General features: G+C 34.2%; 1 protein-coding gene across 1 annotated transcript; it reads right to left on the bottom strand.

Moving 5' to 3' along the window:
* Positions 1–52,410: 52,410 nt before the first annotated feature.
* On the bottom strand, positions 52,411–134,445 carry LOC113092214 (ephrin-A5b). Its single transcript, XM_026257847.1, has 5 exons — positions 134,255–134,445; positions 65,308–65,600; positions 56,373–56,438; positions 56,077–56,154; positions 52,411–52,546 (listed from the first exon to the last, which is right to left on the bottom strand). The coding sequence occupies exons 1-5, from the start codon at positions 134,377–134,379 to the stop codon at positions 52,422–52,424; spliced, it is 687 nt and encodes a 228-aa protein (XP_026113632.1). The 5' UTR covers positions 134,380–134,445; the 3' UTR covers positions 52,411–52,421.
* Between the last annotated feature and the right edge of the window lie 9,734 nt (positions 134,446–144,179).

Raw genomic sequence — 144,179 nt, 5'->3', positions numbered from 1 at the left:
CGAAGTAACACAGGCTATAAATAAGAAACAAATTAATGGAGAGAAAATCAATAGGAGGACATTAGAGCTCTAATTTGGTGTCTTAAAGGGGCGTCCTCTCGCTGAATGTTGAGAAATTGGCTCAAGCACTGATTCATGGAGGACAAGTCCAGAAGACATCGCCATAAAGACACGCACATTAAAACCATTAACAGTGCATCCAGAATGAATAAAGATCAGCGAAGACCTGCTCTTCATAACCCTCAAACATGCTGATTTGAGCTCAAATAAAAGCATTCATCAGGCCACACGCTCAGTTTGATGGTTAATGCTGTTAGGGCCGGATTTAGTGAATTATAGGCTAAATATAGGAATGGGAGCCCTATACATTCGCACACATTTACTTGGATCAACCTTGGGTTTCCTTTCTCTGTTGTGATGCTTGCTGCTGCACAGTGGTGCTACATAGTTGTGTCCAATGTTTCTATATTTTTTTATCTAAATGTCATCATTTTACATCACCCAGTGTGGTTACAGTATGCACTCACACACACACACACACACACACACACACACACACACACACATATATATATAGTATTTTTTTGGCATGACTGCATTTCTTATTTTATAAATTTTTATATTATATTTTTATATTTTTAGAAAATTATACTTATATTCTAAAGCATTTTTACGTCATGCAAATAAGTCTGCCTCACCTCATAATTAAATTAAAATTAAAAATATTAATTAATAAAATTAATTTAATACTTTTATTATTATTATTATTATTATTATTATTATTATTATTATTATTATTATTATTATTATTATTATTATTTTGCATGCCAAAGTAGTTTCATGCTTTCATTTAGTTCTGTTTTCGTTTATGCAGATTTAATTGCACATTCTATTAAGAACTCAAGTCTACCTCTCTCCAAATGTAAGATAAAAATAGAAATTATATTTAAAAATAATTTTTAGGAATTATTTTCATGGCAACATTGCTTTCAAGCACATTATGATTTATAAAAATAAAATAAATGATTTTCTTTTTAAAGCATTTCTACATCATAATAATATTTTGTGAATGCTGATTTAATTGTAAAGTCTGCCTCAAAATCAAGATAATAAAAAATCTAAATTGTATTTAAAAATAAATGTTTAATATTCATATTCATTCATTCTTTGTTTGTTTTCATGACCATTATGAATAAAAAAAATAAAAAAATAAAAAATATTCTAAAGCAATCATCAGCAAGGTAATATTTGCTAATATTTGTTTTAATTAAAAAGTAATTCTAATGAAAATTACCTTTTAGAATAATAATAAAATATATATATATCCGCATACATCAAACTAACAAGAACATGAGAGAAAAATATCAGGCTTAATTTTAACCAACATATAATTTAATATTTTTCTTCCTTTTATTTTTCAGTCAAATACACCTGCTGAAAAGAAACAACTGCACTGAGAGCGTTTCTTTAATTCCACGAAAGTCTCTGGATACAGCGATTCATTCTTGTATTGTGTTTTCAAGGTCTGCTTGAACAGCCTTGAGCTCCAGGTTTTTCTCTGAAGGTGTTTCTCCATCTGTGAGACACAAAACATCTGAGTACAGATAAAGGCAGAAACAAAGGTCACTGCCGTAATGTTAAAGCCACATTTGTTGGACTAATGACATCAATTCTTTTCATTAGGGCCTTAAGCATTTGTCTTAATAATCTCTGGCTCAATATAAAAAATAGATCATTTTTGGCAGGAACACAGAGAGCTGATAAACGTGTGGCTTATCATTATTATCCCTTCATGCCACAGTGAAAAACAAACTATTTTCAGCGGTTCGATAATAACAAATGAGTTTAATCTGGACGTTTCATTTTGTGGTTGGAGGTCTTTTGTTTGATTGCTATAAAACCTTTAGGAAACATTAGGAGTTTTAGATGGCTCATGTCTGATAATATTGGTTTCTTCTTAAACATTTAAGCAAACGGTATTTACTTTATTTAGCAACATATATGGTGGACCATACCTGCAAAACTGTATAATGAATAATCAAGTGAGTGAGCAAGAAAAACAATTTTTTTTTTGTATTTTAATTTTATTAATTATTTTATTTTATTTATTCATTTATATCCCCCATAATTGCAGGAAAAACAGCCATAAACTCTATTCAGCACAACTACTTTCAAAAATGATAATAATAAGGAAGCTAATAATATGCAAATCTTCATATTAGAATGATTTCTGAGCGTTCGTGTGAAACTGAAGACTGGAGTAATGATGCTGAAAATACAGCTTTGATCATTGCAATAAATTAGATTCTAAAATATATCAAAAGAGAAATCAGCTTTTTTAAATTGCAATAATATTAATGCTTTTTTTCTGTATTTTTGATCAAATAAACACAACATCGTTGAGCATAAAAAACTTTCAAACAGTGAGATCTAAATATATTACATTCAAATGTGCTGTTTTTCTGCACAGCTTTCTGCTGCTTTGCACTGCTCCATCACAGTCCCTCATTATTCAATTAGACACACTTTAATTTGTTCATCAGACCAAAGCTCTAAGCATTTAGTGTATTATTAACTGTTCCACATGCTCCTTTATACTGCTGATGTACTCTTCAGCAGTATATAAAATTACATTTGTTACTATCTTTTCTATCAGACATACCTGTACCTTACTGTTTTATCTGATGTCGTACCAAAAGCATGTTTTCTGAGCAGTTGCTGTGGCAAGATCAGTATTTCAGACGTTTGAGTCCAAGAGCTATTGCATTATGAAACATAATTCACCTTTGTGACAGTGTTAGTTGATTCCCGTCATGTGTTTGTGTTTTCTTTTTCTTATCTCTCTGGTTTGAAAGGAAAGCAAAAGAAGCACTTACACAGCTAACAAATGTAGGTTCAGAAAACATGTTGAAACATTGTTTTGAATGTTTCTAAAATGTTGAAATGTTCTTGTTGTTTATAATGTTAAATGTTACAAAAACATTTATCGTCCGCATTTTTTTAGAAAATGTAACATTATTTGAACGTTTATTGCATATATTCTAATAATCTTCGAATGTTCTCTTGTCGCGATTAGAATGTTATTTAAAAGTTATTTAAACGTTTCTTCTTCAAATAAAATTTTTACCCAAAACGTTACTTGAATGTTTATTTTTAATATTCTAAGAACATTCAAATGTTCAGTTTTCGTTACCATTATTATAAGGTTATTTAAAGGTTATAATAACTTTTTTTAGAAGATAAAAAAATTTAACATTATTTGAACATTTATTTTGAGTATTCTAAGAATGTGAAAATGTCTGGTTTTCTTGTCTCGAATAGATCGTTACGAATAACTTTCATCAAGTACAAAAAAAAAAAAAGTTTCAAAAATGTTGTTTTTAGAATGTTTTCTCTCAACGTGTTGAGAATGTACATCAAATATCAATATAGTTCCATAAACGTTCCATAAACATTACATTAAGAATTTATTTATATTAAGAAAATATTTAGCTCTAATGTTCGCGAATGTTTAAAAAAAGTTTCCCTTGTTAGTTGGGTAGAAACACAAGGTGTGTTTTATAACCGCCAACGTGTTTAGAGTGTTGTTTAAAAGTTATTTAAACGTTTCTTAAAAATTCTTCAAATTTAATTTTTACCCAAAACGTTATTTGAATGTTTAATTTTAATATTCTAAGAACATTAAAATGCACAGTTTCTTTATCGTGATTATAACTTTATTGAAACATTACAAAAAATTTTTTTTTTAATTCTACTAATTGTATTTTTACCCAATGTATAAACCTTTTTGAAGGTTTATTTTTTATATTCTAAGACAAATTTTTATATTCACGATTTGAATGTTATGTAAATGCTATAAAAATTAATTTTTACCCAAAATTTACCCAAAAGATAACAATATTTGAACATTTATGGTTCATGTTTTAAGAACATCAAAATAAAATTTTCTTGTTGCAATTAGAATGTTATTTAAAGGTTACATAAATGTTTTCTTAAACATTCTCCTAATTTTATGTTTACCGAAAATAAAACGTTATTTGTACGCTTAATTTTAATAAATGTCCATTTTTGTTTATTGTGATAAACATTTATTTTGAAGAATGTGAAAATATTCGGTTTTCTTGTCACGAATAGAACGTTACGAAAAACTTTCATCAAGTACAAAAAACATAAAAAGTTTCGAAAATGTTGTTTTTATAATGTTTTCTCTCAACGTATTGAGAATGTACATCAAATATCAATATAGTTCCAGAAACGTTCCAGAAACATTACATTAAGAATTTATTTATATTAAGAAAATATTTAGCTCTAATGTTCGCGAATGCTTAAAAAACGTTTCCCTGTTAGCTGGGTAGAAACACCAGGTGTGTTTTATAACCTCCAACGTGTTTCCTCTCCTCTACTGAATGAGAAATAGTCTGGCTGAGAAGTTGGCCAAAAATTCTGGCTGTCATTCCATAAAGAAATATGATATTAAAATGTAGTAATTCTCTTTAGAAAGACAACTTGCTTGACCGGACACTTCAACCTCAGCTTATGCACGCATCAACATGTTGAACTGACATAAATTTACAGCAAGGACTAAAAGCTACAGATGTACATGAAAAGCAATAAGCAAGACAAATGTCCACCCTCAGTAGGGTGCAAATATCTCCCCTCCTCTAGGGGGCGACGAAGCACTCTGAAAATACAGGAAACTCAAAGCTAAGGAAGCTTAACCAAACAAACTGTTGCAACCATCTAAATATCACTTGAAACTAATGGTAAGATGATCTTCTGTTAACAAACACTCATGCACATCGCCAGCATCAACAGGTGTGTTTTGTCGAGTTGCACAAAATTATGTCCTCGACTTGGAAGGAGCAAGTTTCCAACCGTAGCATATATTTGAGTCCCTCAGTGGTCAAAAGCAACAAATCTGATCTTAGAATAATAAATGAGTTAGTGTTTTTATCCTGAGGAACAGCAGGACTCCTGAACGTCTTGTTTTTCATGGAAACACCTTGGAAAAACACATTTCTTTTGATCTGTTTTTCTTCTTGTGTGTCTTTTGCTTCCCGTTCACGTTTGCGCGCTGATGTTTGTGATGATTATGAGGTCAAACGCTCTCACTGTGATGGATGAGGAGGCCCTAATGTGCTCTAATGTGACTTTATAGAGAAAGAGAGAGACGGCAATCTTATCAAATCATCTTTTGAACTTTCAGCACTTTCAGAATTAAGAACTAAAACAACGGATCAGTTTAGCATTTAGTTTCCACATGAGCACATAAGAGCACGAGTTACTAAATTTCACAATTAATTACAAAGAAGCCGCAAATAACAATAATTCAATTCAACCTGAAATTGTAATTTAAAAAGACTAAAGTAGTGCTTTCTTGTATAACACATACTCTAATCTTTTTTTGCATCTTTGAGTAAATATATATATATATATATATATATATATATATATATATATATATATATATATATATATATATACTCTTCAAATTGTTACATTTCAAAAATTATTGCAAGTAACTCATTGGATGTCGAAGTAGAAAGACTGAAATAGTATTTTGATTTTCTTGTAAAGCTTACTTCAGTAATCTTTGATTAATTTACAACTTAATTTTTTTCCCCAATGATGGATTAACAATTTTCGCTCAGAAATTGCTATATTTACAAACAAATGACAAGCAACACCATGAATTAAACGTGAAATTTTAAAGTGGAAAAACTGAAATAGTAATTTAAGTTAAACAGTAATCTTTATTCTATTTACAACTTCAAATTTTTTTTAAGTGTAGGATTTACTTACTCAGAATTTGCAAGTAAATGTCATATATTATATTCAAACAGCAACTCATTGAATTGCATGTAAGATTTTAAAGTTACTGAAATATTTGGTTGTAAAATGTATTCTAAAAAAAATGAAAGTGTAGGATTTACTTTGAAACACTTAGAAATTACCAGTAAATTTTACAGTAAGTAAATGAATAAAAATATAAAGAAATGGCAAGTAACACATTATGTATGAGGAGTTTAATATAAATCTAATTTAGCAGAAGATTTTGGTTCTGAGACAGAGCATTTTACTTGGGTCAGATTCTTCAGTCAGTATAATAAGGAGGTTGTCCTAAATCTCCTGTTGACACACACAAGTAGCTGCTGAACAGTGAAGGCTCTCGTGTTGCATACAGTAATCCGTTAATCACACCTGATTGTTTCTGCTGGTCGGGATACTGTACCTGCAGCAGAACTTGTGTGTGTTTCTCCAGCCCAGTGTGGAAATCTCAATTCTTCACAGCAGTTTCAGCACAGAGTGTTTTGGGCAGTTCATGATAACAGAACAGAGCGGCTCGTATACACGGGGACTGGATCCACGGGCAGAAGTGTTGTGACTCTGCTAATGAAAATGTGTTGTTTAGATCAGGTCTGTGTTTTCGATGAGCTTTTCCTGAAGGCACACGGCAGATTGGAGCAATGCATGCCTTTGATTAGATGCACGAGCTGAGCTCAGCTTTAATGTCAGTGTTTTGCTGTGCACGTTCAAGAAGTTATGATTCCCCCAAGACTCAACATGCATCATGCTTTAAAGGAATACTTCACACAAAAATATGCTTTTTCATTTGCTGATTCAAGATCAGGATGAGTTTGTTTCTTCATCAGGTTTGTAGAAATGCAGCATTGCTTCAGTGTCTCATCAAGGGATGCTCTGCAGTGAATGGGTGCCGTCAGAATGAGATTCTGATAAAAACATCACAGTAATCCACAGTAATCGAGAAGACAAGCTGAAACACATGCAGCACTGAGACGTTTTAACTAAAATACGAGTGTCTCACATGGAAATCCACACACATATTTTTTAGAGCTGTTTTTTAGGCTTGTAAACTGTACTTGATCTGTGCAGATTTCTCTCCTGATTCAGACCAGACCACTTTTTCACTGGAAGAAGTTTTATTACGGATTATGGACTCATATTTGACTTTTAAGCACATTTTTACGGTACATGCATTAAGCCAATATCTTTGCAATTCCATTAGTTGCCACCAGGGGCAATGCCACTAACTCAATGTTGCTTGCAGTCTCTTTTCTGTTCAGCGATGCAGAGAATAACTGTATTTGCACATTTTAGTTTGTAGATTTTCAACAATACACAGTTAAAATGAACCATGGCAGGGTTTCTGTGGATCTTAAAAACTCTTAATTCGCCATTCTACTGATTAAGTTGAAGATATGAAGTCTTGTTTTCTGTGTAACTGAACAAAATGACGTTAGGTTATGCATGAAACAAGAACAAATATCTGTAGGGGTTAATTATAAGCTCATTTTGATCCATTTCTTGTGAAACAAGGCGTCATATTTTGTAATTTTCCTTCTCAGATTAATATATCTCGATGTAAGAATATGTTGACATTTACACTGGAAACGAGACAAATATACTGATGAAGAACATGCAATAATGCATTGTGCGGGGCGGCTATTCTGGATTGCAGTTTTTTGAGTATTTCTTCATGCACTGGGAATATCTCAAGTAAATGTTAAACACAAGTGAAAAATCTTTCAGTGCAATACAAAAAAAAATAAAAAAATAAAAAAATTATATTTATATTTCTCTGAAAATAAGTCTTATTATCTAATGATTTTTTGATGTTTTAAAGGTGCTGTAGGGAACTTTTGTACAAATATATTTTTTACATATTTATTAAACCTGTCATTATGTCCTGACAGTAGAATATGAGACAGATAATCTGTGAAAAAATCAAGCTCCTCTGGCTCCTCCCAGTGGTCCTATTGCCATTTGCAGAAATACATCGCTCTCGGTAAAAAATAACCAATCAGAGCTGCGGTCCGTAACTTTGTTTGTGTTCAAAATGGAGAAAAATGTATATAATAAGCGAGTACACCATGAATCCATTTTCCACACCGTGTTTTTAGCTTGTCCTGAATCACTAGGGTGCACCTATAATAAGTGTTTATATTCGGACTATTTTAGATTGCTTCGGGGGTACCGCGGCGGAGTAACCCAGTACCTTTGTGATTCTTCATAGACATAAACAGAGAGAAGTAGTTCCGGCTACGATGTTCTTCCGCAAGACGCAAGCAGTTCTGTTTATTAACCGCTAGAGCGTCAAAAGTTCCCTACCGCAGCTTTAATGGGAAACTAGTTAAAAACTACTTTAAAATCATTGATATACATTTTTTTTTACTTTTTTTAATTTTTATATTTTTTTTTTAATTGGACTTTACTTTTATATGTTCTATTTTAATTAAAAATGTATTTAAAATATAGTCATTTTGTTGTGTTTTTTCATTTTTATTTTTAAATAGGTCTATATATATATTTGTAACTAATTTATTTATTTCAAATTTAATTAATTTAAATTAAAAATAGTAGAAACAAAATTTGTATTTTTATTATTTTAAATCAGTTAATTTTATGTCAAATAATGCTTTTTTTATGGTTTTAGTTAATAATGACCCTGTTAAAAATACTAAATAAAAATTCATTATGAAGAAAATACGTTTTTTTTTCTTTGCAGCTCAGTTCTGTCATCATGTCTATGTATATATATATATATATATATATATATATATATATATATATATATATATATATATATATATATATATATATATATATATATATGTGTGTGTGTGTATGTGTGTGTGTGTGTGTGTGTGTGTGTGTATTCAGTAATTGTATTTTACATATATATCAATGTAAATGATATATTTTACATTATATTATTATTATTTTGTAAAATGAATTAAAAAGTAATGGAGATCTGTCGAAAACTGTATTTTAAACTAATACAAAACATTTACATGGAGACCATATTGACAAATCGTGTCCCATTCAATTTATTCCCTACATTTTCTTTACTTGGTCTGAAAACGCTCTTTAAAAACTGTACCTTCATAAAAGCAGCAGAAAGCCTGCATGATAAAACCATGAACCTGTGTCTGAGCTGAATGTGATTTCCATGTGGTTCCCGTGATCCTCCCATTGTCATTCCAGCAAGGTAACGCAAATGCCAGAAGAACACAAACTAAATCCATCAAACAGTGAATGAATAAAAGCCTCGTATCTTACTGGATTCACATGTCTGAGGTTATTTTCAGCCGCCGGCTCCGCAGGCCAATACAGATGTCTCGGCCAATGACCCGAGTCTTCATTAATATGTATGTTGACAATAGACCCAAGAATAAAAACCTCTCTCCTCTGTTTCTCCTCTCCTGTCCCAGCGGGCCACTGATTACCCACAATCCCTTCCCTCAAGCATGCAGCGAATGTGCTGAGTGTTTTAAACAAGTGTATCTCTTCTGTTTTAATGCTCTATAGCATAAATGTGATGGACGGATGCATTGAAAGATCAGACGATCGCTCTAATGTGTAGAGACGCCCTCTCTCTTCCTGTATCTTACTCGTTAGCCTCTTTAATTAAGAGAGCGTCGTTCTGTGGGAAAGAATGGAGCAGGAAAAGCTTTCTGACTCTGTGCCAAGTTAGATTGGGTTTCTCTGTTAAGCTCTGGGCCAGTAATGGAAGCAAGTCAAGCTTGTCAACAGATGCTGTGCTGCAGGATCCGTGTCTCGTCTGCTGAAGCACAAAAGGCATTTCCTGTGGCTTACGGAGGATAACATAAAGATACTTGATGTATTAGTTTTTGTTGTTTAGTACTTCGACTTGAACTAAACAAATTATTTATTTAATATATTTTTTGTATTATAATTTTATTTTATTTTAAATTTTTATATTGGTTAATGTTCGTTTTAGGTAAGTTTTTTTTTTTTTTTTTTTTTTTTACACTAATAACCCTGTTTAAAAAAAAAAAAAAAAAAAAAAAAAAAAAGCTTTTTTTTGTTTTTCCGTTTAGTAAAATTACTGAGTAAAATTGTTTTTATTATTATTATTTCCTTCATAAAAATGCTGCATGATATATTATTTGTAAACTTATGTTCAACTGTTCTTTTTAATATATATATATATATATATATATATATATATATATATATATATATATATATATATATATATATATTTTTTTTTTTTATTTATAAAATCATTCGTCATCATCAAAGCTCAGTAAATATTGGTCACTGCTGACTACTCACTAAAAACATCCAAAGCGCAGTTTTCCAGACCCAGTGTGTCGATCTGCACCATAGAAGCTCTATGGAAGGTTTTGATCATGGCAGAATTACCTCACAGCCTGAACCTGGACTCCAGTCCTGCCCTCATTAGATGTTGTGTGTCTTTGCGGTGGGCTTCGTGGAGGCTCCTATGGGAATAGCTCGTGCTCACCATTAAGATCCAGCGAGCCAAAGGTGTTGCCTCCCCTCACCTTTACTCTATTAATCATGGGTCGCACTGAACCCCACACAGATGTCCTTCCTCCCTCAGCGCTTGAGAGCTCTCTTCATCCTCTCGCCCAGACAGTGCTGGATAACAGCATCTGGAGATCTGGTTTCTCTGCAGAGTTAAAGGGTATGGATCGGAGACCTGTGCTAATGAAGGTGTGGTACGAGACCCAAAACCTCAAACAACGTCCCAGCAACAATAGCACCTCATCGCATGGGAGCTGAAGCCCAGCTGCACTTCATTATTTGTGTTCTTTCCATATTTAGATCCGTCTCGATCCTAAAAGCAGCTCACCGCATATTTGTGGCTGGCCAGTCATAGTGCACTTCTTAAGGACTTCCTGTGCCATTTTTCAAGTGCGCTAAAAAATTGGACCCAGATCCTGCAGATGAGGGGAAAATCCGTCGTATTAAATAGGTGTCGTGAAACATTTTTTCCAGATCAATGTTAAAGGCTGGTTATTTCCTGCACTTTGAGATCAAACGGTTGAGCTCGGATCTGACTGCTCGTTATATATTAGTAATGAAAGACTGAAATATGGTCGAATATGCTACTTTTAGGTAATTGGATGCTACCTGTTTTGTATGAAAGCTGCTGGATAAAAAAAAAAGGCAATTGAGAGTTTATTGCACAAAAATCTCAGAACTGTGAGATCCAGATTCAGAATGACGTTATATTAAACTCCTAATTGCAAAATAAAGTCTGAACTGTGAGCAACTCTGAATTGCGAGATGTTAACTCTGAATTGCGAGATATTAACTCTGAGTTGCGAGATGTTCACTCTGAATTGCGAGATGTTAACTCTGAGTTGCGAGATATTAACTCTGAGTTGCGAGATGTTCACTCTGAATTGCGAGATGTTAACTCTGAGTTGCGAGATGTTCACTCTGAGTTGCGAGATGTTAACTCTGAGTTGCGAGATGTTAACTCTGAGTTGCGAGATGTTCACTCTGAGTTGCGAGATGTTCACTCTGAATTGCGAGATGTTCACTCTGAATTGCGAGATGTTAACTCTGAGTTGCGAGATGTTAACTCTGAATTGCGAGATGTTAACTCTGAATTGCGAGATGTTAACTCTGAATTGTGAGATATCAACTTTGTGAAATATAAACTCAGAATTGTGAGATATTAACTCTGAATTGTGAGATATAAACTCAGAATTGCGAGATGTTAACTCTGAATTGTGAGATATTAACTCAGAATTGCGAGATATTAACTCTGAATTGCAAGATATAAAACTCTGAATTGTGATATATTAACTCTGAATTGTGAGATATTAACTCTGAATTGCAAGATATTAACTCTGAATTGCGAGATATTAACTCTGAATTGTGAGACATTAACTCTGAATTGCGAGATATTAACTCTGAATTGCGAGATGTTAACTCTGAATTGTGAGATATTAACTCTGAATTGTGAGATATTAACTCTGAATTGCGAGATATTAACTCTGAATTGTGAGATATTTACTCTGAATTGCGAGATATAAAACTCTGAATTGTGAGATATCTCTGAATTGCGAGATATAAAACTCTGAATTGTGAGATATTTACTCTGAATTGCGAGATGTTAACTCTGAATTGCGAGATGTTAACTCTGAATTGTGAGATGTTAACTCTGAATTCCGAGATATTAACTCTGAATTGTGAGATATTAACTCTGAATTCCGAGATATTAACTCTGAATTGTGAGATATTAACTCTGAATTGCGAGATATAAAACTCTGAATTATGAGATATTATCTCTGAATTGCGAGATATAAAACTCTGAATTGCGAGATGTTAACTCTGAATTGCGAGATGTTAACTCTGAATTGCGAGATGTTAACTCTGAATTGTGAGATGTTAACTCTGAATTGTGAGATGTTAACTCTGAATTGCGAGATATTAACTCTGAATTGCGAGATATTAACTGAATTGTGAGATGTTAACTCTGAATTGCGAGATGTTAACTCTGAATTGCGAGATGTTAACTCTGAATTGTGAGATATTAACTCTGAATTGCGAGATATTAACTCTGAATTGTGAGATGTTAACTCTGAATTGTGAGATGTTAACTCTGAATTGCGAGATGTTAACTCTGAATTGTGAGATATTAACTCTGAATTGTGAGATATTAACTCTGAATTGTGAGATATTAACTCTGAATTGCGAGATATAAAACTCTGAATTAAGAGATATTATCTCTGAATTGCGAGATATAAAACTCTGAATTGCGAGATATTTACTCTGAATTGTGAGATGTTAACTCTGAATTGTGAGATATAAAACTCTGAATTAAGAGATATTATCTCTGAATTGCGAGATATAAAACTCTGAATTGCGAGATATTTACTCTGAATTGTGAGATGTTAACTCTGAATTGTGAGATGTTAACTCTGAATTGTGAGATATTAACTCTGAATTGTGAGATATTAACTCTGAATTGTGAGATATTAACTCTGAATTGCGAGATATTAACTCTGAATTGTGAGATATTAACTCTGAATTGTGAGATGTTAACTCTGAATTGTGAGATGTTAACTCTGAATTGTGAGATATTAACTCTGAATTGTGAGATATTAACTCTGAATTGTGAAATATAAAACTCTGAATTATGAGATATTAACTCTGAATTGTGAGATATTATCTCTGAATTGCAAGATATAAAACTCTGAATTGTGAGATGTTAACTCTGAATTGCGAGATATTAACTCTGAATTGTGAGATATTAACTCTGAATTGTGAGATATTAACTCTGAATTGTGAGATATTAACTCTGAATTGCGAGATATAAAACTCTGAATTATGAGATATTAACTCTGAATTGTGAGATATTATCTCTGAATTGCGAGATATAAAACTCTGAATTGTGAGATATTTACTCTGAATTGTGAGATGTTAACTCTGAATTGTGAGATGTTAACTCTGAATTGTGAGATATAAACTCAGAATTGTGAGATATTAACTCTGAATTGTTATATACAAATTGCAAGATATAAACTTGCAATTATAACTATTAATTATAAAAAAAAAATTGTTTGGGGGGGGGGGGGTTATTGGGGACTGAAAAGTTTAATTAATTAAGCTCTGCTGCCATAAACATGAAAAATTTGGTATTTACCTTGTGAAATATTTTTGAGAGAACTGACATTTATAAGAGGGCTAATGATGTATAAAATATAGCATATTTGCAATTTTATAATGTGATTTAAGTTGATCGTTCACACGTTTACGCACCTTAATGACAGTTTGGTATAATCTGTCTAAAAATGCAAATGATGGGATCCATCCATCTGTGGTTCCAAATCATCAATGAAAGTCATTAGACTCAAATGAACTGCAACAAATGAACACATTTTCTGAATAAAATCAGAGATGCAAACCCAGAATGGACTCTCCAAATCCTCGTGTTTCTGTCCGAAAATTCATGGCAATCAAGGAGTAATATTTGTCTTAATGTCCACATCCAGAATCATGACTAGTTTGTTCCTTTGCTTGACCTACTATTCAGCAGAAATCCACTAGAATGATTGCAGGTCACATATGCCGCGTTTCCACCGAAATTACCCGGAACATTTGTACCAGGAACTTTTTTTCCCAGGAACCTTTTTCCCCCCAGACCTGTTGCTTTCTGCGTTTCCACCGTGGTGTAAAGTACCGGGTAGATTAGGCAAATAGACTGGTTACGTAGGTCCGCGCGCGTTTCTCAATCCAAAGTACAGCTGATTTAAAAAAAAAAAAAATAAAAATGTACGCTGATTTTGGACGTGCATCCTCGGTAGTTGGTTCAGACTTTGTGCATTCGTCTCGGGAGTGTGATGTCCGCGACGACGCAAGTCCGGTAAATCTATAAACAGCAGCGTACTTGATAACTTCAGTCTGCTCGTCATGGCTACTGCAATTTTCCTTACTGTATTACAATAAAACGAAATAGGATATCAAATACCACTGCCTCCTTTGGTTTTCATTTAAGCATAATAACAGCTGCAGAAGTGTACTTAGTTCAGGGAAATGTGTATATGCAGCCATTACAATGAAACGAAATATTATATAAATTTGCCTTTTTTATTTTCATTTTAACATATAGATAAATTGAATACAGACCAAAGAAAACCTGTTAGATTTACCCCGCAGCTGAATTATATGTTATGTTTAACCACTAAAGACACATCAGAGCCAGCGGCACATATCAGAAGGTCTAGCCGAGGTGAAGCTGCTCTCTGCGGATACATGATCACTGAGCTCCCGCTGATCGAGTGGAGCTCACCGTCTACGAGATCGGCGAAACACATTTTTTAAATAGGCGCTGTCTTTATAAATAAACCATAGATTTGAGTTTTAAACAACTACATTCTCGCCTGAAATACTTTTAGAATTACATTTCATGAAACAATAACAGTTAATATTTGAAAATGATCCGAATAAATGGTGGTTGAACTCAACCAATGCTGCGTGAACTCAGATCGCTTTGGCTACTGCAATTTTCCTCTCTGTATATTTACAATAAAACGAAAATAGGATATAAAATACCACTGCCTCCTTTCGTTTTCATTTAAACATAATAACAGCTGCAGAAATGTACTTAGTTCAGGGATATGTGTAAAGTTATATACAGCCATTACAATGAAACAAAATATTATATAGACTTGCCTTTTTATTTTCATTTTAACATATAGATAAATTGAATACAGACCAAAGAAAACCTGTTAGATTTACCCCGCAGCTGAATTATATGTTATGTTTAACCACTAAAGACACATCAGAGCCAGCGGCACATATCAGAAGGTCTATCCCAGGAGAGGCTGCTTCTCGGCGGATACATGAGGACTGAGCTCCCGCTGATCGAGTGGAGCTCACCGTCTCCGAGATCGGCAAAACACATTTTTAAATAGGCGCTGTCTTTATAAATAAACAACAGATTTGAGTTTCAAACAACTACATTCTCGCCTGAAATACTTTTAAAATTACATTTCATGACACAATAACAGTAATATTTTGAAAATGTTGATCCGAATAAATGGTGGTTGAACTCAACCAATGCTGCGTGAACTCAACCAATCAGCATGTTTAGCGCCAAAGTCCCGCCCCCGAAAGTTCCGGAACTTTAAAAAAGTACCACCTCGCCAGCAGGGACTTTCTGGGGGGCATTTTTTTACCTGGAACTTTTATTTAGTTCCTGGTTCCTGCGGTGGAAACACACCAAGTACCGGACCAAGTCCCTAGTTCCTGGGTAAAGTTCCTGCGGTGGAAACGCGGCTATAGTTTGTGTTATTAATAGGCATCGGTCTCAGCGGAAACACACTTTATTTCAGGCCGCTCTGTTCTTTCTCATTGTTAGAGAAGGAAAGCAATCACTCATAGGACTGTTTGCTTTGTTTCAGAACTCTTGGATCTGTGTGCTGGTACTGTATTGTTCTGCATGAACCTTGGGTTGGAGAGATGCTCTAATTTGTGAGGAAACGGTCCTGCTGCTTTGGCGCTGTTGCCTGGATACCGCATCCACCTGGAGCAGCATATGGCTGCAGCATGTTGTGCTCCGTGAGAAATAAGCGGAATGCCAAAACGTCCCGGTGTGGTGATGTAATGCACCTTACAAGAGTTTTGCAAGGTGAGATTCAATCTTCTGTGTTTCTTAACAGACACCACGGGAGAGCGAAGCAAATGAGCAGCTATGAGCGAGACAAAGACATCATCAGACAGTGAGAAACATTCAGTGAAAACTTTACTTGCATTTCTCTTTTAGTTATGTAATGCATTTAAGTATCGAAAGCAAAACATGTCAGAAAAGTCATACTTAAAAATATCATCACACTTTTGTCTGAAGCAACTTACATTGCATTTAAGACTCTCGCCAAGAGAGAGCTTCCCTTCATATTTCATAATAAAAGACCACCTGGGGTATTCTGTCATAAACATGCACTTTTTGGTAGTTTATTCATTCATTTAGTTTATTTTAAAGTGCATTTGATTCTCTATTTTGGCTGCAAGTAAGTTGGATTGAGCTTCATCATCCAAACACATGTGATCTGACTCTCAGGAGTGTTTGTTATGGTTCTCTGCTTCAGTGTTTCCAGAAACGGACAGCAATTTCCTAAAACAAACAACGGAAAAGATGACAATGTTGTTCTGAGGATGAGGATGTTCAGATCTGCTTCTGTCTGACTGTATCATGCTCAGAGTCATTGGTAGTTTTTGGTAGAGTCATTTATTATTATTATTATTATTATTAATTGTTAGTCATTTTATGCGCTTTCTTAATTTATTATTAGTTTTCATTCTTTTAAATATTTTATATTTATATATTTTTAAGTTTCAGTCATTTTAGTACTTACTTATTTCAAATACAACATTTCTTTTTTATCATCTTATATATAGAATTGTATTAAAATTACTCAAACTAAACAGAAATAAAAACATATATAAATATTTAATAAAATAAATATAATGTTTATAAAACATAACCTATAATATAATGTAATCTTATATAAAAATAATATAATATAATATAATATAATATAATATAATATAATATAATTTTAGCTTTATTTCCATAACTGAAATATGTTTTTTATTTTTATATATATATATATATATATATATATATATATATATATTACTAAATTGAGTAATTATACAGTGTTGACTTAGTTACTGTAATTATTCAATAGTTTCAGATAAGTAATAGAGTATTGCATGAATTATTCTTGAACTGGCAAAAGTATTTAAAGGGACATGGGTACATTCAATAATAATAATAATAATAATAATAACATTAGCTTTTAAATCCACTAAATCAAATTACAGAAAAATTAAGAGTAATCTCTTACTTTACTGATTAAAGTAAAACGTCATTAATATATAGTAATAAGCGATATACTTAATATATGATGAATATGTACTAGTACTGTAGTTCTCATTTATTTTCAAATCTAGTTATTTTCTGTTTTGGTGTCACTTGAAACTTTATCTTTAAGTTCAGCTCTGCTTTTATCTTTCAAAGTTTCAAAGCTCTCTCTTTCCTCAGACTTTCCTCATCTTTGTCCCAGACAGGCGTCTTCAATCAAAGCACTTTAATTTATGTCTTGGCCTCTGAGGTAAAAATGAGCTTATAAAAACAGACACGCACAAACAAACCCTTCATGGCTCCTGACAACACTGATTCATTCACTGATCACTTTGTGAACCCGGCGTAAGTTCGTCTGAAGGGTGATGCTCGCATCAGAATTCAGAGAACATGACGTCTCATCTGGATTCGACCTCGCTAAATGAGCTGGAAAGCTCTCAATTCAGTTCTGTCACGGATCACTCAAGACTTGATGTGTCATCTATTTGAGTTGAAGGATGAACTCGGGACAGGCTAAATAGATGCTCACAGCCGGGTTATTTAATATGAGGGAAGGGATTGTTTACTGGAGTTTGCATGCAGTGTTTGAATGTTGTTTCTTGTAAATGCATGAGACTGTTGACCCTCAGATTTAAGACTCTCTCTCGTGTGTGTGTGTGTGTGTGTATGCGTGTGTGTGTGTGTGTGTGTGTGTGTGTTTAGTGTAGACAGTCATGTTTGTTTGATTTGCGCCACTGATCTGTCAGTCTCTCGGGCTTCAGACGTCCTAATTAAGGAACAATGTATTTCTCGTACTCAGATGGAATAATTAGTGCTATAATTAAAGTGACTGCAATTAGATAATTGTATATGAGGCACAATTAGCTCTAAAAACATGAACTAAATCCATAACAAGAAAGCAATATATATATATATATATATATATATATATATATATATATATATATATATATAAACTACCTGAAATAAAATATAACAAACTTTCAGCTGTTGTCGAGGCAACATTTCAAATTGTTTGTTTAGTTTAGTTTAAGTAATACAATTAAACTAAATAAACTAAAAATAAAAACTTGATAAAAATGATTTAGAATTAAAAAAACTAACAAATAAATGAAAAATTATAAAAACACAACGAAATTACAAGTTTATGACATTGTATATTTTAGCTGAAGAATTAAATTATCTAAAACTACAAACTAAAACGTAAAAAAATATTATTTTTTTATTTTTATTTCGGCTAATTGCTAAGGCAACATTTCTTATTTCTTTTGAAGTACTAAAAAATAAAAAAATAAACGTTTTACTTTACAGTAAGGTTCCATTACAGTATTTATTAATCTTTGTTAATGTTAGTTAATGAAACTACAGTAGTTCATTGTTAGTTACTATGCATTTAACTAATGTTAACAAATACAAATTTTGATTTAATAATGCATTAGTAACTGTGGAAATTAATTAAAATTAAAATTGCTAGAAGTGTCTTTCATTGTTAGTTCATGTCAACTAAAGTAGTTAACTAATTAACCTTATTGTAAATTGTTACCGAAAAAAACTTTATAGTTATATTTGGAAAAATGTAAGTATGTTTATAAAAACTAATAGAATATATAAATTATACAAAAAAACAACAACTTTTGTTTAACTTTTGAAGAGACAACATGGCAAGTGTTTTCTTTGCTATTTTATATTTGCTTCAAAAAACCTTGTCTGAATCGATATTTAAAGATCTTTATGACAAGATAAATTCACCTGTAATGCACTAGAAGACACAATACATTTCTGAAGTATATTTTCTATGAAAATAAGCCTTCTTGTCTGATGCAGTTTTGTTTTTCAGCTCATTTTCTTGTTTTAAGGATGTGTTGATGTGTTTACTGGCAAACAAGACAAATATACACTTTGAGAATTATATTTCTACACTTTACACATCAAGCAAAGCTCAATAAACCTACAGCCATTAGTTTTCTCTTCAGTCTGTCCGCAGTGCAATTAGACATAATTATGCCCAGAAAATGGATTAAACAATTGTCTTTGCATGAATAATGTAAATCGAAGCTCTTTCTCTGGCAGTCTTAAATGGGCGCTGTTTTCGTATTGATTTCTGTCTCCTCTTGTGTCTCAGATCGCCAGCTTCCTGTTTCCTCTTCGCTGGTTTTTCCTGTTCATTCACAGCTTCGCTCCATTAAGACCTCAATATTTATCACCTCGAAGTTCAGAATTGAAGAGGATTTTTTGCATTTCCTTCTGCTTCCTTTCTCAGTATTTGTGTCTTGTTTTCTGGTATAAATCTAAATATTTAATATATACTGTATAGATATATAAGAATACATATCATTTTGTTTTTCTGACATCATTGGCTGGTACTTTTCCTTGTTTTCAGCTTAAAGGGTTAGTTCTCCCCAAAAATTAAAATTAGCACATAAATGACTCACCCAGAAGTCATTCTAGGTGAATATGACTTTTCTTTAATCCAAATCTAGTCTGAGTTATTTAAAAAATCGATTTTGGTCGTTTGATGGCACTCAGCAGGTGTTGCATTGCATCGGTCCAAGAGAAGTTTAATAAAAAGCACATCCATTACAAAAAAAGTGACTCAAATGGCTCAGGGGGTGAACAAAGACCTTCTGTAGTGAATTGATATTTAAAACCTAATAATCCCTTTAATTTAGCTTGCACTCACGGATGTGAAACAGAAGCAGTTCCAGGGGAATGATGTACGGAGGTCGTGTGAGTCTTGTCAAAATCAATGTTTGTTAACAGGAGCAAAGGAAGCAAAGTTTTCTTACTTTAGCATAGTAAAGCAGTCTCCTCTTGGCTTATATCAAAATCCTCTGACATATTTCATCACAAATCCTCGTTTTGTACATCAAAAACGCATCGATTGACTACAGAAGGTATTTTATTCACCCCCCGGAGCCCATGTTGTGTTCTCCATTACAGTATCATTCCTGTATGTGATGCAGTGCCGTCTAAGAGCCGAAGATCACGGGCATCCAGTCTGGTTTTCCGGCCTTGACCCTTATACACAGAGATTGTTCCAGATTCTCTGAATCTTTGGATGATATTATGCACTGTATATCTGATGATAACTTCAAACTCTTTGCAATTTTCCTCTGAGAAACTCCTTTCTGATATTGCTCCACTATTTTTCACCGCAGCATTGGGGGAATTGGTGATCCTCTGCCCATCTTGACTTCTGATAGACACTGTCACTCTGAGAGGCTCTTTTTATACCCAATCATGTTCCCAATTGACCTAATAAGTTGCAAATTGGTCCTCCAGCTGTTCCTTATATGTACATGTAACTTTTCCGGCCTCTTATTGCTACCTGTCCCAACTTTTTTGGAAGTGTACCTCTCATGAAATCCAAAATGAGCCAATATTTGGCATGACATTTCAAAATGTCTCACTTTCAACATTCGATATGTTATCTATATTCTATTGTGAATAAAATACAAGTTAATGAGATCTGTAAATTTTTCCATTCCTTTTTTGCTCACAATTTGTACAGTGTCCCAACTTTTTTGGAATCTGGTTTGTATGTATATGTACAAACATACCCACACATACATATACATTCATACACACACACACAGACACAAATATGTATGTGTGTGTGTGTGTGTGTGTGTGTGTGTAAGAGAAAGTATTCTTAACCACCTTCTTTTGGAAGCACAAATCACGTGTTGCCTGAGAAGAACGGATGACTTATGAACTAGGCCTCGGATGCCAAGAAGAACCACAGCAATTGGAAGGATCTCGAATTACACCAGAGGAGGGTCGTTAAAACAAAAGGCTTGTGGTTCTTTTGTATTATAAGTTTCAACAGCTCATGCTTAATGACTAAAAAAAATGATGGTGAGTTTGGAGGTTATGTTACCATTTTGGGGTTGGTCAGATTACATTGTTTTTTTAGAGAAGTGCACCAAAGCTGCATTTATTTGATATATATATATATATATATATATATATATATATATATATATATATATATATATATATATATAAAATCTATAATCTTTTATGAATATTTAATATTTTAAAATAATAGTGTGAATATTTTATGAATTAAATCATATTATATTAAACAATATAATATACTTTTATACACAAGTTTGCAGTCAGTAAGATGTTTAAATGTTTTTGATAGTCTCTTTTCCTCAACAAGGCTGCATTTATTTGATTAAAAATACAGTAAAAACAGAATAATTCTGAAATATTTTTACAATGTTTTTGTGTTAGTGTAATTTATTTCTGTGATGCTCCGCTGTATTTTCAGCATCATTCCTCCAGTCTTCAGTGTCACATGATCTTCAGAAATCATGAAAATATGATGATTTACTGCTCAAGAAACATTTCTGATTGTCATCGATGTTGAACACAGTCGTGCTGCACAATATTTTTGTGGAAACCGTGATGCATTTAATTTCTGTGGATTCACAGATAAACAGTTCAAAAGAACAGCAATTATGAAAACTAGAATCTTTTCTAAGATTTATAAGAAAATGTGCAGCTTGTGCTTCTAGCATCAGTCACTAAACGCAACATGCAATTGTTTAAGTCCTGGCTTTTGATTGGTCGATCTAGTGTGAGAGAAGGACAAGGCGTTAAACTAACCAAGTGCAAATTATTATATACTTTGCTTAAATCTGATTTCTATGTAATGTGAAAGTTCTCAAATTCACACTATGTACATCTGTGATTATTATCAGATTCTCTGTTCATTATTCCTCTCTCTCTTGCTCCCTCTCTCTCTCCCTCCCTCTCTCTCTCTCTCTCTCTCTCTCTCTCTCTCTGTTCACTTTGGCTCTCGTGCTGAATTCAAACAGTATGGCAGATAAATATATTCATGCGAGGAAGCCAAACATCTGGATTTCCTCTTTCCAACTAGAACGCCATCCCGTCTCATTCCTGCCACATGATGAATGATTTGAGATTGGGAACATATTACCATCTCATTTAATTAATATGAGGCTGTAGATGTTACGAACTTCACCTGAAATGTCTGTGGTGCAGATGCATGAAAAAGAGCGGCTCGGGCACAAGGACAAACTGTTTTTCTTTTCTGTGAAAGAAAATTGAATGTGTTTAGAGGCTGAGTGAAACAGAAATAGAGACGGTGTCACAATCGATGTTGTTTGCACACTTTAGACTGTGATTTTATGAATGTTTGACACATGAAAACAGAGCGTAAATACAGTGTTTGCTCCTCTGTAATCTGTGGTTAACCTGATAGGGAAAATGATTTCTCAGATAGAAATCGTGGTTATTTGTTGCCAGGTTACTGCTTCGTGACAAAAGCCCCTCTTGAGAACAATCAAGATCTGCGCTCTGATTGGCTGAGATCGTCAAGGACCAATTTTGCTAATGTTGCTTGTTTTCTTACACAGCACAGACACAGGATGCACATGAGCCCACAATAATGCCAAAAACATGTTTATTAGAATTAAAATATGAGAAATGCATGTAATATTATTAAATTTAACCTTAACCCTGGAAAGCCTGACATGTGAAATAGTCCAGAGATTGTAACAGCGTAGTTTATTTAGACAGATAGTCCATAAAAAAAGGATAAGTGTATTTAGATAAAAAAATAACTTTTTTGAATATGTACTCCATTAGATTCATATAATCTGAGGTAAAATATGGAGGAAAAAACTGAGCTGTTTCATTCAGAGACTCAAATTGAGCAAAGTTTGATGCATATGCTGATATTTATATGGACAAAAAGTATGAAACCTTAATTGTGTAATGGTAAATCATTGAGATCTTTATAACAGTATAGCAGATTCTTATATATAATGATATAAATATCAGTCGTCGCTCTATATCTCCAGTAATATATCTTAGTTGTATAATAAACATGGTTTTCATACCTAATATTTGTTTTGTTTTCTAGTACAAATATCTAAACATTTCTGAATAAAGATACATTTACATGAGAAGCAAAATGACGTAAAAATGTATCATATTTTGTAGTTTATGCTCAAAATAAGAAAAAAATGAATTCAATTCAAGTTTATTTGTATGGCGCTTTTTACGTTACAAATCATTACAAAGCAGCTTTACAGAAAATAATGTTTCTACAATATTTAGTAGTAGCTTATAAATGGTGACTGTAAGTTTGTGCGCATATGTCAGCTAGACTATGAACATTATTAACAGCAATTATTATATGATGCAGTCATACTTGTAGCAATATTTGTTAGTTCTATTTGTTGATTTAGGGTCAGCATCATCTCTTCTCAGGTGTAAATCTGCAAAACAGAGAAACAAATAGAGACATCATTAGCATAGCTGCTGATCTGACTATTATTAATTCCTCATTGTCATTAGGATATGTCCCCAAAACCTTCAAACTGGCTGTTATTAAGCCTCTCATAAAAAAACCACAACTTGACCCCAAAGAACTAGTTAATTATAGACCAATCTCGAATCTCCCTTTTCTGTCCAAGATACTAGAAAAGGTGGTATCCTCACAATTATATTCCTTCTTAGACAGAAATGGTATATGTGAGGACTTCCAGTCAGGATTTAGACCGTATCATAGTACTGAGACTGCTCTCCTTAGAGTTACAAATGATCTGCTCTTATCATCTGATCGTGGGTGTATCTCTCTATTAGTTTTATTGGATCTTAGTGCTGCGTTTGACACAATTAACCACAGCATTCTTTTGCATAGACTTGAACACTTTGTTGGCATCAGTGGAAGTGCATTAGCATGGTTTAAATCGTACTTATATGACCGCCATCAGTTCGTAGCAGTGAATGAAGATGTATCATATCGATCACAAGTGCAGTATGGAGTACCTCAAGGCTCAGTACTAGGGCCGCTACTCTTCACGCTTTATATGTTACCCTTGGGAGATATCATCAGGAAACATGGTGTTAGCTTTCACTGTTATGCTGATGATACTCAGCTCTATATTTCTTCGCGGCCCGGTGAAACACACCAATTTGAAAAACTAATGGAATGCATAGTCGATATAAAAAATTGGATGACGAGTAATTTCTTACTGCTAAATTCAGAAAAAACAGAGGTGTTAATTATAGGACCTAAAAACTCTGCTTGTAATAACCTAGAACACTGTCTAAGACTTGATGGTTGCTCTGTCAATTCTTCCTCATCAGTTAGGAACCTAGGTGTGCTATTTGATCGCAATCTTTCCTTAGAAAGCCACGTTTCTAGCATTTGTAAAACTGCATTTTTCCATCTCAAAAATATATCTAAATTACGGCCTATGCTCTCAATGTCAAATGCAGAAATGTTAATCCATGCATTTATGACTTCAAGGTTAGATTATTGTAATGCTTTATTGGGTGGTTGTTCTGCACGCTTAGTAAACAAACTACAGCTAGTCCAAAATGCAGCAGCAAGAGTTCTTACTAGAACCAGGAAGTATGACCATATTAGCCCGGTCCTGTCCACACTGCACTGGCTCCCTATCAAACATCGTATAGATTTTAAAATATTGCTTATTACTTATAAAGCCCTGAATGGTTTAGCACCTCAGTATTTGAATGAGCTCCTTTTACATTATACTCCTTTACGTCCGCTACGTTCTCAAAACTCAGGCAATTTGATAATACCTAGAATATCAAAATCAACTGCGGGCGGCAGATCCTTTTCCTATTTGGCGCCTAAACTCCAGATCAGAGGGTCACTGCAGTCACCCGGATCCAGTACGTATCCAGACCAGATGGTGCATCAGCACCTAGAAAGGACCTCTACATCCCTGAAAGACAGCAGAGACCAGGACAACTAGAGCCCCAGATACAGATCCCCTGCAAAGACCTTGTCTCAGAGGAGCACCAGGACAAGACCACAGGAAACAGATGATTCTTCTGCACAATCTGACTTTGCTGCAGCCTGGAATTGAACTACTGGTTTCGTCTGGTCAGAGGAGAACTGGCCCCCCAACTGAGCCTGGTTTCTCCCAAGGTTTTTTTTCTCCATTCTGTCACCGATGGAGTTTCGGTTCCTTGCCGCTGTCGCCTCTGGCTTGCTTAGTTGGGGTCACTTCATCTACAGCGATATCATTGATTTGATTACAAATAAATCCACAGACACTATTTAAACTGAACAGAGATGACATAACTGAATTCAATGATGAACTGCCTTTAACTATCATTATTGACACACTGTTCTCCAAATTAATGTTGTTCAGTGCTTTGACGCAATGTATTTTGTTTAAAGCACTACATAAATAAAGGTGAATAAAGTAAAATTAATTAGTTTAACCCAAGCTAAAGAATAAGAATGCGCATTTGATCAGATGCAACTACACTAACAATTTAATAGAAACATTATTCGAATGCTTAGCGAAAGAGATGTGTTTTTAAATCTAGATTTAAACAGAGAGAGTGTGTCTGAACCCCGAACATTATCAGGAAGGGTGTTACAGAGTTTGGGAGCCAAATGTGAAAAAGCTCTACCTCTAGCGGACTTTTCTATCCTAGGAACTACCAAAAGTCCAGTGTTTTGTGACCTTAGGGTGCGTGATGGGTTGTAGCGTGGTAGAAGGCTAGTTAGGTATGCAGGAGCTAAACCATTTAGGGCTTTATAGGTAAGTAATGATAATTTGTAACCGATACGGAACTTAATAGGTAGCCAGTGCAGAGACTGTAAAATTGGGGCAATATGATCATATTTTATTGACCTGGTAAGGACTCTAGCTGCTGCATTTTGGACGACCTGTAGCTTGTTTATTGACGAAGCAGGACAACCACCTAGAAGTGCATTACAATAGTCCAGTCTAGAGGTCATTAATGCATGAACTAGCTTTTCTGCATCAGAAACAGATAACATGTTTTGTAGCTTGGCAATGTTTCTAAGATGGAAGAATGCAGTTTTTGTAACATGGGAAATATGATTTTCAAAAGACAAATTGCTGTCTAATATAACACCCAGATTTCTGACTGTAGAGGAAGTAACAGTACATCCGTCTAGTTGCAGATTGTAATCTACAAGATTCTGTGTAGTGTTTTTTGGTCCAATAATTAATATCTCTGTCTTAGCCGAATTTAATTGGAGAAAATTATTTGTCATCCAATGTTTTAAATTTTTAACACACTATGTTAGCTTAGATAATTGAGAAGTTTCATCTGGTCTCGTTGAGATATATAGCTGAGTATCATCAGCACAACAGTGGAAGCTAATTCCGTATTTTCTAATAATATTACCAAGGGACAACATGTATATTGAAAATAGAAGGGGACTTAGGACGGATCCTTGTGGCACTCCATATTGTACATCTGTGCACTGTTTTCTCTTTGAAATAATATATATTTTGCAATGGGATCAGAAAAATAATCTTAATTCAAAGAGAAAACTGTAATTTATTTTGCTCCACTTGTGATATTTTTTTCTAATTTTAAACAAAAATGTACTTCATTTTGACACATTTTTTTTTTCAGGAAACAAAGTAATTATGCATTTAAGTAAATGTATTTTGATTAATGAATGTTAAGATATATTTGTTCTGGAAAACAAGTCAAAAATGCTAAGAAAGCCATTTTGTTTGCAGTATAATCAAAGCTCCATTATTTCTAAACGTGTAATGCAATGCAATCCAGTTCTGATCGAGAGCTGAAGAAATCACGGTTCCTCAGAAGATGTGAGATGTTCTGGAGGCTTGTGAAGATCATTCCTCCGCTGAGGAACAGTGAAAGTAAAGCTTCTGGAAACAAACGCTCCTCAAAAGATCAGGTTTGAGACTCTAAAACATGATTGATGGAGAATCAAGTAAAGCTGAGATGCTTCAGTCCAGTAAGAGTTCATCTGGAGATATTACTGATTAAAATCACTCAAGATTTGAAGCTGGACGTTTGTGCAGCTACTCCAAAAGTGTCCAAACTTTTATCTCAGCATCATTAATCTTGAGCAACTTGTGATGAAACTGCTTGTGTTTGGCACATTTGCGTGTACTTGTGAGCAGCACATGGAGGGAATCACTGTGATTTACTGTGTTCTTACGATGCATTAGCATGATAACCACTGCGGCGTAAATCTCACTCTGCTGATGCGAATGCGTGAATCCATTTGTGTGATTCATGGACAGCATCTCCGCACGCAGGTCTGCAAATCATTAGCGCGCAGACGTCATATTTCTGCGGTGGAAATGACAGCTCTAATGCATCTCCGGAAAAGGCACAGTTTCTGTGGAGAACAAACGGATGCGGCTTGTTAAGTGGCCACAGACTGCCACATAAAGCTCAACCTTTGGAGCTGCAGGAGGCATAACATGGAGAAACTAATAGCATGAATTTGCACAGATGTACATGCTGCTCTTGTCATCTTTATGGCTTTGTAGAGTCGTGTTTGTTGCTTTAGGGGAAAGCCAAGCTAACAGGGAACTTATATGGAAGTTTACGGAACTTTAAGTTACAAATATTTGATAGAAGTTCTCGTAACGTTCTTTGAACAACATTCTCAAATGTCGTGATGTTTAAAGAAAGCATTCTAAGAATATTTAAAATAAACGTTAAAATAACATTAAATGAAGTTAGTAGAACGTTGTAAGCAACACTTTTGTAACCTAAACATATCTTATTTTTATTTGTAGTTCTTGGGTTCTTCATGTTTTATTTATTGATTAAATATTAAAAGCTCTTAATGCATAATTTAATTAAAGTTTTCAGGAATTTAGCTAATGTTAATATGCAAACACAACCTCATGAAAGTGCACTGTCGTTCAAAACAGCCAGATTTAATTGTTTTTTATGTTTTTGCTTATCAAGCATGCATTTATTTAATCAAAATACAGTATAAACAGTGAAATATTGTTCAAATGTAAAACAGCTGTTTTCTGTGTGAATCTGTGTTAAAGTGTAATTTATTTCTGTGATGCTCCGCTGTATTTTCAGCATCATTCCTCCAGTCTTCAGTGTCACATGATCTTCAGAAATCATGAAAATATGATGATTTACTTCTCAAGAAACATTTCTGATTATTATCAGTGCTGAAAACAGTTAATATTTTTGTGTAAACTGATGCATTTTATTTTTCTGGAGTCACAGATGAACAGAAAGTTCAAAAGAACAGCATTTATTTGAAACAGAAATCATAAATTGTAACATTAAAAATGTCTTTACTGTCACTTTTGATCAATTCAATGCATTCTTTCGGAATAGTATTATTAATTTACATAAAAACAAATCTGAAAAGTAGTGAATGTTGTCATGAGTTGAATCATCTTCATTTCATGTCCTTCAGCATTAAACACAACTTTACAAATCCAGCATTGGGACAAAAGGTTAATTACAGTTGTAAATCAATTGTGATGACAATCTCATCAGCGCTTCGGAGCTCATTAGAGAAATATCATGATTTATTAATTTATTTTGCACTTTTCAGACATTGTATTTACATTTGCATAAACATTGTTTCGATGCAATTAAGAATAACTTTTCTACAGTTTTAATTTGAAGCAGATAATTTTGCGGTTAAGGCACTTTTTGTTTGTCCTTGATCCTTCAATAACCGGAAAATGGAAGTTTTATTAGAAGTTCTTTCAGTAGCATTAATTTAACACAGAATCTAGCCACGAGGATTTTTCTCATCTGTTGCACAGAGGTTTTTACCGAAAGCTTCATATTTCAGCAGCTGATTGAAAACATTTTCCTTTGCATGTGCTGTTAGACTGGAATGAAATCAAGCTCCCAAACTCTTGCGGCCTGTTTTAAACGGATGACAAGTGCTAGAATTATTCACACAGTCAGTGATTTACAAGGTAATTACAGTCATCAGCAAAAATACGAATCATCTACATAATCAAACATTAAGGCAATTATTATCATGCACTTACTTAACATGATGATTAAATAATGCTAAACATAATGCCACTAATCTCTACTAATGCTACTATAAACTTTCTCTCAGATTCACGCTGCGTCTGAAGCTCTTGGCAGAGATGATCTGATTCTGCAGGCCGTGACAAAGAGTCTCGAGGACAAATATATCGATCAGAAGTTACTCCGTGTTCCTGCAGCTGATATATTTTCTTAATCTCAGAGCTCAGTCTGTCTTAGAATGATCTGAGATAAAAGCTGATCTTCTGAGATAAGAGTTCATTTCACTGTGAACCCTGCAGTAAAACTTCATAATCTATCCAACGTTCTCAAAAGGTTCTGGCAAGGTTATGAAGAAACGTTCTTTCAGTAGCATTAATAGAATTAATTTGGCTGTCTGGGGTCGAATTCACGGAAATCTTCGTAAGAAATAAATCTCTTAAAGGGATACTTCATCCAAAAATTAACTCTCCCTGAAGCCATCCAAGGTGTTTATGACTTTCTTCTTTCAGACTAATCCAATCAAGTCATATAAAAAAGATATCTGGCTCTTCCAAGCTTTATAATGGCAGTGAATGGGTGTTTTTTGTCAACAGTCCAAAAGAAGTCCAATAAAGCACATCCATCCATCATAAAAAGTGTCCCACATGGCTCCAGGAGGTGAATGAAGGACTCCTGTAGTGAATCAATGTGTTTTTGGTAGAAAATAATCCATATTTAAAAAGTTACGCTGATGTCATCCACTAGAATGTATGTGCACAGTTTATAAAGTTGTAAATATGGATTTATTTTTTATTTTGTAATTTTTTTTTTACAAAAATGCATCACTTTTCACTTACCGGATTTGCGTTGTGCACTTATTTTTTTTATTATTTTATTTTTTTTCAGAACAACAAACATTCATAGTTTGTCTTGACAAAACATGCTTTTCTTTCTTTCTTTTTTTTTTTACCTCTTTTTAATTCACATTTTTTATATGCAAATTAAAATGCAGCATCTTCAACTGAAATTCAAATTAACTTTCATGAATCACTGTGGCGTGTTAATTGAGAATCTAGGTCAACACTACTTCTTCACCAAGATGACATTCAATAACTGAGAAGAATTACTTTATTGGTTGAATTTTGATTGATTTAATATCAGTTTTTCCCATTGGCAGGTTTATTTTCATTTATATTATATATATATATATATTAGAAAACAAGACTTAATATCTTACGCCATTTTGCTTTTCAAGTCAAAGTATCTTAATTTAACGATAAACAATCTTTTTTACTAGAAAACCTGACAAACTTACTAAGTAATAATTTATTTATTTATTTATCTATCATCTATCACAGTCGATTTCACTCATAACTTTGAGTGAATGTGTATTTCCTGTCTTTTAAAGATAAAACTAGTTTGGTTTAATATAATCACGTCTGTCGATGTGTTAAATCTACAGAAAGACTAATCCAATCTTACTTTAGATTACAGGATCTCTATAGTCGGAGGGTCTCTGGGTCTGTAAACGTCGATAAACCCGAGATACAAGGTAATATCTGAAAGACGCACTGTCTGTTCTCACGCTTGTCGTGGTTTGTCTCTCAGAAAACAATCACATCTGTGTTGTTCTGCTCTGGAGAGGCTCTTCAGTCTGCGTGTCAATGCATTCACTGATTGCTCTCATTTGCTTCTGTTACCTCAAATATAATATTTCGAGACTCATTTGAATGGTCCTGCATCTGATATCACACGACATAATAAGCCGAAGATAAGATGACCAGACTGAGTACATCCAAATCATCTCTTTATATTGGATTTGGCTGTATTAATTAGGGCTGTCAAATGATTAAAATTTTTAATCAAATTAATCAGAATTTTCAGTGGATTAATCATGATTAATCACTATTTGCAATTACATCTGAATCCTAACCATTTTTTTTCTGAAATGCATACCAAAAGATAAATAACAGGACACAGATACATAATTTTCATGTATTGATTCATCAATATGTGGTTCTTTTTTTTCTGGATTCCAAAGTTTAACATTTACTTAGATCAATTTTACCTGAGCACTATATCAAACCATGCCATTTAACTACAGATAGTGTAAGAGTTTTAGGTGAACCAGTGGTTAAATATAGCCACATATCTATGAAATCATGCATAGAGAAACTCAAAAGAATTCACTCAGAAACACAAACATGCGCCCTCTGCACTCTGGGCACTCTTGTTTTTGGGAGGTGTTCATTTGCTCTGCCACAATACTTTAGGATCAATATTTTCTCGTTCTGAAGGCTTCAAGTGCCAGTAAAACCAAGTAAAAATGCATATGCTTTTCCAAACAGCTGTAATTTTCGCTGCATTGCATGTAGACGTTCTGTGAAACACAGGACGCTATAACAGGAAGAAGCTCCAGCGTATCAACTACCAAAGTCGTCTCTGTTTATCGAGCTTGGCATGAATGTATTTGAGAGTAACTGGGGTAAAACCTTAAGCTTCTTCGGTGTTTTCGTCGCGGCGCTCGCCGCTGTTTTTTGCTATCTTGAGAATTCAGAGATCGACGAGACTTTCCTGCCCTGAATAATTTGTCACACTGCGCATGTGTGAAATGCGTTAAAATATTTGACGTAATTAATGACAAACAACTAATTAACGTCGTTAACGCGCTATTTTTGACAGCCCTAGTATTAATATGAACATGCTGATTGTGAGTTTATTGGCCAATCGTGTTGCAGAATCACACAAGCTATTATCATAAATCTTTTCATCTAATGTCACTCTCTGAGTCTGAACTTCATGCAGAATGTTACCATCCCTTCCGTTTATTTGTTTAGTCATTTTACCTCGGTCTCTGACGTCGACGTTTGACGTTGATGTTGGCTTTTCTCGTCAGTTCGTGGCAGCCGCGAAGCATTCTTTGGGAAATATGATTCTGAAAGTCATCATGAGATACTGCCAGACGAAAGAGGTTTGGCTTTCCAGAAAAGAAAAGCGAGGGATTCCAAAATACACAGTTTTTCAGAAAACTAAAGGCTGAACATGAGAAGGAATCAGTCTTTGTGTGATTTAATAACGGCAGTTCTTTTAGGAATAAGTATTTACAGGAAAAACTCTCTAAAAGACATATGTCTGGGATCTTTTTGTAATGGTGTTAAAAGACAAGAGTTAAGAGCACAATGTTTTTGAGTTTAAAAGCATTATCTGTGGATAATTTTGGCACTCAAAACTGAAATGCATAAGGCCTACAATCACTCATTTCCAAGAAGAAATACAGAACCAAAGACAACAAAACTGATTCCAAGAATCGCAATAAACAACATAACATAACGAGAGATTTATATTGATCTAGGCTGATCATTTTTGACCAGAAACAACACAAGTGTAACAGGGTTTTTGCAAAAAATTCCCAAAAAGTACAAAAGTTATAATTGTAGTTGTTGTTTTACCCAGAGTGAGTAAGGTCAGTAAGTTTTAGTTCAGTTCAATATTATTAACTAGTGTATGTCATTTTAACTGGTATTACTTTTTATTGAAACTGTCTAGATAATTTTGAATTTTTGCTTTGCATCATTTTAGAAAAGGAGAGTAAATGTAGAAATTAAGTGTTATTTTATGTGTATCTTAGGGTAGTTTTTAATGTTTGACACATAAGATTAAGTTTTTGTGGTTACTATTGTGCTGAAAAGTAGAGCTTGTGCAAGTGACAAATAATTTACTTTGTGTTTATGCTACAAATTAATTAAGGAACTCACCGTAGTTTGTTGGTTAAATATCCTTATGAGTAACTCAAACTTGATGTTGTTGTTATTGTTGAGCCAAATCATTTGTTTTTAGGGTTTTTTGAGCTTTTTGCATGTTGTCAGGTGAACAAACACTGGCTTGTTTAAAAATGTAAAGAAAAAGGAATTGTAGCAAATTTTTCTGATTCTGGATTTTGCACAACCCAAGCATCTGTGTCTGTTTGTTTCCTGGGAGTGGTGTTATTTTCTCGGTATTCACAGTAAAATACAAGTTTATATATGCCTAAAAATGATTGCATCAAAATACACAAGGTTTTGTTTTCTGAAAAACTGATTAAAATTAAGCTAATTTATAAAATAAGCTTCCGATGAAAAACTTGTTTTCCCTTTGAATTAAATCAGTTTTTGATCTGGTTTTGACCCCGCTGGCAGATATTTGTTCTTGTTTTAAGCATAAACTCTCTTAAACCTAATGTTTCGTGTGAAGTTTCTGAACTGAACTACTCTTCTGTTGGCATGTTTCTGAACAGAATGGGTTTGGACGGGTTTTGTCTCGATCTGCCAGCTTCCTCCTCACCATCGCACTGAGAGAAATCTGCTCTGATGATTAGTGCTCGTCTCACACAGGCTTCATTATCTGCCTCTGCGTTTCAGATCACCACAGACATGACAGGTACACGGACGGAAGCAAGCTCAAACTCATTTGTTTGACTGCTTCATTACAAATCAAGCTGGTGGTGTCATGTTTTCATATCGTTTACCAGCTGTTTTCTTGTAAGCAGTGTCGGAAAAATGCTTTGAAAAGTTCTGTACCTTGTCTGTTCGTAATAGCAAAAAGATTCTCATAATTAGTATTTAAACTTGAACAAAAACTAGTTAGCTGCAGTGCGAGCTAATAACAACAAACCTACACCGAATATATATTTATTTAAGTAATTGTTAATTTTACCAATAAAAAATACAAAGAAACTGAATTAAATGTGAAATTTTGTATTAGAAAAACTTAAATAGTATTTTCTAATACAAAGTACTTTAATAAACTTTTTGTTTCTACAAAAACAATGAAAGTTTTTGAATTAATAAATTCAATTAGAGTGACAGCATTAAACGAGCATAACTAACTAAATTAAGTAAATCAACTAAAATACAGGCTATTTGTTTGTTGAAAACTTTGTAAAAATAGCAGATTTATTTATAGAAAGATGTAAATACTTGTTTTTAAAAAGCCTTAAAAGTGGGATATAAAGAACTGAATCAGTGAACTGATGACAGCAGTAAACTTGCACTTAATTAAAAACTAAAACAACAAGACTGTGGCCTTTTTTTCTTTTTAAAGCAGTAGTATTTAATTAAACGTGTTATTAAAGAAAACATAAAGGTGTGATGTATAGAATTCAATCAGTGAATCATCCAAATTACATAAAAAAAGTTAAATAGGATGTTAATAGAATGTTTTTTCAGAGTTATCTCATTTTAAAAAAATGTTCTCAATTTAATTTAATTTAATTTAATTATTTATTTACTCAAATGTTACTTTGTTTTCCAGAACATTCACCGAACATTAAAGGTATAGATCACCCCAAAATGAAAATTCTGCCATTTCTTCACCATTTCCTCAGCCAAACTGTTGACGGCAGCCAATGACTTTCACAGTGTGGAAAACAATACTATGCAAATCAATGGCTACCGTCAACAGTTTGGCTACCGACATTCTTCAGAACATCTTCTTTTGTGTCCAACAGAAGAAATAAACGGTGAGTTTTTCCATTTTTGGGCGAACTGTCCCTTTAAAAATGAACCTTTCCATATCGATTGCAAAATGATGAAATGGAATCTTCCCTTAATATAAAATTTGTAAACATTTAAAAACTGGACTTCAGAGAACATTCAGAAATAAGGTATTCATAACTTAATAGGAACGTCTTTAAAAGTGAGCTGGGGTCGTCCCACGTGTGCAGCGTTTCTCATCACCTCGTATTGATTCAGTGTACAGTATATGTTTGAGTTTTCAGAAGCGCTGCACCTTCCTCTCTCCTGTTTCTTTGCGCCTGAGGTTTTGGCTTCCCTCCATCAATTTTAGAGCCAAACCCTTCTGTAGATCGCTTCAGCTGCGGTGGAAATAATGAGTCCTAGAGGAAACCATACTGTCTACCGTTTTGGGCCAAAAGATAATTACGAAAAGAATTAAAATTTTCCGAACACTTATTATAATCCTCTTGTCTTGTCATTACAGAATTGCTGAAAGTCACGGCATCAAAAGAAGCGATATTAATGCTGACTTCAAGGTCAGAACAGCCCCAATGAAGGACAAAGGCACAGATGTGTGTCAGGTGAACGGGATTGTGTTCTTTATGAAAGACTCATAAGACGTATTTAAGGGAGAGTGTGTTTTCTTTCTAGGTCATCATTCAAACACAACGTGAGATCCGTTCACTCTAAAGTAGCTGTGTTCATGTTGAAGTGTCACATAAGCCTGTTTTAAGGTCCATTTAAAAAAAAAACATGCACTTGTCTTCAGAGGTTTTAGAAGTTTCAGGTCAGTGAAATTTAGCAAATTTTGAGGTCTGAGCTGTTTCAACTGTAAGAAATTTGCACTGATTGATCTTAAAATATGTCAGTGCCCTTGTTTTGTATCAAGATGCACACCAGTAATGCTTTATTCTAAGGTATGTTTATAAAAATTACTTAAACGTCCTAATTGAACTATGGCCTAATCCTGGCTTCGTCTAAGCCCTGTCTGTGAAACCAGGCCATGAACTCAAAATTGCAAGAAAAAGTTCAAACTACGTGATATAAACTCGAATTCTGAAAAAAATCCCAATTTTTAAGATATAAACTTAGAATTACAAGAAAAACTCCAGCGAGATATCAGCTCGTACTCTCAAGAAAAAGTCTGAATTGCAAGAAATAAACTCTGAATTCTGAGAAAAATTCGGAATTGTGTGATAAAAACTTGTAATTGCAAGAAAAAGTCAGAATTGTGAAAAATAAACTGAATTCTGAGAAAAATTGGAGTTGTGAGATATAAACTTGTAATTGTGAGAAAAATCAGAATTGCGAAAAATAAAATCTGAATTCTGAAAAAAAAAATCAGAATTGTGAGATATAAACTTGTAATTGTGAGAAAAAATCAGAATTGCAAAAAATAAACTAAATTCTGAGAAAAATTTGGAATTGTGAGATACAAACTTGTTATTGTGAGAAAAATCTGAATTGCGAAAAATAAACTGAATTCTGAGAAAAATTTGGAATTGTGAGATACAAACTTGTTATTGTGAGAAAAATCTGAATTGCGAAAAATAAACTGAATTCTGAGAAAAAAATTGGAATTGTGAGATAAAAACTTGTAATTGTGAGAAAAATCTGAATTGCGAAAAATAAACTCTGAATTCTGAAAAAAATTCGGAATTGTGAGATAAAAACTTGTAATTGCGAGAAAAAATCTGAATTGCGAAAAATAAACTCTGAATTCTGAAAAAAATTCGGAATTGTGAGATATAAACTTGTAACTGTGAGAAAATCTGAACTGCGAAAAATAAACTCTGAATTCTGAAAAAAATTCGGAATTGTGAGATAAAAACTTGTAATTGCGAGAAAAAATCTGAATTGCGAAAAATAAACTCTGAATTCTGAAAAAAATTCGGGATTGTGAGATAAAAACTTGTAATTGTGAGAAAAAGTCAGAATTGCGAAAAATAAACTGAATTCTGAGAAAAATTTGGAATTGTGAGATATAAACTTGTAACTGTGAGAAAATCTGAACTGCGAAAAATAAACTCTGAATTCTGAGAAAAATTTGGAATTGTGAGATAAAAACTTGTAATTGTTAGAAAAAGTCAGAATTGCGAAAAATAAACTCTGAATTGCGAAAAATAGACTCTGAATTCTGAGAAAAATTTGGAATTGTGAGATAAAAAACTCTGAATTCTGAAAAAAAAAGTCAGAATAATGCGATTAAAAACTCTTTGTGAGAATTGTGAGATATTAAGTCACAATTGCGAGGAACTAAACTCTAAGATAAAACGTTTAAAAGTTATATTTTTTATCTTTATATTTTGAATTATTAATCTGTGGAGTTTTTTGTTTTTTTGTGGAAACCGTGATGATGAATAGAGAATTCAAATGATGTATTTACTGCCACCTATGATCAATTTAATGCCTCTTTGCTGAATAAATCTATGAAAAAAAATTATATTTTTGATCAGTGTTGAATAAATGGAAGGTTTCCAGATGTTTACCTGGTTGTTTTTACATTTACTCAAGCAACATTACAAATGATCACATGGGCTTTGGGTCATTTTTTGAGGTTCCCAAGTCAAACAGTAAAACCGCAAATGGAGGAACCAGTGATCCGATGCAGAACTCAACACCTTAATGAGCACAAAAACTGTACATCCCGAGCCTCCAAGCTTTATTCTGGGATGGAGATCACAGCCGACCCTCGAGTACAAACATGATTCGGCAAGCTGGAGGTTCTGGCGCGGACTGGCGGCCCAAAGTTAGGCCGGTTTTGAAAGAACGCGGTCTGGGGTTTGAGACCAAATGTCTTTCTTGGCCCGGATGCCATCTGTAATATTCAGCACATTTCATACACGGTTAATTTCAGCTGGACAGCTTCGGTGCCAATGAAAATACATTGGTTCTCTTTGCCTTCGACACTGGGAGCGATCCAGGCCTCCCTCTCGATCCATGGAAAAGTGCACAGGAAGAGAAGGAGAGAAAGATTTAATTTAAAGCTGTGGAAAGACACCATCTAACCTCTCGGTGTTATAAATCACAGGATTGATGAGGGGAATGGCTGGAGCCGAGTGCAGAAGGCTGAATCTATTGTCCATGTATGTTGGCTTCAGGAATATGGAGGCTTGCTTTACAGACGCCTGTTATTTGATGACTCAATGGAGCCGAGGAACATTTTTTGCTTTGAGCGAAAGAATTATGATGGGGAAAAACAACCGCATACTCAGATAAAATGCTCTGCCAGGGACTTTTATGAAAACCATTAGATCTCCCGCTTGATGAAATCATGCATTTTCTCAAGGTAACATCCTAATTAGGCCAAATGAAGAAATACAAAGAGTATCATTCATGTTTTTATTAAATCATTTTAATTGAGCACTTCTCATTTATTTTCCAATCTAAATCTGCTCCAATAAAATGTATTTGCTCTGCAATGAATTTGCATGAATTAAAATCATCAAATGCAGTTCTAGAAAAGAAAATCTGGTTTTGATCTAATTTAAAAGGACTGACAAGCTAAATAAATTGGTATCATTGGTTGATTTTTCTTGGATGATTTAGAGTAACATATTTTCTAATTCTTTTATTGTTGGGCTTTTTTTTTTTTTGGTATAGTCTCTTGCAAACAAGATCATCAGTATTTTAAAACAAAGACAAAGTTTACATTTAAAGAAGTATATCTGCATTCATGTATTAATGAGACATTCAAAACATTTATTTATTTCTTCATTTATTAGGCTTCCACTGCATTATTTATTAATTAGGCTTTCAGTACATTTATTCATTGACTGATTGATTCATTCATTTGTTTGTTCCTTCGTTCATTATTTGACATTCAATTTATTTGTTTTGCATACTGTTTCTTTGTTTGTTTGCTTTCTTTTAACATTCACTGTATTTATTCATTAGGCATTCACTGAATTTATTTATTTGTTTGTTTATTTATTAGGCATTCACATAATTTATTTGTTGTTGGGTTTTTTTTTACATTAACTGCATTTATTTACATATTTCACATTCAACTTATCTATTTATTAAATTTATTTATTTAACTGATTGTTTATTGTTTTTTAATTGTTTCTTTCAATATTCACTGCATTTATTTATTAGGCTTTCGCAGCATTTATGTATTTATTTATTTGGCATTGACTTTATTTTGCATTATATTAATTTTTTGTTTAATTAATTTAATTATATGTATCTTCTGACCGGTAGGTGGCGCTGATTAAATGAGGAGGTGCATGTCCTCGGCCTCATCGATTCTGCCAATGATAGATAGCAATCTTTCCCTGGATCTCAGTTTTTCTGAAGGTTTGTTTTGCAGAGAAAGTTTCAATCCCTCATCCGCTGTTATGACGATTGACATATTCTGGGAAAGTATGAGGCTGACGTGGAAAAAAAGTTTCTGCAAAAACCCCCCAGTAATGTCTAGGGATCGTAGACCTCCTTTTCTCGCTGTCCAGTTTCCATGAGTTCATGTCCAGTCCTGCCCAAAGCGTACAGTGCGGTCCTCCTCCCGACTCCTTTCAATCTTGCAGGATATTCTATAAAGCATTGAAAATGTGTGATGCATAACCATAATGGAAGAGAGTACAGATTTTTCAGTTGTTGATAAGGAAGCTTTGATAATGACTCATTTGAACTTCATTGACTCATGAACATGCATTTGCACCCGTATCAACTTTCAGACTTTTAAAACATCCACGTCTCGTGAAACGTCCATTCCCCTGTTCCTCCAAATAACCCGCACTACACAAGCTGAAGGCATCTTATTCCTCTGAGTGGGTGCTGTGGTTTTGGAGGTGCTGTATTATCTGGAACGAATAACACATTTCAACAATTAGGCTCTGCTGAAAACATGACATGGGAGGCAAGTCTCGGGGCATGCACTTGTTAACTATCAAACACAGTTTATTCCCAACCAGAACATCATTGTGAGATTTTTGAAACAAAAGCTTATTTGTCTACGACTTGGCATCAGAGGAAAGAAAATATAATAAAGATAAATTAATTATGGCAAGCGAGTTCTTCCAATGAAAACAAAGTGAAACAACATTAATGGTTTACCTAAAAATTAATATTTTGATACCATATCCCTTATGTTTTACTATCCATTTCCACTTCTGGAGGAAATGGAAAACTTGCATTTCACAGTTTGACTCGCTCACGTTTGCAGCAATGTCACACACTCCCTCCATAATTTAGATGAGTTCACCTTGATTGCATTTATAAAAGAAAACATCTGAAAGCCTGAGGACATTGCTCGTCTGAGACAAATCCATTTAATATGTGAAATGTGACAAAGCATAGATGTCAAACAGACGTTTCTCAAAAACAGGTTATAGAGGAGCTGGACGTACTTCTTTAATTAATAAACACCTTGAATACCAAATAAATCAATTGCAGTGACTGCCTAATTAATACAGAAACAAAGTGACTGCCAAATAAATAAATAAATGCATGCATACAGCGAATAATTAAAACATAAATAATGAAAATGAACAGATACAATCTTTAAATGTATACTTCTTTAATAACAATAATTTTATTTTATTTCATTTGCATAAAAAAAACATGAGGCCTATTTGTAGGTTCATGCATTGCTTTTATTTGCATTTATAAGAAAATAATTATTGTAACTGAATTTACTGATTTACATCAGAATTGCATCATAGAAATATGAGCATCTGCAGAAAATTCATATTTTTGAGTCTCTGAATAAAACTGAGCGTATTTTTCCTCCATACTCTCTCTATATATATCATACACAGATGCATTCTAAGAACACTTTTGTAACCTTCCCATTAAATGATTATTGTTATTATTAACATTTTTTGTTACCATTTCTAGATTATGCAAACATTCCGTTTAATCGTTTTGTCAACTTCAGCGATACTTTTGAATGTTCTAGAAACCGTCAAATTTAAATGTTTCAGAAAAACATTCTGTGCATAAATGATGCGTTTGCGCTAACGTTTTGAGAATGTCATTAAAGAATGATTTGTACATTATTTTTGATTAAATACATGCAGGTCAGTGAATTGATGCATTTCAAAACACTATTTTTTCCTGACTATTATTTGATGTGTCAGGCTCTATGTGATTAAACTGTCTATTCGAACCCTGAATCAGTGAACACACGTCACTCTGAAAAGCGATTAGCAGCAGCTTGGTGTGAGAAAGCAGCATTAATCATCTCTCCGGTGTTTCTGGAGAGGGTTTGCTGGCTCTGGCTGTTTCTCCAGCTCTGCAGTCATTTCTATTCACTCTCTCTGTGTGTTCTTGAAGTCTTTCTGGAGTGTTGTTTCCTTTATCAATTCCTTCTTGTTCCTCCTGCCCCGAGGGGTTTGGGCGTCTTTTGAAGTTGACCCGCCGAAAGTGTGTGAAGAATGGTGTGTGAGATGTTTCGTGTGGGAGCCAGCGGAATGAGACTTCGCCTCAAAACGCGCAAACCTCAAAACACCAAATTGGCTGTTTAGTGAAGACGGATGAACAGAGAGGAGAGGCCAACACATGAAGAACAAAAGGAGAGTTTCTGCAGCAAAAACTAAAGCCACATGAGTTTCACACGTTTTTAAAAGCTTTGCACGGTTTATCATATACTAGTATCTCTATACTAAAATAATACTGATCAGTATTTTAGAATAGAATGATTTCTGAAGATCATGTGACTCTAGACTGGAGGAATAATGATGCTGAAAATACAGCGCTGCATCACAGAAATAAATTACACTTTAACAGAGATTCACACTGAAAACAGCTTTTTAAATTATAATAATATTTACAAATTTTACTGTATTTTTTTTTCATCAATTAAACACAGCCTCGTTGAACAAAACCGCAAAAACATTAAAATAATCCCAAACCTTCGAGTGATATTTATTTCAGCAGCTGTCTACATCCTTACATTTATCTGATGTCATCTGTTATAATGTTGCACCTGCAGGTTTCGATCTTGCACTAGTCACCAGACAGACGCTCGGATGCGATGAAGTGGATGGAAAGCTTCTCACAGGTACATGCACAGATGAAAAGAGGGAAACTATTTAAAAACACTCTAAAATTCATTAGGAGCCACTTGAGGAGCTCAGCAGAGAGCGAGCGCACAAGAGCACCTTAAGTGCTTCGCTTCGGGCTGCAATAATAAGACTGACATTAGGAGCTCCAGGACACAACAATGTTTTCTGACCACTTAATCATGTGGAATAGACAAACGCACATTCCTCTCGATTGTAACTCGGGCCATCGTAATGAAACACACATTTCTGCCGTGACAACAGATGAACAAATAGCTAGAAAGGGTGGGATCTGAATTTACTGCCATTTACAGTGTGTTGCCTGTCAGAGCCTTTTCATTATCATTTGCTCCGGCTTTTTTCTATTTCTCTTTCGTATCTGATGAAGTTTGGGAGCTTTAGTGTGTTAACCCTGCGTTCGTCTACAAATTACTTTCTGACTGTGTGTATATCAAGACACATTTACTGTACTGAAAGAGCAAAACGAACCATCTTTAAATCAAATAATCAGAACTCTCTCTATATCTATACAGAATATACACACAACTGCCAATGTACAGTTATTACTGTATTATTGTGTGTTTTTGACACATTTAATTGAATTCACACTGACTTACAGTAAGATATCAAGTCTTGTTTTCTGGAAAATGTATGAAAATGAAGTGGGTTCATGCTCAAAACAAGAAAAAAATATCTGCTAATGGGATCAGAAAAAAGTTAACTATAGTCAAACGAATGATATCGTATAGAAAACGTATCAAATGTTACATCATGATAAAAAAAGTATCATAAAAATATAATTCATTTGAATTAAGTTTAGTTTTCTGACCAAAATTGCATATGCAGTAGTCAACATTTAAAGTAGATAAAAAAATGTACATTAAAGTTGTCCTATAAGACAAGAACGCTTTTTTTTTTTTAGATTTTAGGGCAACTTTGATGAAAGGTTTTGATCAACTTCAAATGTTGACTACACTATATATATATATATATATATATATATATATATATATATATATATATATAATTTATTTTTTTGCAGTAAAGAGAAAATTGACTCAATTTTCATAATTGTCTCAGAAAACATGACCTAATACCTCAAGTCGTTTTACTTCTCAAGTAAACATATATTGATTTAAGACTGTTTAGGTATTCATACTGGAAAACAAGACACAATTACAAAGCAAAAAGGTCATTATTTGCAGTGTAAACTACCTTTCTTAACCTATATTTAGAGTTTGCATGCTGAAATAACTCTATACTTCAGCCGAGCTCTTAACTGCATTGAACAGCGTTTAAATAAAGTGCATTCGACGTGTTGAAAAAGAGAAAGAGCTGTGTTTGCATTCAGTGCAGTGATGTTTCCAGCAGTGAATGAAGGTGACCCAGAGCCGCTGTTCAGGTACGTGACGCCCGTTAAACCCGTGCAGGTCACACCTGTCTCGATGCTAAACGCAGACGTGTGTTTCTCACTGACAGCCGTTTACAGGGACAAAGCGTCTGGAAGTCATTCATTTCAATGAGAGCTGAGGAGGCGAGAAACACAGATTGACTGGTATTATTAACAGATTAATAGTTAACGTAAATTAAAATGCTTGCACATTTCAGTAAAACCATTAAAAAATAATTTATTCTTATTTTAAGGTAGTTGCAAACATTTCTCCTTTTTATTTAGTTTAGCTTATTTTAGTGAAATTAAACTAAAACTCAAATAAAAATGTAATAAAAATTTTTTTTTATTATTATACTTATACAAAAATAACACCTCTAGATTAATGCGCACAAATTTAAACAATTTTAATTTTAATGAATTTTATTTAATTTTTCTTAGCACTGAGTTTTTAATCTCTTTGCATTTATTACAATCCCAAACATTCAGAGGTTTTATTTTTATTGCCATGTTTACATTTTTAAAAGTGACGTGCAATCTACGTTCAATTTAAAATTCATTCAAAATGTTTGCATATAACCTTTTTAATGCAATGATTGCAATAAAAATAATTGCAATGAACTTAATGTTTGGGACTGGAATTAATGCAGAGAGATTGAACGCTCAATGCTGAGAGAATTGGAAAGACATAAATAAAATCTTTATAAGGCTGGCACTTTAATGGTTTCCATTCATTTTCTATTGCTCTCAGATTCATTGTGGATTAGGACTCTGTAAATGCAGGCTGTTTCTCATTATACCACACACAGTTCATTCATGAGCACATGCTCCAGCACTCAATGAAACATCATCACGTCACGCTAACGGCCTTCAGGAAAACTTCACAACTGCTGTTTATCAGGATCTGCTGGATTTGAGAAGTTGGTGGAGGAGGTTTCAGGCCTCGGAGAAACTCGATGCAGTTACAAACCTGCACTAGTGACTGATGAGGAGCTCGGTGCTTTACAATTAGTGCTTAATGGGTCTTACTTTAGGAGATTTATTATATGAATGTGCCACATTTATGAGTGTCGAGCTTAATTGTGATTAGGGACAAGAGGGTAAGTTAGAGATGTATGGATGGAAAACACCTTTTTGTTTTAGAGGGTAGAACAGAAACTTGAAAAGAAACATTCAGTTTGATTGATGACTGCCAAAGCCTTGTCTAATGTGTTATGTAATCACGAAAAATATGTGGTTACAATATTTGTTGAAAATGAAATAAATGTAAATCAAATTAAATAAATGTAAATATAAAAAAACTTTTTTATTTCAGTTGGCAAAGCAACATTTCCTCGTTTTAAATGATTTTGATGTTAATTACATTTTTTATTATTTTTTATTATTATTTAGGTTTGAAAGCTTTTGTGTATAATGCTTGTTTACATCAGGGTTATTGTAAGTAACTAAAACTAAAACAATTTTAAAAAACATTACTTGAAATAAAATAAATGTTAATTAAATTTTTAATAAAAAGTTAAATAAATAAAATGAAATAATACAATAAAAATTCTAATTGACAAAGTAAAATTAGAAAAAACTTATATAAAGTTAATATAAAATTGAATTAAATTGAAATTAAATTATGTTAAATAGGAAATAAATTGTACTTTTTTGGCAAAGTAACATTTGGACTATTGAAATACAACAAAATAAAAATAAAATAAATAAAGTAACATACGAATAAAATAAAATGGAAGGGTAAAATAAAATAAATAGTTAATAATAATAATAATAATAATAATAAACAAAAATTCATTTTTCAGCTTGTTGCCAAAGTAGCATTTCTTTTTTTATTTAGTTTAACTTGAGGTAAAAAAATAAAAAGAATGTGTAAAGGCTATGTAGGTGTATTAAAAAAAGAAAAAGGAAAAAGAAAAATACAAAATAATTAACTATAATTGAAAACTACAGCAACTAGTGTCTCGATGTTAATAAAATAACACAAGTTTACACATGAACTGTTTGACAGCTGGTTTGAATTCATGAAGTTTCAGTCAATGAGCGTCTACAGGATTATCTGGGGATTTCTGCAGGTGATTCGTCTTATAGAATTGAATAGAATAGAAATAGAATTGACCCAAATATTTGTTATTAATAATTTAAATTTAAATTTATTATGGTTGTGGTTAAACACTAATCACTATTCCAGATCCCTTTCCCTGCGCTTTCCTTGAAAGCCTCAAGATATTTAGATTTCATTGATGGCATTTCATATAGAAAAACAGGCTGAAAGAAACCTAAAAATGCCAGCAGCTTCAGCGTGTTTATTCTGCTTTTATCTCACATTAGCTCGTGAAGTCCATGCGGTGAAGAGCTCTCTTTATATCCTGAAGAAGAAATTAAAAACCACAGAGTCCCTGAATGATCACCAGGACACTTGAGTCTCGTCACCTCGCCGCTGTGACATCTGTGACCTTCTGACCCTTTGACCTCTCAGAGGTCAGTCACAAATAACGCATGTGGTGCGAAAATACCAAGATCGTTTTAGAAACGTCCTAACACTTTGAATGATTTTGTTGGAATGGCATTATTATTTGCTATATTTAAGATTAAACCAAGATGATTTCAGGCTATATTTGTTTCCCTTCATTTATTGTGGGTTTTGGTTTTCTTTATAATCTATGATGGGTTTGTGAACATTGCTATGTTTAACACTGAACAAATATAATTATTTTCTTATTATTATTTTTAAATAATATAATACTATACACACTATAATATTGTTCAAAAACTTGCTCATAAAATTGTTTTTCACAGAATTTAAATATGACATCTGCTATTTCATATGAAGCTTTGAAGCTTAAGCTAAATTATGTGGTCTTTAATAATAAGCTTATGAAGGGCTCATGAATAATTTAAACATTTATTTCACAGGAAGCAAACTGTAAAACATATTCCTCTCAATGCATTCTGATCTGCCATATATTCCTCATATATATTTATCTCTACAGTACTGATGGATAGTGTTATGAAATAAACTAATTAAATCTGAAAAATGAATTGTGCCAATATTTCATGCCCCGCATCATTATGGAGTGGAGTTAAACTATTTTTGCCATCAAAGTATTAAAGGCATAAATCAGCGGTCAAATAAAAGCGTGTGCTGGAGAGTTATTGTTTGAATGGAATGACAAAATCATTAGAATCAAATTAATGACCGATGGTGACAAAGCCCATAAGATGCTCGCCTCGCCTCAAAACCTAATGATGTCTTCAGACAAAACTGATAAACCCTGTTCATCTTTACCAGTCCATCAGCATTAACCTTCACAAGAGCCCAGTGTGTTTGTGGATCGTTGGTGCATTACTTTGGGAAAAAGATCTAAAAACACATGTAGAACATGAACAATGTTCTCTTTTGAACATGAAAAATGCAGTTTAGCATTCTAAGATTCATTAGTTAACATAAACTAAGCATTAACAATACTTGTAGCATTTAATAATCTTAGTTCATGTTAATTTCAACATTTTCTAATCCATTATTAACTCTCTGAAGTCGATTAACGCGCATACGCATTATGAGGCATTTTCTCCTGATAACCCCGAAAAGAACTTAAATTACACTTTAAGTTTTGATCAAACAGATAATAGCAATACATCAATCGAATCTGTAAAAGTTATACTTTTTTTTGCATACACACATAATAACAGAAAAACTTTGTGCTTTTATAAAATAAAGATAACAAACAAGGTGTGCTGTCTGCAGCCTTTGTCTCCACTGATCTTCATTTACAAACACTTCATTAAAGTTAACATTAGGTAAAGCACTGTGAATTAACATGAACAACTTTATTTTCATTAAGTAACATTAACAAAGATCAATAAATGCATTAACTAGTATTAATTAATGGAAACTTGTGGTAAAGTGTTACTGTATTTTCTGTCAAACATTCTTTCATGTTAAAACAAAACTCTAAATTGTAATTGATATCACCATCTTATCACCCCAGTTGATTGATTATAACATTTACAATTGTAAACATGTTTTGTTTTACAAGTTTTCTGAAATTGTGTGTTTAAATATGCGAACAAGGCATTATCAGATTAAATACGCAGAAGTTTGCTGGAATGTGCAGAACCGAAATCTCAACATTGGTTCAGAATTATTGTATGATTTTGTTATCATATTAGATTCAAAGGTTTTTATAGAAGGGATTTTGGATTTCTCTTTTTATCACTTTATAAATCAGAAAATTCTGTCAACAGACAGGTGAAACTAAAAATTTACAGAGTTTAGGAATAAAATGTTGTATAAATCCAGGCAAGTAACAAATGAACAAACCCTTCTATAAAAATCTTCAGAATATATATAGGAATAAAACTGTAAATTTTGGTGCATGTAAGTGCTGCTGATTTTAATGAACAAACTCGTTTTGAGAAATCAGCCTTTAAATACACATTGCAATTGAAATTTACAGAAGGAAACAGATAAAGTGCAATAATAAACCTAAAGATAAATGATGAATAAACAAACCCCTCTGTAAAAACTTTCAGAATATATATAGAAATAAACTGTAAAGTTTTGTGCATACAAGTGCTGCTGAAATGGAGATAAACTCAGTTTGAGAAAAGAGCCTTTTTTGTAATTGAAAGCTACGGACGCAAGTAGATAAAGTGTTATATTTGCTTAAAAATGTATTCTGTATGTTTTCTTTCCACTAGTATGAAACAGTAAAATTGACCAGTGCATTCATAATCATTAGATTGTGTGTCTTTTATTAACTTAAATCGAATAAGTGCAATCATTAAGATGCTGTATTGTACATGTCCATTTTATTATAATGAATTGTTTAATAAACACTTTAAATTATCTTTGTGCCAAATAAAAAACAATTGCTTTGCCTACTTTAATATTTTTTCATGTGTTCTTCTGTTCATGCTAACTAATATGCATGCTTATTGTTTTTTCTTTCATTGAAATTAATGGAATTATGGAAATTAAAAGCAACTTTAATGTTTGTCTTCATGAAAATAGAACTATATATCTACCCTGAGAAATACTTATAGGAGTGTGACAACTAGCCCCGACTAAACAAGCACAATAAACCAGCCAAGCAATGCATTTTTTTCTTTAATTATTATTTATAGTTGTTCAGACACGTGTATATACAAATACAGACCTTAGATATATTTTTTTTCAAAAGTTTTTCCTGTTTGTACAGTGGGGAAAAAGCAAATACAGCACCCTTTATGCAGAAGAGCAGAACCAGTGTCAACAAAAGTACAGGAGTGAGATCTGAATCAACACACACACACACACACACACACACACAGACTAAGGCATGTGTATAACTTCATCACTAGAATGACTGCGGTCTGGAGAGAGTCGAGCAGAATTCATTCAGAAGAGGAACTTAAAATTAAACACAAATTAAGCACAGTTTTGCAGTAAATACATTTCATTTTCAGTATCAATTACCCATAAACATTTAACATTATGCAAATCATATACAAATAATAATAATAATATTTTGGATGAATCAATACAATATGAAAATTGTATGGTATGGCAATTAAGCCTTAATAATAACGTAAACTTTTGTCGGAAAACGTCATTATTCATTTACTGGCTTTTGATTTATTTCATGGTCTATAAAAGTTATTTAATTTTTTATTATGAATTATCCAAATCCATTTTATAGCATGCAAAAAAGCATCTAGATAGGTTAAATAATGTATATTGTAATAATTAATAATATTTAGTCTATATAGTATAATAGTATATATATAATTAATATATTTAATTTAATTATATAATGTTACAAATATACATAATAAATTAATTAATATAAAAAAAACACTATAAAATACTGGAATATTTTTTTTTACTATTTATAAATATAAACAAAATATTACAATAAACTTAATCTAATGTTTTAGTTTTTTATTATTGTATGCTATAAAATGTTTTCATGGTCCATGAAATAAATCAAAGCCAGTTTATTATGCACTATAAATCTGACACAAGCTTATTATTAGTGCACAAGGTTTTAGCTCATCAAACCATTTTCACATTTTATTAGTAGATCTAAAAAGATGTGTTGTTAGAAAATTTTTAAATGTAGTAACACTTTACAATAAGATTCCATTTGTTAACATTAAATAACTAATAATAAAAAAATAGTTACAAAGTATAATCTTAGGCAATGTTGATTCCAGCATTCACTAATACATTATTAAAATCAAAAGCTGACCTGAGCTAACATGGATTAACAATGAACAGCTGTATTTTTATTAACTAACATTAACAAAGATAATAAATACTGTAACAGTGTATAGCTCATTAAGTAATTTTAGTTAATGCATTAAATATAGTTAAAAAAAGGAACCTTATTGTAAAGTGTTACCGTAAAATAATACACAAATCAGGGAATAAATAAGCATAAATCATGTATTTCGAAGGGATTTTTTTCATCTTTCTGTCATTTTCAAAATTCTTAATTCACACATATATACTGAACAGATTCGCACTCTTAAATTCTGAATGTTTCTCTACGCCGACAGATGATTTATTCTCAAAGCCATTGAAAACAATCAAACACACAAACAACTCTCTCCTCTCAATTCACTGGAACTACAGCACACATGAACGTGTCGAGAAAAGAAGAGGTGAAAACAACCAAAACAACATTTTATTTAACATGTGTTTCATTATCAAGTCCATGCACATGCCGCGTTATGAAACCAGCGAGTTCCTTCCTTCTGTTGAAATCACAGACAGTCCGGCAAACACAGCATCATCTGAACAGACGCTGCACTTCTGAACTTTGAAAAACGTTGGCAGGAGATTTAAAAACAGATGAAGCGTTCCTATTGGCTCAGGGATTCAGACCGCAGTTCGACGGTGGCCTCTGATTGGCTGCGTCCGTCGAACGCAAACTTCCCAACGTCCAAATGCACTCATATTTTTATTATTATTATGTTTGTTTGTTTTCTTTAGAAAAGACATGTGAATCAAATTAATACCTTAATATCAAACATTATGTACAACACATTTTGCTCATAACATTTAATGCGGTATCCATAATAACAAATAATGATTTATGTCCTCCAGAAAGGTTAAAAAAAAACACTATAATGTTATATGTGTGACTACTTCGGGATACACAGTATCCATTTAACAAGCTGATTCTGTTTCCCAGTTCAAAGTGTGTACAAAGCGTGGTATTAATGAAGTACAAATACTACTGAAGCTGATTTGATTTTCTCAGAACGTCTCTCTCATGGTTTCTAGTGTAAACCATGAAACGGAGCACACATGGTGTGTTTCCTCGAGTCCTGATGAGATCGCTTCGCTAATAAAAACAAACAGGACTAGCGGAAGCTAACAGGCTTGTGAAAGTCACAAAGGCAGAAACCATTTTCCAGTTAGCGACTGTTTGAAAGTCCGCTCATCATCTGCTTTAACAGCTCAGATATCTCTCAATGTGAGCTCATCTCGTCCTCTTAAACTCAAACAGCGATGGAGAGCGTAACCAGGCAGACTACAGTTCGGGTGAATCTCACAAACACAAATCCAGATCACGTTTCACTGCACAAAACTAAATCTAGTTTACTTTAGAGTTTTGTTCTCAATGAAGTTGCATTTATTAACGTTAACTCGTGTTCCTTTTATAAGTGGATCTGGATAAACGCATCTGCTAAATGAAGAATGCAAATGTAACAAAACTTCTACAGCATTCATGAATCTTAGATAATGTTCATTTCAACATAACATCTAACATTCAGAAGTTTGGGATCAGTAAGATTTGTAATGTTTTTTAAAGAAGTATCTGTTCATCAAGGCTGCATTTATTTGATCAAAAAAATACAGAGGAAAAAAAAACAGTAATACTGTGAAATATTATTGCAATTTAAAATAACTGTGTTCTGTGTGATTCTCTGTGTTAAAGTGTAATGTATTTCTGTGATGCTCCGCTGTATTTTCAGCATCATTCCTCCAGTCTTCAGTGTCACATGATCTTCATAAATCATGAAAATATACTGATTTATTATCAGTGTTGGAAACAGTTTTGTTGCTTAATATTTTTTGAGAAACTGTGATACTTTTTTCAGGATTCTTTGATGAATAAAAATAAAAAAAGAACAGCATTTATTCAAATACAAATCTTTTGTAACAACATATACTACTTTTCAAAAGTTTCGGGTCAGTAATTTATTTGTTTGTTTTAAATTAATTAATTATTTAACACGCACAGATATGTGTTAAATTGATTTTTTTTAATAAAAATGTATATTTTTCGAAAATTATATTTTAAATAAATGCTGTTCATTTTAACTTTATTCATCAAATAATCCTGAAAACATTAAAAATAAATCAGCATATTAGAACAATTTCTGAAGATCATGTGACACTGAAGACTGGAGTAATGATGCTGAAAATACAGCGGAGCATCACAGAAATAAATTAAATTTTTAAGTATATTAAAATAGAAAACCATTATGTTTTAATATGCAACATTACTGTCCTAAAATAGGCTTCATATTGTTTGTGCACATTGTTTGAAATATGAGACAGGTTTGGTGAGATTCACCCATCGGTTCCTCCATCATATATAAGGCTTTAGGGAGGAGAAAAATGCCCATTTTCTAATGTTTTGTGCATGTCGCATCAGCATATTAAACAAGTCAGAACTGCACCAATTAACAGCTACTGTACAGAACAAACAGATGCATTAATAAAATCAAGAAATGAAGCTAGACTTTATTTCCCCGATGGAAACGCTGAATTCGAAGCACTTCCAGGAGATATATCAGTATAGAGTACAGTATAAGGCCTAGTCAAACAAACATGTACTTTTACTTTCACCCATGTAGAAGGGAAAACATCATGCGGAGTCCCGTTCCATGTTTGGTTCCTAAAAGAGATTCGGACACACAGGTATGACAAGAAAAGAATTTCCATGATCCGTTAATGTTGATATCTCGTATCAATTGATAAAAGGTCATAGGAAAAATATAGATATTTATGTTGCTGTTGTGTTCATCTTACAAAATACAAAATCATTGTTTTTAGTGGTGTGGTCTACTAAGAGAAGTCCCTCGAATCGCAGAAGAGAATCAAACCCAGGTTCAGACTAACCAACCAACGTCTTCCTTCGATTGGGAAAGATCCTGCGGCAAAACCGTTTCTTCGGATAAATTCTGCAATTTGTTAGGAGAAGGCAGATGAAGGACGAAAGGCAAGAGTCTTTGTGTGTGTGTGTGTGTATAATTTATATCGGGTTTATAACTCGGGTTGATGTTTATGTGACACCCAATTAAAATCGTTCAGTTCTCACAGGGCCTCCGGCATTTCTTAACACATGCTCAAATTACACACAAAACTCCGCCCCCTTCCTCCCAGCAGCCAATCCGCAGCGACCTGCCGCCGCAGTTGATTGGTCGGTTGGTTAAACAGGCATTCCTTCTTTGTGCAGATAATTGACTTTTCTTACTCGAAGGCGGCGAAGGACCACTTAAATATTGGAAAACAAAACAAAAACGCAGCAGGAGTGTTCCTGGTGGATCTCAAGCCCTCCCCAATTTCCAGAGGTCCGCTCGAGGGGCTATAAGGTGAAGAAGACAGAGATGCAGAGCAGCAGCAGGGCCAGCAGGGGGCGAGACGTTTGGTGCCGCAGGCCTGAAGTCGACACGTCGCTCCGGGACGGTTCAGCTTCGTGACTGGTGTCGTCTGGAAACGAGGAGACCGAAGAAATGTGATCAACTTCTGTACAGTTCAATGCAGAATTTATATATATATATATATATATATATATATATATATATATATATATATATATATACATTAGGGACTTCCAACTTTAAATGACATAACTTTTTTATTACTATGCTATGCATTTTAATAGTTTAATTTAATTTTTTTTAAACAACTACATGTTAAAAGGATCAGTGCAGTAAAATTTTACATTCACTAATTTTTTTTATTAAAAACCATTAGTTAAAATAAACTTAAAATAGTAACTTGTTTTTGAACAGTAACATTTTGTATGTTTTTTCTGCTCACCAAGCCTACATTTATTTGATCCAAAATACAGCAGAAGCTGTAATATTGTAAAATATTTTTACTATTTCAAATGACTGTTTTCTGTGTGAATCTCTGTTAAAGTGTAATTTATTTCTGTGATGTGCAGCTGTATTTTCAGCATCATTCCTCCAATACAGAAAATACAGCTGTGCATCACAGAAATAAATTATATTTTATAATATATTCACACAGAAAGAAAGCTATGTTAAATAGTAAAAATATTTCACAATTTTACTGATTGTTACAGTATTTATGATCAAACAACTGCAGGCTTGGTGAGCAGAGAAAGACTTCTTTCAGAAACATTAAAAATCTCACTGTTCAGAAACTGTACTAAAATAGCTCAAGCTGAAATAAAAATGACAGAAACGTGATAAAATTAGTAAAACTTCAACAAAAACATACAAATAAAAACTAATTCACAATATTACTAAAACATGTGATGGTATCTGAATGATCCCAAAAACCCCTTAGTGCATGTCCGTTTGCAGTCTAAACTGTAATAAAGCAGACTGCTGTTGTCAGAATCCTCAGTAATGATGGAGTCTCAATGCATTTCTGCTGGTTTGCTGATGCAGACACACAGACTGCGGTTATCATCAGTGAGTGTGATATGGCTTTGGAAAGCACAGTGTCTCTCAGCGGGAGAAACGGACAGGTGTGTCGCTAAAAGAGACCGATAAATATGGTTGGGTTGGGAGGACAGTGCAGTTTTTGGCTCATTCAGACAGGCAGACACACACCTCCAGCCTCTCAGTGGGGATCTGGACTAATAAATCAATGCCTCCATCATGCCAGGAACTCAGGCCTGGGTGGGTGTGTGTTGGCAAGGTGAAGATGCATGAGAAAACAATACTGTGCTCAACTACACTGACACTATCTGCAGTGTTAATTGATATAAGCATGTGCTTTTAACAGCTTTTCAGCACTGATCGCCCGCTGTCTGCTTACCGAACTGAGCCTGTGATGTTAACACTATTTTGATAGCTCACTTCAGACGTTCTGCTTAACTTGTCAACTTCCATAAATCCAACCTGGAAGTCTACTAATACTCTAACGAGAGTTAGCTGACGTTGTTGCAATTAAAGCTGCGGTAGGGAACTTTTGACGCTCTAGCGGTTAATAAACAGAACTGCTTGCGTCTTGCGGAAGAACATTGTAGCCGGAACTACTTTTCTCTGTTTATGACTATGAAGAATCACAAAGGTACTGGGTTACTCCGCCGCGGTATCCCCGAAGCAATCTAAAATAGTCCGAATATAAACACTTATTATAGATGTACCCTAATGATTCAGGACAAGCTAAAAACACGGTTTGGAAACCGTTCATGGTGGATTCATGGTGTACTCGCTTATTATATACATTTTTCTACATTTTGAACACAAACAAAGTTACGGACCGCAGCTCTGATTGGTTGTTTCTTACCGGGAGCAATGTATTTTCTGCAAATGGCAATAGGACACTGGGAGGAGCCAGAGGAGCTTGATTTTTTCACAGATTATCTGTCTCATATTCTACTGTCAGGACATAATGACAGGTTTAATAAATATGTAAAAAAAAAATTTTTTACAAAAGTTCCCTAAAGCACCTTTAAGTTTGTTTTTATAATGTCTATATATAATCAAAGAGCATGTCTAAGCAATTGCATTCATAAAACTTGAATAATTGATTAAAATTAATGTAGATTTTTTTTCAGAAATTATTCATCAATTATTCTTATTTAATCTGTATGATTTAATTTCATTCTTATGATTTATTTAATACTTTATGATTTAATACAAATTTTAATACAAATTTATCCAAAAAAGGTTAATATCATGGCATTTAAATCAAATTATAAAACTTAAGGCAATTTAATTAATCTTTTAAAAAAATTAAAAAATTAAATTTGAACAAATCATTTTATTTTTTTGTTTTTTATTAATTTAATTTTATTTAATTTAATAAAAAAATTATAATTTATTAAAATGGTAAAAAATATAAATAATTAAATGTTTACTTTTTCCAGAAATATTGTTTTCTGTTCTTAATTGCTCTGTTATAAGATTTAATACAAATATTTGATCAAAAGCGATTGTATAATAATTAATGCATACAACTTACACAAATTCATATGTTAAAATGCATTAAATGAAATTTGAGCAATTAATGTTTTTTTTAATAAAAAACAAAAGATATTCCTTAAAAGATAATGCTTTAATAAACTATCATTAATTATAACTATTTGAAACATACGTTCTATTGTAAAATATATTTCTTTCATAATTTCTTCAAGTTTAACAAAAATGTATCACCAGAGTAATTTTGGTGGGTTGTAGTGAAAACTCAGAATCAGTCTTTTTGCGCTTTAACACGATAGTCCATATAGCGATTTTACTACACATACCTCAATTTCATTTTATACAAATTTTGCCAAATTTCCACATTTTTATGACTGGTCTCGTAGGCACTAGGCTTGTGGATGGATTCACCATTAATCACCACATTAAACCAAAGCAGTCTGTGGTTGGTCACGGTCAGAAGGTCATTTCGTGGGCTTTACACCAATTTACAGTTTGACTTCTCCCTTGGTCTACTTCAGGACGTCTTGAATTTGAATGCCGCTCCAATGTTTGATCATGACACCATGAAAGTCAAAGCTAGCCTAGCGTGACAGAAACGGCAATAAACATTACGAGCCGAGAGTCGTGCATATGTTAGTGAGTGCCATGTGCTCGGATGTAATGGGTTTCATCAGGGAGAAGCCAAAACAAGCTTGGCATCGACCCATGTGACACTGCTAATTTGGCAGAAAACCATCGTGCACGGCCAAGCTTTGGATCTTAACTCTTCCAGCAGTCGATGTGCAAGCACATATTGATACAGTGTGTAAATATAATCCATGCATTTCAGCTGGAATCCACAATCGACACTGACTGACTGAAGCTTTGGCTCGCTGAAAGGTTACATGGCAAATTTCTGGTTGCTTAATTGCTTTAGCACAGGGTGGATATGTTGACCCTCAGCTATTACAAGAGAATGCATTATTAATACGCTGTGTACCTCATGCATAAATAAAGTGAAGTGTTGGAGAAGCCGCAGGCGAAACTCAAATCAAGGTACACATGCACAGAGTGATTAGAGGAAGTAAAGCACACAGACTGAACAGAGCAAAGATGATGTCAAGCCATACTGACCTCTTGGTTCTAATGCATTTTCTACTTTGTCATCGACAAAAACGCGGTCATGAACGCCTATGGTTTTCTCGCAGCCATCTACAAAAACAGAAGGAATGAAAAAGATACCGTAAGCCAATCGTGTTAGTGGTAATTCAGCAGCCCGACCCACCTGCCAATCAGAGGAAAGCACATAGAAGCAGTCACCTGCCGTTAATGTCCATTAAACTGTGTTGCATTGAAAGGCATGGGAGTTTCTGTAAACGAATGCCTACGACAGAATCATACATGTGTGGTTTGTAATAAGTTACACTTACTCGGTGGTCTCACGAAGACTTTCAGCTTGAGACACGACCTTCTCCCGGTTTCTGTGATCATAGATGCTGTAAAACACAGAAGAGATAAGAAAGGTGAGTACACACACACCTGAGAAAGATCTCACACTACACACACACTATCTTATAATGCTGTGGCTTGCGGGTGTATTTTGTGGTCTGAAAAAGGAAATTACTCCTTTCCTGTAGAATCTAAAGGGTGCGCACACACACACACACACACACACGCACTTCCCTGCGGGGTGAAGAAACGAACATCACACTGTCATTTCTGGTTTTCTGTCAATAGCAGTCTGCTGGTTTATCAGCCGATTTGGGCCTCAAATTTTGAACACGAATATACCAGACTGAATTCAAAAGTGGATAATCACAGCTGTAATTATAGGGTGACTTCATCTCAAGTTTATTTTTAGGAAAGTGTTTCTTGAATGCTACAGTTAAGGTCCAGTAGGAAAGAAGAATTGCACAAAGATCCCTTCGGTATTTCGATTGTTTTTCAGAGACAGAAGCAGAATTAAATGGAGATCTGACTGAAGGATTCAAAAAAGCCCCACAGGGGAACGCAAATGTTTTGCAAGTGAATACAAAGTTCCTCGGAAAACGCAGACTTTTTGCAAGTGAAGAGTTTCTCAGGGAATGCAAAAAAAATTAGTTTTTCTGTGGAATGCAAGTTTGGCGCGCACAAACAGTTTCTTGGGAATGCAAACATTTTGCAAGTAAACAAAAAAAATTTTGCAAGCGAAAAACTGTTTTCTCTGGAATGCAAAAGTATTTCATGCAACAAAAAAATAAAATAAGAGAATATAAACTTTTGCATAGCAAAAACTAATTTTCTCTGAGAATGCAAAAAAAATTGCAAGTGAACACAAATGTTTTAAAAGCAAACCTTTTATCTGAGAAACATCTTGCAAGTGAATGATTTCTCCGTGGAACACAAAAGTTTTGCAAGAAAATGTAGTTTTCCGTGAAATAAAAAAGTATTTTTCATTCCACAGAGAAAGAGAGAGAGAGATTTCAACAGCGTCTCAGAGAAATTAGCCAACATTGCAAAGATCCCAAACTCAAATTCTCCCAAGACCAGATGACCTGAGCTATGCATCTGTCAACATTTGACTAATTAATGTCTTCCTCATAGCAGTTTTAGGACAAATGGCAACAAATCAGACCTCTTACCATGAGACATAATCGTGAAGTTTCTTAAGCCGTGAAAGAGAAAACTCTGAGGAATTCTGTGTTCATCTGAGGTTATTCTGTGAGCTTTATTAAGACGGACAGCGCAGCGCGAGTTCAACGGTTGGACTAATTAAGGCTAATTACTCTCAACATGGGATTTTATTCTGTGATCTTTGGTGTGTGTAGGATGTGTAGTTCCTACATTACAGTCGTTTAACACTTCGAAGTCAACAATCTCAAACAGTTTACCTCCATAATGTGATGCATTTCTGATCGAAACAGATGGAGAATAAATGTAAGGCCAGGACTTGGTTTAATCCACGAGGAACTGATTTCAGAAACACCTACAATAACACCATCATTAAAGCAAATATGGTCAGTTTTGATTTCCGTGTATCAAAATTGCATCAGTACTGATGTCTCACTTAAAATTTGATCTTTGTTTCTCATGCCTTTAAATGCTAAATATTGTTATTTTTTAACAAATGAATTGAGCCTTGATAAGCATGTGAGAGTTCTTTCAAAAATTAGACATTTTTAATGGCCCTAAACGTTAGCTCTAGCTACCAGAACAATGTAAGTTGTAGACAGAAACAAGTTTTCCAAGTGGGCACATCTCCAGGAACTCGTCTGTAAGACGCTAAATAATCAAACACATTTTCCGATTGGAAATCTGGCAAGCGTTTGCTCCTGTCAGAGTCGACCCACCCTTTGGGCAAGTTTACTAACCAGCATTTATTTCATTTGACAAAGACTACATGCAACGAATGCAGAGCTATTAAATATTCAGCGTTTGCGCCGTAGCCAGAGGCAGAGCTTTCTCAATTTGTCCTCATCCATAAAGAGCTTCGACTAATAGCATCGGCAGAGATGAAGAGCATTTCTCACAGCCCTCATCTGCCTCTCCGCTGTCTCTCTTCATCTACATGCAAATGAAACAGAAAGTGTGTGCGTGAGATAAAAATATAAATACATATTTTCTATCACATATGTTACTAAAAAGACCATTACAAAGACAAAGACGGACCCAAAACCTGTCTAGACAGCAGAATATCACTGAGACATGAGGATGCATGACCCCTTCAGCAGACTACAATGCCTGTTGTTTCTGACTTACAGCCTGTAAGTACGTTTTTTTATATATAAAGGATTTCCCACGGACGATTCAAACACGAGTTTTGAGCAGTAGCTTTTTTTGTTTTGCATTTCTCCAATCACAAATGCAGACTTGGTTTTGTTTGTGTGGTGCAATGCAATGCAGTGTTTAAAGATGTTCTCATTTCTGCTCGGGAACCCATTGCGATTTAATGTGCTTTTAATTTCTACAAGACACCAGAGACTTTCATCATTATGACAATTACACGAATGCACAGTTTTAAGAGCCTCCGAAAGTCTCTGCTCTATCATTATGAAATATTAGCAATAAACATGTTGCAAAAAAAGTATTTTCCCAATCAGAATACATAGATATTTTTGAATGGCCATCAGTGGAAAAAGAGGGCAATGAAACAAACATTATAAATGGACAGCAGGCAGTTATTTACATGTTATTTACTGATTACACAAGTTCATGTTCATCTACACATTCCACTTCATACAGACCATACATACTTTCATGCAGAAACCGCATAGCAACACCCTGGCGAGTGTGTGTGTGTGTGTGTGTGTGTGTGATGATCTGCAGTGTCTCTCAGTACGTGTAAGATGCTGTCTGGCAGGCGTGCAGGTCCAGGCCGTGTGCCACCGAATGTTACAGTCACACACACAGAAGAGGAAAACAGCGGGACGTCGGGAAGTGTTGTGACCCAGAGGATGCAGAAGGGAATCAGACGAAACAAAACAAAGAGAAGGAGAAGGTTCCATTCATCAGAGGCATGATAATGTCTGACGTGCTCCTTCACGCCGCAGGAGAGGCGATGAAACGCCAGGAGTCTTCATGAACGTGATGCATGTGCTGGCTGCGTATAATAAACTCAGCTTGTCTGTCATTAAACTGATCTCCATCACTGTGCTCATGCAAATGGCTCATTGTTACCATGACATGAATGGGTTTCCTTTGTGTCAGTTTAAATGGAACTGGCCACAACATGCAGAATTTGAATGAAAGGAAGAGGAATTAATAGAATTGCACATTAATTTATTATTAATTTAAAATAACATTACAAAAACATAAAATATACACATTATTATATATATATTATGCGTGTAACGGTACGTGTATTCGTACCGGACCGTTTCGCTACAGGGCTTTCGGTACGGTGCACCGAATGACCAAATGCAATATTTTGTGTGCGGAACATAGGTACATTTTCGTGTTTCCAAACGAACATATTAAGTGGGTTAGAATCCAGTACCACACCCCAGTCCAGCATTTTCTGTCCAATTTTATTGTGTTACTTTCAATAAGAGTCTGGTTAATTTATTGTTTTTTTTTAATGTATTGTTTTTTTTTTCATTCAGTATCATTAAAGTTATTAAGTAACATATAAAAAAAGTCTTACAAAATTATTTAATTAAATAATAAATAATTATTACAAAGCATTTTCTGTGTATCCAGCCCAGAATTTTCAGATCAAAATTACAGCAAAAAAAGTAATATTGTAAAATATTAAGTCTATATACCAATTAGTGGTACTTCGGTACCAAGTCGGTACTAAAAAAATGAAAACGGTAGCAGGTTTCTTTAAATACCGGTGGTAAACTTACATTTTAATATGGACAGTCACCAAATTTGTCAAAGTTAGCATAAATTAATCAAATCAAATCTCCATATGGACCAGTATGTGTAAAAGTTGGTTGAAATCTGAATCCTGTGTGTTCTGCGCATCTCTGTGAGAATGAATTAATGGTTTGTTTACTACATAGACTAAAGTCTCAATGAGGATATAAATACATCAACAACATCACCAGAACTGTTCTGAGTCACTTCACAAGCATTTTACCGTTTCATTTGAGTAAAACCAGTGTCATAATAAAAGTAGCCTGTCAAAATAAAAGTTCATTTTTACATTAAGATGTTGTGCTAGAAATATTACAATTATTTAGTAGAATGTATGTGATACTGCTTCTACTGTTGAAAAAATTAATACAACTCTATTTTTTAAAGAAATAAATCACACAATATTTCTTCCATGTTTTAATTTTAATAGCAAATCCCCTTTATTTACCAAAAAATAAAAGTTTTAAAATTTCATTAATTAAAAGACGAATTAAATTTGGGTGAAAATTGTTTACTGTTTTTTATAATTATATTACTTGTAGAAAAACTTTAAACACAATTGTAAATAAGTATAAACAATGGCATTGTTTTTTTTTTGTGATAAAAGGTGTTGTTGTCGTTTTTTTAAATTAGCGTTTTTTGTGTTTTGCTTTGGTACAGAAATTGGTACCGAGAACCGTGGATTTTCACCGGTATCGGTGACAACACTAATACCAATATATATTTTATTATAATAAATTAACTTACCGTATTTTTCTGACTATAAGTCGCACCTAAGTATAAGTCGCATCAGTCCAAAAATACGTCATGATGAGGAAAAAAACATATATAAGTCGCACTGGACTATAAGTCACATTTATTTAGAACCAAGAGAAAACATTACCATCTACAGCCACGAGAGGGCGCTCTATGTCTTCAGTGTAGGCTACAGGAGAACTGAGCAGCATAGAGCGCCCTCTGGCGGCTGTAGACGGTAATGTTTTCTCTTGGTTCATTTCTCTTGGTTCATGTCAAATTAATTTTGATAAATAAGTCGCACCTGACTATAAGTCGCAGGACCAGCCAAACTATGAAAAAAAGTGTGACTTATAGTCTGGAAAATACGTTTTTTTTTTTTTATTACATTAAACTTGCACTTAGCACAGTTTGTTGAATTTATTTCTGTTGTTTCACTTCAGTTGAAAATGTTCATCCTGTTGACCGTTCTTATTCAAATTCAGGAATTTTCCCGATGTGATTCTGAATGGCAATAACCTTGATAGCGACTTCATCTCTTACAGCATCGATCAGACCTGCAGCAGTCGCTAGACAGCGGCCAGAGAGGGTAAACCATGATTTAATAAGCAACCGTGAGGTCATAAACCGCCCGCGCCGTTCCTGAGACTCCAAAGCACATCCAGATTTTCCAATTCCACAAAAAATGGGATTCAATCTCCCCTTATCCACTGACTCCCTCCAGTAATATTGGATTTGGAGACCATGAGAGATTAAAATCCATCCTTAAATTCACAATATTAGAAAAAGATGCCATCTCAAGCATTTCGAGGTTGGGAGTCAGCAGTGTGTCCTGACCTTTGACCTCAGCTCATACTGTACTCAGCTCATGAGGCTGCAGATGTGAACATCACCAAACAGCTTCGTGCATTCTCCATTTTCAACAGCAGTGCATAAATCAGGTAAGAGCAGACCTTTATTCAGCTGATGCTATTAGAGGTGACAGTCTCCTGTGATAACGTCAGTCAATCAGAGCGAGCGATAACATGTCTCTTCAAACACTGATTCAGAGAAATGTCACTGATAAGCACCATCTGAAAGTGACAGTACTCACACCATAATAATGATCTTCTGTATTCTAAAGAGCTCATGGGAAAATTCACTCAACAGCAATCCATGAAAACAGACATTCAAGAGTCGCTAAGCTGTGATCAATACTCTAAAAACAGATTGCAAACATAAATACTGAATTAGATTGAACTAGTTTTCATACATTTCATTATTGAATAACATATACAGTGTTTAGCATTAATTTCTCTTGATTTGAATAATACCGAGTCAACAATCTTCAAGACTGATGAACTTGACACTGTTATTGAACTGAACTGAATCAACATTGAACTTAATTGAGCTGAATAACGACAATGCTTTATAGATGAAAAGCCATTTCACAATTAATGGATTTTGCAAGATTAACACTGTTATTATCCTGTTTATTACTATGTAGGAAGAACAATCTAATAAATGATATAAATAATGAATTAAAAAACTGAATTTACACTAATAATAAATATAAAAAATAATATATTTGAACAACTTATTTTGCTATCGTATTTTTGTATATTGTATATTTTCCTGCATTTGGTGATCATTTGCCCCCTTTTTCTGCAGAAATCTGCTTTAGAGTGGCACAATATAAATATATATTATTATTACTGGTTTTAAAAAGTCATCTAAAAAAAAATCTGAGGACTGAGCTTCAATAAAAGAAATAAAAAAATAAAAAAATAAAATAAAAAAAAATAAAAAAACATAAAATAAGATAAAAAAATAAAATAAAATAAGATAAAATAAAAAAAACATAAAATAAAAAACATAAAATAAAACAAAATAAAATAAATATAAAATAATAAATTAATGAGATAATAGAATAAAAATAAAACATGTATAAAATAATAAATAATATAATACAAATATTAAAATAAAAATTTGCAAAATATATATATATATAAAAAATAAAAAATAAAAAAACATAAAATAAAATAAAAAACATAAAATAATACAAAATAAAATAAATATAAATAATAAATTAATGAGATACTAGAATAAAAAAAGTATAAAATAATAAATAATATAATACAAATATTAAAATAAAAATTTGCAAAATATAAAAAAATAATAATTTACAAATCTAATGAGTATAATATTTCTATTTTGCTTACTTATAATTTTTGAATGTCTGTCAATGGAGAAAGATGCGTCTCGCAGTGAGATGATGTAGTTACGCCGTCCAACCACTAGGTGTTTTAGTCTCTGACCCTAAAGGTCAAGGTCACCGTCAGCTGATATTACCAATTAAACGTACGGTGAACATAAGCATAACACAATTAAGAAATGCGCAGTGATGCGGACGTCAGCATGATATAAAACACTATTAAAAAAAGAGTTTGACAGTTTTCATTATAGTCGAAATGAAGTTGGTTTTAACCGAACATTTGCTTAAATATTGTCTTTAACTGTGATATTAATGACACTGAGATCTCTTCCAGCGTGTGCGGGGCGAGTCACTGTGAAATATGGCAGCTAAAAGTGGGTTTTCACTCTGACTTTCTGTTTGGAATTACGTCCAACGTGATTGTCGTGATGTATATTAATTATGATGTTGGCCACAGAGACAGAAGCTGCCAAGATCTCTCTGGCAGGAGCTGAATAAAGACAATCATTCAGAGAGGGCAAACGTATTTCACAGATGTGAGCGAGGATGATGGGACTCGGGAGAAAAGCGATATGCTGGATGATTTTCCCCGTCCTCGAGTCAAGCACATAATAACGGCTCTCTGTGTAACCATATGAAGGTTCCCGCGAAAACTAATGAGGTTTGCCTGTATTTTCATCTCACCTTGTCGACGGGTGTCCTTCAGCGAAACCCTCAAATTGCATTTTCTTTCCAAAGAATATTGATTCGTATTGATTTCTGCCCTCTCTGGATTTCGTATGCATTCGTCCTTGACAGTGAATCTCAAGATTTACAGCCGCGAAAACCAATGAGAGAAAATATTGCATTTTCTTATAGACTTCATGCGGTTGAGAATTATGTCCAAATGGCTTTGTCACGGACATACAGTGAGGGAAATAAACTTTTATTAGGACTGAGACGAAACAACCTGCAGCCCTAAACTAAAAAACTCCATCAGAAAGGTGAGAGGTTACAAAAACTCTATAGTATGATATCATGTTTAAACCTCGTTATACAACCTTGAGTAAACCAAACTCTCCACCTCAGGTCAAGCCAAATATTATCCATGCTGTCTCATTCACTTATAAAAAATAGAAATAAATGTAAAATAAAAAAACATATTCAAAAAAGAAAAAATATATATATGTGTGTGTGTGTGTGTGTGTGTTTTATAACTGTTAATACAGATTTAAAAAATCATAATTTTTTTTTTTATTAATGCTACAGGTTTACTGTTTTCACCAGTTGTTTTTTTTTTTGTTTTTTTTGTAGTTTTTTTTTTTTTTAAGTGTGATTTTTGGAGAATAACTTTGAACAACAATCATACCCAGAATATGAACATAATGCAAAGGTTAACCGTTTGTATTTACTTTACTTTACTGTGACAGTTGCTACTGTATATAGTTTATAACATGTGTAAAAAGTAATTAAATGTAAAATAAAATATAAATCTAAACACACACACACACACACACACACATATATATATATATATATATAGTATTATTTATTTATTATTATTTATTTTATTTAAAATAATTTAAATATTATTTTATATTTATTTACATTTTATAAAAAATATTGTAAAATAGTAAATAATTTATATATATATATATATATATATATATATATATATATATATATATATATATATATATATATATATATGTATGTATGTATATTTTTAACAGATCCATTTATTATTATTATTATTATTATTATTATTATTGTGATTATTATTATTATTATTATTATTATTATTATTATTATTATTATTACTATTATTATTATTATTATTATTATTATTATTATTATTATTATAGTGGGATTTTTGTAGTACTATAATGATACACCATAATGATAGTAGTACAGTGTAATGCAAGGGTTAACCATGATTATGAGGATAAAAACTAACCAGCAGAAATCATAATTGCAATAGAAATTGTATGTGCACTTTCCACAACAAAACCCAGGTCAACACAATACTTCCAGACAAACACCCGTTCGCCTGCTGCTCTTCTTTCATCTGATTTAAATCAGTCTATCGTCTTCAGTCTGAATGGTGTGGTACTCACAGATGTAGTAATACTCTCGTCCCGGTCTGAACTCGAAGCCCAGCGAGAAAGGCGTGAAGAGCTGGAACTTCTCGGAGAACTTGAGCGGGCCGTTGGGCGAGTGCGGCCGGTTGCACTCCCAGCGCTTGAAGCCCTTGGCCGTGTGGTCACACGTGCTGTAGCCGTCGTAGTTGACCATGTAGAGCACATAACGCTCCGCTCTCTCCTCAGGGACCGAGTCCTCATAGTGCGGACAGTAGACGTCCAGGTAGTCGTTTATACAGACGTCGATGTGATAGTCTCCACGGTGAAACCTGCAGGACACAGAGAGCCAGATGCATCAGAAAACATGAGCGCTGCATGCGTCTGAAAGAGAAATCTGTGATGCTTTGAAATGAACGCTTCTCTTAATTTAAAACCATCTTCCAGTAAATATGAGATGATGATGAGACAGGGATATTTTAGTATCATTGACATAAATATATCAGTTTTTGTTAATATCCTGAATGAGATTTTTTTTTCGTGTTTATTATTTTAAATACATTTATATTGTTTTTATTCAATTAAATTTTTAATAAACATTAATATAAAATTAATTTAAATTTTTTTTGTCTCCAACAGTTAATTATATTATTTATATAATATTTCTAAAATATTTATTAATCTTAGTTAATGTGAATTTTTATATTTACTTATAGATTATTAAAATATAACTAACATTAACTAATGGTAAGGTGTTACTGTTTCAGTTTATTTAGTTAGCCTAATTTATTATAGTTTATATTTTTATATTTTATATATTTTATTTTAGTTTTAATAGAATTGAAAAATATTTATATATTTTTTTAATTTTTGTTAGTTAGTAACACTAACTAGTAATTAGTAAAATGTAACTATTTTAGTTTTAGCCATTTCAAGTTAAATTAATTGAAAATGAAAATTAGAAAATCTGCCTTCGGTAACTAGTTGAAATATTATATATATATATATCATTTAAAAAAATAACATTTAATTTTAACATATATAAACATTTAAAGAATATAAGAAAAAATAGTAATATTGTATATATACATTATATATAGCAACATAATATATATATATTAGTTAGATTAGATTTCTTAATTTATTTATAACTTTTATTTTTTATATTAATTTTCTTTCATTTCTGTTAACTTCACATAATTTGTTTTATTAATTAATTTATTTTCTAAATTATGGTTTTAGTTTTAGTTAACAACAATAACACTCGTCCGAGATTCGATGCATATTTCTTAGTGCTGGTTTGCTTCTGTCTTGTAAATGCCAAGCGTTTTGAAACAACTCCAACACGCAACACAAGAAACGAGCTCATTAATCACAAAACAGACTAACAAGTCCAAATGCTAGCCTGATGTGTTTACAGATGACATGTGAATCTGCTCTCATCTCGCCGATGAAATGCATAACCTGTCCATACTTGGTTCCCCAAACACTGCAGAGTGAGTGAAAGCGTTAAAGAGAACGACCTCTGACCCTCAGCTGTAAATACTCTCCACATCGTCCTCTAAACTTTCAACCGGTGACTAAACAACCTCATTCCTGCCGCTAAACAGTCTTCTGTTCAGGCGGGACTTAAAAATATTTCTTATACATCATTCCTGGAACATTTTAGTTTAGTTTTAGTTAAATGTTACTATTTACTACTCGTTTCAGAATCCAATAGAGCTATAGTCTCTAAACAGGCTTCTTTTGTAGGTAACTGTATTATTACGTATTAATAAATATTGCAGCACATATATTATATAGTATGATATGTCCTGCTTCAAGGAAACTAAACTAAAATAGAAACGCTGCCTTGATAACTCTGAAAAAAAAAAAAATATATATATATATACTTTTTTTTTTTTTTACTTAATGGAAACATTAGCAAAACATTCTTAGATTTTTTTTTTTACATATTAACTCTTTGATACAAACATTAGCTGTAAAGTCTCTAAATAGGCTACTTTTCAAGTAATAATAATAAAAAATATATAGTGATAATAATAATAATAAAACATAATGATAATAAAACGAATATTATTACTTCTACTATTAATTTAGTACTAACTTATTTATACTGCATGCAAGAATATAATTTGCAATCTACACTATGTGAGTGTGTGTGTGTGTGTGTGTGTGTGTGTGTGTGCGAGTCTGAGTGCGTGTGTGTGTGTGTGAGTCCGAGTGTGTGTGTGTGTATGTGTATGTGTATGTGTATGTGTATGTGTGTGTTTGTGTTTGTGTGTGTGTGTGTGTGTGTGTGTGTGTGTGTGTGTGTGTGTGTGTGTGTGCGAGTCCGAGTGTGTGTGTGTATGTGTATGTGTGTGTGCGAGTCCGAGTGCGTGTGTGTGTGTGTGTGTGTGTGTGTGCGCGCATGTGTGTGTGTGTGTGTGTGTGTTCATAACTTAATGGGAACATTAGCAAAACGTATTTTTGTTTGCTTGGGGAGTAACTTTTATTGCTGCTGAAATATCATTAAACTTAATTGTATTCTAGTTTTAAAGCACAATGTAAATACCATGGAAAACACATATACCGTAGTAAAAGTTTCTACTGGAAATGTGCTTTCAGAAGGAAATGAAACCGTGATTTCTCTCTGTTTCTGCAGAAATACAGACAGATCGTTGAAAATGACTTACGTTTCTCTGGATGAGAGAGAATAGAGTTGCAGTATTTCTTTTGAATCCCCAGCATCCTGAATATTATTCATACGAGGAATGTTCCTGAATCTGTTTTTATTTGTTATTGATATCACGTAAACTCTCTGGTTTCCAGGAACCTCTTGGCAATCGTGGGACTTTGCACAATCTATTTTAACTTCAATTCTGTGCTGTCCTTCAAAAGAAATAGTCACACACAAACATACTGTACTCAGTTGCACAAATTATTTCAGCTTGAAGTGCATTTACAGGAACACACGTACAATAGAAATCTATGAGCAAGACATTCAGCAGAGCTGTGTTTTAAAGCACGTTAAATTTAGATCGAATTACTTTTTTCACATCAGTTTAAATAACACAAGTTAATAACATAACTACTACTATTAATAATAATGTATTTAATAAAATATGTATATATTGTATTTATACTGTAAAGTATGTATATACACACACACACACACACACACACACACATATGTATATATATATAATCCTACTATATTATTATACTATTATGAATTACTGATATTCTGTAAAAAAAAATTTTATAGTAATAATAATAATAATAATAATAAAAATGTATTTACTACTATTAATATATATATATTTAAATATTTAATTATTAAATAAAAACTATTTTATTTACTCAACACACACACACACACACACACACACACACATATATATATAATTATTAATGAACTGTAAAGTCTAAACAACATCTACAATAATATTAAATAACTACAATAATAATTAGTACTATTAATGATAATAATAATAACACACAATATGATTATTTAATAAAAGCAATTATATATACAGTATGTAAACATAATATTAATATTATAATATGTATTAGTATATTGCATGATGTTTATATTTATTTATGTTATTTATAAACTAATACTTTAATATAGATGTTTATCTGGGAGAAATATCCAACCCCACTGATTTACACTGTAAGTGCATTACTGTAAATACAATTTTGGTATGTTTTTACAAAGGTCGATATGATTTTCTGTGTTAATGGACCAGATGTCACAGATCTCGATCCTGGAAAGAACATTTTTGCTCGACTTCTGCTGAAAAACAGGCGCTCAAAGTGCTCCGGTCAGATGAAAGGGAGTAATTAAAAACTGGGAATGGATGGCAGGCTAATTGTCAGATTATGATAATTACACGTCTTTGTTATGCTCCAGCTGTCTGGGAGAGAAGCTGAGGTCAAACGCAGCTCTGGTCGGCCTGCGCTCTGTAATCAGAGGAGGATCGGCCAGCTTTAGAAAGTTTATGACACACTGATTATAAACCCGAGGAGCTCGCGACACTTTCTGGTTTTTGACTCTGAACTGCTCGTGTTTGGGACTGAGGTGGCCTTCCATACGGCCTCCTGATTGGTCCATTTTCATGACAATTACACAGTCTGCTGAAAGAGACCGCACAGTCAATAAAGATTATGCTGCTCGACCGCCCGACAGACAGAGAGAGAAACGATTCACTGTGATAAGACAGCTTTCTGAGAGAACACACACACACACACACAGAGAGAGAGAGAGAGAGAGAGAGAGAGAGAGCGTCTGAATGATAGATTTCCACTGTTTTTAGATATAGACTATATACCGTATTTTTCGGACTATAGGTCGCACCTGAGTATAAGTCGCATTTATTTAGAACCAAGATAAAACATTACCATCTACAGCCATGAGAGGGCGCTCTATGTGTTCGGTGTAGACTACAGGAGAACTGAGCAGCATAGAGCGCCCTCTGGTGGCTGGAGACGGTAATGTTTTCTCTTGGTTAATTTCTCTTGGTTCATGTCAAATTAATTTTGATAAATAAGTCGGACCTGACTGTAAGTCGCAGGACCAACCAAACTATGAAAAAAAGTGAGACTTATAGTCCGGAAAATACGGTATGTGTGTATATATATATATATATACATACACTACCAGACAAAGTTTTTGAACAGTAACATTTTTTATGTTTTTTAAGTCTCTTCTGCTCACCGATCCTGCATTTATTTGATCCAAAATAAAAAAGCAAAAACTGTAATAATGTGAAATATTTTTACTGTTTAATATACCGTTTTTAAGTGAATATCTGTTAAACTGTAATTTATTTCTCAGTATTTTCACCATCATTCCTCCAGTCTTCAGTGTCTTATAAATCATTCTAATATACGGATTTGCTGCTCCACACAAAAATGAAAATAATAATAATTCCAGAAGGTTTGGTCTATGAACAAAATGATTTTTATAGTGGATTTAGGTGTTGAACTTACAAACCACTGTGATTATGAGCACACATTACAGTGTTCCTGTAGCTCAAGTGGTAGAGCATTGCTTTAACAAGCGCAAGTTTGGGGGTTCGAATCCCAAGGAACACATGATAGGAGAAAATTGTTAGCATTAATGCACTTTAAGTCGTTTTGGATAAAAGTGTGCTGCTAAATGCGTAAATACAAATTAAACTCCTATTATTTTATTCAATCATCACCAATCCACAGTACATGTGTTCTCATTCCGTTCCCAGAGGACAGCTAACGACCAGGAATTCGGAAGTCCACCATGAGCCCTTTCCCCGTGTAAAGCGGCGGGATGCGTGACAGAAGTCTTTCTATCCGAGCTGCACCTGCTTCTGTTCCAGCAGCTCTGCTGAATACCAGAAACAGCTGGCTTCAATAAATCCTGACGCTGCTGAAGCGCAGGTAATATCTGTAACTGAAGAGGCCTGATCGTAAGTCGCTCTGCAGTCGAGCGGGACACTATTTAGGAGGTTAGGCATGTGGCATTCACCCAGTGCTCGTAAAGAGTTCTCATACGAGCCGAGATGGAAACAGCAGCCGTATTTCCATCATTGCGAGAATGCGGAGGGAAGTTGTGCTGATGGTTTGATGGGCTGCTGGTTGGACCATCTCACCTGCTTCTGGCTAAAAACACCAGTCAACACACGCTTTACACATGTTTGACTTCCTCTGTCTGGCTTGCAAACAGCCTCGCACAAACCAGCGAGGAGGCTCTGCTTTAGAAAGACACAGGCATGAATCTGAAGTGCCTGAGATCCCACAAGAAACAGGAGAGGAGAAAATCAAACAGAGCAAACAGAAAATTGGCGTCAATCCCGTATTTCACAATATCCAAACTGTAATGTGTCTCAAATTCTCTCTCACTCTCTCTCTCTCTCTCTAAATATACACTAAACAAAACACTTTTGTTTTTAATCAGCTGAACTCAAAGATCTAAGACTTTTTCTATGTACACAAAAGGCCTATCTCTATCAAATATAGTGTCCACAGATTTGTCTAAATCTGGGTTCGTAAGCAATTCTTCTTCGCCGAGATAATGCATCCACCTCACAGGCATGGCATATCAAGATGCTGATCAGGGATGCGGTCATAATGTTTGTGTTGCACTTGGAGGCTCGTTCTCGTTCTCCTCTGTGAGTTTGGGTGGTCAAGAGGACACGAAGAACATGAGGACTGGATAGGAACTGCCTCTCGGTTTTGTACATTCATTTGCCCATCCCACAGATGGATACTGTTTCCTTGCTTGAGGATTTACATAATATCATGTAAATTGAGGCTGCCTGAGTTTATTTCATTCAGTGAAAATGAATATTTCCTTTTACAGATCGCTTGAAGCTATCAAACACCTTGTGTGTCACCTGACAAACACATTCAGATAAATAAAACCAGTCTGGACCTGCTTCTCATTCTAGTTCATTATGATATTGCTTACATTAAAATGATGCACATTATGTGTGAAATCAATGTTTTTCAGTGTATTTCTAGTGTCAGCCACAGAGGATCATGGGTAATGTAGTTTTGAGACATGTTTTCTGTTGTCAACCTAAAACTTTAACCAGAACTAAGAGTAGAACTAAAACAATGTTTATAACTAAAATTACTACAACTAAAACCATGAGCCATGTTTTTTTGCTGATTAGTTAATTAAAACTTAAACCAGAATTTAAAAAAAAATAAAAATTTGTTTTATTTCATGTTTTGATTATTTGATTGTTTTATATTTATTAAATACAATTAAACTAAAACAAAATATACAAAATAAAATTATTTTAAATAAAATACTCAAAAAAATTCAATAACAAATCGAAATGTTGGAAACTGATTGAAATAAGGTGAGGTTGAAGAACTTATTACAAAAAAATAGAAATATTAAAATAAATGCTAAATTAAACTAATACTTTAATAATTAATGTAATACAAATTACAAAAGCATATACAATTACTCAAAGTAAAGATTTAATATAAAAATAATTATAAATGCTATAATATAAATAATTAAATTTCTAAGATTATTACTTAATTGTAAGTAATAAAAATAGATAGTCATTTTACTACGATTAATACAAATATCTATAAAGATTCTCATGGAATTTGTTTGTTTAGCTGGGAATCCCAGAGCAAAAACATCCTCCGTATACGAATCATTTTATTGAACAGAACTGTGTCGATGTGTGAAAGCCTCGTGAGTATCTGAACGCGTGTTGGGATATTCTTCTATTTGTTCTTGAATTGTCTTCTGATTCCTGCTCCCGGTGTGATCAGAGACAATTCATGCTTAGATATCAGAGAATCAAGGCATCTCTCCCTCACACACATTATCACTGGCTTTTATCTAACTCGGTGACTCTACACACACACACACACACACACACACACACAGGCACAGACACACACACACACAGACAGACAGACACAGACACAGACACACACACACACACACACACACACAGACAGACAGACACACACACACACAGACAGACACAGACACAGACACACACACAAAAGCAATCACAGTTGCACAAGGACTCTGGGTGGATAATTACTTTGTCTGCTTCATCCTCTGAGTGAAGGTAAATTAAGACTGTCACCTAAAGAAGAGAAGAAACACAATGCAGCTAACGAATGGATGTCACTCTCTCTCTCTCTCTCTGTCTCTCTCTCTCCCTCTCTCGAAGACTATCGAAGAGATAGAGACTGGAGAAGCATGTGATGTATACTGTACGGGTGAGATGATGTCACTTCCTCTCAATGTTTGAGGCGTGTTAATTACAAAGGCGAATGGAAAACACTGTGATTTATTCAAACAGCCATCAGCTCTTTATGTCTGTCGTTTCCAGCTAACACACGTTTCTCTGAAGGACACGGAACAGTGTTGTTTCATTTAAATAAAGCTAAAAAAATAAAAAATAAAATGAAAGATAAATATTAAATGAAACACTTAAACTTAAAGGATTTTTTTTCAAATATTAATATTTGTTTATCCTATTTATAGTAATAAATGTAAATAATAATAAGTGAACAATAGGTTTAAGTTAAAGCACTAAAATTATTAAAATGATTTAAAATCAATGACATTCATTGAAATAAAGTTGGAATAAAATAAAAGATAAATATTAGATGCAGTACTTAAACGTTCATGAAAACACTTTTATAATAAACAACATTCATTGTGATATTTAATATAATAGTAATAATATTTGTAGTAATGCAGGTAAAAAAAATGTAAATAATACAAATAATAATAATGTAAATGCAAATAATTATTTATTTAATTATTTGTAAAGAAGTTGAAGTAGCAAATTTACCAAAATGACAACTATTAATTTCATTAACTGAAATAAAGGCGAAATTAAATAAAAGATAAATATTAGATGAAAAATTTAATGTAAATGAAAATCGTATTCGCCATTTTATAATAAATAACATTTATTGTGATATTTAATATATTAAGAATAATATTTATAAAACATTTATAGTAATAAATGTAAATAATTATATGCAAATAATAATAATGTAAATAATAATAATATGTTTCGTTTAAAATACTGAAATTGTCAAAATGAAAATTAATAAAAAAATACTTTTATTAACTGGAATAAAGGTGAAATTAAATGAAAGATAAATATGAGATGGGAATCATAAACGTAAATGAAATAATATTTTTCAAATAACATTTATTGTGTATAGTCATAAATGTAAATAATAATAACATTAATAATAATAATAATAATAATAATAATAATAATAATATTTAAATAATAATAATAATAATAATAATATGTTCAAGTTAACACTTTCATTAATTGAGATTAAAAAATATATAAAAATACAAATAATATATAAATATACATAAAGACTAAAACTTAAAGGGGTTAAAGTGTTTTTTTCTAGGCTTGATTGTTTTTATGGGGTAAAGTCTAACATGTTCATGCTTCGTTTTTTTAAAAAACACATTATTTTTCACATAATATACCTTTATTCCACACGCATCTGTCCCTTCTCTGTCCCTTCCCGCCTCGATTATTTCCTGTTTTTATGAAGCCCCTCCCTCAGAAATACACGATGGGCTGTGATTGGTCAGCTGGCTCAGTGTGTTGTGATTGGTTAAACTGCCTCGAGTGCGTCTGAACATCCCGCCCCTCTCAAGCTCAGATTGTGCTCCGGTTGTATTGTAAACAGTATCGTCCTCTATATTGCTTATTAATTTGAGCCCGAATGAGACGCAGAGAATATCAGTGAAGTACCACAGAACCTGTTCAAGCATGGCTCTTCATGGTGTGTTTGTTTTTGGTTGTCTCATACTTTTAGATATGCAGTTGTTTGTAAATGCTACTGCTTCTGTTAGCTTTTAATATATGGTTTTATTCTGATTAAAGCTTTAATACAGCTCAGCGTTCCATATATAACACTTCTCATTTAAAGACAGAGTGGTGATTCATATACCCACAGATTTTTACATGCACCCCTAGTTTTCTCTTCCTCTAAACTAAAGCAGCACAACATGGCCACGCCCCCCTGTGTTCCCAGAGGCGGGGTTTACCTGGGTTTGTGATGTAACAGATCCAGGAAGAAGCTTGTTGTAGTCCCTTATCAGCCATTTTTGTAGTCATTAAACTCAGAATTTTAAAAGACGATATTTCAGTTTGCATTGAACTTTCAGCGCTGCAACTTTGCAGATATTGTTTATGCTCAAACAGGGACATTACACACCAATTAACTAACCTTAAATAAATCACAATCAATTATTATTATTCATGTAATGAAAAGCACATAACAAAAAATTACTAAAAATAAAATTGAACTGAAAAAAAAAAAAAAAAAAAAACGGATGCAAAATATTAAGAAATACAATAATTGTTTATTAATGATGTTAAAACACCACTGACATTGACCTATTAGTTCCCTACAACAGGTTACCGTTTCAAGGTAAGAGTGTGTTGCAATATCAACACTTTAATCAAAAACGGTCACAAACAAAAGTGTGTGTCATTTCGTGAGGAAGAAAGACACGTCAGGCCTCGAGCTGTTCATCTGGAAGCTGGACCGCGGCCACATTCGCCTCTAATGAGGCTTCAGGATTCGGGTACGAGGCCAAAATGCCAGCGGATGATCTGGATGATTTGTGTACGAGATGCCGAGAAACGTCTCTCGGAGAGCACACACACAAAACTCGATCTGAGAGAACACAAACCCACACTGAATGACGCAATGAGACGAGCGTCAAACGGTGTAACGCGATCGCCGGGATGCACATGCCCTGTCATGCCTCGTATTTTTGGACTCCTGCACTTACTGTAATAATATCTCTCACAGCATCAGATTGCGCTCAAGATAGAAACATTGGAGTGCTTATTACGGGTGATTATTATTCACAAAGCTCTCTAATCAGGGATGATATTAGAAGAGCTTTCTGCTGCTCTTCACACAACTCTAAAAACAGACGCGTGGTTTCTGTGTTAGTTAATCAAATACTAGTCGTGTAAAATACATTTAAAAAAAGAATAGAAAAATATTAAATTAAATTAAATTAAATTAAATTAAATTAAATTAAATTAAAAGAAAACTGGGGGGGCAGGATTTTTTTTATGTTTTTGAAAGAAATGTATTCTACTGAGCAAGGTTGATGATAGATGCAGTAGAAAAGTATTGTTGTGAAATATTATTACAATAAAAGAAAAATTACTGTTTTCTGTTTGAATTTAATTTAAAATTCATGTAACAATGTTCATGTTATAAAAAGATTAAAAAAACTGATATTTTATGTTTTGTGTGATTGCCCAAATAAAAATATAATATTAAAAAAGTCTATAATGAGATATATGGCATATTTCACCCACAATATAATATAATATAATATAATATAATATAATATAATATAATTAAAGGTTTGGGATAGGATTTTTAAAGAAATTTTTTATTTATTTATCTATTTATTTTAAATACATTTTAAAATTAATTAACAAAGTTTGTGTAAGAGCAACAAAATAATTGCAGTGAATATATATATATATATATATATATATATATATATATATATATATACATATATATTCTTAATTTTGTGGAATTTTATCTCATTAACAAACAAATAAATAAAATTTTACTGGATTCACAAGATTTGAATGTTCTTGAAAGAAGTCACCAAAGCTGCATTTCTTTGATCATAAAACAGTAATTTTATGAAATATTATTACAATTGAAAATATCCTTTAACATTTTAATATATTTAATTCATCAGTACATTTTTAAATAAATTTAACCAAGTTTATATCACAAAATCTACAACAGATATTCAGCGTTTCATGTGAGAGAATCTAGAAAGTCCAGATGATGAGCTGTGGTCAAGCGTGTGCTAATGTAACGCAGGTTTGATCCCGGCGCACATAAGAAATCAATTCAATAGCAGTCTGAGACTAAAACACACACTCCACACCAGCTCAAAGACACGTCCACCCTTCACACGAGACAAACACAACTCAACCAGGAGATTTACAGCCCAAAAAACACATCCGAGATATCCAGAGCCCCGAGGAGCCGCTCCTGTAGCTTTACAGAGAACAGCTGGAGAGTCCCTGCGTACGGAGGAATAAATCCAGTCTGGTCAATTAGGATTTGACACCAGGGGCAGGACTGTGAACTTTGACCCCGCCGGCCCTTCCACTCTCATTCAGGAGCAGCTAAATGAAGAATCGCCTCTGAACGTGAGGTCAGACCCCTGCCGAGGGTCACTGAATAATCAACCTGATGCACAGGACTCTTCTGCTCAGGAAAGATGCATTTATTTGATCAAAAATACAGGACAAAAATGTTGAAATGTTATTACATTTAAAAAAAGTTTCTGCTATGTGAATCTGTGTTAAAGTGTAATGTATTTCTGTGATGCTCCGCTGTATTTTCAGCATCATTCTTCCAGTCTTCAGTGTCACATGATCTTCAGAAATCATGAAAATATGATGATTTACTGCTCAAGAAACATTTCTGATTATTATCAGTGTTGAACACAGTTGTGCCGCATGATATTTTTGTGGAAACTGTGATGCATTTTATTTTTCAGGATTCACAGATGAACAGAAAGTTCAAAAGAACAGCATTTATTTGAAATAGAAATCTTTTGTAATATTATAACCAGTTTTACTCTCACTTTTCATCAGTTTAATGCAGCCTTAATGAATAAAACTATTAATTTATTAAAAAAATATATTTATCACAAACTTAGTGTACATAACAGGTTTCATACAATAAATCATAAAATGGCATAAAATTATATTGTTTCATTGTTACATTTTTTATAATTAATTTTATAATAATTATACATTTTATAAATATTTTTAAATGAAAAGTCTATAATACAGTTGTCTTCATTTACGCATATAAATCAAAATATTTCTGTCATCTTTCACCAACAACAGAAAATATTATATTATATATATATAATTTAAGAAAAATAGGAAAATAATGGAAAATAATGTCATAATGCATGCAATGACAAAATATAATTTTAAAATGTGAATATATACAGTATATGACGGATTTTAGTGTGAAATGAGCTGGACATATCCCTAACAGGTTTTTTTTTTTTTTTACTTCCATCATTTTTATTCAATCAAAGATCACAGCATCGTCCTGTCTGTAAGTATGTGATTGTGTTTGACTCTCACGCATCCAGAGATCTGCCGAAACGAGTCCCAACGCCTCAGAATTCCACAGAGCTAACGATGTGCTCAGTTCACCCTCATCTACACACATCAGACCAGCATACTTCAGAAGAATCAGGTGCCGCTTCATCCAGAGCCACGCCACTTTCCTCTCGCACCATTACAACAGACCAGCAACAGAAATGAGCTCAAGGGAGATCAAGACTGTGCCAGTATTTACTAAACCTGCATGACTTTCTGTCTTCACCTTATTTTGAAGAACATTTCAGCTAGTTTGGAGCAATGTATGGACTCCTTCAAAACACCTTCTGGTTTACTCTGCTGTTTTTTATTTTTATGTTTTTGAGAGAAGTCGCTTCTGCTCCTCGAGGCATTATTTATTTGATAGAAAATACAGTAAAATCTGGAAAAATGTGAAATAATATTACAATTCTATATAACTGTTTTCTGTGCGAATATCTATTAGAATATAATTTATTTCTGTGATGCTCCGCTGTATTTTCAGCATCATTCCTCCAGTCTCCAGTGTCACATGATCTTCAGAAATCATGAAAATATGATGATTTACTGCTCAAGAAACTCACTTAATGATAATAACACTGGGGTTAAGGAAAAAACAAAATAAATAAATAAAATAAAAGAAATACACATATATATATATATATATATATCACTTTTAATGAGCAAGGATGTCTCAAATTGATCAAAAGTGACATAAAATACATTTATAATATTACAAAAGATTAATATTTCTAATAAACGCTGTTCTTTTGAGCTTTCCATTCATCTGTGGATTCTGAAAAAATAAAATGCATCACAGTTTCCACAAAAAATATTGTGCGGCACAACTGCGTTCAACATTGATAATAAGAATTAATGTTTCTCGAGCAGTAAATCAATATATTTTCATGATTTCTGAAGATCATGTGACACTGAAGACTGGAGGAATGATGCTGGAAATCCAACCAATTCGTCACAGAAATAAATTACACTTTAACAGATACTCACTTAGAAAACAGTTATTTTAAATAATAATAATATTTCAGATTTTAATAATACAGCTTTGGTGGGAATCTATGTTCCTCTGGAGATTTTTGGCTGATCTATCCCTTCAAAATGAACTACTGTAATATGCCTCCGCTCGGATGAAAGCGGGAAGGACAGAGGGAATATTCAGAGGACGAAGAGCGGCTGGAGACTCTAAACATAGCGGGCGCTGACAGCATGCCGAGCGTCTCGTTGTCCACAGACACCCTGCAGCTGTTCCTAAATCTCCCGTGGGGTCTTGGCAGGTCTGTGAGAGCCTCTGAGCCGAGCGTCCGCTCACAGCAGGCCTGGAGAAACAGTCCAAACACACTCCAGCCGACCCGCGGCGTGCCGAAAGCTTGACACGCTCGTCATCAGCGCTCACATGACGCCCCAGCGGGGGTCCTTCCTCACGCAGGCACTGACCGGGACGACTCTGGCAGCTTTGGGCAAATATAGACCGGCACATCGACTCAACAAGCGTGACTTACGAGAGCTTGGTTCACCTGTCTCATCAGAAGAAGATTTATTTGGATTCGGCCGACACTGAGCTGAAGTTTGTGAGCAGGTTCATGTGGCATAAAAACACACATATGAGACAAAAACAGACGAATCTGATCATTTCTGCACAAATACAGCCTTGAGACTGCACTTCAGGTTACTAGCGTCAACTACAATTATTACAAAAATGTAACCTTCGGTGTATATTTTAGTGCGTATTAATATTTACTTTAATTTGATAAATTAAAATGATTAGAATTGCTAGAAAAACTAAAACTAATGCAAATAAATTAATAAAACAATTGTAAATAAATAAATACACACACACATATATATATATATATATATATATATATATATGCAAATAAGAAAACAACAGAAGTATTTAAATTAGTAAAACTTAAACTAAAATTAAAATGAAAAAAAAAATACTATAATTCTATATTAATAATACTAAAATTACACTGCTTTACTGGAATTATGTAATGAAATAAAAACAAAACAAAATATTTAAAAAACATATTCAAATATATACATATTAAAATAATATTAAACACCATATTAATATAAAATATTATAAAAATACCATAGTGAAATAACACTGTTCAGCTGTAGAAGACAAGCAGGTGAAGTCAACATGATTCGATTAAGGTCTGCTCCTGATCTGAATGATTCGTTCATGCAATGTTTTTCATTATAAGATCAAATCGATTCCTGCTCTAGATGTTTTTCTTGTTGAATATCCTAAAAATAAAAGTACAAACTGCATCTCATGTCGACTCTCATCAGTGTTCGCATTCTCTGATTCACAGAGAGAGAGAGAGAGAGAGAGAGAGAGAGAGAGAAAGAAAGAATGAAAGAGGAAATAAATAAAACTTTAAACCCCGCTCAATACCACTATGATTTAAACATCTTGATAGCAACGATCAGATTTCTGCTTGAAGTAAAATAAGACAGAGGAACGTTCAAACAATCGATTCTTCATTTACATTCAAATAAGGCGATGTAAATCAGAAAAGGAAAGCACTGGTTGGAAAATGTCATTTTTCAGCTCAAGAGCTCCTTTGATTCAGTGTTTGAGACGATGAGGAATATTTCATCCATATCTGTGTGGAAGTCATGGATGGCCAGACTTAAATTGAATTGGTCCCATCATCCTCTCTCTCTCTCTCTCTCTCTCTCTCTCTCTCTCTCTCTCTCTCTCTCTCTCTCTCACTCTCTCTCTCTCTCTCTCTCTCTCTCTCTCTCACTCTCTCTCTCTCTCTCTCTCTCTCTCAGCACAGGACTGTTGTGAGATGATGAATGTGAATGATAGAGTCTCCATATGGCTTCTCTGTACACATCTAAGAGTCGGACTGTGTCTAGATCAGAAACACCAGCTGCTTCATCATCCAGCCAGAGAGTGAGAGACCCGACACACACACACACACACACACGCAAACACACACACACACACACACACACACAAATATAAAGGGCACAAATGATGATGAAAAGTGATATTGATTAGTGTCATTCGTAGATTTACGATCTATTGATTAGTAGTCCTTAGATTTACTTTACTGTTTATATAATATTAATATTTCATTAATTTAACAAAATTTTTATTAATTTACCATTCTGTGATGTTGGTTGACAGTAACATGACATGCAGCTAAATGAAATAATTCAGCTTTTAGTGAGTTTTGTTTTAAGGGTTTTTATTTATTTATTTTGTTTATTTAGTTATTTAGTTAGTTGGCAAGGCACAATTAAATTTTTTTGTTAGTTTAAGCTTAACTTAAACTGAAAAAAAAATTAAACAGAAATGTTTTTGAAAAAACTTTTAATGAGTGTTCTATTTTAATCATTTTTATTTTTAGATTTTTAAAATGTTCATAAAATATTTTATTTATTATAATTTTTATTATTATTATTACTTTTTATTAAATATTATATTTCAAGTTGTATTTAATAATTTTTATTTTATTTTATCTTACATTTATTTTTCATTTATTAAAATTTTATTAACATTTTATTGGTAGTATTTTTTATGATTTAAAAAATAATTACTTTCATCAGTTCACAAACTCTCTAGCAGATTTAATGTCGTCATGTAAAAAAACAACTTTTTGTAAATAATATGATCACTGATCATAATCTAGATGTGCTCTGTTTGATAGAAACCTGGATAAACCTGATGATTACAAAATTTTAAATGACTCTGTTCCCCTAGATTACTGTTATAAACATGAGCCCCGTCCAAAAGATAAAGGGGGAGGTGTTTCTTCAATTTATAACAATATTTTCAGGATTTCTCAGAGGGCAGGCTTCAAGTATAACTCGTTTGAAGTAATGGTGCTTCATATAACATTATCCAGAGAAAGAAATGTTAATGATAAATCCCCTGTTATGTTTGTACTGGCTACTGTACAGGCCACCAGGCCACCATACAGACTTTATTAAAGAGTTTGGTGATTTTACATCTGAGTTAGTTCTGGCTGCAGATAAAGTTTTAATAGTTGGTGATTTTATTATCCATGTCGATAATGAAAAAGATGCATTGGGATCAGCATTTATAGACATTCTGAACTCTATTGGTGTTAGACAACATGTTTCAGGACCTACTCATTGTCGAAATCATACTCTAGATTTAATACTGTCACATGGAATTGATGTTGATAGTGTTGAAATTATTCAGCCAAGTGATGATATCTCAGATCATTATTTAGTTCTGTGTAAACTTCATATAGCCAAAATTGTAAATTCTACTTCTTGTTACAAGTATCGAAGAACCATCACTTCTACCACAAAAGAATACTTTTTAAGTTATCTTCCTGATGTATCCAAATTCCTTAGCATATCCAAAACCTCAGAACAACTTGATGATGTAACAGAAACTATGGACTCTCTCTTTTCTAGCACTTTAAATACAGTTGCTCCTTTACGCTTAAGAAAGGTTAAGGAAAACAGTTTGACACCATGGTATAATGAGCATACTCGCACCCTAAAGAGAGCAGCCCGAAAAATGGAGCGCACCTGGAGGAAAACAAAACTAGAGGTATTTCGTATTGCTTGGCGGGAAAGTAGCATATCCTACAGAAAAGCATTAAAAACTGCTAGATCTGATTACTTTTCTTTTAGAAGAAAACAAACATAACCCCAGGTATTTATTCAATACAGTGGCTAAATTAATGAAAAATAAAGCCCCAACAAGTGTTGACATTCCCCAACATCACAGCAGTAATGACTTAATGAACTACTTTACTTCTAAAATCGATACTATTAGAGATAAAATTGCAACCATTCAGCCGTCAGCTACAGTTTCGCATCAGACAGTGCACTATAGACCCCTTGAGGAACAGTTCCACCCATTCTCTACTATAGGAGAGGAAGAATTGTATAAACTTGTTAAATCATCTAAACCAACAACATGTAAGTTAGACCCTATACCATCTAAGCTCTTAAAAGAGGTGCTTCCAGAAGTCATAGATCCTCTTCTGACTATTATTAGTTCCTCATTGTCATTAGGATATGTCCCCAAAACCTTTAAACTGGCTGTTATTAAGCCTCTCATAAAAAGCCACAACTTGACCCCAGAGAACTAGTTAATTATAGACCAATCTCGAATCTCCCTTTTCTGTCCAAGATACTAGAAAAGGTGGTATCCCCACAATTATATTCCTTCTTAGAGAAAAATGGTATCTGTGAGGATTTCCAGTCAGGATTTAGACCGTATCATAGTACGGAGACTGCTCTCCTTAGAGTTACAAATGATCTGCTCTTATCATCTGATCGTGGGTGTATCTCTCTATTAGTTTTATTGGATCTTAGTGCTGCGTTTGACACAATTGACCACAGCATTCTTTTGCATAGACTTGAACACTTTGTTGGCATTACGCACGCTCATGCCATGCAGCCAGTGTGTCACCGGCCTTAGAATCAGCTGCAGGGCTGGATTCGCGCTGAACCACTTAATATGTTCGTTTGGAAACACGAAAATGTATATGTTCAGCGCACAAAATATTGCATTCAGTCATTCGGTACACACGTGCACCGTACCGAAAGCCCTGTACCGAATTAATTTTCTTGATTAAATGAAAAAAAAAAAAAAAAAAAAAAATATATATATATATATATATATATATATATATTTTTTTTTTACTACTAAATTAAAATTGTAAGTAAATCATTAAATGACAAGAAAAATATTTGTAAAAAATAAAAACATTTGCATTTATTTATGCAGACCATATGACATCAATATCAATGAAAATGATATCAATAGAATATTTAACGCTCATAATGCATTTAAAATCTGTGTACTTTTTTCTGATTCTGAAAGAATAAGTCCAAACTTCAAGTTTTTCTAAAATCATATTGAACTTTTACTGATTTGAATCTTTTTTAAACTAATTACACACAAACACAAAATAACTGTTTATTTGTTTATGTAGTCAACATTTAAAGAAGATCAAAACCTCTCATCGAAGTTGTCCTAAAACAAAATGTGTTCTCAGGACAACTTTGGAGAACTTTTTTCAAATGTTGACTACAGGATAACAGACCTGAATGCTTTACATCTCGGCAGTAACATTATTTTCTTTCAGCATTGTTTTCTCCCTGTCCTTCGTGACTTGGAACAGACCTGGGCTTTTGAGTCTTGACCTCTAGAATATTCCTCTCTTGATTGTTGTTTCCCCCACTTCAAGTCTTTCCTTGTCAAAATTAGAAAAATGTCATTCCTCTCGTGCGGAGGGGTTATAGAGTTTAACCTGGAGATGTCTGGAGTAATCAAGCTTTTAACCTCTGCTGGAGAGGAGGAAAAGAAAAACACAGACGCAGACAGAGATAGGAGCAGTTTAACCCAACACAGAGAACTTAAACACTGTCAGATTCATACAGCACCATAAATCCCCGAATCAATCCCAACTAAGCCTCCATCAGTGGACTCATCCCATAAGGTCTCACACTCTTGGGTATCTGCAGTTTTCTGAGGAATCGCTCCGGCAGCTCATTATCGCCGTTGAGCTTCATTGTAGTTTTATCATCATGTTCATTAGAGTTTGGCTTTTTTTAATCTACTCTGGTTTTTGTTTCTAAAATTGTCCCGTTTCATCCGAGCGCCAAAAAATGTGGGCGATAAACACTGATGTTTGAAGAACAACATCTGAACAAACATCGTGCTGATTCTCCTCATCAATGAACGTGCTAATTCTCATTTATTTCCACATTATCTTCGTTTTATTCTCTCTAGCAGTCTGTATCACAATCACACTCTCTCACTCAAACACACACACACACACACACACACACTCGCACACACACATACGCACACTCGCAGACACACACGCACGCACACACACACACACACACACACACTCGCACACACACATACGCACACTCGCAGACACACACGCACGCACACACGCACGCACACACATACACACACACACACACACATACGCACACTCGCAGACACACACGCACGCACACACATACACACACACACACACACACACACACACACACACACACACACTCGCACACACACATACGCACACTCGCAGACACACACGCACGCACACACATACACACACACACATACACACACACACACACTCGCACACACACATACGCACACTCGCAGACACACACGCACGCACACACATACACACACACACACACTCGCACACACACATACGCACACTCGCAGACACACACGCACGCACACACACACACACACACACACACACACACACACACACATACGCACACTCGCAGACACACACGCACGCACACACACACACACACACACACACTCGCACACACACATACGCACACTCGCAGACACACACGCACGCACACACGCACGCACACACATACACACACACACACACATACGCACACTCGCAGACACACACGCACGCACACACATACACACACACACACACACACACACACACACACACACACACACTCGCACACACACATACGCACACTCGCAGACACACACGCACGCACACACATACACACACACACATACACACACACACACACTCGCACACACACATACGCACACTCGCAGACACACACGCACGCACACACATACACACACACACACACTCGCACACACACATACGCACACTCGCAGACACACACGCACGCACACACACACACACACACACACACACACACACACACACATACGCACACTCGCAGACACACACGCACGCACACACATACACACACACACACACACACACACACACACACACACACACACACACTCGCACACACACATACGCACACTCGCAGACACACACGCACGCACACACATACACACACACACATACACACACACACACACTCGCACACACACATACGCACACTCGCAGACACACACGCACGCACACACATACACACACACACACACACACACACGCAAACACACACACACACACACACACTGTTCTTTCTATTCATCTGTGAATCCTGAAAAATACAATGCATCACAGTTTCCACAAAAATATTGTGCAGCACAACTAGCACAGCTAATAATCAGAAATGTTTCTTGAGAATTAAATCATCATAGTATTCTGATTTCTGAAGATCATGTGACACTGAAGACTGGAGGAATGATGCTGAAAATACAGCGGAGCATCACAGAAATAAATTACACTTTAACACAGATTCACACAGAAAACAGATGTTTCGAATTCTAATATATTTCACAATTTTCCTGTATTTTTGATCATATAAATGCAGAAGAGACTCTAACTGACCCCAAACTGAACAGACATTTTGATGACAGTCAGCTTTCTAACATCTCAAGCAAGCAATCATTTCACAGACGAGTATGATGGAGGATTTTATTACAGAGCGTCAGAGAGACACTGAAGTATCTAATAGAATGAAGTTCAGTGTGTCTCTCCATCATCATGAGACCTCATCTGCTGTCTGTCATCGCTCCCAGACTTCATATTCATGAACGCACGGCAAAAGAGTTAAAAATGAGCTCTTACACACTCGAGAAAACCTACTGCTTCTTCCCGTCTAGTGTGAGTACAGTCAGAGAGACACTTCTCTGGTCTGTAGATGTGTCTCAATCCCTCATTTAATGCAACTCTGTGAGATTTCCAACCTGCTTTTTCATCTAATAACGTTGCTAATAATAACGTCTGTCGTCACTGTTGGGTTTGAGTGAAAGCTGTTTCTGAGCTCAATGAAACACACCTGAGTCCACTTGAAAACAAGGCTTTGAATGATGTGAAAGTAATCTAGACTCATTTGTGGGAATGAAGCGCTATTGATCAAATGTAATTAGCTCATTAGAGTATAATGTATTTCTCATTGCCGCCCGTCACATATTCTTCACATCTCCTTGAATCCACAGACAGGCGTAAGTGTTGCTCTATGCATGCTAATTTTGGTAGAGAAGATTCAAAAACAAGAATGAACAACTCAAAAAAAAAAAAAATCAGATTAAATGTCACCCCTTTGGAAGCTGATGGTAAGTATTTATTATCAATTTGGCAGTATTCATAAAGTGCATGTGAATTTTCTTCCTTATTTTTGTTATTATATTATATTTCACTAGTTATATTATCATGCATAAAATAAATCATAAATATATATATACAGAATTGCAACTTTGTTTCTCGCAAATTGCAAGTAAAGTCAGAACTGTGAGATGTAAACTGTAAGACGCAACTGTATGAAAATAGTCTTTTCCACTCAGAACCGGCTTTATAGCTCAGTTTGTAAGGAAAAAAGTAAGAATATTGAGATAAAAAGTTTTATTCAGTGGCAGAAAATGCCTTCCATAGTTATTTTATTTTACACAAGTTATTTGAAACATTGAAGTAGATACTTTTCTTGCATTTAATATGCATTATACCCATCTAGTTTCTAGCATCATCAAGTACTGTAACTATCTACTATCTTAAACAACACAGTAAAAAAATATTTTGATTTTAACAGTGAAAGGCTGAAAAAAATGCTACAGTATAAACCTGTTAACTGGTTAACAGTAAATTTCCATACAATTTTCGCTGAATAAATGTAATTACATTTAATGTAATTTTACAGCAAAATACTGTAAAAAAAAAAAAAACGGTTTAAAGTAATTGCATAATTTACAGTGAAAAAAAACTTAAATTGACACTGCCAGAATTCCCTGCATGACACTTAATATTTGTTTGTTTGTTTTTTAAATAACATGTTTATTCTTAGTTTTGTCTTATCAGTTGTGTAAATTAGGGTTTAATCTTACATCTGCTATTGTTAAATTAATGTTTATTGCATTATTTCAGTATCATGTCAATCACCATGATGGGGTTTAGTGTTTGTGTAAATGTCACTGTGTGTATCTTTTATATATATATATTATATATATCAGTTTGTGATGAGCTTTGGTTCATCAGGTGACTTTCTCGTCACCACCAGTTTTTGCTGGTTATCAGTGCATTACAATGGTTCAAAACAGATATTAACACTTTGTTATGTTGGTTTATTAACATTACATCAGTTAATAAAATACTGTATTTTATTGTCTGTAAAACCTAAAATGTTTCTATCATGTTTTTCTACAGTGAATTTCTAGAAACCACAGTTGCCGGTATTTTACCGTAAATGTCACAAATGGTATTTTTTTTTTTTTACAGTCTACAGTAAATTAATCAATATATTAAAAAAGCATCAACAGTTGATCAAATGGTTGAAAACAATTTCCTGACTATTTGACTTATTTTCTAACTCTTTTTTTCATTGACCGAGTGTTTAAAGGAAGTCACCAAACTTTGAGAACGACCTGCTTAGTTACTAACAGTCCTCACAGAAGGTTTTGTAGGCTGAATTAAATTGACAGATGAACATAACAGCCGCAGGTGAACCAAATGGACTTCAGATCGACTTACATAGACATATATGCTCCCTAATGACCCCCAAACCACTGCATACATGGAATGAAACACAGCCGCTCAAATGAGGAAACACCAGCAACGTTTATTTTGCGTGAAATAACATTAACCAAAGGGTAAATCCACCTTGACCCCTCTGCAGTGCTTTCACGCTGATGTAATGGTGAGTAATCAGTTTGGACGGAGCAGGAACTGTTTTGGCAGGTGTTGAAAAGTGGCCGAGGTCCTGGTGGACGCATGAGCCTCGCTCGCTCCAAAATACAAGAACACAGCAAACCAATAAACCTCCACCCAGCTGTCAGACTGCTGCTTTCACCCGCCTAATAAAACATCAAATTCTGTCCCACAATCCTCTCTGGTTGGGTGTGTGTGAGATCAAGCCGAGCATGAAGGAGCCACTGTTCTCCACACGTCTATCCAACATAACAACCTCTAAATATGTGCAGCATTTCAGACGGATCACTCAACACGTCATAATATCTGGAACACGTTTTGTTTCAATAACAAGTAAATAGTTAACCGATAAACCGATTAACCGATAAACCAATAACCGATAATCTTTTTTTTTTCAGAAATCACTGCAGTTGGGTGGTTTTGAATAAGTAATAATAGCTTAAAGCTTAATAGCTTAAACAAATACAGGTCATTTACAAAATTAAAATTCCTTAAAAGTATGTTTTTTTGTACATATTAAAAGTTTGTTTTATAGCAAAAGCAGATAACTCCACATTTCATGTTTTAGAGTTAAAAAACACTTGTTTAATCTTTGTAACCTCCTCAGATGAAAATGTAGATGCCTGACAAACGTTGTAGTTGTTGTGATCATAGACTGTATGTGATTACGTGCAATGCACAGAGCTTATCCTTCACCAGTGTTACTTCTCACTCCCCGTATTAACCTCTTGAGTGATTTAAAGCCACCAGAAGAGGCTCTTGCGTCTCGTTAGCAGTAACGATGTCCGAGTCTCAGAGCTCCACCAAACCATGACATGAGCTCCAGATCCTGTTAACTCCCACCTGTCCTGTGGATCACACAGATGCCTCTGCTGCTGAGCTCGAGATAAGCATCGTCTGGCCGCGAGGAACACCAGTAACAGGGTTTCCTTCAGCTACACACACAACTACACTCAGATCAGCCTGATTCAACTACTGAACTAATACAGCACAACAACAACCGGACATAAACTCACAAAAAACAGAGCGGAATTCCGGTGTTCAGTGTCTTTCTTCAAAACACAAGAATCATAAGACAAGATAACAAGAGTGTTAATGAGGAAAGCACAACACTTCACAACTTGCAGCTGTTATAGTTAAAATAGTCAAAGATTTAAAAAAAGAGCTTCGCACCTAATGCTCATTAAATATTCAAAAACGTTAGCCAATCAGGTCAGTGGGCGTTTACATGGCATCACACAGTAGACACGCCCCTTGTGACAGACTGTTCAAATCACAGGCTAAAATTAAGGGATAAAATTACCATTTATATTAACATTATGGCCATCTTTGATGAAAAGATAAGCATAGTAAAATTATAAGTGCACAATTATAAAATCATTTAATATTGTAATTTTCTATGTGCAATGCATATTATCCCGTTTTTGTTTGTATATTTGTTTGTTTTTGGCTGGAATCTCTTGTTGTTGTTTTTCTTTTGTTGTTGTTGTTTGTTTGTTTTTTTTACTGCTGGATGATTAATAAAAATAAAACTCAAATTCCAAAATAGCAATTCATGCAATTATTAAGCAGCAAAGATTATAATTTATTGATTGAATGCATAAATATATGCAGTGCATATTTTAGAGTAATTATTTACACATGAGCAGCTCCTGCTCTATATCTGTTTTGTAAAATTCTACTATTATAATACATTATTTGTTTTATATTTTTATAGACTCTTATTTATGCATTCTTATTTTAAATATTACATCACATTTGGTAACAGTTTACTTAAAATATTTTGCATATAATGCATTATAATTATATATTTTCATAAATAACTGTAAGCCAATTTAAAATGCATTACAGTATTTGAAGGTTAGTTTGTCTTGTGTTTTAATGCATTATACTTTCTAAAGGTGTAACAACTTATGTATTAATACTGTGCTTAGAATTATTCAAGAGATCATGTAATGTATTATAATGGTGCATTACAAGGGAGAATTAATGCATTAAAGCTTATTTTAAAAAGCATTATATATAAATGCTTAAGTGTTACTAATATTTACATTTTATAATTTTAATTAATATTTATTTTACAGTATAATTATTATTAGTAACTTCAAAGAAAGTCAGAACCCTTTGAGCGAACAAATTCTGAAATGAGTGAAAAAAAGAGCCTAGTTCACTTTGCATTCCCATTATAACCTTTTTGAATCTAATAATTGCACTAGTTTACATTGTAATTTCGATCAGAGTGATAATCACACTCTATTAGACGTACTGCCGTGTGCAAAAAACACTACGTCTTTGCTACTCATTTGTTAGAGTTCTCAAACAGAAGACAAACGTTCTTCTTAAAACCAGACTCTGGAGAGATTCCAGTCGTCAGGTTGCTAGGTACATAAAAGGCTTTGAGTCACGTTAAATTAATCTCTCCATCTTTCCTGTGGCACACAAGCTCCAGCGGCTGATGCCGAGTCTGAACTATTACTGAGATTAAAGCTGCTGTCATTGATTCTCTTTGTTCGAGCATAACGACCAAAGCTACACAGAGTCAGATCTGATTGCTCAACTGCTGGTCGATGGGGAAATTTTATTGTTTTTATTTATTTTTTATTACAGCACAAATTGAACATGAGAGTTCTAAGATATTAGGTCTCTAGGATTTCCTAAAAATATACATATTTTTTGTGAAACAGTAAAAAAATTATTGTTAAATTGTATATAATTCTCATTATTTTAATTAATTAAACTTGCTATTTGATTGATGTAAACTTTTTTTTGTGTGTTACTGTAAACTTACAATAAGTTAATTGGCGTAAGTTTTATGATTGCAACTAATTATTCTTTTTGATTAATATCATTTAATTTAACCATTAAAATTTTTTTAAAATACTTAAAATTGTATAAAATTGATAAATATAAAAGTTCAGTGTTTTCAAAGGTTAACTTAAAATAATGGTTAATGAAAAAAAAAAAATTGTTAAACTTTTTATAAATTGTTATTAAATTGTAAAAAGTATCCTGACATTAATTAATTAAACATGGTCTTTGATTACTGAAATTTCATTTAACCGTTAAAATGGTTAAAGAAGAAAAAACAGGAAAAGTAAAATGGGAAAATGTATATTTGAGAAAAAAAAATGGAATTTGAGACAAAAAAGAAACAAATAAATGGCTTTTTCATAGTTAGATTAGATTGATTTCACAGGATATGTGGGTAAATATGCTGCCATATTCCCACCCTGTACTCTCTCACACATTCACTACCATTTTTTCTGTCCAGTTCGTTACCTATTTACAGCAAATACAAGAGCACTTGGGACAATCCGGAGACTGAAAGCTCTGTTCATTATGCAGGAATTCTTTTGTCCGTTTAAACTCATTCAGCTCCCACAGGTTAATCGAGCGCCGCAATTAAACTTAAGAGAACCTTTGCTAGAGATTTCTTTAAGTCCAAGCCATTCAGTTCCAGGGACCTTAACAGAAAAGAAGCCACAAATCTCAAAAGCATCCCAAACAAATGTTTAGAGGATCTCTGGGGAACCAGAGGAGTGAAAGAGCGACGTTTGTTGAATGCCAGCATAGAAACTCTCGCCCTAATGCTGCAAAACACCATCAAATTAAAGGTTCCCTGCACCTGGAGAGCCATTAATATTTATAATGCCAGGCACATGGAAAAAAAGTAATTCACTCTATTTGCTAGCCAAAAAAAAAAAAGAAATAAAGAAAATAGCCCGAGTCCTAATATCTCCCTAATAACTCCCACTTTTGCTGTTCTCCTGAGAGCCAGTTACCAGAGAGAGAAACAGCAGTGCTTCTCCATCAACTGCTTTGATTCGCTGTAGAAGTTTAACAGTCTATAAACACTAGCGGTTGATCTGTAAGCTCTGTTACAGGTCTGTGACGTCACGCGTCTGAGGCGCTGAACGCAGGAGCTAATTGGTAATTGGATGCTATTAGAGTCTCCAGCTGAGTTCAGCTCTGCATTCGGCTCGCGACTTCAGGACCTCGTGTTTCTCCAGCACTACGCTCACAGGTGCGCTTGAGGAATGCTGATGCTCACACACACACACAAACACACACAAACACACACACACACACACGCATGCACACACACACACACACACACTCAAAGCAAGCAACTTTCTAGATTTCATTCGCTGGTCATTCTGAAACATCTTTCTTTGTCACAAACAAGGCCCAGAGGAGTTCCATCTCCTGTGAGTTTGACATAAACATGCAAGAAAATCCAAACTGTTGATTTATGAAGAAAAAGAACAAACTGAGACTGAGACTCAATCCAGAAGAACTGTGGCAATGTCTCCAAAACGCTTCCAAAAAGCTATTTAGCACACATTGGCAAGAATGGTTAATAATCATCTCTATTGAATCATACAGATATCTTTGCCGACAATTGAACACCTGTGAAGCTAAAATTAACATTGCCATTTCGTTTGTTCACGTTAACCTCTTTACTGTACTGTATTTTTTTATAATATTTAAAATTATATATTAAATAATATGAAAATTTATCAGTTGTTATAATAATTAAATACACCTGTAAATATATATATATATATATATATATTTTTTTTTATTATTATAATTTTTATTATTATTATTATTTATTTAATAATATATATATATATATATATATATATATATATATATATATATATATATATATATATATATATATATATATATATTATTATTATTATTTATTTAATAATCATTTATTCATTTAATTTAATTACTATTAGATATAACTAGGTATAGTTATTTAGATATAGAAATCATTTATATTATGGTAATGATAAAATTTTCAAAAAAGTAATATATTATTTGATAATAATTATTATTATTATTTTATTACATTATTTTAATTATATTAAATTCTATAAAATTATGAACGTTTTTGATCCACTTCTATATATATATATATATAGCTATGGAGACCATCTCGAACATTTTAGTGAAGGGATTCAAATCTAATTAACGAGTCTTCGTTCACCTCAGGGACGGCACGGAAACATACGAAACGTAATTGGCTACAACGTCCCTCCCCTTCCTCCTATCAGTCTGCTGAATGACAAGGGAGCTAATTATAATCTGATTTGGCCATTAAATTATACAAAATGAGCCGGAGAATAGACAGCATCCGGGCAACACTCGTTTTGAGGCCGCTTTTAATTATATTTATGTATAATGGGCCTGACCTGAGGCCAGCGGAGGGAAATTGAATGGCCAGTCAAGCCTTTTCTGCTGTCTGAGGCCAAATATGATTTGTATAATGAGAGAAACACACATCTGGTTCTGATTAGTGACGCAGCCGGATCATGTGAGCACATGTTAAGAGCTAAAAACAAAACATGCCTCTTTAATCGATTCACATGTTCTATTTTTTTTTTATTATTATTATTCTGTTCATTGCAAAGACACTTGAGTGAGTTGTGTTCAACCAACTCTCTATGCTTCTTGCACAGAACAACCTCCTGGACAACAACCAATCTGACTCCAAAAGCGGTCACTCAACTGAGACTGCCCTGTTCTCGGATACTTACACCCTGGGACTAGCAAGAGCAGTTTCCAAATCCTCAGTACTCATCTTATTGGATCTGTCTGCTGCTTTTGTCACAGTTTGACCAGATCCTCCTGTCCACCCTTACCTCTCAGGTAGGTCTTTCAGGGTGTCTTGGAAGGGTGAGGTTTCTAAGTCACAATTTCTTGCTTTTGGGGTTCCTCAAGGCTCAGTGCTTGGACCGCTTCTCTTCTCCATCTGCATCCTTAGGGGAATTGCGTATTTTTGCACATAATTTGAGTTGAGTCGGTTTACACAGTCATATTTTTTTTGCCAAAAAAGCTTTGGGTTTGGGTCAATCGAGATAAAGCGTCCCGGCTGGTTAAAGTGCCTGAAATTGTGGTTCACTTTTTCTTCTCTTCAAACACATTCTCATATCTACAGTCAAAAATGCTGTGCATCTGAAATTGGCTCCTGTTCTTGTTTCTTCTAAAGGTTTCATCCATTCTTAACCCTCTCATGTCACTCCATTAACTCTGTAATGTCAAACTAGTGCCCTAATTTCCAAAACACTTTCTAAGACAAGAAAACTTTCACCTAAAACGGACATTCAGCCGTCTTTCCCTGTGGACACTATGAATGATTTCTCCTTTGGAGTGCCTGTTTGTGACGGCGGCAGAAGAAGAAAAAGTGTGTTTCAGATGCAGGTGGCAAGTTATCTTGTTCCACAATCCTCAGGAAAACAAAGAGGCAGCATAATTAGTTTATAAAGTTTAATCAGCTTGATGTGGCTGCTTTATCTTGTTCTGTTTTGTGTGTTTTTCTTCATTAGAGGCTTGTTCTGCGCTCATTTAATTTGCAGTTTCTTTCTTTCATTACCGCAAAGGTTTCCTTGTGCTTAATTAAACAATAAAATAAAAATATGTTTAAAGACGTTTCTCTTGATCAACAAGGCTACATTTATTTGATTAAAAATACTATAAAATCAGTGAAAATGTGAAATATTGTTATAATTTACAACAGATGATCTGTAAGTGATTCTGTGTTAAAGTGTAATGTATTTCTGCGATGCTCCGCTGTATTTTCAGCATCATTCCTCCAGTCTTCAGTGTCACATGATCTACAGAAATCATGAAAATATGATGATTTACTGCTCAAGAAACATTTATAATTATTATCAATGTTGAAAACAGTTGTGCTGCACAATATTTTTGTGGAAAGTGTGAAAGTGCTCCCTCAATAAAAACCCAAGTTCAACAGTTTAAGATGAAGCTGTAAACGAATCGACTCCGTCTCAATTCTACAGGAACACACACTGAGGAAGCGTTAGACTAGTTCCGCTCCAACAGTGCGTTCGCTGCATGAGGATGAGCTTCCTGATAGGGTTAGTCTCCTGGATCGGGTCCAGACATCACGCAGACTTCTGATCAGGGATCTCAGCCGCTGTAACACAATGCCGACGGCCCATTAGCTCAGCAAACAGAGAGGGAAGCCTGCTGGGCGAGGAGTATCAGACTGTGTGCCCTTCTCTCTCTCTAGGTCAGTCTCCACACCGCCGTGAAAATCTCTGCACGCTCGCAGACTGATAAACACATCTTCCTGTACTGTGCTACGATACGCTGCCTTATCGGATGTGAAGTCAAGGTGACTGCGAGGTGACGAGCCGGACTCTCCCGGTCACCCGAGTCTGAGAAACCAGAGCCGTCCGGATCATCAGAACCAGCTGACAGGAAGAGAACTCGATTACTAGTTCTTCTGAATGTTAAGTTATAGTTATAGTTGTTATAGTGGAAAAACATCTATCCATCCATCCATCGATTCCTTCCGACTACATTCAAATACACACACATTATATCTTTGTATAAGTTGTATTGTATACATGATGCATTTATGTTGTCTAAATTTATATGTAGTTTGTTAACAAACACACACACACACACACACATATATATACACACATTTTAAAAGTATTTTAAAAAGCATTCAATCTTCAATGCATTCAATTCATTTTTCTAAATGTATTTCAAATAATAAATACATAACATAAGTAATATATCAATACTGTATATTACATATTAATAATCTTTTAAAACAGTTTTTTAATATTTTTTTTAAAGAAAATTGTGAGACAAACAATTCTGAGAAATAAGTCAACCATGAGGCTTTTTTTAATCTGAATTTTGTTTCTATCTCACAAATCTTTTTTTTTTTTTTTTTGCCACGAAAAAAATACAAATAAAAAAGACTGTTGCTTTTTATCTTAAAATCAAGACTTTAAGTTTTTGCAATTATGATAATAAAAGTAAAAACTGCGGAATTGCTAGATTTTTTAAAGATTCAATTCTGAAACTTTCAGGCAATTTTGCATATATATCTTGCAAAAAAAAAAAAAAAATTCATATGATTCTGACTTTTTTTTCTCGCAATTGCAAGTTTATATTGCACCGACTTCTTAAAATTGTGAGTTATGTACATGCAATTATAACTAATTATATATTGCATCTAAGAAATATTTATGTTTCTATCTTGCAATTCTGAGAGTGTTTTCAGTTGAGCTGTGAATGACACACACTGCTGGTCATGGGTTAAACAGATCTGCTTCACAGTAATGCAGCCAGAGACAGATCATCATATTTTCTGCCCGTCTCTGTGCATTCAGCCTGATGCATCGGGAACTGAAAGCCGTTGGCAAATTTGCACCCGGGCTTCTGGTTTGAGAGTGGGGCTGAACGTGCGCGTGTCGAATGGATAAATCCCTTGTTTAGCATAAACAGCCTCATGCCACTCATCTCAGCCATCTGCAATCTCCCTCTCGCCTCGGGACGCTAGCTTTGCTTCAGAATGTGTGTGTGGAGAGGATCTTCAGGATCTGCCCGCGGCGCTGTCATTCTCTGCCCAGGTGCGCAGGAAGACGAGCCTCACCTGTGCGCCACGAGCGATGCCACCTCGCTCAAGAGAGCATCGCTTCTGAAGAGTCTCTCAGAAACTCTCGTCCACCATTCAGAGCGATTGCAAGCGTGTTTTTACAGCTGCACGCTCCGCCTCGGGGTGATGAGCTCTTCAGAAAGTGTTCGACGATTTGGCCTAGAGATGAGATGACGCTCGTGCTCATCTTGTTTGCTCTGTGCTGGAGTGACCAAACCGTAATGAGGCATAAGTCAACATTTAATTAAGAGGTTTGAGAGCCGTTCCCTCAGGCGGCGACGTGCAGCAAATGAGCTGAGAAAATGCCTGGAATTATTGTGTTACACACTGCATGCAACATGTCCACACAATAATACTGTGTTTACGTTTTGAGATGATAAACACTGCACACTTTGTACAAATGCACAATGGCATAAACAGAGCAGAAAAAGCTGAAATAAATCATGCACTCTACCAACACACAATGCAGAAACACTGCATCAAATATACTTTGTTTTGCAAATATACTACTGTTGTTTATTCAATGCATGATGCAATTACCCTTTCATTTTTAAGTTCGGGGTTGTTATTTAACATCTTGAAGCTTTGAGAGTCTCTGCAATCATGCACAAGAATGAGGATTAATCATAAAAAAAATTTACGAAATGCATAAAAAAAGAGCTGAAATTCAAAGAAATTCATAGAATCCAAGAAGTGTATTTAAAAAACAAGATCTTAATTTCCCATAAAGCACTTCCTGCTGAATTGAGAAATGAACTGCACTAACACTAAGGGATGAGAACAGAAATTTGAGCTGAAAAAATTGCAACATTCAGCTGAATTACAACATTTTGACGCAACAATTCTTGGCTTTTGTATTCTGATCAAACTTTCACAAGCAAAAAAAAAATGCATTATGTAATGTAACTGCATAATGTCAAAAACAGTGAAGAAAAAAAGAACTGCACTCTATTACAGCTTGAAAAAGCATACAGTACATTTAATGCAACATTTAATTCATCTGAATGTAACATTTAATTAAATACACTGTGTTCTGCAAGCTATTTTTTCTTCTGTTTATGATACAGTCTTTTATTTATCAATTCAGAGGTTGTTATTCAACATCTTAAAGCTCAGAGTCACTGCATGCATGCTCAAGGATGTGCATTTACAGTATTAATAATGAAAAAAAAAGAGATGCATGCTTTTAAAAAGAAAATAAACGATAAACGCATAAACAGACAGATGCAAAACAAATATTGAATCATTTATTCAACCGATTGGCTCAAACAACTGATTTATTCAGAACAATCAATGATCATTCATTCAAAACACAGATTTACTTAAAACACTAATTAATTAAAGAACAAGTACTGAATCATTCGTTCAGTTGATTCATTCAAAACACAGATTAATCCATGCACAAACAAATGACTGCTTTTATAAATGAGTCTCTAAATAATTTGCTCAAGCAAATCATAAAAAAATATTAAAAGATAATGAATGAATAATTTGTTCAAAACAAATTAATTCATGAACAATCTCTGAATCATTAATTCATCTGATTCATTCAAAACACTGATTCGTTCATAAGTGAATCTCTGAATCATTTGTTCAACCAATTCATTCATAACTTTGATTCATTCAAAAATAATGACTGAATCATTTGTTCAACTAATGTGTTCAAAACACAGATTCATTCACAAACAATCTCTGAATCATTTGTTTAACCAATTCATTCAAAACGTTGATTCATTCAAAACACTGATTCGTTCATAAGTGAATCTCTGAATCATTTGTTTGACCAATTCATTCATAACTTTGATTCATTCAAAAATAATGACTGAATCATTTGTTCAACTAATGTGTTCAAAACACAGATTAATTCACGAACAATCTCTGAATCATTCATTCAACTGATTCGTTGCACAACAAAAAAGTTACTCATTTTGTAAACGAGTCTCTGAATCATTTGTTTAACCAATTCATTCAAAATGTTGATTCATTCAAAACACTGATTCGTTCATAAGTGAATCTCTGAATCATTTGTTTAACCAATTCATTCAAAACGTTGATTCATTCAAAAATAATGACTGAATCATTTGTTCAACTGATGTGTTCAAAACACAGATTCATTCAGGAACAATCTCTGAATCATTCATTCAACTGATTCATTGCACAACAAAAAAGTGACTTATTTTGTAAACGAGTCTCTGAATCATTTGTTCAACCAATTCATTCAAAACATTGATTCATTCAAAACACTGATTCGTTCATAAGTGAATCTCTGAATCATTTGTTCAACCAATTCATTCAAAACGTTGATTCATTCATAAATAATCACTGAATCATTTGTTCAACTGAAAACAAGGATTCATTCAGGAGCGAACTAGTGACTATCTTCACGAGTGAGTTACTGAATAATCCTTTAAAACTATTCAATTCTCCATGGTTTTGTTTAAAAATGCTCTCGCTGGCAAAAAAAACACACAATATTTAGTTTAAAACGTAAGCTACTCATTATTAACATGTTGTATAACGAAATGTAATCGTACAGATTGAATGCCGCTTGTAGCTGATTTTTACAAATGATAATAATCAGTTGCTATAATCATAACGATCTATTGTATTAATTGTGCAGCTCTCTTTAAACACACTGACTGATGTCTCTGAAGTTTCAGTTTAATGTCTGACCTAAATTCTTCAGCTCTTAGACCGTTTCCTCCAAGGATTTCTGCGCTTCCCTCCTAACAATGACATTTGGATGATGTCACTTGAGATGAAACACACACACACACACACACACACACACACACACACACAAGGACTGACCTTCTAAAACAGCACAGATTCTTTGCTAGCCCAGACCAAACAATGACTAAAGACGATCATCCGACAGACCTGTGCTCCAAAAAACTTGACTAAATTAAGAGACAAACGCTCCTCATTCAGCGTCTGACAGCAGTCCTTCTCGTGCATTCAAAGCGTGCATCATCTATTGTCCGTGTTCCTCCTGAAAGCCCGAGGACAGACAGAGGCTGCTCTTTAAGAGTTTATTAAACAGCACTTACAGCCCTTCCCTCTTCAGTCAAACACACACATACGGCTGAGAAAGAGTCTCTGACAACACAAGGCCTGTTGCTCTTCTGCATTCCCATGATGAGAATTTTACTTGTATTTACTTGCACTGAATTTAGTCGTTTTTTAGGTTTAAAGGAAATCTCCGTAAACTTAATGGCACATGTCCTGGGAGAAAATGACCAGTTGTTTTCCAGTTTTCACTGTTTAGTGTTGTGCATCGTTCAGAATTGAATTGAGAATGCGTTAAATACTTTTTAAATACTTTAAATTACAATGAACTAAAAAAAGTAATTCAAATTTATTAAATACATTTAACTCAATAAGATTTAAAATATTTTTATATAAATGTTTTATGTAAGTGTAAAGCAAGAATTTAATTTAGCATTAAAATGATCTAAAATTCAAAGAAAATAATTTTTCTCGATAACCGTTTTAATTATTATTTAAAGTATTTTTATTTAAATTTACAAATACAATTTAACAGTAAAATTTCCTGTAATTCAAAGAAATTAATTTACTTTAGTTTTTATTTTTATTATTATTATTTAAAATAAAATTTTAAAATTGAAATTTAATCAAATTGAAATTCAAAGAAATTAATTGACCTCAATAAGTATTTATTATTATTATTATTATTAATAATATTATTATTATTTAAGGTAAATATTTACATTTCATTTTTATTTCGAAATTAAAATTAAAAAAATTCAAAAGAATTAATTAACCCAGACAAGTGTTTTTATTTTCATTTAAAGTATTTTATTTATTATTATTTTTATTTTAATGTAGAATTGAATTTTAGCAATAAAATGAAATGAAATCGCTTGTAAAAGTCTAGTTTATAAGTAAAAAAAAAAGTTTATTATAAAGTCGGAATATAAAGATCTATAAGTCAGGATGGAGCCCTACATTTAATTTCCCAGAATGCAACACCTGTGTTGAATTTGTCCGAACTGCAACTCGGTTAATTCCCATTCCAGTTCACTTCCTGTGTGTTTTGGCCAATTCAATCAATTCAACAGAAATCAGTTAAATCAGTGTCATGACGAATCCCATCTGCTCTAGATTTGGAAAACAACGCATAAAATGCCAATGCATAAGAAGCAAAAAAAAACAAGCAGTAGAAGCAGCATTTCAGATGTTAAGAAAGTGCTGTTGATGTACGACATGCACTAATGACTAGTGCTCAATAACAGCAGTCACGTTTATAAAGAAGGGTCAGTTTGGGTGGTTTTCACCTCATCTCAAACGGCCGAACACGCCGAGCAGAAAGCTGAGCTCATGCATCACATTGTGAATCACCTCTGACTTCCAGGACATCTTGATCAGCAGAAGGACAGCGCTGCTAATAAAGCCCGTTCAGAGTCAGACTGGAATCATCATCTCCACACCTGCCAAACCCGACCGGATAAACAGATAGAAAGGCCCGCAGGCGTATATTCACATGACAAACTGCATTTATTTGCTGAACGGAGCCCGCGGACCCTCATCCATCACGGCCTGCTCGCGAGACCGTCCCTGGCCACAGGCAGTAAACATGCTTTTCTTCCAAACGCAACACAGCAAACGCAATCTAAACCGGAGAGTTGTATTTTCTACCGCTGTGTATCTCAGTCGACTGTTAGTCTGAGAAATGACAAACGCAGACGACGGAGGGAATGAATAAACATCCTCCAAACGCCCGAAAAAATGACAATTTCTACTGGCCATTGTACATTTAAAAAGTAATGCAAAATAAAATATTAAATATTAAATAAAATAAAGAATAAATTAAAAACTATTATAAAGTAAATAATTATGTGTGCATATTTTTTAAATGTATTAAATATGTATTAAATATTATATAAATTTAAGATTTTATTCCAAAGATTTACAAGTTCATTAAATGTTGTACATTTTCCATTAAAATTAATTAAATTATATATTAATAAAACAATAATAATAAATTATTTATATGTAAAAAAAAAAAAAATATATATATATATATATATATATATGTGTGTGTGTGTGTGTGTGTGTGTGTGTGTGTGTGTTATTTAATAAAAAAAATATATTATACAAATATATTATAAATAAATATATATTATATTAATAATGGTTTATTTATTTATTTTGTAAAAAAAAAGATATATATATATATATATATATATATATATATATATATATATATATATATATATATATATAATAGTATTACTAATAATAATAATAACAATAGTATTACTACTACTACTACTACTACTACTAATAATAATAATAATAATAATAATAGTAATAGTAATAGTAATAATAATAATAATAATAATAATAGTAATAGTAATAGTAATAATAATAATAATAATAATAATAATAGTATTACTAATAATAATAATAATAATAATAATAATAAATAAAAATCCTTAAAACAACCTAAAACAAGGCATATTTCCTCGAGGCTGTAATTATGATGAGTCCAGTTCACCTGAGAATAAAACAGCTGTGTCTGTTCAAATAAAAAAGCACAATGAGATTAAAAGCAGCGGTTCTTGGCTCCTCTGGGCTTCATCAGGCGACGGTGATTAGCGCGGAGGATATTAATGTTTGATAGCGTCACATCATGAAGGAGCTGAACTTGTCAGAGCGGGTTCCAGTGTAAACGGAGATCCTGGACAGAAAGACACCTGTTCCTGTCCTGTGAGGACGAACACAGAGACAACACGCTCTCTGATAACACACTGCAGAATCATCACGAGCACGACACGGAGCAGATGCTGCCATCAGTCACAGCGTAAAACACAAGCTATATAGATATATAGATATATTTGTTTGTTTTTACACTGTTATCACCATCCGTGGACTCTCATGCAGCTCTAAAGCAGAACAGAGTCACATTTGTTCGTCTGATTGCACATGAACTAAAGGAAAAGTACGACAATGAAGCATCCGGGTGAATATACTGGAGTTAAACCCCTTTAAAGCTTCCTTTTTTGACAGTAAAAAATAATTATAATATATTTTTTTCTGATTTAAAAGGTGCATTGTAATGCTATAAAGCACTACTTCTACTAGTAATAATAATAATTAACAATTAAATATTGGGATTGTAATATTTATTATTTTGTTTGAATATTTATTTCTGAATAATAATAATATTTATTATTATTATTATTATTATTATTATTATTATTATTATTATTATTATTATTATTATTATATAATTAAAACAATGCTTGAATAATAATTATATTAATTATTATTATTATTATTATGTAAATATTTAAACAAAACAATAAACATTACAAATCTAAAATTCACTGTAAATTTACATAATAATAATAATAATAATAATAATAGTATAGTACTATAGTAGTATATTAATATTAAAGTACTACTGTAAAATTACAATTTTGATTCATAAAATAAAATCACAATTCTAATATTTCTCTGTAAAAAAAGAAAACAGTATAAAAGTATTTAAGAAAACAATATCACCAATAAAACAATAATAATAATTATTGCTATAATTTTTAAAGTACAACTGTAAATATATATATATACATATAATAAGTAATATTACAATTTAAATTAAATATTCAATTCAGTATTTCAATTCAAGAAAATAAACAATAATAATAAAGTAACCCTAACTGTGCTCAATTAAATTATAACTTAAAATCAAAGTACTGTAAAATTTAAATAGTGATATATACAGAAATAAGTAATATTTCTCTGCAAAATAAAAGAATGTAAAATTACAAGTCTAATATCTGTAAATGTCTTTATTTTTGATCTTTAAACCATTAAGATTTCGGACAGGAAACCACAGGAAGAGCTTAAGAGATTTATTAATTGAATTAAATCACAGCTTATTATTTCGATCAACAGTCATCAGAGAAATTATTAAAAAAAAATCCATTCTTTTCAGCAGTTTGCGTCACGATCCGTGACTTCATTGGTAACTGTGAGTCCACACTGACCCACAGAAGATGAACAGATGTTACGTGTCTTTCTGTGCAGTGTTGTAATTCACTTAATGCTGGATGTATTTGATAATGAAGACGTCGTGAAGGCATTGTCCATTATCGGAGTGGACATCAGTCTGCTGTATTGATCTCGTCCCTCATCTGCATCAGCACTGGGGTCATCACAGACCTCCAGGGAAACACACACCGGCTCGTTACAGAAGATTAATGATACACCGCCCCAGCTCTCAGCTTCATGCTTTAACACGGACAATCACAAACAGCGGGACGCTTTCCTAACAAGAGGACGAGACCCGGCCATTAGCTGCTTCTGACCCGAAAAGAGACAGAGACCTGGCAGATTCATGACCTTAAGGACAAACGCTCAAAACATCTCCAACTAAAGCTGTGTACAGCTGAAGATGTCAAAATAAATACATTCAAATAAAATAAATATTATTATTAATATTTCATAAAATCAGATGAATAACAATAATAATACACTTTTTATTATTAATTAATAATGAATAGCTAATGATTAATACATTTTTTATTATAATAAATAAGTCACTATCTAGTGCAGTAAAATTTCTCAGAGCATACTTTAATGTACAAGTAATAATAATAATAAAATTAATTAATATATTATTATTAGTAGTAGTATTAATAATAAAATAAATGCTATAAATGTAAAAAAATAACAAAATAAAATAATAATAATTATTATTATTTTTAATATAAAATAAAAAATAATAATATATAATAAACTTTTATTATTAAAAAGTATAAAAAATAAGACCCTATCTAGAAACAAAGTGTGTAGTAAAATGTCCCAGAACATACTTGAATTAATACATTATTATTATTATTATTATTAATAAAATACACATACACTAATTAAATATATATAGTATATATGTAATTTTTTATGAATTTTGTAATTTTGTAACATTTCTAATTAAATAAATCTGTTTTTTTAAATTTGTCTTTTTTATTTTATTTAATTGTAACTTAAATTACTAAAAAAATATTATTTTGTCTTTAGTTTTTTTTAAATATATATTTCTACTGAACGTATAATAAACGTTTCTAATAGTAATTTTAGTACTACTAATTGTAGTATTGTAGTAATTAGTACTACTAATTGGCAGCTAACTGATTTGAGTTAGCTGCCAATAGAACATTTTTAAATTTAATTAAAAAAAATTGTATCCAATAATTATATTTTAATTTATTTCAGCTTTATTTCAATTATATATTTTTTTTATAATTATGTAAAATCATTCAAATATTCAGAATTAGCTTTTTATTTATTATATTTTTTATAATCTTAAAATTAGATTTAGCAATTTAGAAATCTCTGTTTAACAATTGTATTGATTTTCCATTTATTTGTTTGTTTTTATTTATTTCCATTTAGCTTTTATTTATTTTATTTCATTTTTAGTTTTAATCAGAATTCCTCGTTTTAATTTATTTTTTATATATTTTATTTTATATAATTTATTTATTTCAAATTCTTCATCTAATATGTGTATGTCATTTTATGTCAACTTGATATTAATTACTGAAAATGTTCCCCTCTACAGATGTTTTCCCACACGCAGTGAAACTGTACAGTACTGCTCTGTGAGGATCAGCGCAGGAACGCCTCGGAAATAGACGGGAGGGAACAGAAACGGCCTGAAAATCCCATTACTGCTGGAAAGGTCATGGCAGAGTTCAGCGTTCCCATGAGACCGCGCACACACACACACACACACACACACGCGGCCGCATCACAGTGAACACGGCTCATGATAATACCTGTGATTGGAGTAAAATCAGTTTTGGAAGTGAAGTTCAAGGCTTTTTTTTTTTGTCCCCAAGCTCCATTTCCTGCCGAATCTGCAAATATTTGCCTCCGGAGGGCCGCCGCAATCACAGAGCTCATAAAACCATCCGCCCCCGCAACAGTTTGAAAAATACAGCCTGCCGAAATGTGTTTTATATTCCCTTTCCTAATTATAGCTCTTCCCCCTTCATTCCCATCACAGGACTAATATCGACGGTCATATTCTTTCACCCTGATGTCATTTCTTTCTTTCTTCTTTTGTGCTCACGTTCGGTGCTTCTTTAAGTCGGGGTTGATTCACACATGTTTTGTTTTGGCCGGGAACAAACCTCGGGAATCCTGAAATAGCAGACCTTCGGAATGAGCCGGTCTGGAAAATGAGAGGAACGGGAAAGAGTTGTATCTCCCAGACGGCTGTGACAGACATCCGGCGGGAATCTCACTCTTCCAAAGAAACACTGTGATCCTTTGAAAATGTAGCATTATTATAGATTAAAGTGTTACACAGTGTCACTCTAAACAAAGAATAGTGTACAACTGAAAGAAGTCTCTTCTGTTCACCGAGGCTGCATTTATTAGATTAAAAATACAGTAAAATGTGTAAAAATGTGATATATTATTATAATTTATAATAACTGATTTCTGTGTGAATCGGTGTTAAACTATAATTTATTTCTGTGATGCTCCGCTGTATTTTCAGCATCATTCCTCCAGTCTTCAGTGTCACATGATCTTCAGAAATCATGAAAATATGATGATTTACTGCTTGAGAAACATTTCTGATTATTATCAGAGTTGAAAACATTAATATTTTTGTAGAAACTAATGCATTTTATTTTTCCAGATTCAAAGATGAATACAAAGTTCAAAAGAACAGCATTTTTTTATAACAGTAACATTATAATTAATGCATCCTTGCTGAATAAAAGTACACTTCTTATTTCTTTAAAAAAAAGTACAGTATATTTAAATAGTGCATATGTATGTATATTAATAAAGTAAAGTAAATGTTTAATAGAGATATTCGTTGACTAAAAGAACAAGAGATATACAGATATACATCGTAATTGTGTCATATCACTTCAACGATGTGTTTTCTATCGTTGTGATCCACGGCAGTCACACGATTAAAAGACTAGCGCCGAAACCTACAGAAGTGAAGCAAGAGCCATTCGATCCTTCCCTTGTGGAAACAGGAAGTCTCCCGAGGCGCGACACGAGATACGAGTGTTTAAAGGTCTATTTATATTGTGGCGAAGGTATGATTAACTTGTTAATGTTGCACATAACTCCGCTCGGCCAAAGTCAGCACACGGGTGGATTTGTAATCAAAACTAAACGATTCTCAAGGAGAAAGCGGATCCTGTTCCCAGCATTCGTCTGTGTCTCTTTCTGGGCATCTAAACCGTGTGGTTTGTCAGCTCGGAGAGACGCAGCTTGTGCTTCTGTATCATACACGGCTTTCAGAGGCGACACCGTTTGATGCAAACCTCTTTAACAGTCGTGTAATCGAAGAAAGCGCAGACTTTCACAGTCTTCTAAACGTCAAAAAGACACAAAGCAACAAACAAACCTCATCTATTTGCGTAAAGAAACACATTAGACCTCCAGAGGTCACCGTGTTTGACCCTTGAAAGAGAAGCTCGACGCAGTCCTTAAAACCTCAAACACAGTTCATGTGAACCGGAAAACAAAACACGGTGATTGAGCAAATAAACAATCCTTGAGAGAAGAAAGAGATCAAATACTGCGGCGCTGGAACGGACAACATTCAAATCAATACTTTCCTGATGGGCTTCGTCTTCTTATTCATTCAAAAGATGTTTGTCTTTATAATCTTTCATCAAAATGATACGTAACTCTCAACCCACTTTCATTTGCAGCTAGCATCGCTAGTCACTTTACAATATTCAGTCCAGTTCTGATGAATAAAACCTAATCCTATCCTACATTTTTCCAACCCCACGAATCAAAAAAATATATAAAAATATATATAAAAAATAATAATAAATATATACAAAAATTACTATATTTTTACAAAAGTTACGTTTTTTTTTTTTGAAAATGTATATAAAAATTAATGTTAATAATAATATTAATAATAATATAATATTAATATTAATAAATATATTAATATATTTTTTATTATTATTTCGAAATATGTTTTGCGCTCCATCTAGAAAATACATTCACTTACGTCAAAATTTAAAGAAAAACATTTTGTATTTATAACACATTTGAATAAAATTAAGTACTGAATAATTTTCTTGCATTTTGGGATATTTAGGTTGAAACTAAATATATTTCCAGTTTCAAGAATATATTTCATTAAGCTTCACTTTTTACAATATACATTTAAAATACAAGAATTTATTTATTTATAAAAATTTCTGCACTGGAAATTAAAAAATGGTATAGGATTTACCTAGAAACTAATTTCACTCGGAAACTGCTCATGCATTTCACAAATAATTATGAAGAAATGGCACTAAATTAAAAGTAAGATGTTGAAGTGGTTGCTTGTAAACGTATTCCAATAATTGCAACTTTGACAAATAATTTTACAGTGTGGTTTCACTCTGAAATACAGACATTACATGGGTTGTGAATTTTTACACGCTTCATATATATATATATTAATAAAGTTGAGCTTCAAGTATCACAGCTTGTTTATGAAAAAGCCTTGTGTGTGTTAAATTTGAAGGGAATTATGTCAGAATAAAACCCCTCTGCAGGACTTTTCCAATAACGAGCATCTTTCTTTCTTCTCTCATCAGAACAGGGGAAATAAAAGATTGTGAAATCAATGAATAAAAGGTGTATGAAATCACCCTGGGGTGACGCTTCCCAAGTGTCTGTTCCAGTCTGACTCGATTCAGGAGTTTATCAGCTCAGCGTGTGGAAACACGAACAGAGAGACTGTGTCTCATTCTCATCACTACATCTGGAGGAACACACAAACACACACTGATTTCATCACAGCTCCTCTGCTTCTACCGCTGGAAAGTGTGCTTTTATTGCTTTTTTATGGTAATCTGTATATCAAGAGACATAAGCGTGGGCGCTTTTCACTATCCAGTCCATTTCTGACGGATCATATCAAGTCAAAAAATTTTCCTGCAAAATATCTGCACTGAAAAACTTTGTGTAGATATTTACTCTGGAACAAATTGCACAGAGTAATTCCACAAATGATCATAAAGAAATGGCAACTCATTTAATTAAAAAGTGTTAAAAGTGTAAATGTTGAAGAATTTGCTTGTAAACATACTCCAATCATTACAATCATGAAAATTATTTTTTAATAGTGTGGTTTCATGCCAAAATACAAAACATAACAGACAAAAAATGGGTTGACCTTTAACCTTTTATGGTCAATAAAGCATATACACACACACACACACACACACATATATATATATATATATATTTTTTGGGGGGGGTACAGTTTTTTAAATACAAATATATTTAAAGTATTATTTTTTATCAATATTTATTTACATATTTTTTTAATTATTGGAAATAAATAAAGCAATTAAAAAAAAAGACCTTTCTAAAAAAATGACAATTCTATCTGTATAATAAACAGATTTACAATTGTAGTTCTATTATGGTATTTTATATATATATACAGTAGCACAATATATACTATATATACTGTTAACTAAAAAAAAAAATTTGCAACGTCAAATGAAGCAATAGCAATGAAAGATGCTTTTTAGATAGTATTTTATGTCAAATAATACGCAGCCTTCTCTAAACTGCTTGAGTTGGAGTCGTTCAGCTAATAAAGTCTGTGTTGACAGAAATCTAATCTATCTATTTGTTTTAAAGGGGCTTCCCCCGATGTTACTTTACACCACTGCTGCTTTCCCTCCTTTTACAAGCACACAAGTAACGTCGTCTGTGAGCGCGCTGAAAACTGTGTTGAGGCCTTGACCTTGTCACGTTCGGAGGGTTAGGGCTGATTTTACACATGGGGGGGGGCTTGCTAATGGTGCGCAAAGACAAAAAGTTAGCTTGTATCGGGTCCCTAGCTGCTAAACACTGCTGCTAATGCTCGTTGTACAGGAAGCGCCAGGAACAATGAGCTTTTCTACCCACAATTAGCCGTGCTAGAGACGCATGCTAATCAGAGCGCTGTGGGTCACACATCGGCAGCATAAACAGCTCTCATTACCCGCTAACTATCGACGATGAATAATTAGAAACGTAAAGTATGAAAACAGCGGCGTGGCGTAATGTCAGGGGAGACGCTGATATTTGGTGTCCTCTGTGGAGATCATCCGTCTGCATATTCAATGAGACACCAGCAGCTGCCACAACAACCTGACCTTTGACCTCAGACTCAGCTGAAACGCTCATTCCTGATTCCAGCGACATCCAGTCGAGCGCAGACGGAGAACAACCACCCATTTACATGAGTCTCTGATCTCCAGATCAAAATATGATCCTCCGCTGAAGAAAATAAAGGCTGCTGATGCTGGGACTTGTTTTACTGGCTGTCTAGGTATTCTTTACTGAAAACAAATGAGTTTTATGCAGGTTACAGCAAATATATATATTTTTTTTTAAAACAAGACAAACAAAAACCCAGACCTGAAAAACCAGAGCCTGTTCAAGGTCAAATCTAGATTGTAAATCAAAGTAAACTAATTTATGATTTTTGCTATTTTTTATTTCTTTTGCATATGTTATAATTATTTTCTGATTTGAATTTTTTTATTTTTATGTAAAGCACTTTGAATGATCATTTTGAGATGTGCTGTATAAACAAACTTGCCTTGTCACGTCAAAAAATAAAAATAAATAAATACATTTGTTTTCTCTATGCATTAGTGGTGCAGATTTTTTATTGACTCATTTTGCAAGTTACATCACTGAATCATCACTGAATCACAAATTAATCTAATTAATTTAAAACACTGATCCATTTAGGCTTTGTGAACGAGTCATTGAGTCATTTACTCAACTGATTTTTTTCAACAAAACGGCTGTCTTTGTGAATGAATCAGTGAATCATTTATTCAATATATTCATTCAACAGCACCAATTCGTTCATGAGCGAAACAAACGGCTGTCTTTATGAACAAGTCATTGAGTCATTTACTCAACTGATTCATTCAACATCACTGATTCATTCACGAACTAAACAAACAGGTGTCTTTATAAAAAAGTCATTGAATCATTAACTTAACTCTTTCATTCAATGACACGATTGCAGTTGCTGTGTCGAAGACGCATAATAATATAATAATAATACTGTAAGTCGCTTTGGATAAAAGCGTCTGCTAAATGCATAAATTTAATTTTTAATTTAATTTTAATTTAATATAAAAAGAACAGCAATTCTGCTGTGGCTTTGTTTGGTAACGTAAGTTGGCAGAGCACAAAAAGACAATATACATTGTTTAAAATGCATTTTACTCAAAACGAACTTGTATGTTGAACTGTTGAATGCAAACAATAGCACACTTGCAATAATGCACAATAAGTCACGTGATCAGCTGCAGCATGATGACTTTTCTCGTAATATTGTTTCGAAACGTAATCATTCCAAAGAACACTCTGGAATTGTGCAGGTGTGCAGGAGCAGATGTGTGGCTGTAGGAAATATATGTGCCTCCCTTTGACCGTTTCTCCTGTAAAAGTCAGCAGCGTGTGGACCCTGCGGACCCGCGACTCATTAATCTCATTCAGCCAAATATAAAGAGTAATATTTGTGTTAACTAACCATTTCCAAAGGCAGGTGATAATTGAATTACTGCCATAACAGCGGGACTGTCTGTGAGCCTGGCTGATTTTTTCCCTCCCATTTCCTCAAATAATGTTGTTGGAGTTTATTGGACCCATGAGTATCCGCTATGACCGTGCCATAATTAGCCCTGACTGATGGCGCGTACTTAACATCAAACAATTAGCGCACATTGTCGTTTTCAGCATAGAAGCCCTTGACTGAGGACTCAGGCCGCTGGCTTGATGAAAACCAGTTCTGGCATGGCCAGTGAATCAATTATGAAGCGAAAGTGAGCGGTGTCTTCTGGGTAACTGTCACTCAGTTGTGCAAGGGCTAATTAATGTGTTTCCAAAACGGAGCTTTTCTTTGTAAACGGAGCAGAATTTAGCCAAAACCTGGTGTCTAGCCAAGTTGTCATTAATTTATTCTACAGTGACTCTGTATGATTTATGATTGTAAAATCCACATCCATCAACAGCCTTCTACAAAATCCACAGCCACCTAATTAAACGGCGGTGATGCTGACAGCCCAAAGAGTTATTCAAACAAATAAAGCCTACAAGAAGCAGCATTAACTCGGTTTAACATGATGCACTTTCAAACTTCAGTCTATAAAACAGTTAGGGTTACTAAAAACGAATAACTGTTTATGCAGCTACATGACAATGGCGTTTTGGGAGCCTGAAAATGCAAACTCTTTAAAACAGGTTATAAAGTGCAAGCTTTTGAAAATGATCCCGTTATCTTTTCTGTGTAAACTACAAAAACACAAATTTGTGAAAAAGGTGACGTCATATGCATGCGTATTGCGTGTTTGAAGTATAGGAATGTGTATGTGCACATGCACGCAGTGCTCCTTTACAAAGTGACATCGCCAACTAGTGGCCCTGCATGCATAATGCAGCATTTTTGGTCGCTATTGCGGATCCTTGTGAACAGGGATTCTTTTGAAAATGCTGACGTCTGCACATGAAAAAAAAAAAAACACTTTCCCCCAAAAATGCTAACGTTTTAATGCATTTATTTATACAAGCCTGAAAACTAGTTTTAGAAAACTCAAATTCTCTCTGTTACTGTTATTCTTACTGTATTTCAGTTCAGTTTAAGTTTATTCACAAATACCAGCAAATTCTATGATGATACAGCGGGGGTACAAAAAAAAATACAAATTAGGTATAGTGAAATGGGTCCCCCAAAGAAGCTAAAAAAGCTTATAAGTGGGGGCCCATAGTTTATGAAAGAAAAAAAATAATAATAATAATGAAAAAAACAAATAAGTGGTACAGACAAAGTACACATTTACCACCTGCAACCAGACTATGGTAAATGAACTGAAAGCATGCCAATACAGACATAAAAATACATACACATACAATCATACATCCCAGTAGACAATGAAAAGACAGTTATATATTAAATATAGGTTGATAGATAATGCTTTTTTAGGTGTCTCTTGAAGTTGGAGATAGAGGGCAACACCTTAAGGCCATCATCAATCCCATTCCAAATCTGTGGCCCCCTACAGACAACGTTCATACTGGTGCGAACACGTCTGTGATATTTTCCAGATATGAGTGATTTGGTTCTCGTTTGGTAAGTGTGCTGGGGGCTGGAGATTGGAACAAGGCTACTTAATCTAGAGTTCAGATTATTAACAATTTGAAACATAAAACAGGCATTATGATATTTATTTAGCTCAGTTAGTAACTCATAGCGATAAAATAGATTAGTGTCTCTGTGTAAACTACAAAAACACAAGTTTGTTAAAACCGTGACACCATTCGCATAAGGAATTGCATGTTCATTCTATAAGAATGCATATGAATGCAAATGTGTAGTGTTTCTTTATAAAGTGACATCGCCAACTAGTGGCCTGGCATGCATACATTTACATTTTTTACATTTATTCATTTAGCTGACGCTTTTATCCAAAGCGACTTACAATTGCTATATATGTCAGAGGTCGCACGCCTCTGGAGCAACTAGGGGTTAAGTGTCCTGCTCAGGGACACATTGGTGTCACACAGTGGATTCGAACCCGGGTCTCTCACACCAAAGGCATGTGTCTTATCCACTGCGCCAACACCACCCACTGCATACTGCAGTGTTTTTAGTCATTTTCGTGGACGTGTGAACGGGGATAATTTTGACAACGTTGACATCTGTACAAAAAACCTTTCAAAAACATAAAGCACTTTCAACTAAAAACAAAAACTTTTTTATGCATTTTGGTTATTCATTTATACAAACCTGAAAACGTGAACATTTGAAAATGGTTTCTAAGTGCACGTTTTTGAAAATGATATGGTTATCGTTTCTATGTAAACTACAAAAGCGCAAATTTGGGAAACAGTGATTTCACATGCATGCGTATTATGTCTTCAGTCTATAGGAATGTGTATGTGTGCAGGGACGTAGCATTTCTTTAACAAGTGACATCGCCAACTAGTGGCCTGGCATGAATGTTGCAGCTTTTTAGTCGTTTTTGCGAATCCGTGTGAATGGGGTGACAATGTTGTCAACTGTACGCAAAACTCTACAAAAGTCCAAAGAAAAACCTTTCTGTTTTCAGTGCAATCAATGTCATGTATACATACCCTCGAACTGCAAATCTGTATGATCAGACAAAAGGAGGTTTTGGAAACTGGAAGCCAGTCGGATGAAACGGCACAAAAACACCTAAATCCAGCATGCCGGTTCCAGCCGACGGTCTCCAGAGAGACTCTTTTGAGACCGCTAGAGTACAAAGGGGGTTTAATTATCTTGCTTTGTTATTCACACAACAGATCTGCTTCATCCTCTCAAAAGAAGATTCCACTGTGAGCTGCTGGCCTGGTGTCTCTCCTCAAACGCACCACTGGCCACTTTGAAGCACATTCTTTCGCTCACTTCGTGGGGCATTTGTTTTTTGGCCTGGAGCCGGGAATCACGGGGGTCTCTCAGCTGGTGCGGTGGGTTTCATAGAGCTTGTTTGACAGACAGACCGCTCTGCTGAAGAAGAGAGGCTTTTGAAATACTTGACGGAGACAGAACCCTGCGGGGAGCGACACTGCACTGGGAATCTGAGCAAGGTTCTGTTTCCTTTAGTCTGGGACTGTAAACGTTTGCATTGCAGCGATTAAAGGAGAATCAGAACCACAGCAGACCAGGAACTATTAGAAGAACTTTGAGAAGAAAGAAACAACCACCCAAATGGGGAGAAAAGCTGCTCTTCACTAACAAAGAAGTATCATGGTATCATCTGACATATCAGCATTACTTTCTGTAAGGCTTCCAGACCTGTGTGGAATTACGGTATGTGTAGCGTCGTGTTGTGTAGCGTGAAGTAAAGAAATAAAATAAAATAAAATAAAATAAAATAAAATAAAATAAAATAAAATAAAATAAAATTAAATAAAGAGAACTTCTGTTGCTTCTGAAGGATACAAAAACGTATTTAACATGCCGACGCACAATGCTGTTTATTCTAATTTCTTAAGGGACATGAGATAAGTCTTGGCCTCCAGTGGCCCTTTAGCCTGACCTTGTGTACAAACCTCCATGGGCATTAATGCGATACGCCATTAGTGTGAAAAGGAATTTGTTCCGTTTACATAAGGGACACAACCTCGGTGCCAGCGGGCCGAGGCCTCAACGTTTTTCCAGATGGCATTGGATTAAGATCCAAACCCTCGCTTCATTTTCCGCCATCAGGAAAGTGGCTCTAACCTAATATATGACTCCTCTGAGAAAAAGAGCCAAACAGTGAAAACTGAGCCGTTTTACAAGTGTCGATGAAGTCTTGCTGAAGAAAGCAGATAAGAAATGAAGCACAAAGAGTCAGTGGACTAGAACGGCAGCGCAGTTTATACTTTATTGTGTTTGCTATTGCAATAAAAGTTGCTACTGTATAAAGTTGTTTTATTTGTGTGTTTCCCGCAAGCTTGAGCTTTATATCTGTTTTATAATAATTGCTTCGCCCTGAGCTGTAAAAAACTGAAACTAAATGGAATCCGGCACAATATACGGCACTTAATAACAGCAAACAGAGCGCAGCGGGACAAAAGCATCCACTCGTAATATTATTAATGACCCCGCTGCACTTCACGTGGTGCTTTTCCTTTAGTTTTTTTATTTCCACTGCCATACAGACAGACAGCATGTCCAGTCTCTAAAGGATGTGTTCGCCATCGATTACTTCAGACCTTTAACGGCCTTCACAGAAATTGCAAACTTAGCCCGAAGCTTGAAAGCATCGCCCTTGCCTTCATGCTTTCATTTCAATAATTGCAGATATGAAATGGTAAGATTTTCCTGCAAATTGCAGGTATTCCTATTCCTGTGTCAATAATGCTAGAGATTTAAAAAAACCTGAATTAATTATTGTGCTATTTGACAACTGCACCATGCCAAAGTGTGCTAAATCCATCATTTAAACGCAGCTTTCTTCAGCCAAGCACAATAATCTTCCCCTAAAGCCTGAATAGCTCTTCAATCCATCTGTGGTTTGTATTAGCGCTCAGAGACTCAATGATGTTTCGCTCCGGAGCGACACCAGCAGCAGACGCGAATGATAGATTCCCCAAAACCAAAGAGAGCGCCAAAGAAAGCTCGTCCTGGATTCCTAGAGAGCGTTTCCCATGAAAGCGTGTCGAAAACTACCGGGTCCCATCAAATGGGGACAGAAGGGTGGCTGGAAAAAGATTTAGACACATGACCTGTGATTGGACATCTGAAGAAATCCTGCGCTGCTGATTGGCTGGGACAGAGTTAGAAATACTAGTGAACATAAGAGAAATAAATCACACATGGGATCTCTATTCTCTCTTCTACACAGCAGTTTGACCACATTACCATACGTCTGTCCTATACTCTCAGAAATAAAACGTACACATTTTTATCTTATTTACTTCTAAACGGAGCATGGTTACATACTGTATTAGAACTCTTTTGGAGTTAATACTTTATTTTGGTGCGTCAATCTCTTTATTGACTTATTATATGAAACCATTTAATGCACTGAAGAGCAGTGTTGGGAACGTTACTTTAAAAAAGTAATTAGTTATAGTTACTCACTACTTGTTCTAAAAAGTAACTGAGTTAGTAACTGAATTACTCTATAATAAAAGTAACTCGTTACCAGGGAAAGTAACTATTTGCGTTACTGTAAAAAAAAAAAAAAAAAAAAAGTTGCTACATGTCAGAGAATTTGTACTTTTTTTCCAGTTTTCACAAGTCAATTGAAATGAGTAGAACAGACAGGTACATAACTTTCAATATTTTTTGCACGTCAACAGACAGCAAGAGTTTTATCCTGCACTTCAAGTATTATCTTTGTAAGAAAAGTGTTTTTGGCCACTAGCTTTGTAGATGCGTGTCACACATTACATGTACACATTACATGCACGTTCTTGCCTTTGACCACAATGAATTTGAAGTAGTGCTTATATCTTCACCTTAAAAATGCCAACTTTTCATCGTATTGCTCCTGACTCGCCATCTCTGCTGCGAATCTTTGTGTAGCTGTTGCGTGTGTGTGTGTGTGTGTGTGTGTTTGGCGCCGCTGGCGCAGCCGCGTGTGCCGGCATGTGTGTAAAAACACTGGCTCAGATTGGCTACCATGAAACACATGACTCTGCCTTAGCCAATCACAACCGCTTATCTCGTCATTAACCCACCTGCTCACTCGCTGTGTGAGCCAGGGCTGGGTTGAGATTGCATAGTTTATTAAATCAATGCATAGTAACGCACCGCATTTAACGTTCAGTAACGTTAACGGCGTTGTAACGACGGGAAAAGTAATTAGTTAGATTACTGCGTTACTGAAAAAATAACGTCGTTACCTAACGCCGTTCTTTTAAACGCCGTTATTCGAAACACTGCTGAAGAGCCGAAAAATTTATGGTGATAAATGTAAAATAAAATGTTAAAAGACGGCTATTTTTGTGGGTTATGGTTTAATCTACATGTAAACGTTAGTACCTAAAGCAGGTATATAAGTACCTACCGTAAACGGTACATATTAGTACTTTTTTAAAAGACTGTCACAGTGATGACTTTGTGAAGCAACAAAAGCAGAAATTGTCTTTAAAATATGATTAATCATGCAGCGCCAGGTGTTTTCAGTCAAATTTAGCCATCAATCGGATTATATGGGTGCATTTAAATGTAGTTAGTATATAAAACTGTGCTCAGATTTACAAAGACGCCAAAGTCTGCAATCAAATTTCTCTCAATCTGAACTCAAACGTTTCTCATCAGATGATCAGAGGTGCTCTCTGCACTCATTTTATAGATCTCTATTCATACTGCAGGACTGTTTTTATTTCTCCAAAAGGCCAAAAACAAACTGAAACATCCCTCAGACTGCAAATTTGTCTATGAAAGAGCAACATCCGTGCAATGAAATTACATCCAGGGTGATGAACATTTACTGGCTCACAAGCAGCCTGGTCTTCATGCACACACTCATTTTAGCTTTGCATTAATTTACAACTCTTATTGTCTTTATTAAGAGTCTCGTGCTAGACAAAACACCATCATAAGACAACCATCACGAGGAAATAATCTATCACGGCCATCAAGGCTTGAAGCATTGAGAAGATTCATGCTAAAGATTGTACTGCTCATCATTGAGAATCAAAATGCCACATCATCCAGAACAATCCACTATTCAAGACAAATAAAGCTCTTATTTAGTGCAGAAGCGAGTACAATAACGCCGGCTAATAGTGCAGTGTACGCTTCAGGTCGCCGGGTGCATGTGATTCGCTTCGAGAGGCCAAAATAACTTGATGTCTCGTCTATTCTCGACTCAATAAAACGTCTGGAAAAACACACTGGTGACCTTTTCTTGATAGAAATGAAGGTATTAATGAGCCATGTTCCAAATGGTACAAACATAATCCATAACCTATGACGCACAGATACTGTATTACATGGTCAAAAAAAAGCATATCAAGGAACACTAAATAAATACTCGTGGCTCCTAACAATATAGTGAGGTCTTAAGAAGCGAAACGATAGGCTTGTGCAAGAAACTGAACATTATTTACAACATTATTACCTGTAATAAACAGAGTAATCCATGAACAGAAGAGAATGAACAGACAGCTCAGTACATCTGACAAACAGCAGCTCATATGCATATATTTAATTATTAATAGAATTATAATATTATCAAAAAGCTTTACCTTTAGGGCATTTAAGTTTTGCAAATATGCTGTGATTTATATTCAGATTCAGTGGTATTTAATCTTTTTTCTTGTTAGGTTAATTCCCCCCCAAAAAATGTTTGTGCGAGTGTGCATATGTGTGTGTGTGTGTGTGTGTGTGTGCGAGTTTGCGTATGTGTGTGTGTGTGCTTGTTTGTGTGTGTGTGTGTGTGTGTGTGCGAGTGTGTGTGTGTGCGTGTGTGTGTATGTGTGTGTGTGTTTGCAAGTTTGCGTATATGTATGCGTGTGTGTTTGTGTGTGCGTGCGTGTGTGTGCGCGTGTGTGTGTCTGAGTTTGTGTATATGTGTGTGTGTGTGTGCGTGTGTGTTTCTGCGTGTGTGTGTGTATGTGTGTGTGTGTGTGAGTAAAGGTGTGTGTGTGTGCGTGTGTCTGCTTGTGTCTGCGTGTGTGTGTGTGTGTGTGTGTATGAGTGAGTGTGTGTGCGAGTTTGTGTATGTGCGTGTGTGTGTGTGTGTGTGTGTTTGCGAGTTTGTGTATGTGTGCGTGTGTGTGTTTTTTTTTTACGAGTTTTCATATGTGTGTGTGTGTGTGTGTGTGTGCGTGCGTGTGTGTGTGTATGAGTGAGTGTGTGTGTGAGTTTGTGTATGTGTGTGTGCGTGTATGTGTGTGTGTGTGTGTATGAGTGAGTGAGTGTGTGTGTGAGTGTGAGTGTGTGTGTGTGTGTGTGTGTGTGTGTGTGTGTGTGTGTGTGTCTGCGTGTGTGTGCTGTAGGGATGATCCCTGGACAAACAGTGCCCTTGAAGGAAGTTTCGAGAGACGTGAACGACAGACACTCGCACTAATGTGGCCCTCTCTCTCAGATAATTACTCACAGCAGGGAAAGAGGGAATTTCTGTAATGACAAGCTTTAAAACACTACAAGAGACTTCACTGGCAGGACACGGGCGAAACGTCACGCCATCCAGCAGACGGGGTCTAATCTGAGCCCAACCAAAGAAAGAGAGGAAGCAAAAACAGGTTTCAGACGGACTACACCCTGATAAAACCCACCACATCACAAGAGACATTATAATGCTGCAAAAGAGTTCGGTTTCAGATAAACGCTGTTCTTCTGAACTTTCTGTTCATCTGGGAATCCTGGAAAATAAAATGCATCACAGTTTCCACAAATATATTAACTGTGTTCAACATTGATAATAATCAGAAATGTTTATTGAGCAGTAAATCATCATATTTTGATGATTTCTGAAGATCATGTGACACTGAAGACTGGAGGAATGATGCTGAAAATACAGCGGAGCATCACAGAAATAAATTACACTTTAACAGATATTAACTTAAGGAACACTTATTTTAAATAGTAAAAATATTTCACAATTTTACTGATTTTACAGTATTTCTAATCAAATAAATAGAAAAAATAAATTAACTTAATAACCCCAGTTTTTCAGTCTATATGCTGAAGTCAACAGGAACTCAGATGACATTAACCATTAGCCTTAAAAAGTCTTATGTAATTCTGGTTAACATTAATGTAATATGAACCCATATTCATCTCTGAAACACCCACTATTCATCAGCCAATCAGCTCCTCGAGATATAATCAAGCCACGCCCCCTGCATATGTTTCCACGTTGACTTTAATAACAATAATATCCTGCATCTCATGTACTCTGTGCGCTCTGCTGATTTCAGTTAGTGTGGTCTGTTGTGAGTCAGCAGAACTGTGTGTGTGTGTGTGTGTGTGTGTGTGTGTGTGTGAGAGACGGAGAGATGAATATGAAGAGCAGAGACTCAATGTGAGCACATTCAACATCTATTGTGCTTCCTGCCAGAGAATGAATAAAGAGAGAGAGAGAAACTCGTTTCATGCATGAAAACATGTTCAAGAGACTGATTTACACAAGTCAAGCCAAACATATGAATTCATTCCTTGCAGATTTAGGAAAAATATTAAACAATAAAACAGATTGTTTAATATTTGTAAAATAAAATTATCTGCCTTAATGCATCAACACATAGAGGCTTTTACATTAGTTTACATTTACTGCGTGTTTTTACTGACAACATGCATGATAAAATAATGAAAGACAATTAATGGAAACATTTCTCACTCAGAAATTGACTACATTTCTTTAATAATTACAAAGAAACAGCAAACACATTGAATTAAATCTGAAATTTTGAAGCACAAAGACTGGATTAGTATATTCTTGTAAAATGTAATATATATATATATATATTGCATATTACGCACATGACAAGTCTAAACCTTGAATATAAATATATTAAAAAACAATAATAATAATAATAATAACTTTATATTTTTACAATTTAGAATAATAATGAATAAAAATAGTTTAATTAATTTTTTATTCTTTTTTATTCCAAATATTACATATTTTATACTATTTACTATTTATAATTATAATTATTAAACATATATAATTATGCACGCACTCATTGTTTGTCAAACAAGAATATTTGTAATAATACAAATAATTATTATAATAACAGCTGACCCACAAAAACTTAATACAGTTATATAATAATAAAAATAATAATAAAAGACCTAAGCACTAAGTGCATGTTGTTTACAGTACTGTACGTGCAAATAGTGATGCTGTTTATGCAAAAGTTAATGAAAAAAAAATCTTTACTGTATAAGTAGTTTAAATAGACTTTGTGATTTGCACTCATGATTTAAAAAATATATAAATACACAAAGATGTCTCATTTTTAAATAAGCATGTGTCTGTACAGTGAATTTTGATATTATGTGCAAACAAAACGGCAGTATTTCAGCGAGTAGAAAGAGCCGTCTCTCACTGCAACATGACCCAGATCATATTCACTCTCACATTCGACTCAAGTCAGATTTAACAAAGCATTTCCTCGTTCCTCATTGGCTCTTCTGAGCTTCTGGTCGGTCGGTGGCAGAAGCACAGCTCCAGCGTTGCGTGCCAAAAGCCATCAGGGGAAAACTGAAAGCCAAAGCCACGTGATCGAGTCAAGCCACACTCTCTGATCTTCATCGACACGCCACGGCCCTCCACCATCAACCCGAAAACATGAAGAACCTTCAGCACGGCCTTCAGGAGATTCGAACAAGAAGAGCCAGCATACCACGATTACAGCCGTTTAATGAGTTAAAACTGTACCTAAACATCCTTAAATACATACGATAAAGCATCCAATCCATAAACTGGATTATAGGGTTTATATAGTTCTCAATAAAAGCATTAATGTGTCAAAAAATTAGGGGAAAAAAAAACAGTGCATACTAGAAATGAACAGAAAACATAAGATGGAAAAAAGATTTATGAAATCATTATTATTCAGATTAAATAAAATATAATATATGTATAAATATATATATATATATATATATATATATATATATATATGAGATTTACATGATTATAATGTAAAATATGATGAATAAAGAGAATTAAGTAATACACTAATGTATTTATAATTACATTATTACATAATTTATTCTCAGAATTCAAAAACTACTTCTTTGGTTGTAAAATAAGTTAATGAATTAATAACTTTAAAAAAGCCTGAAATTAAATAAAGCATCTCTATAATATTTATATTTATTATAATAGATTTATTTCTAAATAAATATATATTTTAGCCATTTAATTTATGGTTGAAGTTGCAATAAAATAAATAAATAATTAAATAAATTAATAAATTAATAAATTAATAAATTAATAAATTAATAAATTAATAAATTAATAAATTAATTAATTAATTAATTAATTAATTAATTAATTAAAACTGAATGACGAAAGAAAATAATATTATCTCCTATGTAAAATATGAAAGTCATACTATTTAACAAATAACAATTTAACCATAATAATATAATATAATCAATAACTAAAGAAAACAAATGACAAAAAAAGAAAAGAAAATTGGATAATAAATTTAGTTTTTTTTCTTATTCAAATAAATCAAAAACTACAAAGAACGAAATCAGATTTGTATTATAAACAAATAAAAAAGAAAAAAATTAGAAGAGAATATGTGAAAGAACTCAACGACTCGAGTAGATCATTGTGCTGATAAAAGCTCATTTAAGAGCTGATCCTTACAATAATTTAAGACAAACCCTCAGAAAAGCGTTCATTAGGAGAAACGGCCAGGCAGAGCATGCAATTACTGTTTTCATAATTGACAGTTACATCTTTTTAATCACAAGATGGCTCGAGCTATAATGAGGCGAATGAATGACGCAAAGAGCAATAAGTCAAGAAAATAATTCTCAGTGGGTTTTATCCGCAGGATCTTGTGGATGTGAATCCTAAACGAGCCGAGAACTCAATTAACACCAGAGCGCTAGACAGAATCCAGAAACGCCTGAAGTTTCTGTGCAAATAAACCGATACGAGGCTCCAAACACACAGGACTTAATTCTGTTTTATGATTTCTCAAAGACAATGAGAAAAAAATATGTATTTTTTTCCAAATCAATATGCATCACAATATTTATTTACCATTAATATGGAAGGAAATGCTCCCAGATGTTTGTTGGATCTTGAAAATGAATGTAAATGTAACTTGTTTGTTCACAATTAGGCTCCACAGAGTAAGTTAGCATTTAATTTAGGGCGCCATTAAATCCTTTTTATTTTTTATGATTTAATACAAATTTATCATCAGAAATGGTGTGCAATGAAATTAACTGAAACAGATTTTAAAATGTAATCAAATGAACAAATAACAATTAATGAGTTTACATCGCATATCTATTTTTATATTATTTTTATACACATTCATATTTAATTGATGCTGGTCGATGGGAACGATATTTATTTATTTATCTGTTTGTTTGTTTATTAAATAAATTAATAAATGACTAAATATTGTATTTATTTATTTATTCATTTATTTAAATGAATAAATAAATTTATTCAAATTTTTATTCAAATTTATTTATTTATTTATTCATTAAATAAATAACTAAATTAATTAATTAATTAATTAATGACTATATAATGAATGTATTAAATGTTTGTTAAATGGCTAAATAAATAAAGATTTTTTTTTTATTAAACACTTATTTAAATGTAATCAAATGAAAATATAACAATTAATTTACCTAAAAAACGTTGGATTATATATATATCCTTCAAATTTATATTATTACTAGTAGTATTTTGAGAAGTACATTTTAGTATAAAACAGCAATATATTTCTGTCATAAGTTCTTCAAGTTAAACCAAACTTTTATTTTGGCGGGTTTTCATGGCGATCTTTCAGTTTCAGACTGGCTACTATCGCATTTATTTCTCCTGTGATCGAAAACTTTGTCCAGAGCTTATCATCATTAGTGACAGAACTTTTTATAAATGTATATATATTATAAATGTATTTCGATATGATAATCATGCAATGCCCGGCCCTCCTACAATGCAATCTGTGCAACACAAGATGCTGATTTCACAATATTACCAAGAAAAAACAAGAGTGAAAGAAAAGACGAAGAAACCTGACATTAGAAGCTCGCACTTCAATTCTTTCCCATTGTTTTGGCGATGACTCTCGGCAGCGATGCACATAAATAACTCCCGTCTCCGTTGTGCATCTGACGGGATTCGTCCTTTATCTTCTCAAGGTGCTCTCACTGAGAAACCGCTCATAAATTGTATTTTTTATGTTTCCTGGACACGCAACGACTAATGCGTCTATCAGATGCTTTATAGCTACATTGTAGCTGCTCATACATGCCATAAAAGCATTGTAAAGTCTGCTCTTCTCTACACCGCTAATTGCTCACGCAGCAAGACACATTTTTACGGGCGTATTACCTCATCTCTTTATGGAAATATTTATGTTTCTGTCCAGAAAGACTGTTTTATTATTGCTAGTTGATTTTTGGATGGACGCGTGTCTTTTATAGGCAGACCTTTCTGGTTTTGGCTGGAGATTGCATGGTTTGGTCAGCCATTAGTGTAAATAAAAGCGAGCAAAACGAAGTTTGGAATTGAAATGCATGTGTGTGTGTGTGTGTGTGTTATCGCCATCATGAGTCGCCGTAAACATGCCCTCATGCATTTGTTTCTCAGGTGTCGTGTTCACCTGAAGATTAAGAATTTCCCACAAGCTTTTTTGTAGCCGTTGTGTTCGGTTGCTTCTTAAGCTCGCAGGCTAGTAACTAAATCCCGCCGCCCTTTGTTCACAAACACAAAAGACGTGCTCTCTGTGGATGGGAGTTGTGCGACTGAGGGTTGGCAATGTGTAAAACAAACTGGAGCTTGGGTCGTGAGTGCACTGTTCATTTGAGACGGCCAGGTAAATCTGTGCTGCACAAGAGAAATAACCAGTGAGATTTAATCAGAGGCTGCTAATCAATGCTTAGCGTGGAATGGGAGTTTCTCGTGGCTTTCAAAGCGATACGCTTCAACTGTACCTTTCTGCATCGTTGCATCTGTGTTTATGTTTGGAAAATACACTGCTGGTCAAAATATCAAAATATTATCTTCTGCTCAGAAAAACACAGTAATATTGCAAACTAATATTATGATTTAAAAGAACGGTTTTATATTTAAATGCACTTTAAAATTGAATTTATTCCTGTACATTCAAAGCTGGATATTCAAATGCCCAATGGTTTGGAATAATTAAGTTTTTTTATTCTTATTATTATCTTATTGCTCACCAAGGCTGATTAAAAATACTGTAAAAACAATAGAAATTTTGAAATATTATTACAATTCCTTATAGCTGTTTTCTATTGTAATATACATTAAAGTGTAATTTATTTATTTGATGCACAGTTGTATTTTCAGCATCATTCCTTCAGTCTTCAGTGTCACATGATCTTCAGAAATCATGAAAATATGATGATTTAGGGCTAAGATTTTTATTTTAATGCATCACAGTTTCCACAAAAATTATTTTCAACATTGATAATAATCAGAAATGTTTCTTGAGCAGCAAAATCATTTTCATGATTTCTGAAGATCAGGTGACACTGAAGACTGGAGGAATGATGCTGAAAATTAAACCGTTTCATCACAGAAATAAATTTCATTTTTACTAAAGATTCACGTTGAAAACAGCTGATTGAAATTGTAATAATATTTCACAATTTGACAGTTTTTATTGTATTTTTCTAATTAATTTAGCATGTAAATTTGATTCTGATTACCAAATACAGTTGGCAAATAAACACAATTACTATCGCAGCAGAGCGGCCCAAGAATGTGTTGAAACAAAAGCAAAGCCAACCATTTTTTTTGCACGGTTCTCTCTCGTCGTAAATCTTCAGAGAGTTGATATTTCGGCTCGGCTCAATGTCAGCGCTGGTTACGCCGGACACGACCAGACGAGTCTGACCCCCTCGCCTCCTCCGCCGGCCTTTCCCTTCACATTACTTCTGCTATTCTAACTCTTCCACTTCTGCGCGGCTTCAATTATGCACTAGAATAACACAGGCCCCAGCTCGCGCCATTTGACATAAAGGCCGATTACGGGCGTGAATAATTCAGCCACCGTCGTGTCGTTGGCGATAGGGCGACAGAATCGCGTGCAGAACAGTCCTGCCTTTTTTAGAGAAACCCTTCTGCTTCTTTCGACACTCGGCTTAAAGCGACACACGAAGAGAATTTCTGTGGAAAGTTGCTAGGAAAATATCTGAGGGACTGAATTTTCAGCATGCTGGATTAACAATCCAATGGTATACAATAAAAGAGTCTCCTTTTCCGAACCAAGACGTCTCTTAGAGTTCAAGCTGAAATAAAAGCAACCCTCGACCCCTCAGATTTCACCTTCAGTGTTTCCGCGCGGCCGCCTTGACCTGGTTTCTTCAGGATTGCGTGCGAAGGTTTGCTGTGAGATCACAAACAGCTCTTAATATTTCATACAGTCACTCGCCAGCATTTCACCGTCCGAACCAATCAGACGGCAGGAAACACTGCGCTCCCATTGGCTGATCGACGCATCACAAGCCTCCTGCAGGTCGAGTTAAGAAGACTTCTACACGTTCACAGAGGAGGAATAAAACGAGCCGTGTCAAAACACAATTAATAAAAACATTACGAATATTGAAGTAGAGATGCTATTAGACAAAGTTTAACACCAATTAAATTTACTCAAAATAATAATGAGTACAAATAAAACTATATAAGGTTAGTATTAAAATTAAAAAAATGAATGTAATAAATAACATTATATTTGAAAATAAAATACAAATATTATATAAAGCAAACATAAATTGAAAAATATAAATGTTGCCAAAATGTAAAAAAAATAAAAAAAAAATATATATATATATATATATATATATATATATATATATATATATATATATATATATTTCTAGAGTTTAAATCAGCATTATTTTAGTACCATTGAAATACTATTATTTTTATTTTTTTTATTAAGTTTTTATTTTTCTATTTTTATTTTCAATTTAGTTCAGGTTTTAGCAATTTTGTTGCACATTTTTGTAATTTCCAGTAATTTTGGAGAGTTATTTTATAAATATATATATAAAGTTTTATTAATTTTTATTTTAGTTATTTAAGTACATCAACTTGAACTCAATTAAAATAAGCAATGATGTCTAGATAACTAGCTGAAATAAAAAGCTTTTAATATTTTATTTTATTTTATTCCAGTAACCTTTTATTTAATTTAATGTCATACAAAATGTCTTTTAATGGTTTTAATTTTAATTTTAGTTCAATAACCTTGGTATAACTAAAGCACTTCCCAAATGTATTAATGTCAAAGACCATGATACATTATTATATATTTATATAAGAATAAACATTTATTTTATTGCATATATAAAAAATACATTTATTTAATAGACTTGACCACTTATTGTTGTTATTATTATTACTACATTTAAAGTGTGTTGCATCTCACAAATTAAAAAAAAACAAACAAATATGAATTGTGCAGATTATGACAAATTACACATACTTTTATTCTCACGATCTTAAGATGCTTTATGTGTAATGCTAATTCTAGATATTTCTCTTCGTATGTAGCTCAAAACAATCAAGTATTTAATATTTACACATCATCAGCCACGAGCTGTAAACTTTTAGATTAGACGGTCTTCACCTTCACCATCTGGATGTTTGTGACCCGTCAGCATTAACTAAGCGTCCAGTAGCCACAACACTGGGCCCGAATCAAACAGAGGAGCGCAGGAGACACCCCAACAGCCCTAAAGCCCTGAGCCTATTACACCCGATGTGAAGGGCACAGTAATCCTCGATTAGTCCAGAGAGAGAGAGAGACAGAAGCGCCCCAGATGGCCTCTTCCATGCCGACCGGACCATCGAGCTCCGAGAGGGCAAGAACAACACATCTTGAGGTTTGGGAAGCAGAGAGATCAGCTCCCAAACAAACACAGCTTTAGAAAGAGATGCTGAACATTTAGTCAACACAGAACATATCTGTGTACATATCACAGGCGATATCTTTAGCGTAACTGCGTTTCTGCAGACTTCCAAAAGACTCTCCAGGGTTCCTCTTAAGTCTTATTTATCTCATTAGGCCTTTAACACTGATTAATATGAATGCCGAATGTGAGCGGGAAGGTTTCTATGGAGGAGAGGAAGAGGGATTAAAGAGGAAAGGGTTTTGTGTCGGTAGACAATGAGCCGATGGCTTTTTAAGCCCTTTAGTGACTCCATGCCATTACCTCGTGGGGACGCCGAGGAGACCTCGAGTCACTTCAGACCCAGAGACGCTTAACAAACACACAACAACACCCGCATTCCCAGGTGACCCGGCAAGATTTACACCAAACCACGAGATCTAGGAGAAAACATCAACAAACGTCAGGTTACAAGCTGTCGAACATGCTTGACCACAAGTTTAAGACAAAGGAAGCCGTTTTATAAACTGAAGGATTTGTTTTGATACACGAGCAGGCAAAAGTTTGTCACATTTACTTGTTTGGTTTTATATCTTCCAAAAAAAATTTTTTAAATTATGTATATATGTTCATATGTATACAGAATTTATATTTTTATACCACATTAAAGTTAATAAGTGAAGCATTTAAGCAGAAGCCTTCAGATCAAAAGGTCTTTATTTTTTGTGAAATCTAAAACAAATAAAAATAAGTAAATAAAAAATGTAATATATAATAATATTAAATAAATTAAAAGTTAATTTTAAAAGATTTGAAGAGCAGATCAAAAGATCTTTAGATCTTGAGAAACAAATAAATTAATAAATAGAAATAAATAGAAAAAAAAACCAATGTAAAAAATTAAAAATATTTATATTGATAAAATATTATATAAACAACTCTATTTCTAAAAAAAAAAGTTTTTTATTTAATGTTATTTTAAATGTCAAAATCAAGAAAATAAAATTAAATAAAATGTAGAATGAAAAATTCATGTGTGCGCAGAACTTACATTTGTCTACAAACTTAATTTAAAGCATTTATGCACAAACCTTCGGATCAAAAGCTCTTTAGATCTTAAAAAAACCATAAATTTAGTCACTTCACGCAGGGGAACCCAAGTGTTTCGGGAAAGCGAAGGCAAATCACGTTCTTCTGTGCTTTGTGCACGTCTCCGACATCTTTCCAACAACACGAGGCCTGATACTGTATCTCGAGTGCAACAAAACCCCCTCGACCCATCACGAAACCCCTCTGCCCCCAGAGGACTTCAAGAAGGACAAAGGCCAGTTCTGGGGTTAATCCTGTCGGCTTAGGGCTCGTCTCAGACCCCGAGCTCCCAAATGTCACCTACATTGTTCGAAGCGTCCAGACACATTGGTCTGTGAAACCCTGCTTGGCATGAGAGAGATCTCTTCTGCGGTCTATTGTGGGCCGTTCACGCAGAGAGTATTACAAGCAGCACTCCATTCACCCCCTTCATCCTCTCCTGCTCTCCTTTCTCAAAATGCATGCATACTTTCGGCCTGGGTTGTGGAGAGGCGACAGCGAGGGGAAACAATAGTGGCCTTTCAGAGCGGCCGAGGCCTGGCCGTGAGGAACCGGCCGCTCAATATTTACAGCGGGCGGACGCTTTGTTTGTTTGTTTGTCTGGACGAGGAGCCGCCTGCCGGAGTAAACACTGATGCACATTAGAAACAATCAAATGATGCACTCACTCCACACACTCTCTGCACTTATGAAATCTTACGGCACGTTACCTGACTGTCGAGTGTCGCAAAACCCATTTCAATCTCTTGAAAACTTGCCCCGCAGCTGGAGACTGATTTATTTTCCTTAAACGGAGGTGTGAATGTGGAACGGCACGGGTGAAGCAGGCATGACCAATGCACCAGCCCCATTTAGACCAATGCAGCGTTACAAACAAAGCATTCGAACAGTCAGAAACACGGTTTGCATCAAATATTAATTCATTAAATCAATCGCACAAAAGTCTTGTTCATTAGAAGGATCATGTTTCAAACTTTCCTCTATTACTAGCAGATGATGCAAAAACACCTGTCCTGTGCATTTGCTTATTTTCATCATTATTTGCTGGATGGGGCTCTCAAGCTTCGGATATTAATTTATAGTAAACATGCATTGTGAATAAAAGCAAATAAAATAAATTGCACTGCCTTCAGTAAAAAGATCTTGCTTCACTAGCTCTATCACGACCAGATGATGCACAGACACAAGTATGTAACATGTACACTTTAAGGTACTGAAATGCATCTTTTTGGGGTTAATAAAGTACAAAGGTGTATCTTATGAAAGGGTATCATTTGCGTTTGCACATTCTAATCATAATTTGTTGGATAAAAGGCTCTCAAATTTCAAAAATAAAACGTATAAAAGCTGTCACTGGGGCGCTACCCTTTCAAACGCTACTAATGCATCCCATTTAGGGACAGATATTTGTCTTTAAGGTACTTAAATGGTGTAAATAAGGTACATTGGTGTATCTTATAAAAGGATATCCATCCCAGTGACAGCTTTTTGTACTTTCAAATATTAATACATATAAAGCATGCATCATGAATAAAAGCGAATAAAATAAACTGCACTAACTTCACAAAAGTGTTGCTCAGTAGAAGGATCATGCTTCAAAAGTTCCTCTTTTAAAACCAGACGATGCACAAACATCTGTCTTTCTTGTGCATTTGCTTATTTTCACCATTATTTGTCGGCTTTTGATATTAATTATGCATTATGAATAAAAGCAAGTAAATAAAATGCATTTCACAACACGCTTTTCCGAAAAGGATCTTGCTTTACAAGCTCTATTACTCCATAGTACTTCATTACTTTGATGCTTTACAGTTTACAAAGCCTGTTTTCTGAAAACAACAGACAGTAGATCTCTGGCTCTTCTTCTCGTAGCAAATGAAAAACTGTTGCATTGCACAAAACGTCCCGCTGCCTTTTCAAGCAGCTAATGAGCTGAAGTTATTTCTCTGCCTAACATTAATCCACTGCCATCCTGGTCTCTGCTTTTAAAACCTGCTGTCCTTTATGCCATCGTCTGCTCTTTAAAATCATCATAATAATTCTCACAGACCTGCTGAACTCTCCAGTATGCAAACCGTCTTTCAGAATGAATTTGAAGAGTGAAAAGGCACGGCACATTTTACATACCGTGGGAGAAGTTTTCCGAGGCTGAAAGAGGAATTTAGGCAGTGTCACAACTACTCAAGTCAGTCCGAATAGCAGCAGGATCCGTTTAAGACTGAAGAATAATATCTGGAGCAGCAGTCATATATGGCCACATGCATGAGGAACGTACCGTGTTTTATGTTTCTCTGCTGAGCTGGATACTTTATTAATGTACTTTTTTAATCTCCCACAGAAGAGGGTACATAAAGTACACGGAGGCTTAAACAACGGTGGGAACTTTAATCTTAAAAATATATCTGGGCTAAACTATGTAAAGCATCAGGAGAAAAAACACAAAAGAGTTTAAGTTATAAAAGAAATGCTAATTAAAAAGTTATTAATATTTTTATTATAACAATTGTATCATACAAATATTTAGCAAGTGAAATTTTTATAAATAATCATAAATATTTAATATTTATTAGAAATAATTTGCTTATGTTTAATAAACAATGAAAAATATTTTATTCGAAATTATGCATATCTTTATTTTAAAAAAATGGAATATTAATTTTTTATAAAAATAAAAAAATATATATTTTTTTTTTTATTGGAAAATATTTTTATTTTGCAAGCAAATTTTTAATAAACAGTAATAAAAATTAATATTTTTTATATTTAATTATAATTATTTTTTAAATGAAATACATTTAAATAACACATTTGAACTGTTTTGTTGTATTTTGGGGAGTTGATGTTCTAAATGCTTTCCCATAAACACGTTTAAGTCGAGTGGGAACACATTTGTGACTGCTTCATCATGGAACATTTTCACGAGCAACCCAACGATCGTGTTTCAGCTGAATGTATGTGGGGTTTCCGTTCGGAGAGCGTGTGACCCTTGCACCCGGGTCTCCGCACAGCCGGAATGAAGCTCCTGAAATATCTAATTGTATTCATTCATTTTCTCTGCTCAGCATGGCACTGAGAAATAAAGAGAGTCACAGCTAAAAGGGAAGGAAGTCAGAGGGAAATCTAGCTAGTGGGGTTTCTTGAGCATGGGAAACGGTACTGCGTCCTCATTACGGTCCTTTACTGTGCCAAACGTGCAGTGAGTAATTAACCACTCCACAATTCATTCTCATGTGATGAACACAAAAAGAGAGGATGCACTACTAGAAGACGTCATGCAAAATAATTCATTATTAATGATGAGTTTTACAGTCCATGTGTTCATATCATCTCCTGCATGCATGCACTTCTTGTTAAGATCACTACAAGTCAAACAAAGAAGATTATTGCACATCAAAATGAGTGACTGGACACAAAACATCCTTTCTGTGAGTCGATCTGCCTTCCGCTAACAAAAACAAGACAATAAAAAGACTTCACAAACCACTGGATTCTTACAGGCCTTGACGGGAATCACTGCAAACCATCTGTGCTTCTGAGAACTAGGGTTAGTTCCCCCAAAAACACGGAGGAGAAAAAATACAGGACTTTATTCTTGTGAAATATTATAATTTTCTTTGCACAGCAATGTGCAGTTAATTTTTTTTATTAATTTTTTTTATTATGCAACAGAATGATCATCTGGCTTGCAAACCGTGCGTCCAAATGAAACCGTGGCTTTTCACATATAAAATAAAACAAGCATTTTTCTGTTTAAACAAAGTTTCACATAAATGGACTGTGCTCTCGACGTATGCAGGGCACACAGAAAAACTCACATGAGGCAGGTTTCAAAAACGGTCTGCTCCTCTCAAAAGAGTTTTAAATATGAAATGAAACCTATTATTTTAGCTGTACTGGAGATGCATTGAAAAAAAATATGATTTTCATTGCTTTTATGAAAACACACACACACAAAATAAAATTAATTAAAAAATACACATTTTAAATAACCACAGAAAAAGAAACAAATATTGACTGAGATACTAATAAATACACTAAACATCAATGGTCATGCAAAGACTGGAGTTATATTCTCTAGGCCATTTGAATTGATTTTCTTAATCAGAGAAGAAAACAAACAGCACTTTAATCTCCATTAATAAATGCATTCTAGTTTCTGTTTGGTCTAGAGATATAAAAGCTGTGCTCTCATCTGGAAATGCATTCACCTCATCTTATCATTGTAAGACATTTATATATTTATTTACTGAGAATTGCAGAGTCATTTACAGTTGTGTTTATTGGTGTGAAACTGATCCCATCTGCCGCCTTTTTAATATCCACAAATACACCTGCTTTTAATCAGTGTTTTAGTTCAAATAATTTCAGGATATTGAACCGCATTTATATGTTAATTCACATATTGCATTTAGTTTTTATTTCAGTTTCACTGTAAGTGAATCGACGCTTCAAAAGCACACAAATGTATTTACACTGCAAGAAAAAAAGCCTTTTTCACGTATATAATAGCGTTTTCAGTTATGCAACTGTAAATATTCATATTATAATAACTGTATTGGAAAAATGCACCACGCCTTGAAAAACCATGAGACTGAAAGCAGCTGGAAATGAGAATTAAACACAGCAGGCTACGGAAGCAAACACTAAAGTCAACTTTGCAATATAAAGTGCGATCGGGCACGCGCAGAAACGGGCGAGAGAAACTCTCGATAACTGCGTGCAATCCAACACAATTCAATCCATAACGCGTTATTAAAGAGAAAGAAAAAATGCGTTTTTTAAAAACAAAAATTCTAACTGTGCGTGTTTCATCTGATACATATTGCATGCATCAATATGCATAAACGGAATTTTATATTACTCAACAGTTCTGCATAAAATAAAATAAAAGCCCACTATTCATTATTTATAACAAATCGCGAATAATCGCAGAAACACGATCGACTCAATATAATTAACCCGATTGCACGTCGTTGCGTTTATTTCATCTTAATAATAATTTTCACACAGGCTACCTTAATGAGCGCATTTTAAACCTGGGTGGGTCTGTCTAAAAATACTCATGCAAGAGAAAGTGTCACGCGCACAAAGTAGCTCCCGGCGAACAGACGCGCGCGGATGCGCTCACCTGGGGTTGCTTCGGTTCCAGTAGACAGCGTATCGATCAGCCATCACCTTTGAGCTGGGCTCTTGACTAAATACACACATCCACAGAATCACACCCACGAATAGGATCATTTCCACTTGCAGCATCGCTACAGCGCACTCGGACACCTATATTCCTCTTGCTTTAGTCGACTTTTTTGATTCGCATCTGTGGCTCGGCTGATGTCAGACAGTGGAGCAAGTGTTGAGATGTCCACGATCTTCTGTCAGTGCTGTGAATGTCCGCACTTCGGTCAATAACTGTGGACTGCGCCGCCGGAGAGACGAAAACCGGGCAGTCAGTGTTCAGTGTTCATTCTGAGCAGAAACCATCTGATCTGCAGAAGCTCTTCTCATGCACACATGCAACTACAGAACAGGAGGAGCGCGCTGTCAGTCCGACTCCGTGCGCACAGGTTTGGAGAAGTTGCCAGACGCTCAGACTGATCTCGGCGAGATGGAGAGCAGGGGTCCGTTCAGATGAACGCGGAGCTCGACAAACACACCCGCGCTCCGGACGCGCGTCATTCTACTGCGGGTCATCTGGGAGTTTGCTGATGCGCTTTCGGTTCGGCGGGAGGTGTGAGGATGGTGTGAACCCGGCGATGCTCACCGCGAATGTGTGTTCGGTTACAGCGGGACGCAGAGGAAGCCCATTGGCCCGCACTCGGGTGGGCGGGGCGCTAACATCACAAGCCCCGCCTCTAACCTTTTACTTCACCCACTTTATAAATATAACCCAAAGAAGAGAGAGAGAGAACGATAGAACGACAGAACGATAGATAGATAGATAGATAGATAGATAGATAGATAGATAGATAGATAGATAGATAGATAGATAGATAATTTCAAACTAAATAATATTATAATATGTTCCAAATTAACTATTATAAACAAACAAATATAATAGTGTGAAATATAAATATAACACTATGAGCATACAGATACACAAATATACATTAATGTAATGCATGCATAAAGACAGATAGATTTAAAAGTAAAAGCAAGAATAAGTTATAATAACTAATAATTAAATACCATTATATACTACTGTATAGATAATAATAATAAAATACTTTAAATCTGAAAGTAAATATAATAAAATCATGACAAAAATAATATACAGAGACATAAAAACTATTTAAATTATTTAAAAAGAATTGTGTATTTCAATTTGCGGTATTAAATATTGTTTAATTGTGTGCTGAGCTGATGCCAGTGTGCACTTACAAACAGTGTTCGTGTGTGTGTGTGTGTGTGTGTTGCAGAAAGAGAGAGACAGAGAGAGAGAGAGAGAGAGAGAGTGAGAGAGAGACAGAGAGAAAGAGAGAGAGAGAGTCTCTGCGAATGCATCTAATCTACGCACAGAACACATGAGAAAAGAGCTGCGAGCGATGCCGGAAAATACACAATAGTGGCTAAATATTTACTCAATTATAGGAATTATGTAAATGTCAATCAAACCTCGACCTCCGTGTCATCAGAGCACCGTATACACTAAATATTAGATCCACTCTGAGACTTTGGGAATCCTCGAGCCTCTCAACCTGTTGCTTCACAGACCTCTGATGACCTTCAGAAGCTGTCTGTTTGTGGAGCGAGTGCTTTCGGATGTACTTGGCCTTCAGCCGCTCCAAATCACACAGCTCCTCCGGTGACGGGGGCCAGTTGTCCCCTGTATTCTGGTCACATCGAGCAGCGGGGGGCGGCTCGGGGGGATGAGGTCATTGCATCAGCAGCAGCAGCGATTCTGCAATCTCTCTTCACCGAAACAGCCGTGTTCTCCCGCTGAGCTGCGTACAGAACGCATGTTGCCTCCATCTGATTTCAAAGAGAAAGATGATATGCCTTTCACCCGGGCCTCGGCATCACAATAGGCATTTCGATTACTTCTTATGCCATATAATTTTCCATCGAGGACAAGCTGTCAAAGAAGCAGACAAGTTTGAACCTCATCCACAGACAAATTTATTGTGATTGATTGTTATTGTATATGGAGGTGCAGAAAGCGATTCTATCATGCAGGAAAAAAAACTCTTCTGCGAGATGGCAAACCATTCACCTTGCTGTTAAAAAGTTCACAGAGATATGAGTTTTCCAAGAGTAAGTGCCAGTAAATAACTATACACAAATAATTAATGACCCTCAAGATAAATGATGTTCAGCATCTAATGGCCGTGAGAGTGAAACCCAAGAAAAGCATCAGAGAACTGCTTACCGATGCTGTTATATTGAACACAAGGCTGTCAGATGAAGCATTACAGGGACACTGTAAAATATACATTAACCTTAAAAAGGAGGGATGCATTATACCAGGTTGTAGCATTTATGCTAATTTCCACCTGTAGTCCCTGGGCAGGCTGATGACAAATAGAATACACGTGTTAATAATGCATTTACCCCTAAAAAGCATTTAAATTACCACACCGTTCATAAATTTACAAATACAGTCTCACATACACATAAATTACACTTTTAGACTTGTGTAGCCTACTCATGTTGATTCAATGGACGTTTTAAAACGCCTAGCTTTTTCATTTAAAGGAATAGTTCACACAAAATTGAAAATGTGCTGTTAATTTACTCACCCTGAGTTCATCCAAGATGTAAGTGACTTTTTTCTTCAGTAGAGAAACTGTGATCCTTGGTGATTCATAAGATACAAGTCAGTGGCTGCCTTTTTTTGAAAAAAAAAAAGACACACAAAATTAATCTCTGCAAGAAACTGAACATTATTTACTACATTACTACCTGAAATCCAGAGCCTCATGCAATGGAGAATCCGATTCTTTTCCGTGAACTGATTCTTTCGGACAGTCTGCTTCAATGAACTGGTTCAATTCTCTAGTTCCTTGATGCAATCATGCAGGATCAGATGTGCCGGTTATTTTGACTCTTTTTGAGTTGACGTGATATCAGACATCTGAAAGTGAGTTCTGATTGAGTAACTTGTAGAGCTGTGCTCCCTTATCCACAAACTGATTCAGACGATTCACTCCAATTTGGTGAACTGGTTCATCTAGTTCACTTAAAAGAACCGGTTAAATAGAATGGTTCATCAATGAACCAGACATCACTCCGGAACATTTGCCCGAGGTTATGGGTTACAGGAAATACTGTTGTAAATAATGTTCAATCTCTTGCACAGACTGATCGTTTCGCTTCATAAGACCTTGATATATCTTCAGAATCCACGGGTATTAATTTAGTGTTCAATTTTTATTCTCAAAAACGGGCAGTTTTACATCTTGGATGGCATGAGGGTGAGTAAATTATCAGTAATTAATATTATTATTTTTTTGGGGGGTGAACTATTCCTCTAAATTTGGATGTAAAGCTATATTTGCATGCTTCTAATCTCAACACAGATGCATTAGTTATAATGTGCATCCATAAAGGACGATTGCACATAATCCCTGATGAGCCCACACTCTATTTACCAAGTTGGAAAAGCAGAGAGTGTTGGATGTGGTTCAAATCGCTGTCTCATTCAATTCCCACAGTGTCAGTCTGAGCCAGAACGCTGTATGCCAACAGCGGAGCAGCACTTGCCATTCTGATGGCCGAAGTCAAATATACTGGATCTCATTTGTATACAGATCACAGGCTGTGCTGTAATACTCCCGCATTCAGCCAGACAATGGAGCCATTGTGAATTAGGATCAGTTGCACATGTCGCGTTGCTATACAGACATGTAGCAAACACAAGCGTGCGTGTGCGCGGCGTCACGGGCTGGAACACAACCCAACAGAATACTGCAAACAAAACACTCTAGTGGACTTCAGTGTGGAAATGCATTCGTGAAGATTAGAATTGCTGTAGTTCCAGATTAACAAGAACACATCAGATTGCTTGCATTTAGAAAATGCAATTTAGATTTGTCATGTAATGCTGTTTTTGTCATTGTGTTGAAGTCAGAAAGACCATCAGATACCATCCCGTAATTATTGCAACACTTACAGGAGTGCACATAATTATCTCAAAAAATCAATATTGTTTTGGTTTACAGTAGATATCTGCTAATCCAAAGCACTCACAGTCCAAGTATCAGCAAACAATCATTTAGCTGCTAATTGCCAAGCTAAACAAATTCACAGGATCCCTGTAGCTCTGCTTTTTTCACTACAATCAGTTAAGCAAGTTAAGTGATTAGGTTTCTGAAAAAAACACATCATAGACACACATTGGTGTAAGATTTGAGGGTGGACTTTTCACACAAGACAGTAATACTTCTAAAAATAGCAAATTATAGGCCAATTTCATATTTTTGGACACAAAATAATTTATTGTGCACTACGGAAACTTCTGTATGTTATTTCATTGAGCAAGTGCGATTAAAATTAGATAAGGGTGCGGTTTTTCTCAATTTGCGAAAAGCATTTGACATGTTAAACGATAATATTTTATTATCAAAATTAACACATTTAAACTTTTCTGTGCAAACAATGAAATGTATTGAGTCTTATCGAACATCAAGGAAACAATGCACCAGAATTAAAACACATATATCTTCAACAAGACACGGTTCAACAGGGGTACCTCATGGGTCCATACTAGGACCTTTTTAGTTTGTACTTGAATGATCTTCCAGATGTCTGTCCTGATGCATTTATTCAAATGTACGATTTGTGATTATATACTGTGATTTTCACGATACTGTGATTTATGTACATGCTAAAACAAATAAACAGGTATCACAAAAACTATCTGCTATTCAACCACATCCTTGAATCAATCAAAAACACTTTAGCGACCGCCGAGCAACATATTAAAAAGCACCCAGATTCCGCCACATGTAATGTTCCTAACTGATCTCGTCCAGTTCATTGTTTACCTTCACTTATTGTCATTTCATTCATCACATATTGGCTTTAAGATTCTACTGTCAAGCTAAATGTACTTCAAATCCATCGCTAATCAAATCATCCAGTTGTGTTATGCTACAGGAAAGATCGCCTGACTCGAGCATGTTGCAAATACAGGCAGAGATCGATCGGGGTGATCTAATTGGATATATTTCCTCTGACGCCTCCCTCGGCTGAATGCTGATGATAAAGAGTCTCACAGGCAGCTGCATGCCAGCCCTCTGAGAGCAAAAGACCTCGCCTGGATAATAAGATGTGTTAAGGAGTTTTTCAAAAGCTGTGCCAGCAAAGAAGTGCATGTCAATTTATCTTCCAGCCCTTTTACAAAAGTCTAGTCTAAGTTAAAGGGATAGTTCACCCAAAATGAAAATGTACTCACCCTCAGCTCATCCAAGATGTGGGTGGCCTTTTTCTTCTGTAGAGCAGTAAAGAAGATTTTTAGCTGAAACTGTGGTCCTAGGTGATTCATAAAATGCAAACCGATGACTGCCTGTTTTTGAGAGTAAAACAAGCATAACAGATATATTGTGGTCTTATGAAGTGGAACGATTGATCTGTGCTTTTTTTTTACCTGTAATCCAGAGCCTCAGGCAAACGGTCCGGAGTGACGTCCAGTTTGTATTCTCGTGAACTAGTGAATTGAACCAGTCCATAGAAACAAACTGTCCAAAATAACCAGCTTGCGAGAAAGGATCCGATTTCCGAGTGATGACAGCCGCTGCACTTTCTGAATCACCAAGGACCACGGTTTCAGCTAAAAATCTTCTTTACTGTTCTACAGAAGAAGAAAAAAAGTACCCTACATCTCGGAAGGCCTGAGGGTGAGTAAATTAACAGCACATTTATAGGTGAACTATCCCTTTAATGAGGGTCAAAATAATTGCCAGCAATGAAGTGCATGTCAATTTATCTTCCAGTCCTTTTTAAAAATCTTGTTTCAGTTAAAGCCCACAAACACGATGTCTCAGCATTAATCTTCCTGAAAGAACATTTCGGTCACTACAACAAACCTACTCTTTTCCACATGGCCGATTGAGGGTTTATGAATGTGTTTATGTGTCTGCTAACTCAGTTTACATAACACATATAATGTTAGCATTAGTGAGCATTAAGACTAAGAGTATTACATGTTGCTGCATCCTTATTTCCTTAATCCGCTTTCACAAATTACTAAAGATTCAGGGGCGTCAAGCACCAGGTATGCAAAATCCACAATTGAGGCAGCAAGCTTTAAAAGTTCGATCGACATGTTTTAAAAAGTGAAAAAAAAAGTGGGAATAAATTTTTAATTCCTGTTTTGGCCATTTCTTTCCAAATTAACCAGGTAGAGCCGGTAACATTTACTGTACTGTTTCCCTGTATGTCTTTTCATCTCACTGCATTCAGCACATCCACAAACACACTCAGGCCATAGCGTTTGTGTCTCTGTTAGGCTCTAAGTGAAAATGAATTCACTTCCTTTATCTCCAGCTGCTCTGAATTACTGATATTCTATATCTCAGCAGAACAGATAACGCTTACGCTATTTAATACATCTTCTCTAATGTTTTTTCCCAAACACATTCCGTATGCACCCACAATCAGGTCCCTCTGCAATCACACTATTTATTTGCTCAGTAATAAAGCGTTTGTTTCTTTATGTCGGTGTGTGATGCATTGTTCAGTGAACTCACCAATGGACACTGAGAAACACCAGCTGCTGAAGCTCTAAGAACAGCTGGAAATCAGAGCTGTGCTTTTCAATCCCAAAACAACTCTCAGGTCTTCCGATGAATGCAAAAAAAACAAATACAAATAAAATGCAACTGGTGTATAGTTGGGATTGCACATTATAATAAATAGACGTATCAACTTTTACATGAGGTTTACACATCCCATATGTCAAGAATTTATTTTAACTGTAAAAAAATATTATATATATATATATTTTTTTTTTAATTATTATTTTTTTTATTTATTTATTTTTTTTTCTCACAATTCTTCTCACAATTGAGATATAGTTGTGTGAATTGCGGATATAAAATGAGGAAACATAAAATTACCTTCATTCTTGCAATTTAGTTTTTTTAATATCTGCATGGTATCTATATCAGTTTATATCTGAGTTATTTTTTTGCAAGTTTGAGTTTAATTCTCGCAATTCTGAGTTTATATCTCATAGTTCTGAGTTCATATCTTACAATTATGTTTATATATCATAGTTCTAAGTTTATGTCTCAAAATTCTGAGTTTATATCTGACTTTTCTGTTTTTTTTATATCTGGTATCTACAGTATCAGATTATATGTATTTTTTAATAGTTTTTTTTTAAGCCTGAGTTTAATTCTCACAATTCTGAGTTTTATCTTGCAATTCTGAGTTTATATCCTGAGTTTATATTTTGAAATTATGTTTATAGCTCATAGTTCTAAGTTTGTCTCAAAATTCTGAGTTTATTATATCTTGTAATTCTGAGTTTATATCTCATAGTTCTGAGTTTATGTCTTGCAATTCTGAGTTTATGTTTGAGTTTATGTCTCATAGTTCTGAGTTAATGTTTGAGTTTATATCTTGCTATTCTGAGTTTTTTTTCTCATAGATCTGAGTTTATATCTTGCGATTCTGAGTTTATGTCTCATAGATCTGAGTTTATATCTTGCGATTCTGAGTTTATGTCTCATAGTTCTGAGTTTATATCTCATAGATCTGAGTTTATATCTCATAAATCTGAGTTTATATCTTGCGATTCTGAGTTTATGTCTCATAGTTCTGAGTTTATATCTCATAGATCTGAGTTTATATCTCATAAATCTGAGTTTATATCTTGCGATTCTGAGTTTATGTCTCATAGATCTGAGTTTATATCTTGCGATTCTGAGTTTATGTCTCATAGTTCTGAGTTTATGTTTGAGTTTATATCTCATAGTTCTGAGTTTATATCTTGAGATTCTGAGTTTATGTTTGAGTTTATATCTCATAGTTCTGAGTTTATATCTTGAGATTCTGAGTTTATGTCTCATAGATCTGAGTTTATATCTTGCGATTCTGAGTTTATGTCTCATAGTTCTGAGTTTATGTTTGAGTTTATATCTCATAGTTCTGAGTTTATATCTTGCAATTCTGAGTTTATATCTCATATTCTGAGTTTATATGTGAATTTATATCGTGCAATTGTTTGTTTGTCTGAATAAATGTATCTGAATTATGATATAGGAATAATGCAATTATCCTTTTATTTTTTTATTTTATTTTTTTATCCTGTGCTGGAATCAAGCTTCCATAGACTGGCACTTTTTAGTCCATCACAAATATTTCCATAGTCAAGCTCTGCTGTCTCAAGGTTTAATGTACTCAAATGAGCTTTCATGGCAATAACTGCTGTTTAACCAGCAGCCCTGGGCAGAGAAATGAGAAACTTTGAACAATTCATTCTGTTATCATCACTGTAATGAAGCGAGAGGCCATTTGGTCTGAACTTACAGATATCACAACATCACTAGCCCATAAAAAATAATTAAGCTATCATTGAGACAAATAAAAAAATGAATAAAAGGACATTCATTGTATGGCAGAAAATGAATCGACAATTAAAAGAGGCTAGTGTCTTGTGATAAAGTGTTTCATCTGAATGGAGTCAGAACTAAATGACCAAACACAATGGTTTGAGAATGAGACTGTAATTGCTCATTCTGCAGCAATATTTTAAGGAAGTGACAGCAGAATATCAATTTCTGTGGCATTTTAAGGCGCTCGATTAAACTGTGCTGGTCTGTGCTAAAAGTTTATGAGTATACGGTTATGAAAACGAGATACAACCATAACAGATTTTGATGCATATGTCTGTCATGTAAAAAAAAACATTCTGGATTGAATTAACATTTCTATCAACGCTTATGATGTGATCTGTTAATATCAGCCTTTCTTTTTATTCCAGCCTGTTGATGTGGGAATGTTAAAATGCTTTTTCGAGGGCAGACCAAACATCCTCTTACAGATATCACACTTGACACTGATAGCGCTCTCGGGCTGACTATATTTTGTCCATTTTTCATGGACGCCAGCTGTTCTAGGTTACCAGTTTGTTGGAGAAAAAAAATGTGTTAATGTCTTTTTTACTTAAAAATCTAATGCAACTAAGAAACTATACAATAATGCATCCTCACAGACCAAAACAGAATGGAAAATACCTAATAATTCACTTGACGTTCTATTATATTGTAAATACAGTCAGTTTGATACACGTCATGCCTCACACAGTCTGTGACTATAATAGTCATAATGTACAACGATCTGCTTCCAGAAGTTAAAATCCTTTTCATTTTTGATTTTTAAAGATGTATGTATATATATAATATTTTTTAGATGCAGTACTTCAAGTCAAAGTTTAAAATATATTGATTAATGTTAGACCCGGTTGATTTGGTTCATGTTTTAAAACTCTCTTCTTTTTATTTTAAATAAACAATAATACTTCTGGATCCCAAAAAAAGATATGCAGTCACTGTTGTGTGTATCTTGACCTCTTAAATAGATTTTCATAACTGTACAGAATTAGAGTCATGCATGACATAATTTGCATCATAAACAAACAGCACAAGAGCATCTCATCTTAAAATGGTTTCTCCGTCCCTATTTAAGATCTGTTAATATCAAACAATCATCTCTCCACTGCATTTAATTTTCTTTTTTTAAACTTAGCCTGCTTTTAGCCTTAATGGTAATTAAAACTGGGATTCAAGCATCACAACCATCGTCTCGGCATGAACTATCGCTCGAGAATGGCGAGTGTTAATTGTCGCCCCAGGAGAGACTCTTTAACCACACAGCATGCCTTCAAATCCTTAACACCTCCTTGTTTTGATCAAAGAAGGCGAGCGCTGTGGGTAAACTCACAAATCAGATGGAGGAAAAGAGCCTGCTTTAATTTCTGGAGACTGGTGAGATGAACGTCGACGGGTGACGGCGGGGTGATTAGCAAGAGGATTTGATTGAGTGATGTTAGGCTGTACGTTTTAAACTGCAGAACAACACAAACGAGTGTTTTACTGAACTCAGACAGCCCT

Source organism: Carassius auratus, unplaced genomic scaffold (genome assembly GCF_003368295.1).
Source record: "Carassius auratus strain Wakin unplaced genomic scaffold, ASM336829v1 scaf_tig00214534, whole genome shotgun sequence".
Lineage (NCBI taxonomy): Eukaryota > Metazoa > Chordata > Actinopteri > Cypriniformes > Cyprinidae > Carassius > Carassius auratus.
This window is presented reverse-complemented; position numbering and strand designations above follow the sequence as displayed.

Bases quoted from the DNA above. Each gene is read 5' to 3' on its own strand.
- LOC113092214 (XM_026257847.1), bottom strand. From the start codon at position 134,379: ATGCTGCAAGTGGAAATGATCCTATTCGTGGGTGTGATTCTGTGGATG. The intron at 56,155-56,372 runs GTAAGTGTAACT...CTGTTTTTGTAG, and splicing joins AGTCTTCGTGAGACCACCGA to ATGGCTGCGAGAAAACCATA. The intron at 52,547-56,076 runs GTCAGTATGGCT...CCTCGTTTCCAG, and splicing joins AAATGCATTAGAACCAAGAG to ACGACACCAGTCACGAAGCT.